At 41.5% G+C, this 144179-nt stretch overlaps 3 protein-coding genes and 1 pseudogene across 3 annotated transcripts; all 4 read right to left on the bottom strand.

The window, feature by feature from the left end:
- Positions 1–2301: 2301 nt before the first annotated feature.
- On the bottom strand, positions 2302–16277 carry LOC140478638 (extracellular calcium-sensing receptor-like). Its single transcript, XM_072571854.1, has 6 exons — positions 16060–16277; positions 13760–14051; positions 11344–12180; positions 10290–10517; positions 7052–7175; positions 2302–3197 (listed from the first exon to the last, which is right to left on the bottom strand). The coding sequence occupies exons 1-6, from the start codon at positions 16275–16277 to the stop codon at positions 2302–2304; spliced, it is 2595 nt and encodes an 864-aa protein (XP_072427955.1).
- Positions 16278–24471: 8194 nt separating this feature from the next.
- Positions 24472–53405, bottom strand: LOC140478639 (extracellular calcium-sensing receptor-like; annotated as a pseudogene).
- A 6166-nt stretch (positions 53406–59571) lies between these two features.
- On the bottom strand, positions 59572–67665 carry LOC140478640 (extracellular calcium-sensing receptor-like). The gene is given in 7 exon segments (XM_072571855.1): positions 59572–60351; positions 60531–60682; positions 60819–60838; positions 60840–60907; positions 63184–63573; positions 64518–64809; positions 67553–67665. Coding segments are annotated over 7 exon segments (1815 nt in total).
- Positions 67666–82610: 14945 nt separating this feature from the next.
- LOC140478641 (extracellular calcium-sensing receptor-like) lies at positions 82611–98966 on the bottom strand. Its single transcript, XM_072571857.1, has 6 exons — positions 98755–98966; positions 91886–92171; positions 89625–90455; positions 88067–88294; positions 84796–84919; positions 82611–83509 (listed from the first exon to the last, which is right to left on the bottom strand). Exons 1-6 carry the CDS (start codon positions 98964–98966, stop codon positions 82611–82613), a joined length of 2580 nt encoding a protein of 859 aa, XP_072427958.1.
- Between the last annotated feature and the right edge of the window lie 45213 nt (positions 98967–144179).

The following is a 144179-nucleotide window of genomic DNA, read 5'->3' on the forward strand; positions in this document are numbered from 1 at the left end:
TCACAATTTTGATTGTCCGTGGTTAGAATCAGTTTACGTGTAATACATTTTTTGTTTGTTTTATAAGTGCAGAAACCTTGTTAATGTTATCTGTTAACGTAAAGCAAGTAGACAGGTAACTTAACGTCTTTGAGCAATTCGATTAAAACTTAAACTTTTGCGACAACCCTAGAATTTCACAATGAACATCCCTATAAGATAACAGAAGCAGCAGTGCAGAAAACGATACATATCATGACACACCTGGGCTGCAACTAAGCATAAACTATACGGTTGACACACGAAAGCATTAGACTACTTCCACCAGCGAGGCTTTCAGTAACTCTGCTGGCTTCGGTGAAAGGACTGGTCACCAAACGACTATCTCCTTCTTGAATCACTACTACAAGATGGCAAGTAAAATGCCTGTGAACTCAACATCAATGTGCTGTATATTATTCTCAAATGGCCAAAATTAGCTCACCAGCAGGTTCTGTTCTCTCAACTCTTAAAAGGGCCAATGTTCCAATGGCTGGCAAGTAAACTTTAAGAAAGATCACTGTAAATCCATGCAACACCTGGGAGATGTTTTCTATAAATTGGTCGGATTGATGATAGCTTGTCCATCCAGCTGCTGCCTAGTGAGCAAGCACACTGCTGGAAGGGAAGGAACGCAAAAAGAAACAAAACATGCCTACTGCATCAAACTACCTGACAGAACGTCAGTCCCATGTACCTAAATATCTTATTGTGGAGAATTGACCTGTTGTTACATCAAGAGCCAGCTGCATGAATCGTGTCATTAACAGTCAAATTTATAAAAGTGAAAATCAGACTGTTACCACATTATGAGGCTGACACATCATGCCTGAGCTGCAGGCAAAAAATGTGGGTCAAGAATGCAACAACGAATTTTGAGTTCAGAATTCTTCTTTAGTCACAAACAGTTATGTGATACGTAATTTCCAGAGTTACTTAATTTTGGGGATTTATTTAAGCAGATTTTATGTACGTATGTTTGTGTTTATATATAGTTGTTCACACGTCTTCAAAACTTCATTCAATACTTTCCTTCTGTCACATTTCAACAACTGCGGCTAAGAGATTTCTGGAAGACTTTATTTTACTAATCAGATATGCATCATAACAATTAAAGCATGTAAATATTTCTACCTTTCCACTCGGAATACGTAATATTTTGCAGATATTAAGATGCAACACAACACTACACTAAAAGGGGTTGAAAGAAACAGGCAACTTTGTTAACGAAAATAGTCAAATTAAGACCAGCGCTTGTGGATTCCATGCAGGAAGAATTACAGAGATGTACCTTCATCTGCACTGAGAAAAAGTGCAAATAGGAGGATGGAAGATGGGTTCTAACGAGGAGATATTGAGGAGACGTGTGGAAGGTTGGCTATGGCACTGAAGGCGGTAAAACTGACGTCGTGCTGTTCTTTTCACTGAACAATAACCCATTTTAAATTGTTACACTAGGCACAAGTGCAACATAGAATCACAATTCCACGAAGCACAGGTGAATTGAACTGAAGATAGAAAATAATGGAGAATGGAGGAAAGTCCTTGATGGCCCACTCATTCTAAATGTTTCAGCTGTTCAGCTATTTCAGGATGCAAGCAAATTAAGCAGGATGCCCAGTGATTTTGCACACCACGTCTCATTTGCCTTATGTAAATGGCGCCAGATATTTCCGGCTAAAAATATTAAAGCAAGAGCATGACCTGAAAATTGAAGTTTAACAAGTTCAACACAGTACTAAATGAACGGCTTGCTTAGAATTGGAAAAGTTAGGAAGATTTGCAAATAACCTCTGGGAAGGAGGGATCTATTTCAAGGAAGCACGACCGAAATTTAGGTCACTGGCCAAGAACAAATTTACAGCGCCCCTGGCTCCCTGGTGGATTGAATATCCATTACACTGATTTCCATTTCTATTAATTTGACTTGGATGACAATTTAGCAGATTCATCAAGAGTTGGAGTTTGCTTAGAAATTATTTTCGAGGTCGCAACCTCGATATTTAGTTTACTTTTCCGGGCAGTTCAAGTTTGGTTTGCCTGTCATAAATACAACGTATTTAAGTGAACATTAGGTGAGCCTGACAATGACGTAATAGACTTGCGACTTGCAAAGATCTCCGAAACCAGTCATTCTCGAGGTAGGCAATCTCACTGTCTGTAGCTCCGAAATGTTTAACATCAGTATGATTGTGATTTATCTCAACAACAACACACGCCCTCAATTTCTGAGGATGTTTTAGTTGGCCTAAACGTTTGGACTTATTTGATTCTAAGTCTATTTTATTTGGCGGTCAAGTGTTTTCTCGTGTTTTCTTCTGGTTTTAATAAGATAATGTAACATTTTGGAGTAAATATACAGATTAGCAGCCCAAAGCTCGATGTTAAAATTGCAAACACTTCCACCGCTACCGTATATTTTCCATGGGTGCTTACATAAGCAGGGATAAAAGTTAACCACACTGCAAAGAAAGTGAGCATGCTAAAAGTTATAAACTTAGCTTCATTAAATTTGTCTGGTAACGCTCGGGCCAAGAAAGCTAACATTAAACAAAAACAAGCCAAGAGCCCGATGTAACCAAAAACACAGCAGAAAGCAATTGAGGATCCCAAACTACATTCAAGAATAACCTTTGCACTTTGATACCTGGTGTTTTTAGCTGGCACTGGGGGAGAGATCACCAACCAGAGCACACATATTATCAGTTGAATTAATGTAGAAAGAAAGACTATTGTCCTTTGTTGTTTGGGTCCGAACCATTTCATCACATCATTGCCCGGAAGGGTTGATTTAAATGCCATAAGGACTACCAGGGTTTTACTCAGAATACACGAAATACATAGAGCAAAGCTGATTCCAAACACAGTATGCCGCACCATACATGACCATGGTGATGGCTGTCCAATGAATGCAATGGAGCACAGAAAGCACAGTATCAATGACATTAGTAGAAGGAAACTTAGTTCCAAATTGTTGGCCTTTACAATGGGAGTATTTATGAAATGCAAGAATACAGCTGCAACAGCCACTGTGATACAAGCTCCAAGCAGTGAAGTCACAGTCAGTGCTATTCCAATTCCATCCTGAAATGAAACATATTCATTTTCCTTTGGAATGCATTCATTTCTATTGTCGTTTGACCAGTCATCTAATGAACACTTCATGCATTCAATAGAATCTGTAGAGAGTGATAAATAAAAAAAAATTAGAACGTTTGTTTCTTTTTCAATTATTCACATAACTGTGTTGCAAGACAGCAACAGTCTAAAAATAGAAAGATAGCGCATTCACCGCAAATTCGAGACACATGTCAACTTTTCCTTGAAGTGCCTTTGAAAACAGAGATCGGGCAGGTTTAATGATCTCACGATTTGTTACCTCCAATTTTGTGCCTGATAATCCCTAATAGTTCAACGATTTACGTGTATAGCAAGGACTATATCAGACTCTGGTCGGGAATATTACGAGCAATTTTGGACCCCGTATCTAAGAAGGGATATACTGGCCTGTGAAAGGGTCCAAAGGAGGTTCACAAGAATGATCCCGGGAATGATGGGTTTGCTATATGAGGAGCGTTTAGGATTCGAGGTCTGCACTCAGTGGGGTTTAGAAGGACGAGCTGTAGGGATCTCGCCGGAACATACCGAATACCAAACGACCTAGATAGAATGGACGTGAAGAAGATATTTCCACTAGTAGGAGAGCTTCAGTAAAGGACAACCGTTTAGGAAAAAAGTTGAGGAAATCTTCCCACTAGTATATTAGTCCTCTTCCAATTCATGTGCAATCCATTCTTCTTATACAGGTCTTTTCATCCCAGAAGAGCTTCCAATGATCCCAAAGTGTGAATCCTTCTTCCCTGCACCAACTTCTCAGCCACACATTGATCTGTTCTATCTTCCTTTTCCTACCCTCACTAGTTCATGGCACGAGGAGTAATCTAGATATTACTACCCTCGAGGATCTACTTTTTAAATTCCTGTCTAACTTGCTATATTCTCTCCCCAGAAACTCTCCCTTTGCTTTTCCTATGCCGTTAGTTCTAATGCATACAATGTTCTCTTGCTGATCCCTCCCATTTTGAGAATATTCTGCACCCTCTCCAAGTTATCCTTGACACCGGCACCAGGGAGGCAACACACCATTCTGGTGTCGCATTGCCAACTGCAGAAACGTCTGTTTGCGTCCCTAACGAGAGAATTCCCTATGACAATCGACGGCTTGGAACTTGATGTACATTACAGCCAGTCTTTATACAAGAAAGCTGGCTGTCCCCTGAGTCTGCGTTGTTTCTACATTTTCCAAAACAACTGAGATGGGGTTAGCCACAGGACAGTCCCGTACTACCTACCTCCCTTCCTTTCCTGGAGGTAACCCAACTGCTTGAGTGCATCTTTGGTTTTTCTACCACCATGCAATTGCCATCCATCTCACACACTCGCTCCTGTAAATTCTTCATTGCCTCTAACTACTGCTCTAACCAATCCATATGATCCAGTAGGATTTGCAACCAAACACATTTTCTGCATACATAATCATCAGAACATGGAAACTCTTCTTAACTGCGGACATCCAACAGGAAAAGCACATCATTCGACGAAAGACCATCTTTTCATCTTAACAATCTACAGACCCGAAAACAGCACAGTCCTGTTGTTCCAAAACCACTGCTCCAGGCTTACTTAGTACCTATGTTTTATATTGTTAAAATTTAATCAAGAGACAGATCTCAATAAAAACATATAATCAAAAATGAACCCATTCTACTCACTATGCAATGACACCATAAAACTAGCCAATTAGGTTCTCCACTGCTGTGAGCACCCCCTTGTCGGTTTCTCAGACAGCTGCGCAAGTATACTTCTCTATTTGGTTCACTTCCCATGTCATCTGCTTCGCTAGATTAGTTTTGACTCAACAAAACGTTGCAGCATATTCCTCCTGATATCCCAGAGATAATATAATCGAAACTACAGACACACCTCATACTACTAGTTTGAATAAACTACAGATGCTTCTGCTTATTGCTGGCCAGACTGTAATCAGCATAATGCTGCGAATAGTGAGAACAGTTACCAGAGTGACAGCAGATACAGTTTCGGTTTTGAAACATCTTCATTGCCACCACATATCTGTTTCTGGTTTATATTAGTTTAGTTGATCTTCGGTTGCATGACGACAGGCAGTTTATAGTGTAATCACCAAGTTTCTAACTAAATAACAGTGATGTCTGATATCTCCAGGCCTGATAACGATATTACACGTATTTAGGGAGAAGTGAGAGAGATTTTGGGCAACATAGTTAAGCGTTGATGTCTTGGTACATGTTCAACTTGCGCCAAAAATACGTGACTATAGCCCCGTGGAATTCAGATCATTGCCAGAAGAGTTAGAACCCACTAGTAACATGGATTTGTGCAACGCCTCTCAGCTCTTGTGAATTTGTGAAGCATATCCCAGTGAATAAACTATTTTTCAAGTGTAGTTCTTGCAGTTGTGACCTCAACCACTGCTCAATTTCTCTCTCCCTCCCACCTTGTGTTTTTTGTCAGGCCAGTTGCTTTTATAGGCAGACAAGGCCTTATTTCAATACCACTTCTTCAAGGTACATTTTTATGCCTTTGTACAACCCTGAAGACTCAACTTATATTCTCTTCTCATAGGCTGAAGTCGGTTTACATCCACAGATTTTGCAACCTGGTGGAGGAGTGAGCCATTGTTCAGATCAAAAGTTTGAATTTTCATTAGTTCCATATATTTATGCCTACGTAAAGATTTAGGAATCGACTCTACTGGAGATTGTCATAACAATTCTGTGTAATTAAAATCTGTTAAAACAGTTTAAAAGGAAATCCCTGAAATTAGACGTGAGATTCGATGAGGCTGTCAGAAATAGAAATGTCAAGGAATCGAGATGGAATGCTCAACCAACTGCTCATTATTCCTAAACCGTTGAAATGCCCTCAATCGATTGTTCCTTGAGTGAACAAAGCCAAATCTCACTGTTTCAAACTCATGGCTAGTACAATTCTCGACTGGAAGAAACTTTAATGAGAGTCTTGGCTCACGTCCGTGAACATAACTGGTGAACATTAGAAGGCAACAATAACGTTCTGGAAATTCGAAGCAGCAAAAAGACCTTACAATCATTGATATTTTCCTAAAGCACCTTTGGAATTATTACTATTGTTTTTCTTTTCAAATTGATTCAGAGACAGAAAAAAACTGCAGACGCTGGAATCCAAGATAAACGAGCAGGAGGCTGGAAGAACACATTTCAAATAACCTCTCTTCCCAACCCGCGACTCCTTTCCCAGCCCATTCCCCTCCCTTCGATTTCTCTGATGGAACTTTCCTTCCAACTACCAACCGGATTAATTCCTCCCATCGACCGACGAGGTTGTACCCTCTAACTGCGTTCACCTATTCCTACTTCATCACCCGCCTCTCCCATCCCGCCCATTATCTGCAGCTCCTCTTACACCCACCCCCAGCTCTGAAGAAGGATTACACCCGAAACCTTGACTTCACCGCCTGATGCTTCTTGGCTTGCTGTGTTCTTCCAGCCTCCTGTTTGTCTATCTTTCAAATTTATGATCGTAGACATTGGGCTGCACAGTTGCCATAGTTAATCAGATGCCCTGTCCCAATCTTCTATTACGGAAAGTTAAACTCAAAACATCTAAGTCCTCGTTCACAAATCCTAGTTAAGTCGTAATCTTAATGCTAAAGAGACGTTTTTATTTCTGCTTTATCTTCAAGGGGTTGAAATTGAATATTCAGTCAAAATTGCAAGTGGTTTGCATTTGATTCAAATTTATGTCATTTCAGATCTATAGTACAACACAATTTACATCAGCCTGAAATCTTGAAGTAAACACCAACAAATTCAAACATTTAATCTATTGCAGGGTGCATTGATGGCGCAAAGCTGCTTCGCTGATGCTGAACAATTTTAAAGGACACTATCCTTATCGCTCATGCAAAATGTTTAATACTGTAGAATAATGAGATCTGGTAAACAATGCATACCTGTTTTATTACTAATTTCCCCATCAGCACATGGTAAACAATCAAAGCAGCAAATAGGCTCACCCCTTCGAGTTGCTTTTCTTGTACCTGTTGGGCAGTTGTCATTACAGACTGACACTGGTACCTGCAGAGGAATGAAACTGCAGTTATTGTTGTTTTGTTGCTGGTCAAAGTACCAATGGTTGTTTCAAAATTATTTCATTATGATTTTCGTTGGTTATATTCCCCGGAGCATCGGAGGCTGAGGTGCATCGAAGTTATAAAATCATGAGAGGGTGAATAGTCAGTGTTTTCTCAGGCTAGGTGAGTCTAAAACTAGTGAGCATAGGTATAAGGTGAGAAGGGAAAGATTCTAAAGGGACGTAAGAGATAACTTTTTCATACAGAGTGTGGAATGAGCTGCTAGAGGAAGTTGTGGAGGCGGGTACAATTACAACATTTAAAAGACATTTAGATGTGTATGTGAATAGAAATGGTTTAGATAGATATGGGCCAAATGCTGGCAAAGGGACCCAATGGACGTGTTGACTGACAGATCTGTTTCAATTCTATGCATCTCTGTTACTCTATAACTGTATGGCATAAACTCTCTGTAGAAGATGGATCCCAATGAATAGTTCTGGCACAAATTAAATAACTCTTGTGGTCGGATTCTATATTGTATTCTGAAAAATATAGATCAAGTATATAATTGACCATTAATTACCGGAGACCGCATTCAAATTTGTATAGTGAAAGGTGGAGTAGTGGAAGTAGAGAAACGTAATGCAACACTCCAACTTCTGTTGTAATAATGCATTGATCAACACCTTGTAATTGCTGTGCTAGAGATTTTGTTCACTCCAACACCCGAAACTTTGAAGGACGTTGCAAAGCAGAAGTGACTTGGTTGCAATTCATGGTCATCCTGGGAGGATGACTTGAAAACCAGTTTGAATAACACACGATAAATGATCCTTTGTTTTAGATAGAGTTTGATGGCTTCAGTAGTATGTCATGGAGTATTAATATCAGTATCAGATGTGTTAGTTATATTTGTGTGACTGAACATTCTATATATTTGCAGGTTCTCACCAAAGTTTTAAACATGCTAATACAAAAGTAGACTATTACACCTAATGCCAAGATAGGTCACAGAAAGAGACGGTTTTAAAATCGCAGTTCTGCATTTTCTTCCATCCAAAAACTTGGACTGACCAGAAATCCGGTACTGACGTCACGAATACGTTAATATTACTAATTGCCTTCTCGGGGATCATTGAGTGCTATTCTTTTTCTATTGAAAACAAATGTCAGTTATTATAACCAACTACAGTGAAATGGCTGCAAATTCCCTGGCAAAATGGTGCAAAAAGAACTGCTACCATTTTTGTAGAGTCCAACTCCAATATTAATGTAGGAGATCCGAAAACTTGAAAAACGTTTGGCCTCTTTTCTGAGAAACCAAGTTAATAGAGCACGAGTAGTTAGTAGCTATTATGAAAGAACTGAATCAAAACGAATATTCAGTTTTTTTCAAAGAGCCTAAAATTATTAGAGATCAGAGTAATGAAGGAATTCAATGTAAGAAAAAAAATAAGAGTGAATTATCATGTAATACATTTTGCTTCCAGCTTAGTATGTGCGTGAAGTTCAGAGGACGCGAAGAAGCCATAGAGTAGAACCTTACACGATTAGAGGAATTTCCTTTCTTAATGCTAAGGTAAGGATTAGTGAATTTAACGGGATCTCAAGTAAAATATGTTGAAGAAATTGCGCATAATATATTCCTGAGGGGTTGGGGATGGACGTTTAGAAGTTAGACTGTTGTCTAGATAATTGATTGTAAGATGATAACCAAAAATAAAAAAAAACTTTTAAGAGAAGAAAAAGCAAAGAACTGCGGATACTGGAAATCAGAAATTGCTGGGAAATCTCAGCATCCTGGCATCATGTGACCATTCTTCAGAACTTAAAGAACATAAGTTTTGGGTAGTATTTGATTTTGAAATTAACGTAGAATAATTAAAGTCCTTTTAAAATTCATTCTTAGGATGAGGGTATCGCTGGCCAGGCTGCCTTGAGTGCCCATTCTTAATTGCCCAGAGGGCAGATAGCGGTCAACCACATTGCTTTGGGTCTGGAGTCTCATATAGACTAGACAAGGCGGTGGCTTTCTTGTCAAAAGGCCTTCAGCAAACCAGATGGGCTTTTCTCCGACAAAGGATTCATGGTCATCAATACACTCTTCCATCTCAGGTATCCATTGAACCGAGTTACTCGACTGGGATTCGAACGCAGGTACCCAGAACGTCAGCTGGATGCCTGTATTAATAGGCAAACGTTAACACCACTAGGCCATTGCCTCCCCAGTGGCTTTGCGAATTATCATATTACTTTCTATACAATTCATATGTTGGTTGGTGCAAAAAGAAAGGCTCATTGCTGCAAAATAATTTGTTTTCTAAGTTTGATGCCAGAACACCATTCTGGGACAGATTGCAAGTTGCATTTCCCATTGGAGAGGCAACATATCGCTCACGATTATTCATGTTTTGGAATATTGCGTGCAATTCTGGTCTTCTTCCTATCAGAAGGATGTTGTGAAATTTGAATGCGTTCAGGAAAGATTTACAAGGATGTTGCCAAGATTAGAAGGTTTGAGCTATAAGGGGAGGCTGAATAGACTGGGGCTATTTTCCCTGAAGCGTCGGACGCTGAAGTGACCTTATCGAGGCTTATAAGATCATGAGAGGCATGGATAGGATAAATAGACTAGTTTTTTTCCCTGGGGTGAGGGAGTCCAGAACTAGAGGGCATGGGTTTGATTTGAGAGGGGAAAGAAATGAAAGGGGAAACTTTTTCATACAGAGGGTGGTGTGTGTAAGAATTGAGCTACCAAAGGAAGTGGTGGAGGCTGGTACAATTACAGCATTTAAAAGGCATCTGGATTGGTATATGAATACGAAGGGTTCAGAGTGATACGCGCTGAATGCTGGCAAATGGGACTAGATTAGTTTAGACTATCTGGTCAGCATAGACAAAGGGTCCGTTTCCATGTTGTACATTTATACGGCTCTGTGTCGATGTTGGTGACTGCGATGATAATTGTCTAATTCAGCATTACTAAATCCATTGCTGTTAATGGAATGAAGCAAAATTCACGTTATCTCATTCGTTTCACTAAAGTGATCAGAGTATTCTGAAGATTTAAGAAAGTAGCAAAAACTTTACGCTTGTATCTTCAGAAGAGACTTACCAAATTTTGATGTTCATGCCAGACGATGATGCGTTCATCCAACACAAGCTTTTCTCCTTCTGGTAGCGCTGTATCATAAAAACCAACCTTTACAAACTTAACGGACCCATCAGCACTCCTCTGCCAGTTTATCAGGTCATATGAAGCTATTGGATCTCCATTACTGTCAAAGCTTACTTCTTCACCAAATTTATTCATAAACTTCACTTCTTTCAGATAATGCAAAAGCTTAACAAAGACAAAACATTAAATATTTTGAATTATGTAATAATTGTTGAAGTATGCATCAGTCGGACAAGGCTGTGTCCTAATGGTGATATCATTGGACTGCTTTACAGAATACTGGGCAAATGTTCGTGGACATAGATTGGCACCATGCTATTGCATGTTATGACATTAGAAATAAGTTTATTTTTAAAAAGAAAATTCCCGACTCCAGAGCTTTTTGAACACTAACCAGGTGTTAATTTTCCAAAAACTTTATTTGTTCCATTAACCTTCACCTGGTCTGATCTACGCTTGACTCCAAATCCACAAATTTGTGGTAGTTTCTGAATTGTTCTCTGTGTTGTCATAAATAGGATGTAAAAGGCGTGTGCTGCAGCGTATACCGCTTTGCAAACATTGTATGAAACCCTTAACCAGCGGTACCACATAACCCATCGACAAATAATGAATACTGTATACATACAAATGGAAGAATTATTCCAGCTACTGATACGACTTGTTGGTGAAAATTTCATACTTGGCATCTTATCTTGGAAAAAATTCTAAAAGAAATGTATTAATTAATAAGATTTACACTGCGGCAGATGACATCTTCAGTTATCGTTTCTAATGACGCAGATATAATGCTCGAATGATTAAACACATGCCAAAAAGGGAAAGAACACTTACAGAAAAAAAGCTAGAAAGTAATTTTGAGGATTATCAGATAAACCATGATTTCATTGAATGGCAGAGCAGACTCGATGGGAGTTTGTACTTCAGAACTAGAACCTTTGGCAGATTTGGTTTTGCTTATTCTTAGAATGAAGTACGAAATGCCTCTTACCTGCCATGGTATGATGTTTGATCTTTGTCCACAGGAGTTGTTTATAAAAGGGCCTTTTCCATTTATGCAGGATTGTAAATTATGAAGGGCGTATGCTACAGCATAAACCGCTTTGTAAACATTGTATGAAACCCTTAACTGTGACACATCAGTGTAGACGTTCTGAGTTAAGTTCAAGTCCTCTGTTCCGGTGCACAGTTTGGTGGAAAATTGCGACTCATTTTGTTCTGAGGTTCTGTCACTTGGCCTTATTTTGCAACCGAAAACCTCTTCCCAAAGTTCCTCTACAAACGGATTGTCTGGTGATGTAGAAGGATGAAAGTTAACTAAAAATTCTCTAAGTCCTGGAATCTCCGCTTTCCTGATTCCAAAACCAATTGTACCAGTCAAAATGTCCTGACTTTCCTTTGTCCAAATCAGGGACGAGGTAACCCAGGCTTCACTTGCTACCAACTGCAAGTTTGTGATGTTTCGTTTTCTGAGTTCTTTAATTAAAGCGAAAGTGTCGCTTTCTCCACAAACCAATATGATCACTTTTGCAGAGGATTGTTTGATCGTATCTACAATCTTTGACATTCTGTCACTGGCACCACCCGAAGAGATGAATTCTGTATAGGCAATGCAGACATTAGAGTTCCAGATTTCCTCAGCGAGTGATTGAATAGCAAACCGGCCGTAATCGCTGTCAACCGCAACAACACCAATCCAGTTCCATTTGAAATAATTTACGAGTCTCAACAAAGCTTTGATTTGAACGGCGTCACTGGGTACTGTTCTGAAAAATGTTGGATAGTTTGTTCTGTCGCTCAGACAGGCACAGGAAGCAAAGTAACTGATCTGCAACGGAAATAGACATGATATTACTTCAGCAAGGAAGGTATTGTCGACGTTTTATTCAAAATCGCCACTAGAACCAAATTTAAACAAACAAAACAGCGACATTGGACACCAATTCTTCCTCCATCGTGCTATCAGGCAGTGAATTCCTCATCATCGGGTGCTTATAGAAGACATTGATTTCCTCACGTGGTCTCCGTTATTTTTCTATCTGCCTCAAATCTATTTCAGTTTATTTTTGAGATTTCCGCCAATGGGACCAACCTCTTGCTTTCTATTCTATCCAGAGTCCTTGTCATTCCAAAAGCATCCCAAGTGTCTTCTCTCAGCCTTTGCTCCTCTAAATAAGGCAAGCATAGTTTCCTGAGTCTATTCACGCAACTGAAGCCTTCAACCCATTCTGTTAAATGGCCTCGTAACTTCAACAATGCCGCTCTTGCCCACTCCCACCCCTAAAGTCTGGTATCCAAGATCGGACACAATTCTTCAGTTGAGGCTGAATCATTGCTTATAAACATGGTTTTTGGACTCTATGTTTCTACTTACAAAGCCCGGGATCCCATATGCCACATTAACCGGTTTTCAAAAACTCTCGTGGTAAACCGGGGATTTGTGTAGGTATGCCGCATTCATATTCAGTTGTTGGAGTAGAATTTCAGATATTATATGAGAGAGAGAAACTTGAGCTCATTAATAAAGTCAGGACGATCTCCCAGAATACAATTTCAAGAACAATTGAATTTGCTGAAAAAATTCAGCAGGTATGGCAGCACAAAACAGAGTTAATGCTTAGAATCCGGCGGGTTTTCGTCAGAACGCCATTTCGAGCAATGTTCTATTCCCTTTCTGCTGCGCAATAACGAGATACACTACACTATTTCAGATTCAATTGATTAGGCCACACTTTTATTATTATGCGGAGCTGTGTTGTTTCACTGTAGCGATGACATGCGAGGTATGTCAGAACTACGGCAAGGGTTTCTCAAAATGAACTAGAATTAATAGACAGGTAGTCTTTCTATTAACAAATTGTCTCACCAAAGTTTTCGCATTGTAAATGTCTTGGAGGTCAAAGGATAAATAACGAAACATTGACGAGATTAGTTGGCAGAATCGTGGCAATGTAACTCAGATCCAAACCGAACTTGAGGGGCGTGGGGAGGGGGGAACGAAAAGAACTGCAGATGCTGTAAATCAAATACAAAAATAGAAATTGCTCGAAAAGCTCAGCAGGTCTGGCAGCATCTGTGGAGAGAAATTGGAATTAACGCTTCGGATCGAGTAACCTTTTCTCAGAACTAATGGCTGCAATTTTATTTTATTTCTAAAGCGGAAAAAAAAGGATGTGCGGATGTTAAACGGCCCCTTTATTTGCTTGAGGTTTGTTACTGTAAGATATGCTCCATAAATTCAGTATTGATGAAAATATAGCAATTAAATGACAACACGGAATTTTAACAATACGATAATTGGGTAGTGAAACAATTCAGTAAGTTGGATTTGAATATTTAAAACAAAGATGAGTTAAAGAATCAACATCAGCAACGGTCCAGTGTACGGAAATTTCTCTGAATCTTACCAAAGGAATGTCAAAGAGCTCCAAAATTCTTGAAACTGCGGCAGATCGTGAAGATCCCGCATCTCCGATTATAATAGGCACGGAAGGAAAACCAGAACAGATTGCGTGTGAAGATGCTCGTTCACCTCCATTCAAAATCTCGAAAGCTCCTTTAAGTGCCTCGGAGGAGACGTCACAACTGTCCACAATCTTGTAACCTAACGTAGTGTTCGGAAGAAGATCTGGGTCCCTATTGATTTCATCAATTGTGAAGATCATAGTTTGGACCCAGCGCAATCCACGGAGATTGAACCTAGAACGCAGAATTACATAGTCTAAGACTGTAGTATAAATCAATTGCTTTCGTTGACATTGTTTTAAAACGGAGCCAAATATATGAGTCGAAATCTACTGCAAAAGACAGCAGGTACGAGAACTTTTTGAATGTTAATGAAACTTTTTTTTATTATTTTGAGTTCTCCAGCAAGATCATGAGCGAAGTCCTATTATAATTCAAAGTGGATATTCAAAATTAATTTATTTAGCTTCAAATCCATATTCCAAACAGGTATGGTGTGTAAATATAAGTTAATCATGGACGTTTGCACTCAGAATTAAGATGCTATCAAAACATAAATAGAATTAGCAGATGCTAGGACAAATGGAACGATGATACAAAATGATTCAGTTTTCCTTTTTGCATTTTGGAAAATAAACGCATCCAATTAAGAAAAGCAGACTTAATACCTGATCAATACTTCTTGTTTCTTCTCAGCTATTCTGTGAGTCGACGCTGGAAATGCCCTGAAGCTTCTCCCAACCATCTTGAATTAACTTCCCAGGAAACTGGTTGAGGGTGCTCAGTAGGGTTACGTGCTTCTCGGGGAATTTTGCCGTTATTGCGCAGATCACTGGGATAAACCCCGCAAGTAATTTCTATTTATTAGATTCCATTTGATGTGGACATTGTCGTCATTTAAGGTTCTGCATTAAATAACGGGGTATGTGAAATCAAACACCCGAAATTCTAAATCCTCTCAGACCCAGCGTTAACAAAATATATTGCTGTGGCAAAAATCATTGGATCATTTTAGCGAAGGGAAGCATTACCCTTTTTTTGTTTAAGTAGTTGATAACGGAGTAGGCTGAAGCACCTGTTTGAGGTGCATCAGTGAAACCTTGCGATAGAATGTTTGACTCCTGGAAAACTATAGCTGGAATTGCAATTTGACTTTTTTGTTTTATAACTAATTTATCTGTAGTTCTAGAGAATTTGTGATTCCATTCATAATGCTGCACAAATAAAAATCATCCAATTGAAAATACAGGTCAACTTCGGCGTCGCTGAAAAGCAAGCTATAGAAGGATTCTATGAACTATGGACAATAGGTCCAGTGGAAAACAAATGGGTCTCAGGTCCGATTTATCAATTCCACACTACTACCTAAAATAACCCTTGTTACTTTGCCTTATCCTTAAGAAATAGACCCATTATTACCTGTGGATGCCCAAGAAAAATGATATATACTGCTTTTAATAGCTCGCACCCCACCCTCCACATCTCGAAAAAAAATGTTAAATAAAAGTGAACACCTGCTGTAGTTCAATTTCGTAATCAATATCGGTGAACGGTTGTTTTGTTCATGTTTCAGTTTCATAACGTTGTTATTCTCCACAGGGAGCAACACGTTACACGCAAAAAGCACAGGATTGTTGTTCTTTTTCAGTCACGCTATTGCTCAATCCGTAAACTACACACACCACTACCATTTGCTACCGATACTATCGCTGCACGCGCTCCGCCTCAAAAACAGCTTTGTTATTCTGAGCACCGTTTTGGTTTTGCATTAGCACAAACCCCTCTAAGCTCCACACCAAAAGTCTTGAGCACAAAATGTTGCTTGATACTTGTGATCTCGGAGTGAGTGGTGTCTGTACCCTCGGAATAGATGCTAGTCGGATGAGATCAAATTCTGGAGGAAAAAGATTCCCCAGCACAATTTCTAAGCAAAGCTGCGAAGTCATGTCAAATGATGTGGCCGATATTTAGCCCTGAAGCAACAGTACTAAAACAAATCAGCTAGTCATTTTCGCCGAGCTTTTTGTGCGAAATGTGTGCGCCAAAACTTTTCTCACGTTTTCTGCATCAAAGCTGGGAATACACTTCCGTAGCATTTCAATGGATTTATGATCATTTGGAGTTAGCTCTCACCTCCTCTTCCTCCACCTGCCATATGAAAGGTGCCACATAAATGTTATTTCATTCTCTTCAAACACAATTATTACTCAAAGCGGCAAGCAGAGGCTGGTTTACTACTCACTCTCGGCAGCGCACCTCTTCCGGTTTTGTCTGTAATGAATTATTCAGCAATGTTGTTCTAAAATGGACAATGAATAACCCACCAAGGACGACGTCCCCATCTTTCATCAATCCCCGGGTGATGAATTTATCTTGTAGTCTACAGGATGATTCACCTTCAGAACTTACTTCTTCAAAAAATATTAGCAACCAAATTCCCAATATGGTATTAAAGTGCATCGTAAAATCTCCTTAAATACTGTCTAACAGTCATTTGAAATAATTTCTTATGTCCTTACTCAGCGAAAAAAAAGATATATATACATGTGCATGATGGGGCTAGAATATATAGACATCAGTTGTCACCCAGAGAGTCGTGGTAGATTAGCTTCTCTACGCTTGAAAAATAATTACATTGGGGACTTTTTTTCCAATGCCCGTAGGTAGTGCAATTATACTGTGAGTTTAGCGAATTGTTATTATTTAAGCATTAGAGGCAGGCATTTATTATGGTTTGCACGGAATGAATTTATACGACCATGCGGTAAATGCTGAGCAATCTTTGATTGATAATTGAAATGATAAGCAATTTGAGAATTCGTTTTCCTAACTTTCCACAGGCGATTTTGTTTAACTTTATCATTAAAAAAAACTCTTTCAATCACGTTGATTTCATTTCATAATATATACAGCACAGAAGAAGGCCAGTCTATCCATTGTAAATCATTCGGCTCTCTGAACGTACAGTCAGAACTCACTCCGCTGTCCTCTCCCTTTGGCAATACAGCTCCGTATTTAACTCCGTAATCACTTCATTTTTTAAAAGGAACTATTGACTCGCTTTGCAGAAAATCATTTAGAACCTGTATTCCAACCCATAATAACAAGTTGAGTAAAAACGAAAGGTAAGTGTCACTCTACCAGGGGCCTTCTTGTCAAACACATTGTAACTGTGTTCTTGGGTTATTGAAACGCCTACCTATACACACATATTATTCCTGTTCATTTGCCCAAACCTCCCTCATAACTTTCACTTTTCTTCTGAATGGCCTGAAGAGTGTCTACTTTCAAAGTAAACATTCAGCCTGTCCAGTCTCCGCAAAGGGAACTTGCCATGCGCTTGTAAACTTCCCATTTATCTGCTGAACTTTTCCTTCTGATCGTGGATTTGGAAGGTGCTATCTGAGGATCTTTGGTGAATTTCTACAGTGCATCTTGTAGGCAGTACACACTGCTGCTACGGAGCATCAGTAGTGAAGCGAGTGGGTGTTTGTGAACGTCGTGCCCATTAAGTGGGCTTTGTCCTGGACTTTAATGCGTGTTGTTCAAGCTTCGCCCATTCTGACAAATGGGGAATATTCATCACAATCCTGCCTTTGCCTTGTGAGCAGTGTTTAGAGAGTCAGCAACTCCGATACGAACTCCTAACTTATTCTTGCAGCCGTTTGTATTTGTACAATGAGTCCTGTTGAGTCTTTGGTCAATGATAATACTCCAGATGTTGATCGCGGAAACTTCATTGATGATAAAACCATTGAATGTCAAGAGGCATTGGTGAGATTGTCTCTTATTGGAGATGGTCATTACCTAACTTTTGAGGGGTGTGAATGTTGTTTACCACTTTTCAGCCCAAGCCTTGGTATTGTCAGAGCTTGGTACAATGGAACATGGACTGCTTCAGTAACTAATGAACTGTGAACGGTGCTAAACACAGCGCAGTTATCGGCCCGGGCATCCCCACTTTCAACATTATGATGGAGGGAAGGTCATTGGTGAAGCAGCTGCATGTGGTTGTGCCGAGGATACTACCCTGAGTAATTCCTGCAGAGGTGGTCTGAGGCTGGCATTACTGTCCTTCAACAGTAACAGTAACACAAGCGTCTTTCTATATATCTGGTATGACTCCAAAAAGTGGTGAGTTTGCTTCTGATTGCCATTGATTCCAGTTTTGCTACGGTTCCTTGATACAGCATTCGATCAAATGCAACCTTGATGTAAAGGGCTGTCACACTCCAACTCTGGAATTCTGTTGCTTTGTCCGTGGTTGTAATGAAGTCAGAAACTGAGTGGCTCTGGCAGATCCCTAACTGGCTGTCAGTGAGCAGATTACTGCTGAGCAGATTCTGCGTGATAACATTGTTGATGACACCTTCCAACATTTTACTGATGATTGATGGTTGAATCATGGAGTGGTAACTGATTGGGTTGGATTTGTGTACAGGACATCCTTGGACAATTTCGAAATTGCTGAGTGGATGGGAGAAAGTGAGGGCTGCAGATGCTGGAGATCAGACATGAAAAGTGTGGTGCTGGAAAAAACACAGCAGTCCAGGCAGCATCGGAGGAGCAGGAGAATTGAAGTTTTATGAATAAGCCCTTCATCAGGAATGTGGGGTTTGGGGGCGGCAGAAGGTAATGGGAAGCCAATAGGTAAATGCAGGTGGAGGTGATAGTTATAAGACGGATTAGAGGATGGAGCAGATTGGTAGGAATGAAGAGGGACAGGTAGGACTGTTCAAGATGGCGGTTTAGAGTTGGAGAGTTGGATCTGGGATGAGGTGGGGAGTGAGGAAACTGGTGAAATTGACATTGCTGTGTTGTTGAAGGGCCCCAAGGTGGAAGATGAGGTGCTCTTCCTTCAGGAGTCTGGTGGCTAGGGTTTGGTGTTGGAGGAGGCCCAAGACTTGAATGTCCTTAGTGGAGTGGGAGGGGAAGTTGAAGCAGTCAGCCACAGGGCGGTGGGGTTGTTTGGTGCATGTGTCCCAGAGATGTTCTCTGAAACATTCCATTAGTTGGCATCCTGTCTCACCAATGTAACAGAGACCACATAGAGAGCAATGGATATAGTAGATAAGGTGTTTTGATGTTCAGGAAAATTTCTGCTGGGTGTAGAAGCATCCTTTGGGGTCTTAGATGGAAGTGAGCGTGGAGATGTGGATGCAGGTTTTACAGCTCTTGTGGAGGCAAGGGAAGGTGCCATGAGTGGAGGGTGAATTGTTGGGGATCGTGGATCTAGTGAGAGAGTTGCAGAGGGAATGCCCTCTGCGGAATGCTGATAGTGGTGGGGAAGGAAAGATATCTCTGGTGGTGGGGTCTGACTATAGGTGGCACAAATGTTGGAGGATGATGCATTTTATCTGGAGATTAGTGGGGTGGAAGGTGAGGACCAGGGTTTCTATCCTTGGTGCAGCTGTCAGGGTGGGTTTCAAGGGTGGAGGTATGAAAAGTGGAGGAGATGCACATGAGGGCATTGTTGACCACCTGGGCGGTAGGAGCACGTATCTATGAATTGGTGCCTGCCTTCAGCGGTATAGAGGTCGGTGTACCAAACTACCACTGCGCCCCCCTTGTCTGCTGGCTTGATGAGGTTGGGGTTGTAGCAGAAGCAGTGGAGGGCTGCATGTTGTGGGCATTGTTGGAAGAATGTCAGTGTTGTAATTGAATTTACAAAGGCTTACCTAGCTTATGTCCAAATCTGCTTGCATTTACAAAATATTCTATTTCTCGGTATGATAAATATGTCCTATCACTGTCATAGATTTGGATCCCTCCACTTTCAATATAATGTGTAGATCACCACAAAAGAGAGGTTCAAGCCTATAAATGAAAGTTAAGATAACAAGTAGGGAACCATTTTAAAGCACACAGAAGTTTAGACAACTTAAAGCAGACTTAGGTGTGTTCAGGTGGAATAGCATGATACAGAAATAAAGGGGTATTTTTGTAAAGTAAGTAAAGGGGCCAACGTCCTAGAGGACCATAGGGATGCTCTCTCAGTAGAGAGAGGCGAGAAATGGTGGTTAAACCCAAGGATAGCCACGCCCCAGCTAAAGGGAGAAGTGGAGAAGGTGGGACATTCATGGTCAACTCAGTGGACTGGAAATCTGGCATGTGGAGTTGGCTACACTCTGTTTCACAAACCAGCCATCTAGTCAACTGAGCTAACTGACCCCCAATAAGGTGCAGAGGAAGAGCATTCTATCAAAATGCCATGAACATGATATATTTTATAATTGCAATGAAAGAGAAACCATATTTTAATAAGGATGCATGATTTCCGTAAAAACTATACTTGATCCAGATAAGACAATATCAATAATCAGTCATCAGAGCACCGCCAATCCCAATTTCTAATAGTTAAGACGACAATATTAATGAATTTTCCATGATGATCAGAAAATGACAATATTATGTCATAAAGACTTTCTATCAACATTTACCAAGGAGAAGACATTCAAAAATTGAGATAATGGATAAGTGGATAACTGTAATTATGCCTTAGTGTGTCTGTATAGCGGCATTTTGGACTATCATATTTTTATAGATTCCCTACAGCATGGAAGCAGCCCATTCGTTCCATCGAGTCCACACCAATCGTCCAAAGAGAATCCCGCTCAGACGCTCCCTCTGTCCTATCTCTTTAACAATGCATTTCCCATGGCTAAACCAACCCGCCTGCATATCCCTAAATACTATGAGCAATTTAGCATGGCCAATCCACCTAACCTGCACATCTTCAGGCTTTTGTCAGCAGCTGGTTTAGATATGTCAAGATGCTAGTGCAAGGAAATATAAACTTTTGAAGGAATAATGTGCCAATAACTGAGTTCTCTAATCCATAAATAATCATAAAATTGAATGTACCCAAATTAAACTATCGAGGTTATCAATTTGTCTGATTTATTGTTATTAAAGATCAAAATAGTTTATACCTGGTATTGAAATTAACAGAAAAATAAAAACTTTATTGTAAACAATCCTATACTTTAGGCATGGCAAAAAGAAATTAATTAATAACTTAAAAACTGGAAAAAATGCGAATTATGTAAATCAGAAACAAAAACAGAAGTTGTGGAAAAGCTCTGCAGATTTAGCAGCACCTGTGAAGAGAAATCAGAGTTAATCCTTCTTGGACCCAGTGACCCTTCTACAGAACTAATGGTAGCTAGGAAAATGTTGGGTATATGTAGAAGGTAGGGTGGGAGTGAGGGGATAAGAAATAAATGGTAGGTAGGGATGGAGCCCAAAGAGGGCGAAGAACAGTTGAACAGAAAAAGTATATAACAATCCTGCTTGGCTGGTGAATGCCTGTTAATGGAGACTGTTGGCTAACCAGGCCTTGTTGTCACATACTCTGCCATTATGCATTATCTAATGTTAGCCACTATTAACAGCATTAACAGCAAATCGCCCTCCCAGCCAGGTCGTTATCCATTCCTTTGTCCAACTGTTCTCTCTCATTGTGCTCTATCTCCACCTATCAGTCATTCCTTACCATTAAACCACCCCCTCATCTTCTGAATATAAACCGACATTGTACATTGACGACATTTTCTTCCTCTGGACCCATGACGAGGAGTCACTGATAAAACTACACAGTGACATCAGCAAGTTTCATCCCACCATCAAACTCACCATGGACTACTCTCGACTATCTGTCTCATTCTTGGACACATGCGTCTCCATCAAGGATGGACACGTCAGCACCACACTCTATCGCAAACCCACATACAACCTCACAATGCTACACTTCTCCAGCTTGCATCCAAAACATATTAAAACAGCCATCCCCTATGGACAAGCCCTACGCATACACCAGATCTGTTCAGATAAGGAGGAACGTGACAGACACCTGGAAGTACTCAGGGATGCCCTCACAAGGAGGGGGTACGATGCCCAACTCATCGACCACCAGTTCCGACGTTCCACAGCAAGGAACCGTAATGACCTCCTCAGGAGACAGACACGTGCTGCAACCGACAGGGTACCCTTCGTTGTTCAGTATTTCCCAGGAGCTGAAAAATTACACCATGTGCTTAGTGACCTGCAACACATTATCAATGAGGATGAGCACCTCACCAAGACCTTCCCCACATCTCCATTACTTGCCTTTAAACAACCACCAAACCTCAAACAGATCGTTGTTTCCAGCAAGCTGCCCGGCCCTCAGTACAACTCCATATAACCCTGTCACGGTAGGTGCTGCAAGACGTGTCAGAGTGTGGACATAGATACCACCATTACGCGTGGGGACACCTCTCACTTTGTACATGCCAGGTACTCATGTGATTCAGCCAACATTGTCTATCTTATACGTTGCAGGCAAGGATGCCCAGACGCATGGTACATTGGGGAAACCGAGCAAAGGCAACGACAACAGATGAATGGGCACTGCACAACAATCAACAGACAGGAGTGCTCCCTCCCAGTTGGGGAACACTTCAGTGGTCCAGGACATTCGGGTGACCATCCTCCAAAGTGGACTTCGGGACAGGCAGCAGGGAAAAGTGGCCGAGCAGAGGCTGATAGCTAAGTTCGGTACCCATTGGGAGGGCCTCAACTCGGACCTTGGGTTCATGTCACATTACAGGTGACCACCATTGCACTATACACACACACAGATACTCCTACACACACGCACACACTCTCACGCACACACAGGTACTCCTATACACACTGACACACATACACATAGACGCGCAGACACCCACACACACCCATACAAACACACACACTCCCATACTCACACATGCACCCCCTCACAGACCTAAGACACTCTGCACTCACTACACACACAGGCACCTTCTCATACTCACAACGCCCAACCCAGACAGACACACGCACACATATATTTTGTGGGGTGAATTTGTTCTTGCAGGGTTACATTGTACTTTGCTCAAAAACTGCATGAATTAATGTAAAACTCCGTTATCTCATTTGTTAGATTACAGTCAATCTAAACATCATGGCATAGACAGAGAACACAGTGGGCCAACATCTTCAACGTATTGTCTAGCTATCACCATCGTTAACAGCTAACCCGAGAATGCAACTTTTTTTTAAAAAAGGTTTTGTGATTTACACATGAAAGAACTGAAACTATCACGGTATTCTAACAGATGAAAGGCTTAACAGACAATCAATTTTTCAATGTATAATTCCAGTTACAACTCACTGTAAATTTTTGCTATAAATTCTGTGTTAGGATTGAGCCCTCCACTACCACCTGATGAAGGAGTGTCGCTCGGAAAGGTAGTGTGCTTCCAATTAAATCTGTTGGACTATAACCTGGTGTTGTGTGATTTTTAACTTTGTACACCCCAGTCCAACACCGGCATCTCCAAATCATGACATTTTCCTAGCTACCGTCAGTTCTGAGGAAGGGTCACCGGACCCGAAACGTTAACTCTGTTTCTCTTCACAGAAGCTGTCAGACCTGCTGAAAGTTTCCAGCTACTTCTGCCTTTGTCTCTAATTGCCAATTTGCTATATTTCAACCTAATCTATATCACTTAATCTCTCCAAGCAGACACATGTTAATTTACAAAAAAAAGGTTTGGAATAAATGTTATGAATGCAAAAATTATGGGAAGAAAATTGATTTCTCTCGATCAAAACTCAGATCACAAGATGCAGATGCACAGTCATTTTGTTTTTAACAATGATGCCATGATGGCGTTTGCAGAACAATGTTGATCTTTGATTCAATAATTTATAGGGTCTTTTTTTTCTTTCCTTTTAGAGTCTTTAGGTTTTCTGTATTTTTCAGCCACAGAAATAGATGGTTAGAGATGTTTCTTGTTTGCAGGTTTCTGAATGCTCCTCGCTCCACTGCGCAATCCATCTGTAACAATCTACATTTGGATTAGGATTAGGATAAGGTTGTCATCACCATGTTCCCTTTACTCAAACACTCCTGTTTCCACTCTGTCCCATAATGTAATAACCTTCCCCAACAGTAACACATTATTGCATATCTAGAATGTACACCACACAATCCCACTCGATTTTCAAATTCCAAAGCTCTACATGTATCTTAGCAGCATCTAATTTCCAGTTCATAATCCAAAAAGAAACTATTCCTTCGCTTGTAACATTATTAGCAAAAATAAATATTAGATGATGTGTAAAATGGTTGCCAATTCACCAGTATTTGTTACAGTACGTTACAGTATAAAATTTTGTCCCTATGCACAGCATCGCACACAGGCAGTAAGCCATCTACCAAACAATGAAGAGATCGCTTGTCAATTACGCAATCTGCCAGATTTACAATACCAAATTAACCGTGTGGCAAGAAAAATCAAACCAGTTCAAATACGCATCACCACAGTGCCACTAGACTGTTAAGTGATTCCTGATGAAGGGTTTTTGCCCGAAACGTTGATTCTCCCTCTTGTCGGATGCTGCCTGACCTGCTGTGCTTTTCCAGCACCACATTGTCGACTGTAAAGTGGAGCATTAACACGCGAAGCTATGACGCATTCAGGGTACTGAAGAAGAAGGCTGCCTTTTTATGACGATCTGGAGCAGAATAGTTTTCTTAAAGAACCATTACAACATTAACTGCAATAAATGAATATAATCTGGAGCAATAACTGAAAGAACTACAACCTGCTTAGAGTACTGACTATGACATAACAATTACTTAATCTCATTTACACATCAAATGTTTTTTAGTATTCTCTTCCGGTTTTAACAAGATAATGTAACATTTCGGAGCAAAGATGCAACTCAGCAACCCAAAACTTGATGCTAAAATTGCAAATACTTCTACAGCCACCGTGTGTTTTCCGGGTGTGCTTACGTAAGCGGGGAATAAATGTTACCCAAACTGCAAAAAATATGAGCATGCTGAAAGTTATGAATTTAGCTTCATTGAACTTGTCTGGTAAAGCTCGAGCCATAAAAGCTAAAAATAGACATGCGCCCGCCAAAAATCCAATGTAACCAAACACAAAGCAGAAGGCAACTGTAGAACATACGTCACACTCAAAGATAATCTTTGCACTTTGATACTTGACGTTTTTAGATGGGAGTGGAGGAGATGCCACCAACCAGATCACACATATTATGGCTTGAATCAATGTACACAGAAAGACAATTGACCTTTGTTGTTTGAGTCCGAACCATTTCATCACATCACTGCCCGGAAGGGTTGCTTTAAATGCCATTAAGACGACCAGCGTTTCACTAAGAATTCAAGAAATACATAGAACAAAACTGATTCCAAACACAGTATGCCGCACCATACATGACCACGGAGATGGCTGTCCAATGAACGCAACAGAGCACAGAAAGCATAGTATTAACGAGATCAGTAGAAGGAAACTTAGTTCCGAATTGTTGGCCCTTACAATTGGGAGTGTTTTTGAAATATAAGAAACCAGCTGCAACAGACCCGGACATAAAAGCACCAAACAGAGATACCGCCATCAATGTTATTCCCATGCTATCATTAAAAGACAGGAATTCAATATCTTTTGGAATGCACTGATCTCATTGACCATTGGACCATTGTTCGAACGGACAGGTGAAGCACTCTATCGAATCTGCACAGGACAAAATATTTGGTAATAATATTTTCAGATTACATCAGAAATGCTCATTTTACATTGCAAGTTTATTAACAAATTTTGCAATGGACTTGTTTTAACTCGTACGAGCATAAGCTGTTTAATTTAAATGCTTCTAAAATAATTTCGAGGAATTTGCTTCATTATTGTCTCTAAGTATCAGACGCCATATACTATGCATTTGTGTTTGAAGAACCGTCGGCTGTGATCAGTGGAAAATTAGTCTTTTTATTATTTGATCCGATCTATCCTTCTGTTACGCTGCCAAGTTACTGCAACATTTTTAATTATATAAACATCCTGCCATTTTCCTCAACCGGTGGTTTGAATTAAGCACTGTCAAAATGTATAGGTATTCTCAAATATGTCAACTGAACGCGAGGCAACTAACGGGGAAGCATGTTCTGAACCTTTCTCTGATTCTTCTGCAAAACAAACAGCAATTGGCCAGGTGAATGGTATACCTGTAAATGGTTTGTGCTACCTTTGAAAAGTCAGTGCCACATGGAACACAGAATAAATGTGAGCGTAGGCTGTAATGCTCGCTTTGCAGGTTGATGTCTTACGTTTTTTTCCAATAAGCTATTTATTCAAAGCAAACTAAGTGTAAACTTCTGAAACTAAATCCGTAAGATTACTTACTTAGGTTTAAGGAATCCTTACCATGTTCCTTCCTTGGTGCCAAACAATTCAACTTTTATCCAATTGGAGTTCCTTTCCGACTGGCAATGCTGTATCATAAAAACCAACCTGAACAAACCGTAAAGTCCCATTTTCTCCCTTCTGCCAGTTTATCAGATCATAGGAAGCCACAGGATCTCCGTTCTCATCAAAGCTTATCTCTTCTCCAAAATTATTGAGGAATTTCACCTGCTTTATGTAGTGCAAAAGCTTTAAGAGTCGATAGAATATCGTTAATAAAAGTGGCAAATGCATCAGAAATAAGCAAGAATAGACCCTTCAGTGCAAAGTCTGTCTCGCTATTCAATTAGATCACGGTTAAGCAAAAAGAATCTCAAGGTTAGCAGGACGATTTAAAACATTCTGAACTGACAAGTTTTCTTTAATGTGATATTTCATTCACTTCAGATACAAAAGTTATTTAAAATCCTACCTGCCAAGGCAGAATATTTGACTTGCTACCACAGGTTTTGTTGGCAAACGGTCCTTTCCCATCTTCACACAATTGCAGATTATGAAAGGCATGGGCCACAGCATACACAGCTTTGTAAACATTGTAGGAACCCCTTAACTCAGACACATCACTGTATGCAGTATTAATTGCCCCGAAACTCTCTGAGCCTATACACGGTTTCAAAGAAGATGATGATTTATTGCTAGCCAACGTTTCTTTTGAGATTTTTACACTGCAGCCAAAAACGTCTTGCCAGAGTTCTTCGACAAACGGGTTGTGCGGTGTTTTGGTAGGATGCACATTTAATAGAAACTCTTTAAGTCCTGGAATTTCCACTCTCCTTATTCCAAATCCAATTGCTCCAGACAACAACTTCACAGTTTCTGCTGTCCAACTTCACAGTTTCTGCTGTCCATAGTTGGACTGATGTGACCCAGGCTTCACTTGCTATTAGCTGGGTATCAGTAATGTTATTCAGGGTGAGTTCTTTCAGCAAACCAGCCGTAAACCTCTCTGCACAAAATACTATGACCACCTGAGCAGATGATTTTTTAAATTGTCACCATTACTTCTGGCAATCGTTCTGCAGTACCAACAGGTGAGATGAATTCAATAAAAGCAACACAAGTTTTAAATTTTGCAATCTCTTCAATAAACGCCATCATTCCAAATCGACCGTAATCATTGTCTTGTGCCACAACGCCAACCCAATTCCATTTAAAATGTCGTACAAGCTTGACTAATGCTTTGATTTGTACAGAATCACTAGGAATAGTTCCGAAAAAATTTGGAAATTCACGCTTATCACTCAAACAATTGCAGGAAGAAAAATAACTAATCTGGAAAGGAAATCAATCGCAAAAATATCAGTTAGAAAAAGTATCAAATGCACTAGTCATATACATGTTCAATATATTAAATATCATTATGTTATTTTGTTTAATTCGTTGGTATATATGCTTCTATAGGGTCGAATACAATAGACTGTATGAGTTCTACCAATTTTTTTTCATCCATTCAAGGGTATAGCCCATCCCAATTTTTAATGGAATTAAATTACTTTTCCAGTCATTTGAGATAGCACAACTATATTTTATGAGTGTGGAGTCAAACGTAGGCCAGAAAAGATACGGACAACAGTTGCCTTTCCTCGAAGGACGGATCCAAACTTTATTTTTATAACAATCAGCAATTGATCAGTGGTCATCATTAGGCTTGTTACCAATTCTAGATTTTTTTTTAGTTCCAGTATCAACAACTGCCATGATCAGGTTGACACCCATGTCTCTAGAATTTAGAGCCATAAGTTTCGGATTACTTGTCCTGTGACATTACCACTACACTACTGCTTTCCAAATTTCTATTTGTATTAAATGCGTAATGATACAAGTCTCACGAATAACACACCAGGCCCCCTTCTACAGGTACTGCTATTATTGAGCTCGCAGTTCAACCTAAAGTTTCAGTAAGTGTAGTTTAGAAAGTTGCAACAATGTTTGCGTTAGTTTTAAAAATGTCTTGTACAAAAGGACAATTCGATAAATAGGGATCCCAATTTTTCCAGGTACATAAGTTTTCATGTTAGAACTCTAGATATTAATTGTTTCATAAACCGATTATCTTTTACAGAGGACAATCTGAATTCTCAAACAAAATGTAAGACTGCATAAATATTTGGACACTTTGAAACATTAACATTCTTTTCTATCTTTCTTCACAAAACATCTATTGCTTTCAGGTAATTTCAAAATGTATATGTCATGGAATTTTAAAATTAATAAAGGAAAATAGATAAATCTTTAAAGTAAAACAACATTCAAGTTACTATGTCATTTTTTGAAGTATCATACTTCACATAGAACTTTGAGTTCATCTCGTGCAAAAGTGACAATGGCATAACCAGGAGCAGGGATAGGCCATTCGGTTCACCAAGGCTGTTCCATCTTTCAACATGATCATGGTTTATCTTCTGTATCAACTAGAAAAGCTGTACGGGTACAGTTGCCATGTGGCTTTGCTTATCCATCAAACAAAATATGTGTTATTCTCTGGTACAACAGAAACGCGGAACAGAAGCGAACTGCACAAAAGCTGATATTTTAATTTCTATCCCTAACAGAAGACTCTTAACCCTTTGTTATTGAGGACCTTACCATGCTGAAGCTGAACGGAGCGACCATTCTTGCAACGACCACAGATTGCGATGATCTTCCATTTCCAACAATGACCGGAACGGATGGAAATTCAGCACATGCGTAATTAGCAACGGTTTCATCCTGTGCGTTTAGTAATGTCAGGGCTCCTTTAAGTCCCTGAGACGGTGTGCCACAGCTGTCTAAGATCTTGTAACCCAGAGTTGTGTTTGGAAGCAAGTCGTTATTCCTGTTTATTTTTGCTATGGTAAAGTCTGGGCCAAACGCAGACCCATTTGGCTGAAACTATAACATAAACGAAGGGTTAGTTTCCAGACTCCAGCGTAACTCGTTTCGAACAGTTAAATTAGCCTTGAAAAGAAATTATTGCGATTTCCAGAGATATCCGTGATTTTTTTTCCCTCCCAATCCTACTGGCCTACAGTCTCAAAATAGTATTTACATAGTGGTTGACAGTGTATCTAAAGTTGCACACTCAAGAAGACCAACATGGAGAATCCCTACTGCGTGCCTATCAAGACCACATCGACCCTCCAAAGAACATTACACTCAGACCCACCCCATCCCTGAAACACAGCATTTTCCATGGCTAACCCATCCGGCCAGCACATCCGTGGAGAATACGGGTAATTTAGCGCAGCCAAACCACCCAGCCCTACTATCAGTTTCACGATTTCGCATTAAAAGCAACTTAGGTCGAGCACTGAAGATGAGATTTTCCACTCTTTTAAACATAAAAATAGATTGCCGATCTGATAGCTCCGGCTTTCTGCGAAGGTTAAGACGAATTTCACGCTCTAAAGAATTAAAAAAAATATATAATTCCAGCATTGGGGTGAGTACTTCTTTACTCGCCATCGAACAGATTGTAACGTAAAAATGAGCATGTAAATACATACACCATCCATTGCAGCCACTGAAACATTTGTTCATGCTCTTGAGTAATCTGATTCCAGTTTTACGCACATCGGCAAGTTGACTGATATTTAAAAACAATCCACCAATGTTGCTGCAGAGCAGACTGACAAATACTACCTGTTAAAAACAATGAATGCAGATGCTGAAAATCAAATACTGGATTAGTGGTGCTGGAAGAGCACAGCAGTTCAGGCAGCATCCAACGAGCAGCGAAATCGACGTTTCGGGCAAAAGCCCTTCATCAGGAATAAAGGCAGTGAGCCTGAAGCGTGGAGAGATAAACTAGAGGAGGGTGGGGGTGGGGAGAAAGTAGCATAGAGTACAATGGGTGAGTGGGGGAGGAGATGAAGGTGATAGGTCAAGGAGGAGAGGGTGGAGTGGATAGGTGGAAAAGAAGATAGGCAGGTAGGACAAGTCCGGACAAGTCAAGGAGACAGTGCTGAGCTGGAAGTTTGAAATGAGGATGAGGTGGGGGAAGGGGAAATGAGGAAGCTGTTGAAGTCCACATTGATGCCCTGGGGTTGAAGTGTTCCAAGGTGGAAGATGAGGCATTCTTCCTCCAGGCGTCTGGTGGTGAGGGAGCAGCGGTGAAGAAGGCCCAGGACCTCCATGTCCTCGGCAGAGCGGGAGGGGGAGTTGAAATGTTGGGCCACGGGGCAGTGTGGTTGATTGGTGCGGGTGTCTCGGAGATGTTCCCTAAAGCGCTCTGCTAGGAGGCGCCCAGTCTCCCCAATTTAGAGGAGACCACATCGGGAGCAACGGGTACAATAAATGATATTAGTGGATGTGCAAGTAAAACTTTGATGGATGTGGAAGGCTCCTTTAGGGCCTTGGATAGAGGTGAGGGAGGAGGTGTGGGCACAGGTTTTACAGTTCCTGCGGTGGCAGGGGTAAGTGCCAGAATGGGAGGGTGGGTCGTAGGGGGGTGTGGACCTGACCAGGTAGTCATGGAGGGAATGGTCTTTGCGGAAGGTGAAAAGGGGTGGGGAGGGAAATATATCCCTGGTGGTGGGGTCTTTTTGGAGGTGGCGGAAATGTCGGCAGATGATTTGGTTTATGCGAAGGTTTGTAGGGTGGAAGGTGAGCACCAGGGGCATTCTGTCCTTGTTACGGTTGGAGGGGTGGGGTCTGAGGGCGGAGGTGCGGGATGTGGATGAGATGTGTTGGAGGGCATCTTTAACCACATGGGGAGGGAAATTGCAGTCTCTAAAGAAGGAGGCCATCTGGTGTGTTCTATGGTGGAACTGGTCCTCCTGGGAGCTGATACGGCGGAGGCGGAGAAATTGGGAATACAGGATGGCATTTTTGCAAGAGATAGGGTGGGAAGAGGTGTAATCCAGGTAGCTATGGGAGTCGGTTATTTTGTAAAAAATGTCAGTGTCAAGTCAGTCGTCACTATGGAGATGGAGAGGTCCAGGAAGGGGAGCGAGATGTCAGAGATTGTCCAGGTAAATTTAAGGTCAGGGTGGAATGTGTTGGTGAAGTTGATGAATTGCTCAACCTCCTCACGGGAGCACGAGGTGGCGCCAATGCAGTCATCAATGTAGTGGAGGAAGAGGTGGGGAGTGGTGCCGGTGTAATTACGGAAGATCAACTGTTCTACATAGCCAACAAAGAGACAGGCATAGCTGGGGCCCATACGTGTGCCCATGGCTACGCCTTTGGTCTGGAGGAAGTGGGAGGATTCGAAGGAGAAATTGTTAAGGGTGAGGACCAGTTCGGCCAAACGATTGAGAGTGTCAGTGGAAGGGTACTGTTGGGGATGTCTGGAGAGGAAAAAATGGAGGGCTTGGAGGCCCTGGTCATGGCGGATGGAGGTGTAGAGGGATTGGATATCCATGATGAAGATGAGGCATTGGGGGCCGGGGAAACGGAAGTCTTGGAGGAGGTGGAGGGGTTGAGTGGTGTCTCGAACGTATGTGAGGAGTTCCTGGACTAGGGGGGATAGGACAGTGTCAAGGTAGGTAGAGATGAGTTCAGTGGGGCAGGAGCATGCTGAGACAATGGGTCAGCCAGGGTGGTCAGGCTTGTGGATCTTGGGAAGGAGGTAGAACTGGGCAGTGCGGGGTTCCCGGACTATGAGGGTGGAAGCTGTGGGTGGGAGATCTCCTGAGGTGATGAGGTTCTGTATGGTCTGGGAGATGATGGTTTGGTGATGGGGGGTGGGGTCATGGTCGAGGGAGCAGTAGAAATACTACCTGTTACTTACTGCTGAGTTAAAAATCACACAACGCCAGGTACCTGACGAAGGAGCAGTTCTCCGAAAGCCAACTAAACCTATTGGACTATAACCTGATGTTGTGTGATGTCCAACACCGGCATCTCCACGTCATTACTTACTGCAGGCAATGTACTGGCGAAGGTTTGTCTTGAAATGACTTGTAATTCGTCGTTGTTCTTAGATGTAAGGAGAACAAACCGCCCAGGACAATATCTCCACCTTTGAATGCTCCAGGGCTGAACTTTTCCCTAAGTTTGCAGAAATGTTCAACTCTGGAAATCAAAGTTTCGATTGAGTTAAATAAGAGAAGAATCCAAAACGGATGAAGACGCATTTTGAGCATGGGGAAACTATTGTTTACGGTTCAGGAATGACTCATGCCTTTAGCTATATATTCACAGAGAAGGCGGGGCAACATATTATTATTAGTGCAACCTGTTTTTCTTTTATCACGATAGGAGGCTGAATTTTCGAACACAAAGCTATCCACTTGTCACTAGGTTTGGCAACTTGACATCCGAGCAATATGCTTTCAGTCGCTCGAGGCGATATCGCAAAACACAGACAGTGTTAAATTTAATTTGATTCAGCGTATTGTAGTGAACAATTCGTTCCACCCGATGTTTTAAATGTAGAACAGCAGTGTACAGTTTGCGAATTAAATCCAATTTTTATTAGTGGAAATTACAAACAGTTGCAAGCTGTATGGCATATAATATGGCTTTAAAATCTATTTGAGTAACTCAAAAAAGTAACTGTTGATTTCAATATCGCAGTGAGATGTTGAATAGTCTTGTATTAGGCACGAAAGAACAGTTTTTTTAAAAACAACAATCCTTCCTCGGTGTTGAACAAAGAGAACGTACAGCCCAGGAACAGGCCCTTCGGCCCTCCAAGCCTGAACCAATCCAAATCTACTGTCTAAACCTGTCACCCAATTCCTAAGCATCTATATCACTCTGCTCCCACCTACTTATGGATCTGTGTGCCTGTCTTTACCGCCTCTGCTGGCAACGCGTTCCGGACACCCACCATCCTCTGTGTAAAGTACTTGCTGCGGGTATCCCCCTTAAACTTTTCACCTCTCACCTTGAAAGCATGACCTCTCATTACTGAATCCTTCACCCTGGGAAAAAGCTTATCTCTATCCACCCTGTCTATGCTCTTCATGATTTTGGAAACGTCAATCAGGACCCCCTCAATCTCTTTTTTTTCTAATGTAAACAAACCTAACCTCCTCAACCTCTCTTCATAGCTAGCACCTTCAATATCAAGCAACATCCTCGTAAATCTTCTCTGCACCCTCTCCAAAGCATCCACATCCTTTTGGTAATGTGGCAACCAGAATTATACACAATGTTCTAAATGCGGCCGAACCAATGTCTTGTACAATTGTAAATGACTTGCCAGCTCTTATACTCAATACCCCGTCCAATGAAGGCAAGCATACTATATGCCTTCTTGACCACTCCATCCATCTGTGCAGCAACCTTCAGGGTACAATGGACCTACAATCCCAGACCTCTTTGCTCAGCAACGTTTCCAAGGCTCTTCCGTTTATTGTATAATTCACTCTAGAATTAGACTGGACAATATTAAACTTTTAATTTCTGTAATTGTTTTGCAGTTTGAAATTCATTGTGTACATGCCCCCTAACCACCGCCTCCCCCCCCCCCCCACCCCCCCGCACACACACACACACACACACACACACACACAGACATTTCTAAGAATAATTTATGACTTCTTAACCAAGATTGAGATCATCCATCGGCTGCTTCCACTCCATTCCCTTTTTGGAGCAACTTTAAAAATCTGCCCGCTGCAGTAAGTGATTTTCTCTCCAATCTAATACTGTGTTTCTCTCTGTTATTAGACACAGCTCAATGCTGTCCGATTAAATTGGTGACAACAGACTAAGAACGATGGTCAAACAGAGAGGGAAAGCAAGACAAGAGTGAAGACATAAAATCAAACAGGGTAGATTGTTATGGACTAGGCTAGACCACTCAAAACATTCGTGAGCAGGCAACCCAGACCATAACTTTGGAATTTGGTAAGTTATCCTTATGATCTTCACTGAGATCTGCCTTTCCTTTTCCATACGAGGATTTCTCTTTGCCCAATTTCTATCCCTCATGGACTGAAATTGATTCTGGAAGTCAAACCGTGTTTTATGGACCACCTCATAATCATCAGCCACTTCAGCTGCTAACCTTGCCATCTTAACTCTCTGCTCTTCCACATGAGTTTGCATTACTTCAGGCAGTGAATTTTTGAATTCCTCCAAAATAATTAACTTTCTAAGGGCATCATAGATTTGCATGATTTTTACCACTCTTATCCATCTATTGAAATTACTCTGTTTGATCCTTTCAGACTCAATATAGGTTTGATCTGGGCCCCTCCTTAGATTCCTGACTAAGCTGTCTAAAGGCTTCTGGTACAAGTTCATATGCACTTAAAATGTTTTTTTCATCTACTCGTACTCCCCAGATATAAACCCTCTAATTATGATGCAAGTACCTCACTAGCACTACCAACAAGTTTTGTTTGGATCAGCAAAACCCATGATGCCACTGGCCACTGCATTTGTTTAGCCACCTTATCAAATGAGATGAAAAAGGCTCCAAACTTCTGACTACCAGGGGCTTGCTCATCCTCACACTCTTCCTCACTAAGCCTACCCTCAGCCTTTATCTCCAGCCTTTTAAGCTGACTTTCCTTTATCAGTGTCAGTTTTTGAAGTTCAAAAGTTCTCTCCTTTTCTGTCTCTGCTCTCTCTTTTTTCCTCTCTTCTGCTTTTAATTGTAACTCAAACTGTTTCATTTCTGTTGTGGTCTCCTTATATCTCACCTTTAACTCAGCAAGTTTAAATGCTGAGCTACTGCTGTAATTATCTCTCTTTTCCTCACAGAAGCAGGCAGTTACAATTCCAACTTCTCTGCTCATTCCAGCAGCTTGGTCTTATTCACTTTTATCAGAACTTCCAAAGTCACCACATCCACATCCAGAAACTTTTGGCGACTAAAAGGGGCATTACTATCCCAAGCTTTGACTACCCAACCATACCAACACCCGAAATAAAGACACTAGCGCCTAACACTCGCTGTTTAAAATCCTGCAAAGAGCCCCCAGTCTGTTATGCATTTGGACAGATTACTCAAAACATTCCTGAGCAGGCAACCCAGATCATAACTTTGGAATTTGTTTTCGTAAGTGTACAGTGAGAATTACCCAGAGTAAGCTAGCTAGGTTGACTACGAGGTTTTAAAACAGACAGAAATTTATTCACAAAATTTACACAATGAACAGAATAAAGAAACCCTGCAGAACATAGTCTATCCAAACTAGACTCGATTATGTTGTTCTGAATATACACAACAGTCCCAATAAGCAAACCCCTTAAAACAAAGTTTAAAAATGAAAAATATGCTTACAGGTTGAAGTTAGAAGGGCAGAAGATAGAGAGTTTCCACACAGCTCACTGCTAAAGTCCTAACTAGCTCTGGACTGGACTGCCCAGCTAGAGAGCTGACCACTCCCTTTTCACGATCCATGTCACTTCTAAAACATGACCACTTTGGCCTGAAGTCTCATTTGTTTACATATAAACAAAAAGGCCTCTCAATACCCTTTAATCTCTGTACCAAACTAGTCTAATGGACACCGGGAGCGTTTACGACCCCTCAGAAAAGAAAGGACATAGTGTCCTTGATTAGATTCCCTATAATATGGAAACAGGCCCTTTGGCCCAACAAGTCCACACTGACTTTCCAAAGAGTAACCCACCCAGACTCCTACACTTACCCCTGACTAATACACCTCACACTATGAACAACTTAGCACAGTCAATTCACCTGACCTGCACATCATTGGACTGTGGGAGGAAACCAGAACAAAACCCAAGCAGACACGGGAGAAGTGAAAACTCCACACAGACTGTCGCCCAAGGCAGGAATCAAACCTGGGTCCCAGGTGCTGTGATGCAGCAGTGCTAACCACTGAGCCACTGTGCCCTTGATAAAAGGTTTAATTGGAAGCACACTAGCTTTCAGAGCTACGCTCCTTCATCAGGTGGTAGTAGATGAAGGAGCATCGCTCTGAAAGCTAGTGTGCTTCCAATTAAACCAGTTGGACTATAACCTGGTGTTGTGTGATTTTTAACTTTGTATACCCCACTCCAACACCGGCAGCTCCAAATTTTGATAAAAGGAGCTGCTTTCAGAAAAAAATAACCAATTTTGTTACAAAATATATTTGCCCACTTTAGGTGAATCTGATTCCACCTGTTTCAATGTCAAGCGTTTTCTGATGCACTCCTCTGGTTTAGAGTAAGGATAGAACTCATCCGATACACCAAAATTGCAAATATTACTCTAAACAACATTTTCTGACAATGTTCATATAAGTAGAGCTGGTACTTACCCAGACTTCATGTTAGGGGAAAATAGTGATCATTCTGAATATTTTCTATTGAAATCTCTGAAGTGCTGGGTCCAACCAAACCAAAAAGTAGATGCATGAAAGTTAACAACCTGATTAACTGAACATTTGAGAAGGAAACCGCTGACCTGATTTGGCTTAACCCACATGTGGTTCCGGATGCATAGGAATATTGTTGAGTCTTAACCGTTCTCTGAGATTACGTAGCAGGACGTTCTGTTGTATTGACCTCTTTTATTAAAGGTCACGAATAAGGAAAAGAACCAAACGGCCCATCTTGCATGCATTAGAGCTCTAGAAATATCAACACAAACTAACCAAAGTAAATACTTACCAAGTCCTCCCTACAACATCATTGAGAGTGTTGTTCCTCAAACGTGTCAAACAACAGCCTGACATAGTCATATGCACAGAATAATACATTGCAGACAATGCCTCAGAAATCACTATTGCCATTGTCGAATATTGTCCTGTCCTAACATTAGGACAGACTCAACAATGATGGCAGCACAGTGTGTTACACTCAGGAGAGAGTTGCCGTGGGAATCCTCAACATTGAATCTTGACCCATGATGTCACGTAACATCAGGACAAAAATGGATAAGAAAACATTCTATTGATTACATATGCCATCATTCAACCTATATATGAATGCTCCAGTATATTGAACATTATTTAAAGGAAGCATTGAGGATTGCAGGAATCTACTCAATCAGGAACCATTTTAATGCACATCAGCAAGAGTGGTTTGGCAATGCAAATACTGACTGAGCTGCTTGAGCCCCAAAGGACATAGATGCTAGGCTTTCTGTGTAGCAGGTGATGAGTAAATCAACAAGAAGGAATAAAAGCACACTTGACCCCCTCCTCACAAACCTGCCTGCTGCAGATGCCTCTGTTCACAAATCTTGATAACATTCACCAACATACATCTGGGAAAAAAGCATCCTTATGCAAAAGATAACTTTCCATGTTTTCTCACCTCACAAAATGGGACAGAACTCAAACAGATCTAGCAACTCAAGACTGTGGAGCACTGCAGGTGGGGTCATTGGCAGCTATAGAATTGAGCTCCAATACAACCTGCAACCAGTACCCCAACATTTTCATGACTCTACCACTACCATCAAGACAAGGAGAAGCCCTGGTTCAATGAAGAGTGTGGGAAGCAGCAGCATCAAGTATGTCTAAAACATGAGGGGAAAGCCTGGTTAAGCCACAAAGCAGGGCAACTTGCATGGCAAACAGTATAAGTAAGAAGCTATAGTGTGGATTCTGAGCTGTTAAAACAAAATGATAAGTTCTAAGATCCACCGCCCGTCACATCAATCATCAATTGATGTGGACAATTGAAGAATTATTGCATGACATGTCTCTACAAATACCCACATCGTCAATGTTCATGGAAGTGAATGCATCAGTGCCAAAGTTAAGATTGCATCATTTGCAACAATCTTCAGCCAGATTGTCAAGCCAATGATCTATCTCAATATGTCAGCACGACATATGTCAGCTTTCAGATTTATTTGATTCGCTTCAGGTGATGTGACAAAATATCTTCAGGCAGTGGATATTGCAAATACCTCAGGTCATGATTACTTTTTTGCTCTATAACTGCTGCATGCCTTGCCAAGATGTTTCAGTAGAGCTAGCACAACAGCATCTGCATAAAAATATGAAAAAATTACTATGTATGCTCTGTACGTAACGCAAAGAGCTAAATCAAACCCAGCAATTTCTATCTTATCAGGCTACACTCAATGATCAGTAAATTGATTGAAGGTGTAATCAGCAGTGCTGTTAAAGGACACTTACTTCACAATAACTTGCTTGCTGATGTTCAGTTTGGATTTTGCCATTTCCACACTGCTTCCAATTACATTTTATCCTTAATGCCAACATGAATAATACAAATGAATTCAAGAAGAAACGTGAGGGTGACTGCCCTTGACATCAAGGCCTCGTGTGTCTGAGTATGCATCAAGGAACCCTAATAAATATGGAGTCATCTAAATCAGGGAGAACGATCAGCTGGCAAGAGTCAATTCTGATTCAAAGTAGGATGATTATGATTGTTTTTTGGCAATCATATAAGCTCCAACATCTCTCTATAATAGTTTATTAGTGCAGAAATCTATTTCATCATTGACCTTACCTCCAAAATTATGTCAGAAGTTCAGATGTTTGATGACAATTGCATAATGTTCAACACTATTTGGAACTTAACAAATACTGATGCAGTCCACATCAAAATGAAGAAAGGAATATATCTGGCTTTGGGCTGAAAGCTGGCAAATATCTTTTGTGCCAGACAAGTGACAGCAATGACCATCTTCAAAAAGAGAGAATCCAATCATCACCACATGAAATTTAATTACACTGTCATCAATGAATACTGTATAGTCAATATCTTGAAGGTCACGCTTGATATGAATTTGACCAGGCTTACAAATACTGTGGTGGCAAGACGAAATCAGAGGCTAGGTATTCTCCAATAAATAACTCAACTTCTGACTTCCTAAAACCTGCCCAACATCTATCAGGCACAAGCCAGAAGCTTAATGAAGCATTCCCTACTTGCCTGAAAGAGGGCAACTCTAAGTATACTTGAGAAGCTCGACACTATCCAGGACAGTGCAGCCCGTTTGAGTAGCATGATAGCCACAAATATTCACTCACTCCACCACCAATGCTCAGTAGCAGTGGTGAGTGCCATCTACACAATTAACTGCAGAAATTTGTCAAGGCCGCTTAGACAGCACCTTGCAAACCCATTGTCACTCCAATCTACAATAATAGGGGAAGAAGACAAATAGGAACACCTTTATTTAGATGTTCCTCTGAAGCGAGTGTCCTTCCCTGACCGGAATCTATATAGCTGCTCCTTCAGTGTCTTGAGTGAAAATCCTGAAAATCCCACCCTAACATAATTCAAAAGTGTTATTTTAATATAGAAGCATAGAATCCCACATCATGGAAAAAATCTATTGAACTATATTGTTGATGAAAATGTGTTGTTTTCTTGTTTTGGAATGTCAACACTCTCTCCTCATCCTGCATCTTATTTGGTTCGTCATTGAATCTCAAATGCCTTACTCCATTATATCAAGAGTATATCCTTATCCAGTTACATGCTCAACAGTTTCTTTTTTAACTCCAGAAACAGTATTACAAATCATTGCTGTTCATAGAATTGCAATACAAAGAATAAATGTGTGTCAATGACTACATGTCACTGAAATACAGAGTCAGTTATGTGGTTGAAGATTTTGAGACATTTCAACATAATAAGGTACCATGTAAATTGAAGTTTATTTACACCTGTCCTTTTCGTTTGACATATATTGTTAAACTGAATAATTATTGCTAACAAAAACCAAAGGAATTGCTGGTGTTCTAAATCAGAAACAAAGCTCAGCAGGTCTGGCACTATCCAGGGACAGAAGTCAGGGTTAACGCTTTGGGTTGAGTTCGGAGGAATGTTCACTGGACCAGAAATGCTCACTCTGATTTCTCTCCACAGATGCTGCCAGACCTGCTGACAAGTTCTAGCAACTTCTGTTTTTGTTCATGAATAGTTTCATGTCTTCACAATCAGTGCTAGCCTACAATTAATAACTTGCAGAGCAGATCTCCTTCCAGTAAACTCGTTGGCGCTCCCTCAAACATAGTAGCAGTAAACTCAAGCAAATTTGAAACATATGTGTTTTACTGTTCGATGTCAGATTGGTCTTTAATATGTTAAGCAAAAGTATGCTTCACTTTTGTCAATCAAAAACTTTTTTTATTCACTCGGTAAAGATGGATAGATTAATCAATCTCTGATCTGCATTTCAAATCATCATTTCTGAAATCTGAAGTACCCTTCTGCTTCAAGAAGACCACTATTATCCCAATGCTAAAGTAAAATCATGCAGTGTGCCTCAATGACGACAACCCAGTGGCTCTGACCTTCATAATTCTGACTTGATTGGAGAGGTTAGTAATGGCTCACATCATTTCCAGCCAAACAAACTACTTTGATAGAAAACATCCTGTCTGGATGCATGACAGCATGGAATGGCAGCTGACCTTCTCAAACCTACATGTTGGATAAGGATGAAGATAACAGGAACTGACAGAAACTGATAAGAAACTTAACAATGGACTGTTATGTGGATAGAATTGTGCTGAGTCAGTCAGGTCTGATAAGCATTAAAACTGCAGGAAATCAGGAACTGCTGTCTCTACCAGAAAAGACATACATTTGAACAAAACATTTGGGATTGTTCATGTGCATGAATAAGTCTAACTAAGATGTGCATTTAGAATGTAGAACATAGAACATTACAGCGCAGTACAACCCTTTGGTCTTTGATGTTGTGCTGAACTGTGGAACCAGTCTGAAGCCCATCTAACATACACTATTCCATTCTTGTCCATATGTCTATCCAATGTCCATTCAAATGCCCTTAAAGTTGGTGAGTCTACTAATGTTGCAGGCAGTGCATTCCATGTCCCTACTACTCTCTGAGTAAAGAAACTACCTCTGACTTCTGTCCTATACCTTTCACCCTCAATTTAAAGCTATGTCCCATCATGCTAGCCATCACCGTCCAAAGAAAATGGCTCTCACTGTCCAACCTATCTAACCATTCAATTATCTTATATGTCTCAAATAATTTGCCTCTCAACCTTCTTCTCTCTAACAAAAACAGCCTCAAGTCCCTCAGTTTTTCCTCGTAAGACCTTACCTCCCTACCAGGCAACATCCCAGTAAATCTCCTCTGAACCCTTTCCAAAGCTTCCACATCCTTCCTATAATGCTGTGACTAGAACTCCAAGCAATACTCCAAATGGGCCGCACCAGATTTTTGTACAGCTGCATCACGATCTTAGGTTCCAGAACTCAATCCTTCTGCCAATAAAAGCTAACACACTGTATGCCTTCTTAACAACCCAATCAAACTGGGTGGCAACTTTCAAGGTTCAATGTACATGAACACTGAGATCTCTGTGCTCATCTACATTACCAAGATCTTACCATTAGCCTAGTACTCTGCATTCCTATTACTGCTTCCAAAGTGAATCACCTCACACTTGTCCACATTAAATTCCATTTGCCACCTCACAGCCCTGCTCTGCAGCTCATCTATGTCTCTCTGTAACTGAGAACATCCTTCATCACTAACCACAATTCTAATGACCTTAGTTTCATCCACAAATGTACTAACCCATCCTTCTATGCCCTCATCCAGGTCATTTATGTAAATGACAAACAGCAGTGGATCCAAAACAGATCCTTGCAGTAACCCATTAGTAACTGAACTCCAGGTTGAATATTTCCCATCAATCACCACCCTCTGTCTTCTTTCAGTTAACCAGTTTCTGGCTCTAACTGCTAAATCACCCTCAATCCCATGCCTCCATATTTTGTGCAATTGTCTACCATGGGGAACTTTATCAAATGTCTTACTTAAACCCATATACGCTACATCAATCGCTTTACCCTCATCTACCTGTTTGGTCACCTTCTCAAAGAACTCAGTAAGGTTTGTGAGGCACGACCTACCCTTCACAAAACTTTTTCATCCCTAGATGATTATAAATCCTATCTCTTAAAACCCTTTCCAACACATTACCCACAACCAAAGTAAGGCTCACAGGTTAATAGTTTCCAGGGTTGTCTCTACTCTCCTTCTTGAACAAGGGAACTACATTTGCTATCCTCAGTCTTCTGGCACAATTCCTGTAGACAATGATGGTATAAAGATCAAAAGTCTCAGCAATCTCCTCCCTGGCTTCCCAGAGAATCCTGGGATAAATCCCATCCAGCCCAAGAGACTTACATATTTTTACAATTTCCAGAATTGCTAACACCTCCTTCTTATGTACCTCAATCCCATCGCATCTTGTTGCTTGTATCTCAGTATTCTCCTCGACCACGTTGTCTTTTTCTCATGTGAACACTGATGAAAAGTATTCATTTAGCACTTTCCTTATCTGCTCTGACTCCACGCACAGGTTCCCACTACAACGCTTGATTGGCGCTAATCTTACTCCAGTTATTCTTTTATTCCTGATATAGCTACAGAAAACCTTTGGGTTTTCTTTGATCCTATCCATCAATTGACTTCTCATGTCCCCTCCTGGCTCTTCACCTACTTCTAATTCTAGCACCTGGCCGAGTTCAGAACCCAAGAACAAATCTAATGTGGCCTCGCCCCATGTTGGTTTTTCTACATACTGTGTCAGGAAACCCTCCTGCACACATAGGACAAAAACTGACCCATCTAAATTAGATTACTTACACTGTGGAAACAGGCCCTTCGGCCCAACAAGTCCACACCGCCCCGCCGAAGCGTAACCCACCCATACCCCTACATCTACATCTACCCCTTACCTCACACTACGGGCAATTTAGCATGGCCAATTCACCTGGCCTGCACATCTTTGGAGTGTGGGAGGAAACCGGAGCACCCGGAGGAAACCCACGCAGACACGGGGAGAACGTGCAAACTCCACACAGTCAGTCGCCTGAGGCGGGAATTGAACCCTGGTCTCGGGCGCTGTGAGGCAGCAGTGCTAACCACTGTGCCACCGTGCCGCCCACTAAGTACTTGATCTATGGTATTCCCTATCAATATTTTGAATGTTAAAGACCCCATAACAACTATCCTGTCATTTTTGCTCCACTTAGACAAAATGTCCAGTTTTGATCACATACACACATAATTCTAAATAAGGCACACATTTGGCACAGAGACGTATGTGTAAAGAACTTGAAAAAAATCCCTTTGTTCAACAACACTTCGAAGATTAACGCTGTGCAATAAATACCCTATGTCAGGAGACATGGTGAAGACGTCAAACAGAGTTTAAGCCTGGCCAACTACAAACTTTGCTGGATAATCAGGGTAGTGAAAGACAGTGATTGAGATATCTCAAGTAGCTAAAAGTATGTAGTATTCGTTTAAATACTTAATAAATGAATTGTGGTTTTATAGAGTTCCAAGTGTCTCCAATGTATCTTTGCCAATGTATGTATCATTGTCTCTCAGAGAAGGGCTTCAGCAAGAAACTACAAAGAGTCATGACCATAGCCCAGTCCACCACACATACCAGTCTTCAATCCATTCATTCCATCTTTACTTCCTGCTGCCTTGGGAAAGCACTCAAAACAATCAAAGACCCCTCCATGCTGGTTATGTCCTCTGCCACCCTCTTTCTTTAGGCAAAACTGAAAGAAGTTTGAATGTACAAACAGATTGAAGAACAGCTCCTTCCCTACTACTTTCAGAAGTTTGAACAGACCTCACAAGTATTGGTTCCGATTTTGCTCTGCAAATTCTCTGCGACTGAAACACTCTGTTCTGCTCCAATGATTCACGTTGTATGGTACCATCATAGCACACAAAACAACACTTTCACTGTACGTCTCTACAATAAACATTCAAACATCATTCCATGTTTAACTCTTTTATCAGTCATGTTCGATTCACCTCTTTTCATGCTTATGTCTTCGAGGAATGTCTATCTATTCTAAAACATGCACCTTTATTTTGATACTAGCATTGACTAGCTAGCATCAAACCTTTGTGGTCATAAGGTACGTGTCAGACAATTTTCTTCAATAACAGTTTCAGGAGAAAACTGAGGAGCTGGTTATTTTTAGAGATAGGATAAATGCATTATTTCATATTAAGCATGAGTGATCATTGCATGATGGACTGGAATTTCACATTTTGTTCAAGGTTGAGAAACATTGGTCTGAAATTAATGGACTTAAAATTAACTGCAGCCATTTGCAAAAATGTGAATAAAAAACATTACAATAGTGATCAATAGGAAAAATCAGATATGAGCTCAGATGGAAGTGCCAGATATTAAAGGAGGCACATTATGCATCTTAATAAACTTATTTTTCATCCTAAAATAATATCTTGTTATATTACTGTGGGTTTAAGACATTTATTCTATTTTTTTTTAAGAGTTGATGAGCAACCTGTTCCAAGCCAATAAAGTGAACAACTTGTGAAGCTTTGGGAGTTTTTTTTGATGAGGTTCAAACAATAGAAGGAGCCTCAATGGGTGGGATCAGGCTCCTACAGAACCTGGATTTTAGTTTAACTTTTAGTAGGGTCTTGAAGCTGTTGCTCCTCTCTCTGTTACAGCTAACAACTTCAGTTCTCTTCCCACGGATGTAGTTGCATGTGAAACAATCTATTTTGCTGAATTTACCTTTTCCAAGGGTGTGTTTATGCGATGTTACTATCTTGGAACAGCTAGTCAGTGGTAGTTAACATACACAATATCTTGTTAAGTACTTTGGTAGAGTTACAGTTAATTTTTTAAATTCTTATTCTGTCTGTATTGTAACTGTAGTGTAAGAAAGGAAGTGCACTTTGCTTCAAGTTTGGTAGTTTGCCCAATTGAATTGCATCTGGAATCCCTTATGCTTGCCTACAAAAGTTAGAAAGTGTTGTTGTTGGTGTTCTCTTTTTGGGTGTTGCATTTGGTTGATTTAAATAGGGTGCACCTTGTGCAGTAAAGACTCTTTCAGTCATTGAAAGCTAAAAACACACAGAAAAATAGAATAGTTCTTGCAGAAGAAAAAAGAAAAGGGAAGGAAGGCCCTAGCAGAAGAAAGACAGAGTTGTGGACCTCCAGACATTTGAACTGAAAACGCAAAGACAACTTCAAAAGTTGGAGGTAGAGGTGAAAGGGTAGGGATAGTGATATGAAGAGTGGTGGGGAGAAAACCCATCGTAGTCAAATGTCAGGTGGGAATGATCTGTTTAAATATGTCCAAGCCTTGCCTAAGTGAGACAAGCAGGCTATAGAAGCCTTTCATTTGAGAAAGTGACTGAACTAATGCAAAGGCTGATGACTATGTGGGTATTGTTGATCCAGACAAAACTGGCAGATAGATCTGGTGAGGTACTGTATTTGAATCAACATCAGGGCAGGTATCTGTGGTATTTGATGAGGTGAAAACATGATTTGGAGTACAAATGAACTAGTGCCAGAAGCTTACAGACAACATTTTAGGAATCAAAAAAGGGAACCTAATCACATGTATGTGGAGTCTAAAAGGATTAATGATCAAACACATTAACTTTGACAATTAGATACTGAAAATAGATAAAGCATGTGACACGCATAGAGAGAGACAATTATTTTGGAGGTGTTCAAATTCACTTCCTGAAGCAATGAGAACTCAAATAGAGAATTAAGAATGCAAGACAAGCAACAGAAATGGCAGACCGTTATAACTTGGTTCATAAAACAAAGTTTGGCTCCAACATCAATTACAATCTGTAAGGAATAGAAACTGGGGAAAAGATAAAATGTGGTCCGAGAAAGACAGATGTCATTAAAGATAGTAAAGATAGCTTACTACAGGGTAAAAAGGAAACTGATGACAGAGAAAGAGAAGTCAAAACAGCTCAGGTATTTTCAATGTAAAAATGTAGACCACATGAAGTCACAGTGTTGGTAGTTTTGAAAAAGCACTGGGAAGACAAATGTAGGAAAGCAAGATGTGCCAGTGAGTTTTGTTAAAGTGTTAAAGTTCAGTGGAAGATAAAGAACTGCAAAAGGTTGCACAGCCTGTTCAGGGTTTGGTTGATAAGAGAATATCAGAAATCTTTAAAGAATTTATTTGCGAACAAGATTTACTCATATATGCCAGGAGGACCAAGTGAAGAAAGTGAAATTTTAAGAGATAGGGGAGCAATTCAATCTTTGATGACTAGAGATGAGGAGATATGTAATTTGGAAGGAGAAATGCCAAAGGAGTTTGTAATATGTGGAATTCATGGTAAGAAAAATAGTGTTCCATTGTATAAAGTGAGATTGGAGAATCCGGTGAATGAAGTAATGGTAGGAGTAACAGCGAAATTCTTTATTATATGCTTGGTTCCAGAATTAAAGTATATCCTTCATAACAGTAAAGCTGTATCACTGCTGGAGGAAAAACCAGTGGAAAATCAGACAACTGGTGCGTTACAGGAATCATATCCTGGGATTTTTCCTGATTGTGTAGTAATAAGATCACAAAACCATAGGTTAAAACAGGAGGAGAAATCAAAGAAGAATGATAAGGAAGCAGACAAGAAATCAAAAATTCACAATGCATTATTATTATTCCCAGTGGTAAACTAATTGTAAAAGACAAGGTGTAGTAGGCCTTATCAAATTGAATGGAAATTTTGTGAGATGAGTTATTTGATAAGAACACCAGATAGAAAGAAATCTCACGTCGTGTGTCATGTGAATATGCTCAAAACATATTTTGACAGTGAAGGAAAGCAAACTGGGAACATATTCCTCATTGCAACACAGAGTGAAGAACAAAGTTCAGATTATTCTAAATTGGATATTCCTCAAATTAAATTTGGACTTTCAGGAAGTTCTCAAAAATTGGGATAAATTATTGAGTTACCTTCCACATGGCAATCACAATGATCTAAAATAGTTATTATCATCACATGAGGAGATATTTGTGAAAATGCTGGAAAGTAATACTTTGTTTATGCATGATGTAGTTATAAGAAATGCTGTTCCAATTAAGCAACATCATTAGGGACTTAACCATCTAAAAGTTGGCACATTTCAAAAAGACATTGAAGTCTGCTCAAAAACAGTATAATCAAAGTAAGTTGCAGCGAATGGAGCTCACTCATAGAAATGGTGCCAAAGTAGATAGTACATAATGATAATGCGTGAACTATCACAGAGTCAATGCAGTTATGAAATCTCATTTACAGCCTATTCCATGTTTGGAAGACTGGGTTGAGAAGACGGGAAAAGAAATTTATATTCCTTAGAGGACTTAATCAAAGGATACTAACAGAACATAAAACATTACAGCGCAGTGCAGGCCATTCGGCCCTCAATGTTCCACTGACCTGTGAAACCAATTTGAAGCCCATCTAACCTACAATATTCCATTATCATCCATATGTTTATCCAATGACCATTTAAATGCCCTTAAAGTTAGTGAGTCTGGTACTGTTGCAGGCAGGCCATTCCATGTCCTTACTATTCTTTGAGTAAAGAAACCACCTCAGACATCTGTCCTTTATCTATCACTCCTCAATTTAAAGCTATGTCCTCTCATGCTAGCCATCACCATCTGAAAAAAAAGGCTCTCACTGTCCACCCTGTCTAATCCTCTACTAGTATCTACACCACTAGTAACTGAACTCCAAGATGAACATTTCCCATCAACCACCACTCTCTGTCTTCTTTCAGCTAACCAATTTCTGATCCAAACCTCTAAATCACCCTCAATCCCATGCCTCTGTATTTTCTGAAATAGCCTACCATGGGGAAACTTGCCAAATGCTTTACTAAAATCCTCATGCCCCACATCACCCACTTTACTCTCATCCACTTGTTTGGTCACCTTTCTGAAGAACTCAATAAGGTTTGTGAGGCATGAATTACCTTTCACAAAACTGTGTTGACTATCCCTAATCAAAATTTTCTTTTCTAAATGAATATAAATCCTATCTCTTCAAATCCTTTCCAGCACTTCACCCACAATCAAAGTAAGGTTCATTGGTCTATAATTACTAGGTTTGGCTTTACTCCAATTCTTGAACAAGGGGACAATATTTGCTGTCCTCTAGTCTTCTGGCACTATTCCTGTAGACAATGATGACATAAAGATCAAAACCATAGGCTTGCAATCTCCTCTCTAGCTTGCCAGAGAATCCTAGGATATATCCCATCTGGCCCATGTAACTTATCTGTTTTCACATTTACTAGAATTGCTAACACCTCCTCCTTATGAATCTCAATCCCATCAAATCTAATAGCCTGTATCTCAGTATTCGCCTCGATATCATTGCGATTACTGGTGAAAATATTAATTTAGCACCTCTCCTATCTCCTCAGACTCCATGCACAACTTCCCACTGTTGTCCTTGACTGGTGTAAATCATACTCTTGCCATTCTTTTAGTCTTGACATATCTTTGGACAGCTTTAGGGTTTTCCATGATCCTACCTGCCAACAATTTCATATGTGTTCCTGCCTATTCTTTGCTCTATCTTTAGGCCCTTCTTGGCTAATTTATAACTCTTAAGCGCCCTAACTGAGTCTTTATGTCTCATCTTTACATAAGTCTCCTTCTACTACTTGACAAGAGATTCAACTTCTTTAGTAAACCATGGCTCCCTTGCTCGACCATTTCCTCCCTGCCTGACAGGTACACACTTGTCAAGGACCCACAGTAGCTGTTCTTTGAACACGCTCCACATTTCAATTGTGCCCATGCCCTGCAGTTTCCTTCCCCATCCTATACACCTTATAGTTTGCCTCATTGCATCATAATTGTCTTTCCCCCAGATATAACTCTTGCCCTGTTGTATATACCTAACCCTTTCCATTGCTAAAGTAAATGGAACTGAATTGTGGTCACTATCACCAAAGTGCTCATCTACCTCCAAACCTAACACTTGGCCTGTTTCATTACCCAGTACCAAATTCAAAGTGGCCTTGCCTCCTGTTGGCCTATCTACAAGACTAACCCTTCTATAAGAGTTGATGCAAAGATGGAGGAATTGAGGCCAGATTACATATGAACTTTCCACAATATTTCACCAGCCTCCTGCACATATTGGACAAAACTTTACCCATCTAAAGTACTCGAACTATAACATTTCTAGTCAATATTTGGAAAGTTAAAGTCCTCCATAACAACTACCCTGTTACTTTCACTCCTATCCAGAATCACCTTTGCAATCCTTTCCTTTAAATCTTTGGATCTTTTCAGAGGCTGATAGAAAACTCCCAACAGGGTGACCTTGTCTTTTCTGTTTCTAACCTCAGCCCATACTACTTCAGTAGATCAGTACTCATCAAATGTCCTTCTGCCACTGTAATACTGTGCTTGATTAATAATGTCACACCTCCCCCTCTTTTACTACCTTCCCTGTTCTTACTAAAACATCTAAACACCAGAATCTGCAACAACCATTCCTGTCCCTTCTCTATCCATGTCTTTGAATTGGCCACGGCATCGAAGTCCCAGGTACCAACCCATGCTGCAAGTTCATGCACCTTATTCTGGATGCTCCTGGCATTGAAGTAGACACACTTCAAACCAACTTCCTACCTGCCTCTTGCTACCTTGATAGCTTATTTATGAGCTCACTACTCTCAACCTCCTGTACACTGGAGTTACAATTTAGGTTCCCATCCCCCTGTTTTATCAAAGGCGCTTCCCTACAGATATTCAAAAGAGTGAAGGAAGTTTTGATCTTCATTATGCTAAATGGCCTGTACCAACTTAAAGTCATGCCGCTTGGTATGAAGAGTGCACCAGCCACATTTCAAAGACTAACCAATGAAGTCATTTTGAGATTACCCAATTGTGTGGTGTACATAGATGATCTCATAATTTTTGATCACAAATGGAAGAAACATTTGGAACATCTATTGGAATTGTTCAATTGACTTCAGGGTACAGACTTGTAGCAAACCTGACAAGGAGTGAACTTGCAAAAGCCCAAGTCACATTCCTGGGCCCTGTTATTGGATATGGACAAATAGCCTTATAAGAGGTGAAAATAAAAATTAATTTGGAGTTTCCCGTATCAGCAGTGAAGGGAGAAGTGCTGCGATTCCTGGGACAGAGAGGTTTTATCAAAAATCTGCACCAAAGTTTAGCAGTGATTTTGCTCGACTGCCTGACCTATTGAAGAAGTGCAGAAACTTTCAGCAGGTGGACAACTATCACAAGGCATTTGTCAACTTGAAGGCTGTGTGAACTACTGCCCCAATATTAGGCACACCTAACTATGCAAAGTCATTCAAGGTGAAAAGTGTTGCAAGTGATATGGGTGTTAGTGCTGTATTCTTGCAAGACGATGATGAGAAGATAGGAAGACCTATTGGGTATTTTTCCAAAAAGCTTAAGATTCATCAGCAGGAATATTCCATAATTGATAAGGGGCTTTGAATTTGGTGTTGGCGTTGCAACATTTCAACACTTACATTTTCAGTATGTGTCTGAGACATTTCAATGCACTAATCATAACCCCAGACAGTTTTTGGAAAATTTTCAGCATAGAAATTCCAAACTATTTAAATGGATCCTATTATTGCAGTCATTCAATTTAAAAGGTCTATACATGGCAGGATAAAAGAACATAATTGCTGATGTGTTGCCATGACTTTGACAAGTGAAGACTGAGGGATTCAGTGGTGGGAAGGAAGAGACAGAAAGGGACCATATTTTGAATTTTTTCATGCTTAGAGTCATTGTAATGTGTATGTATTGCTGTATACTGATAATTTATAATTAAAGGTATTTAATGATGAAGCCATCCTTGTATACTGATCATTCATTTTTAAAGGGGGTGAATCGTGTCAATATTATGGCTTTAGGAGTTGTATGCTGTCCTTTTTTTAAGAAGAGTTGAAAAAGATGTGATGAACAGTCTCTTCCAAACCAATAAAACAAACAGCTTGTGAGGTCTGAGGCTTGGTTTTTTAAAAAGGTTGGAACAATAGAAGCAGCATGAAGGTGTGAGGTCAGGTTTCCATAGAACCAGGATTTTAGTTTAGCTTTCAATAGTTTCTAGGTTCTTAAAGTTTGATATGGAAGTTGTTATTTTGTTATTATTAATAATATTATTAATATTGTTGTTGTTGTGTTATTTCTCTTTTCTTCCTGCTGCTAGAATTGCATGTGAGACAATGTATTTTACTTAATTTGCAAAAGGTGTGTTTATTGGATGTTACAAGCGTGGAACAGCTAACCAGTGGTTGTTAACATATACATTGTTTTCTTACATATTTTGATAGAGTTACAGATAAGCTACTCCTTAAAAATTCTTACTTTATCTGTTTTTCAACTGTCGCATTAGAAATAAAGTGTGCTTTGCTTCAAGCCGCGTAGTTTGAACAATCGAATTGCATGTGGAATGTCTGACACTTGCTTGTAAAATAAGAAAATGTTGGGGTCTAGGCTATCTTCTTGATGTATTTTGAGGGTGTTTGGTCTGGTACATAACAATCTCCACACTAGAAATGCACAGTTGATGGGTGACTATGCATGGTCACAATAGTATTACATAGAAGGAAAATGCATACGCTGCTGGGAAGTTCAGTGGTAGGTAAAAAGATTGAAAATGCATTAGGAACTATAAAAATTGAAAATGGATATAAGCACAAGCTTGACTTGACTATACACCAAATACAGCACATATATATATGGGTATTTGTATTTAAATGATTAGGAGAGTGGAGGATATTTAAATAACTGAACACCTTTGGATTTTAAACTTTTTTTATCAAGGGATTGAGGGAAATTTCAAAACTTCTTGAAAATTTAATGGGTGCTTTAATGTGCCTGTGATCCACTTGCTGCAGAAAGTCATGTCTGTAATAACTCCACAGAAGCAATTATCCCATCAACTTTACTTACTCTTGGAAAGTCCTGAACACTGATCCAACTTCCATAGAGCTCACGGATCAATCAGACCCTCTGGCTCTCTGTCTATATCTATCAGCCTGGGCTCCCTGATTGGAACATATATAAAGCACTAATCAGGGAACTATGAGGTCGACCGAATTGAACTTGTTACCATCACTGCACCCCTGCCCCACTGGATCCAAGGTCACGGGCAGGTTCGTTTCTTTTGTAGCTCCTTTTAGCACTGGGTCAGGTTCCTCCAACTTTGCCTCTGATACGGGTGGCATGTAACATTCAGCAGTTTGCCTATTGCACCGCAGCATCTCAAAAGAAATCATTCATACCTTCAGGCAGCAAAGGTGTCAAGGCAGTGACATGCATCGTTTCTATCACAGATTCAAAGGCATCTTCAATGTTTGATGGACAGCGAGAACCCACATATTCCTGAACGCTCAGAAAAGCAGTTGAGTAGTCGGGTACATTTTGCTCTCATACTATGTGTGAGTTTGCGGGTTTCATATGATCAATGTCCTTGTTTAGGACTGTGGCACCTACCCAAAAGTTAAACAACACTGGACCTCACCTTGCGTCAACCATGCCTGTTGTCTATGCAGGGCCATTCCTGTGGCCCCTGCACCAAACCTTGTCCCCTGAAATAAACTGTCTCACCAGTTTAGTGGAGACTTGCATCCAGCATTGCCATTCCTGATGCCATTTCACCTACTGTTCCCCCAACTCCCAACTCCAGCGATTTCAGTTTAAACAGGATCAGATCTTTCTGTGCCCAGCTTCTGTGCTTCAGCTGTGACTGAAATCATATCAAGAAAATTTGAAACCATTACAGACTCTTCCAGTGACTGTACCACACCAGCAATTTATCTACTGGGAGAGGTAGCTCAATGAATCCACATTTGCTATTTGGCCTCACTTGAATGGTGTTCCAATTTGTAAAGATATGGACTTGGTATTAGAGCATAAAGCAGAACTTAGTTTGAAGCTAGAGGCAGCATTGCCTGGCCATCTTTATGTAGACCTAGCAGTGGTTTGTTATCCGTTATTATTAGAAATTTATGTCCGTCAACGTATTTGTGGAACGCCCTGACTCCAAATATGGCCACCAAATCCTCTTTCTCTACCTGGGCACATTTATACTCTCCATTGGCAACAATGTCCTGGATGCATTTTTTAAAAGGGCATTCCACCATTGGAACACCTATGGCTTAATACTACCCAGATGCTGTATGAGGAGGCATCACATGTCAACACAAGATCTAACTTGGGATCATTTGAGAGGCTGATAGTTGTTTCTTCACTGCCCTGAAATCCATGGCCTAGCTCAGCGACCATTGCCAAGGCTAACCCTTTTATAAGAGTTGATGCAACAATGCTTGGATCGAGGCCAGATTATGTATGAACTTTCCACAATAGCTCATCAGCCAATGAACGATGTAAGCTCTGACACAGACATGGGAGGCAGATCACTTTTGATCCCCCTTACTTTATCCTCCAATGGGTGTGAGCTGGTCTTGTTGAATTTATAGCTCAAGCAGGTCACTTGCGATGCCTGGAATCTGCATTTTTCCTTTCTAAGACATCTGCTCACCTGGGAAATACGTGTAAGGAGAATGTCCAAGTTCTCTAATTGCTCCTTATTGGGCTTCTCTATTATTAGCACATCATCTAGATAAAGAGGGTCCTCGGGTATACCTTGTAAAATGTTCTCCATCATACGCTGAAAAATTGCACAGGCTGAGGAGACCCCCAAATGGCAGTCTGGTATGTTGGTACAGTCCCTAATTCTTATTAATTGCAGCTGATTGGATGAACTAGTTGGATGATTCATTCACTTTCCAGTCTTCTGATTTCTGCCTCAACTTTTGCTCATAAGACAAATGGTACTTGGTAGCCTTGGTGAATCACAGAATTGTTTCCTGGTCAACATGCAAGGTAGCCTTGGCTCCTTTGATCGTCATTGAAAATAGAACATAGAACAGTACAGTACAGGCCTTTCAGCCCTCAATGTTGTGCCAACCTTTTTAACCAACTCTAATATCAAACTAACCAGCATACCCTTCATTGTACTATCTTCTTTGTGCCTATCCAAGAGTCTCTTAAATGTCTCCAATTAAAACATGTTGAGCCAATCTAGGTGAATCTTTCACAACATTCTTTTCCACCATCAAGCTTGGGCCTGAGCCTTTTATACAATTGGTGGTAACTCAATCTGAAACTTCTCACAACAGAGCAATAATGGCATGCTGGCATTGATGTCTGTTAATGCCGGTTGACATTTTAGCCAGACGTTTATGTTGATTAGTTCTGATTTGGATGTTGCTAAGCAATTTACCTTTTCCAGATCAGATATAGGTGAGTTTTTCAGGGTATGCACTCTTCTGGGTACTGGTCTATAATTTTTCTTACTCCATTTAGTTCAAATGGGACTCCTTAACTGTCTTGAGTCCACACACCAGCAGATGCTGAAGAAAATTTTCACTGTATGGAAAAGGTTTGGCTTTGTTTTAGAATTTTGCCTTGAGCTGACCTGTAATCTCACTGTTTGGGATATGTCCTGAGTGAGGCTATGCAATTGCCTTCACTCATATGGTGTTTCTCTGGCTCAGTCGGACTGGCTAAGGTGTCCACTTCCATATCTCTGCAATTTATATGCTTCATTTGCTGCATTTTCCAATGATAAAGCCTTTTGTAGTGTCTATTTGAAGTCGCATTATACTTCCGCTAATAGGCACATTTGTGCAGTTGCATCATTAATCTCACACACCAAGCGGTCACTCAGCATCTCATTAAGGGTTAAATCAAAGCCACATGCTTCTGCCAGTCATCTTAACCTAGTCAAAAATCCAGATACAGATTCCTCTTGAATTGTGAAGTAAAATTGGTAGCATCTCAGAATTAGAGGAGGCTTGGGGTCGTAGTATACCTTAGCTAAATCCATCAACTCTTGATACGTTTTAGGATCTGTGCCTCAGGGTAAGTCAAGCTTCTAATATCCAAAAGTGCTGTGGGTCCACAAGCTGTCAAGTGATTTACTATTTGATTTTCATCTGCCCTAATGTCATTTCCACAAAAAAACGTATTCTTTCCACATATTGGACCAATCATTCGTAGCAGGATTGAATGAGTCAAACTTCCCAGATATTGGCATGTTACCAACAATGCTTAACCTGACTCAAAGATAGCCTTCGCAAGTGAATTTCTTCAGGAGTGTGCTTTTCTTTCCTCACAACCAAAGTAACCTCACCACCAAGTCATCCTTTCCTTATGCATGGAAATTCCCTGACACTGATCCAACTTCCTCAGAGCCAGCTCTCAGCCTGAACAGAACTTCTGACACTTCTGTTTTTTTCTCTTTGCCAGGGATCCCTGACTGGATGAGTTTAACAACCCCAGTCAGGGAACTCATCTTCTATGCGGTCTATCTGATTGATCTCTTTACAACTACTATCATGTCATTTTGGAAGAATAGTTTGGCAAACTTTTGCAAGGGTAGCAGGTAGGACTTATTAAATTTACTTGTTGCAAACACTGCTTCAGGGAGTGAGTGTAGGGGGCCCTATGCCACCTGTTGCTTAAATACTATTTATGGACTTTGTCTTTGTTGTCACAGACTTAGGCAGTCTAATAAAAAGGAAAATAACTCCAAAGCAGCAGTTTGACTGCATGGCAGGTAACCCCTTTGGAACACGCAAACTTTTTCACCCATTTCTGGAGGGAAGGGAAAGGGAAAATGGCAGGGAGTAAGATGGTAAATAAAAAGGTAAGCAGCAAGTTAGTATGTGTGCAGGAGGGTTTAAGTTCAAGGCAGACTATGAAAGAAGCAAAAAGGAAAGATAACTCAGGCGATATTATCAGAGATGCTAGAAATCATGTGGAGAAGTAAGCTAACATAAAGGTGCTTTACCTGAATGCTGCGAGCATTCATAACAAGGTTGATGAGTTAATGCCACAAATCATCACAAATAAGTATGATTTGGTGGCCATTACAGAGAAGTGGTTACAGGATGATCACGACTGGTAGTTAAATATCCAGGGGTATCAGACTATTCGGAAGGACAGACAGGAAGACAAGGGACATTGTGTAGCTGTGATATTCAAGGACGGCATCAGGGTGGTACTAAGAGATGACATAGGTTCTATGGAGAATGAGGTTGAATCCATTTGGGTGGAAATCAGAAATTCTAAGAGGAAAACATCACTGATAGGCATAGTGTATAGGCCACCAAATAATAACATTACATTGGAGTGGGCAATAAACAAAGAACTAACTAATGCCTGTAAAAATGGTGCGGCAATTATCATGGAGGATTTTAATCTACATGTAAATTGGTCGAACAAGCTCAGTCAGGGTGGCCTTGACAAGGAGTTCATTGAGTGTGTCCATGACAGTTTTCTTGAACAGTATGTAATGGAACCGATGAGGGAGCAAGCTATCCTAGATCTGGTCCTGTGTAATAAGACAGGAATAATTAATAACTTCATAGTAGGGATCACCTTTGAAGGAATGATCACAGTTTGGTTGAATTTAGAATACAGTTGGAGAGTTTAAAGATAAAATCCAATACCAAGGTCCTGTGCTGGAACAAGGGAGACCACAATAGAATGAGGGACGAATAAAGTAGACAGGAAACAAGAATTTTATGGTGGGACAGTTGATGAGCAATGGAGGACTTTCAAAACTATTTTTCAAAGTACTCAGCAAAAGCATATGCCCGTGAAAAGAAAGAGCTGTAAGAAAAGGGGTAATCTGCCAGGGGTATTTAAGGAAATAAGGGAGTCTATCAAATTGAAAGAGAAGGCATACAAAGTGGCCAAAAGCAGCACAAAACTAGAAGTTTTGGAAAACTTTAAAGGTCAACAGAAAGCCACAAAAAAAGCTATAAAGAAATGTAAGGTAGAACATTGGAAAAAACTAGCACAGAATATAAAACAGATAGCAAAGCATGTATAAATATACAAAATGAAGAAGAGCGGCGAAAGTAAACATTGGTCCTTTAGAGAATGGAAAGGGGAATTTCATTATCTGATATGGTGAAATGGCTGAAGCAACTGAACAGGTATTTTATATTGGTCTTCACAGTGCAGGACACTAATAACATGCCAGTAATTGACAAAGAGACAAAGGTAGGTGAGGACCTGGAAACAATCGTTATTACAGAAGAGGTAGTGTTGGGCAAACTAAGGATTGATAAGTCTCCTGGCCTTGATGGAATGCATCCAAGGGTATTAAGAGAGATGGTGGAAGAAATACCAGGTGCACTGGCAATAATTTTCCAAAATTCGCTGGACTCTGGGACAGTCACATCAGATTGGAAACAGCAAATGTGATGCCACTCTTTAAAAAGGGAGGTAGACAAAAGGTGGGGAATTAAAAACCAGTTAATTTAACCTCTGTAGTGGGAAAGATGCATGAGTCTATTATCAAGGAAGAAATAGCAAGGCATCTCTACAGAAATTGTCCCATCGGACAGACACAGGATGGGTTCATGAAGGGCAGGTCATGCTTGACACATCTTTTGGTATTCTATGAAGACATTATGAGCAAGGTGGACAATAGGGACCCAGTGGATGTGGTGTACCTAGATTTCCAAAAGGCCTTTGACAAGGTGCCACACAAGAGGCTGCTGCGTAAGATATTGATGCATGGCATTGGGGGTCAAGTATTAGCATGGATAGAGGATTGGTTGACAAGCAGGCCGCAAAGAGTGGGGATAAATGAGTGCTATTCTGGCTGGGAAACAGTGACTAATGGTGTGTCTCAGGGATCGGTGTTGGGACCACAGTTATTTACAATTTGTACAGATGATTTGGAATTGGGACCATGTGTAGGGTGACACTAAGATGCAGATGACACTAAGATGAGTGGTAGGGCAAAGTATGCAGAAGACTGTGAAATGTTGCAGCGGAACATAGATACATTGAGTGAGTGGGCAAAGGTTTGGCAGATGTAATACAATGCAAATAAATGTGAAGTTATACATTTTGGTAGGAATAATATTAAAAGGGATGATTACTTGAATGGTAAAAAGTTGGAGCATGTTGCTATGCAGAGGAATCTGGGTGTCCTTGTGTCACAGAAGGTTGCTCTGCAGGTACAAGAAGTGACTAGGAAGGCAAATGGAATTTTGTCCTCCATTGCTAAAGGGATTGAGTTTAAAAGCATAGAGATTATGTCGCACCTGTGCAAGGTGCTGGTGAGGCCGCCCCTGGAGTATTGCGTACAATTTTGGTCTCCTAACTTGAGAAAGGATGTACTGGCACTGGAGGGGGTGCAGAGGAGGTTCACTAGGTTGACCCTGGAGTTGAGGGGATTTTCTTATGAGGACAGACTGAGTAGACTGGGATTATATGCATTAGAATTCAGAAGATTTAGGAGGAATCTTATAAAAACATATAAAATTATGAAGGGAATAGATAAGTTAGAAGTAGAGAGGATGTTTCCACTGGCAGGTAAAGCTAGGTCAAGAGGGCATAGCCTCAAGATTACAGGGAGCAGATTTAGGACTGAATTGAGAAGTAACTTCTTCACCAAGGGGGTTGTTAATCTATGGTATTCCTTGCCCAGAAAAGTCGTTTATGCTACTTCAGTAAATATTTTTAAAGCTGAGGTAGGTTTTTTTTGAAGAATAAAGGAATTAAGAGATAAGTGGGATCTGAGTCCACGTAACGATCTGCTATGAACTTATTAAATAGCAGAGCAGGCTCCAAGAGCCGGACGGCCTACTCCTGCTCCTAATTCTTATGTTCTTGAGTTCTTATGTTCTTTACAGGGGTTGTGACCGTCGGTGCAACGAGGATTTCGTTTCAGGCTAGTGCTGTAGAACTGGGATTGTGACATGATGGGGGAGTGGGTGGGGTGAGAGTGAGGATAATTACAGTTTTCATTTAGACTGTGGCGAAACTTTAAAATTATCTGTCAGAGAGGGCTATAGATCATTAACCATCAAGACATAGACTAATATATTTCCAGAAAATGAAGCATTCAGGTATATTTAGAAGTGCTCCATTGAAGTAGAAGATCTGACAGAACCTAATTACAGAAAATGGCGAAGCAGAGGCGACAAGTTAAATGGCCCACATTGTAACTATTTTCTCTGTTTTCAGGTTACAGTGCTATAGACAAGGAGAAGCTGAAATTGTTTATTAAAGGACCATAGTGAAGGTGATATAACGAAAATATTTCCTTTCTGGTCATTAAGACACTCCGCACCGCAAATGAAAAAAATACGACGTCAATTTTATATGGTTGTTTTAATGCCTTATATGTCGTTGCATGGATGCTGTTCCATTTTTAGGTATTTCTGACAAACCATTTATTATTACAAAGGCAAATATTGAAAATGCATCACAGGGTATCCAGCAGTATATTTCTCGGAGGTGAAGGGCGCTCGTTCATCGGTAATTCTTCTGACAGCAAAACGCCTTTGACGATAATACTCAGGTCAAAGCAATTTCCGAAAAAAAAAACAGAAGGAATGAACAACATTTAGGCAAGTAGAAAATTGCAAATCTGGAATGGCATATGGTGAATCTTGGATCACTTCTTCTAACACTTCAGGAATATTTAGAGTCCTAAGTTTTGGAAGATTCAAACCAATTATTCTTTTTTAACTTGCATCTCGTCACAATAATTAAAAGTGTACGTCTAAACTTTGTCAACAACGAACACTTACAAACATATCATTAATTGTACAACTTGATATTGAACGTAGGATTTTCCAGACGTTTTGTATTTTTTATACAGCGTACTTTAAACGGACCAATCTTATCAAAACAGAGTTCTAGAAAGAAAGAACTATTTGCGTGAACTGAAGTACCAAAATACTTCAATATGGTGTCACTTGACGTTCCCGAATTTACAAAACTCGTTCATGATGCTACGGTTGTTCATTTTTAGCTATCGTGTGTTTTTTGGTGTTCTTTTCTGGTTTTAACAAAATTATGTAACAATTTGAAGAAAACATACAGAACAACAATCCAAAGCTCGATGCTAAAATTGCAAATATCTCAACAGCCACCGTGTACTTTCCAGGGTTGCTCACATAAACTGGATTAAATGTCACCCAAACTGCAAAGAAGATGAGCATGCTCAAGGTTATGAGCTTCGCTTCATTGAACCTGTCCGGTAGCGTACGGGCCAATAGGGCTTGAATTAAACAAATGCAACCTAACAAGCCAATGTAACCAAACACACAGCCAAACGCAGTTGTGGAACCTACGTCACACTCGAGGATAATCCGAGCATTTTGATTTTGGATGTTTTTAGCTGGGAATGGGGGAGAGGTCACCAACCAGATCACACATATTATTACTTGAATCAATGCACAGATAAAAACAATTGACCTTTGTTGTTTGGGTCCGAACCATTTCATGACGTTACTGCCAGACAGAGTTGATTTAAATGCCATTAGGACTACCAGCGTTTTACTAAGAATACACGAAATACATAGAGCAAAACTAACTCCAAATACAGTGTGTCGCATCATATATGACCATGGTGATGGCTGTCCAATGAATGCAATGGAGCACAGAAAGCACAGTATCAATGAGATTAGCAGAAGGAAACTCAGTTCGGAATTGTTGGCCCTTACAATAGGAGTGTTTATGAAATGTAAGAATACAGCTGCAACAGCCCCACTCACCCATTGTACTCTATGCTACTTTCTCCCCACTCCCACCCTCCTCTAGCTTCAGACTCACTGCCTTTACTCCTGATGAAGGGCTTTTGCCCGAAACGTCGATTTCGAAGCTCCTTGGATGCTGCCTGATCTGCTGTGCTCTTCCAGCACCACTAATCCAGAATCTGGTTTCCAGCATCTGCAGTCATTGTTTTTACCTCTGTGATACAAGCTCCAAGCAGTGAAATCACCGTCAGCGTTAATCCCATGCTTTCGTGAAAGGAGAGGAATTCAACTTCTTTCGGAATGCACTGATTTCTTGGTTCATTGGACCAGTAATCTGTTGGGCATTTGATGCATTCTGTTGACCCTGTCGCGACACAAAATTTCAATAACAGCTCAAATGTATGTTTTTAGATTCAAGTCGAATATCATGGTCAATACAAGATATGTCTTGGCACATGTTCACTGCTGAAATTCTACCGCTTGTTCTCATTCTTGCCTACCTGTTTCGTTACTGATCTCCAGACTGGCCCTTACGAACAGCTTTTCTGGTACCTGCAAGACACCTACTGCTACACGTTGAGAGAGCGACCTGGGGAGACAGGAGCGATATTTTTAGCAACTCGGTCAGTTACCAGTTCGTGTGAAGAAAAGTCATTGGAGTACAAATATCTAGCATTTACTAACTGTGGAGTATTGTTTAGTTTTCAAAGATCGCTATAACATGACTTCTCCTCTGTTCGTACTAATTTAAATGTATGTTCCTCATTGTAGGTCTTGTTCCTAAGTAAGTCTGTGTACATTTAATGCTCCCATCCATTACACTTTGATATGAACATTGGGGGTTTATTTCCTTGCTCTTCTTTATTGTGATATTCCAGCCAGGCCTTTATCCTGTTGAAAAATGTAACAAATTATAGATGGATATGAATTAAATAAATCTATGCAAGGATTCCAACTTTAAATTTGACCCCGCTTAGATATTGGTTCTTATCATCTGGATGAACAGACAAAACATTTTTAGGAGTCCTGAAAACAATTTAAATTAACCTAGCTGCGAGGGACCAGAGTTGTGGATCGCACTCAATAAGGAAGTGAAGAGATTCACTCCCTGAGAGAACTAGATTACTTAATTTGGAAATTTACGATATCAGGCAAATTTATCCTGGAACCAGGTTGAATTTAATCTCTGAATTTCCCACAGAGAACAATCCAAAAATGCTCCACCAAAGGGTTAGTCATTAGAAGCTAGAGACATTGCATTGCCATTCTCTTTTTAATGAAATTACATGACTTCATATAATTGAAATAATACTTATTTGGATAAGCAATAAAAGAATAGCATGTTAATGAAACTAAAATGTGCAATTGTAAAATTGGAGTCGCATAAACATTAATGGAGAGGTGTCTTCGTTTGAAAAGAAAATTGGAATATTTAAATAATTAACTTAAGAAAGAAAAGACACTGCTCCACATGGTTTTGTTTCACAAAGGGGATGTGAGGATTGCTGGTTTAGCCAATAATTTATTGCCCGCCCTTCGTTGCCCTTGAGAAGGTGGTGGTGAACTCCATTTTTCAACTGCTGCAGTCCATTTTCTGTCCGTTGACTCACAATGCCCTGAGGAAGAAAATTGCAGGATATTGACCAGCGACACTTAAGGAGAGGTGATGTATTTCCAAGTCAGGATGGTGAGTGGCTTGGAGAGCGATCTTGCAAGGGATGGAATTCCCATATATCTACTGTCTTTGTCCTTTAAGATGGTGGTGGTCGTGGTTGCGAATGTGTTGGTATCGGAGTAACCAATTAATTATTTCAATAGAGTTCTATCAAAGATAGCCGTAAACAGAACGAGACATCGCCTATTGAGATACCAACTGCTGGGGAGATTTCGTGAATCAAGTGTTCAAAGACACCTATTCTTAGAGAAAGTGAGGACGGCAGATGCTGAAGATCAGAGTCGAATGCGGTGCTGGAAAAGCACAGCCAGTCAGGCAGCATCCGAGAAGGAGAGTCGACGTTCCGGGCATAAGCCCTTCATCAGGAATGCGTCTTGTGGGTCGGGGTGAGAGGGAAAGGTAGCTGGGAATGAGAAGAGTCTGCTTCAGGGCGTGGCTGAAGAGCTTCAGGGCAGAGAAGAAGACATGGGGGTGGGGGGCGGGGGGTGTGGTTTACAGTGAGAGAGAGATTCACTGAGATCCTTGTAGGCTGAACGGAGGCTCAAAGGCTGCACGGTGGCTCAGTGGTTAGCACTGCTGCCTAACAGCGCCAGGGATCCCGGTTGGATTCCAGCTTTGGCTGACTGCGCGGAGATTGCACATTCTCCCTACGTGGGCGTGGGTTTCCTCCCAGAATCCAAAGATGTGCAAGTCAGGTGAATTGGCCATGCTAAATTGCCCATTCTGCAGGTTATTAGTCAGAGGTACATATGGTAATGGGTCTGGGTGGGTTACTTTTCGGAAAGTCAATGTGGACTGGTTGGGCCAAATGGTCTGTTTCCACACTGTACGGATTCCAATTTTAAAAAGAGAATTTCTTCAAGGTAGGCATCCTTGGAAGAGGCTTTGTAATAAGATTAAAATCATCGAGGAGAACGTGAGGACTGCAGATGCTGGAGATCAGAGTCGAGAATGCGGTGCTGGAAAAGCACAGCAGGTCAGGCAGCATTCCAGGAGCAGGAGATTCGACATGACCACTTCATCATGAATGAGGCATGTGGGCCAGTAGGGCTGAGAGATAAATGGGAGTGGGGCTTCCCCCATTTATCTCTCAGCCCCATAGTCAACAAGCCTCATTCCTGATGAAGGGCTTATGCCCAAAATGTCGATCTTCCTTCTCCTCGGATGTTGCTTGACCTGCTGTGCTGTGCGATCAGCTGGATGTCGGTGATGTTCTGCATTCTGAGTTCATTTACCAACGACATGGTGCCACTCTCCCCACAGAATATGACCATGACCTTAGCAGAGGACGTTCTAATGGTCTTTGCAACTTGACGCATTCTTTTTCTTGTGCGCCCAGGTGAAAGGAATTCGATGTAGGTGATGCAGATTTCAAACTTCGCAGCCTCTTCAATGAACGATTTCATACCGAAGCGACCATAATCGTTGTCTTCAGCCACGGCTCCGATCCAGGTCCATTCAAAGTGGTGCATGAGTCGAACTAGAGCTTTCATTTGAACCGTATCACTAGGAATTGTTCTGAAGAATGTTGGGAATTCACCCTTATTACTGAGGCATGCGCACGATGCAAAGTAGCTGACCTGCGGGGAAACAGAACACTGACACATCTGAAATTGTGGCATCATCGCTGAGTCCACAACAGGGCTCACAGGAGATCTGAAGCAAAAACAGAAATTGCCGAAGAAACTCAGCTGGTCTGGCAGAGAGAGAGAAAAAAGGCAGAGTTAACATTTCGAGTCCAGCAACCACTTCTTCAGAACTCGGTTTTAGTCTGTTTTTGTTTCAGACTTCCAGCAACCGCGGTTCTGATGAAAGGTCACCGAGCCCGAAACATTAACCCTGATTTCTCTCCACAGATGCTGCCAAGCCTGCTGAGCTTTTCCAGCAATTTGTTTTTGTTCCGCAGTTCTTTGTTTTATTTTAATCACTTAAGATCCATTGGCTCTTGAAAACAACTATCTACATAAACTTCCAAATTTTCTGCATAGATCTGTAAACGTGCCTTTCTAATTGTGTATTTAATGCCGCTTTTGGAAGTCGCTCCTCAATTTGTTTCCAATCACCTTCTGGGAAGGTGTTTCCGGATAACAACAATCTCGATATTTCTCTTCATTTTCCATCCACTGCAACTACAACACTATTTGCACATATATACAGACAAGGCCGGCAATATTCTGCAGGCCAGGCAGCCACCGCAGGATGAGAGAGGCAGACAGAGTTGCCTTTTCAGCCCTATCTTTTCTGCCATTTTTGTTTTTATTTCAGACCTTCAACATCTGCAGCATTTTAATTTTGTAGAAGTAATTGTAAATTCATAGAATCCCTACAGTGCAGATGGGAACCAATCAGTCCATAGAGCATACACGGACCTTCCGAAAAGCCAGCCACCTTATCCTGGTGGCCCGGCATTGACCATGGCTAATCCACCCAGCCAGCGTATCCCTGGACACTCAGAGGTAATACCATGTGCGTGTTTTTGCTTGCTATTGTCAATTTTTATGGCAAATTAATTGATAGGTCTTACCAGGCCAATTGCAAAAGGAGCCACCAGTCGAGACAGTGCGATAGATTGTGAAGATGCACCATCTCCCACAATCACCGGCACTGATGGGACTCCAGCACACGTGGAGTTGGGTCTGCTTTCTCCTTTCTCCTTGAGTAAATTGAAAGCACCTTTCAAGGCTTCAGAAGGTGAGTCACAGCTGTCGAAAATCTCGTAGCCTAGAGTCATGTGTGGTAGCAACTCCGCGTTCCTGTTTATTTCTTCCACGGCGAACACCACGGTGAGGGCCCAACGAAGATCACTTTGGCTAAACCTGTCACACAGCTGAATTTACTTTGATTCCAGTTGGCAAAATTTCTTCTATCTTATTATTCATTGCAGAATTCGGTAAATCTTTTTGTAAAAGAAGACGTTCATAAAGATTACTGAGCAATGTGACAATGGATTTTCCTGAGAGCGAATGGAATCCAGTACATGGCAACATTTTGTTTCCCGAAATTCCGGGTTCGCGAATGTCAGCGCATGGATGCAAGATTAAGAATCAGAAATTTCGAACAAAAGAAAGGATCAAGCTCGCCACACTGAGAGTTGTGACTTTCGCTACCAGAATTGAAAGAACGGAAGAAAGTGGGTGCAGGAGGGCTAGACTACAAGGGCTGCTGAGGCTGTAAAAGGCTCTAGTCAGACCGCATGGGGAAAATTATGCACAGTTGTGGATTCTGTATCTAAGGAAGGATGTGCTGGAGTTAAGAGGGGATCCAGATTAGGTTTACGAGAACGGTTCCACGGATGACGGCCTTGGCTTAGGAAGAGTGGTTCAGATCTTTAGGTCTGTATTCGATGGAGTTTAGGAGGATGAGGGGATCTGATTGAAATTGACAGAATACCGAGAGGCGTGGGAGAGTGTGGGGTGGAGATGTTTCCACTAGTAGGAGAGACTAGGAACCGAGACCGCAACCTCAGAGTGAAGGGAGAACAACTTAGAACTGAGGTCAGGAGGAATTTCTTCAGTTCGAGGGGTGATAATGCTGTGGAACTCATTGCTGCACGGGCCGTGGAAGTCTAGTCATTAAGTGCATTCAAGACAGAGATAGATGGATTCCTGATTGGTAAGGGGATAATTGCTTACGGGGAAAAAAATCAAAGGAGAATTGGGTTGAGAAACATGACAGACATGTGGACTAGGCGCGATGGGTCAAATGGCTTAACTTTGCTCCTATGTATTTGGGTTTTACAGTCTCACCACATGACTCAACCATATAAGGGCTTAATAACGAAATGAGAGAAGAGAAGCAAAGAACAACAAAACAACATAGGACGTTGGAAACAGCGAACAGGCGGAGGCCATTCAGCCTTAATAGTGCTCCATCGTTTCGGGAAAATCATGGACAATCGGATTATGATCTCAACTCCAATTTTCTGAATGACATACCCAAACACTCCATCCCACGCAACTCCACCACAACCCCATACCGCATTCCCTCTCTGGATAGACCCTATATCTACTTGGCTTTTTAAAAAATGTCTTGAATAATATTAAAGAAATAGCCTCCCATACCGTCAATGAAAGAATTCCACAGACTTACAAAAGTCAGAGAGTTGAAAGTCTGCTCATCTCCATTGAAAAGAGACATTTTACTCTCAAATTATAGTTCCAAGTTTTAATGCCGCCCCACCCCAACCACCCCCCACCCCACAAGAGAATATAATGTGTCTTCTCACTACCTACCTATCAAGGCTCCGCAGAATCTCATATTATTCAATAGGATCAGCTCTCATTCTTCTAATCTCCAATGGATTTGAGTTCGAACTAAATGAGTTGTGAGCAGCTCCTTCAAATTGCTTCTAAACCATATTTTTTTCGGTTAAAGAGATCAAACAATACACACTGCTCTCGATGCAGTTTCAACAAATTCTGTGTCACCGCAATAAAAACACCCTCCAGTTATATTGCAATAAATACTAGCATTCGGCTTCTCTACGAAATTGCTTGCTGTTCCTGCATGTTAACGTTTAGTGATCCACAAAACGTTTTGTGAAAGTGCAGATTCAAAACACACGAATGGACAACAAGCAATCAAAAATATTAAACGATCTGTCATAGAAACATTAAATTATGTTTAACATCAATTCTATCCTAAACTGAAGCATTTTCAAAGATTATTAACACTGGTTACTGGTTGAGGGTTAGATTGGAATGAGCTATAATCCGGCGCGACTCTTAAATGTATTGGGAATAAACCGCCCAGGGTGACGTCCCCGTGCTGAAACATTCCAAGGTTGAACTTTTCTTGCCGCTGGCACGTATCGACGGCGGAGCCTACCATTAGCTTTGAAACCAGCATGAAAACGCTCCAAATGCAAGACAAGTATTAGAGAATCCTGAAGGTTTTCTCAGAAGTCACCAGAAATAAAGGGTTGATTCTAATCGTGGTTGCTCTGGTGCAAGCGGTCTGTTACACTGCGATATTTAACCGTTACAACCTACTCCTAGGAGATTCTAAACTCAAATCTCGTTCATGCTCATTCGTGTCTCTTGTTTTATCCAATGCCCGGGGCTGCTGTACTTTTTGCGTTTTAATTAGATTAGTTGTAGATACAGCAGAACTGTGACCATATTTGGGAGATATTTTGTGCAATGAGAAGTAAACGCTTAGATCAGTAGGAGCAGACTGTTCTTGTCAGTTGGGAAAGTGAGGTAAAAACAATGACTGCAGATGCTGGAAACCTAGATGCTGGAGTCTAGATTAGAGGGGTGCTGGAAAAGCACAGCTGGTCAGGCAGATCCAGGTCGAACCGCGAACAACTGAGTTCCATATTTAAAGCTACATTGAAGCTAGATGATTCGTAAACATGCAAAACTAGATCAGTAGCGCCCTTCAAAATGACTTCTTCCATGTTATTTGCACTGTCTGCAAAATGCCTCACGTGCTAGCTTTGCTGACAATGTTGTTATCATTGAACCGCACCGAGGAAGAGTTTATGGAAGTCCCGTGACATTACCTGCAGATTATAAAACACAGATGAAAGATCATCGATCTGAAAGGTCACCCCACCTTTGCCTCAGCAGAAGTTGCCAAACGTGATGAGTAGTCGCAGCCTTACCTACTCTTATTAGAATTTCTTGAAGTCGTTTGCTTTTTTCTACAGCGACATGGGGATCGACCATCGACTAATGGCGACAACAACAAATCACCCAGCAACTCCGAAATTCTATCATATTATGCACTTTTGTTTTCCAATCAAAGCACACTGTCTGGGAAGGGCATTGTTGATTCCTTAGTCATCAAGTGAAACGATTACTAGCGTCTCAAGTAAAGGAAAACTGAGAGCATGACAGATTTCTTCAACCCTGCGTCCCCAACACTATTCATTGTGTAACAGTTACTATTTTACACAGAGACAAGGCGAGTAAATCTTGATAGCAAGTAACATTTCATTCGATTCTTATTCTTTCACAGGGTGTAGGCATCGCTAGCCAGGCCAGAATTTGTTTTCATGCCTAATTGCCTTTGAGAATGTAATTGGCCTACCACGTGGAACCGCTCGTAAAGGCACATTAACAGAACTATTAGAAAGGGAGTTTCAGGACTTTGACTCTACGTGAGGGAATATATTTCCAAAAGTCAGGCTGGTGTGTGGCGTTTAGGCGAATTTGCAGACGATTGTGTTCCCATGCATTTATTGCTCTTGACGTTCTGGGTGGTAGATATCAAGGGTTTGAAATGTGTTGTGGAGGACACTTCGTGAAATACCACAATGTATCTTGCACATACTGCTATTGTGCATTGGAGGTGGAGGGAATGAATATTTCAGGGTGTAGACAGACTGTGATTCAAATGGGCTAATTTATCCAGAACTGGGAGCAACTGATCCATGTTGTTGATTTCTCAAAAATCCAAGCAAGAAGGCAGTAGTCGATCACAGTCCTGATTTCTGCCTTTTAGATGGTTGACAGACATTTGGACGTCAGAAGATGAATTGCGTGTTGAATTATTCCCAGCTCTGGCCTGTTATTCGCACCACAGTTTTTATAATGCTGGTTCAGTTCAATTTTTTTCAATAATAATCCGCACGAATGTGCTTAGTAGGGGATTCGCCTCTGAATGCCAAAGGGCTCTTTTTTGTTGTAAATTGTCATTGCCTGGTTTCTGTGTTGCAATAATGATAATTGTTACATATCAGCCCAAGCCTCAATGTTATTCAGGTCTTGCTTTTATGTTCACGTATTTGTTCGGATTCTGAACAGTACTAAATATTTCAGCAATCAACAACCTCACCACTTCTGCCCTCATTATAAAAGGATTATTTCTGAAGAACCAACTGACAATAGTTGTGTCCGGGTGAGTACCTTGAGGAAATCAACCAGTGATGTTTTGAGACTACTCCCCTATTTCATGAATGAATATAGTGATTAGTTTTGGACAGCACGTGCAATATCCTGACAAATAGAATATCGACAATATTTCTACCCTGTCATTCCACTCATTTGTAAACCAAGTCAACATGCTCCCTCAAAATCCATGAGGTCCAGCGTTAGCAAATGCTTTCTTGGGTGAAGATGATACAATTTTATTTTCTGTATTTTTGATCATTAAGTGAAATGGGAAAAGAACTGTTTTAAAAACTAAGGGCTGTTCAAGGATCGCTGCACTTGTCAAAAGCAAGTAACTGACACTCTTTATAAATAGTGTTTACACAGCTGCTTGTTCATGCAGTAGTGGAACTGTATGGTAGATGTACTGGAATAAAGTTTGAATTAACTAATTGAGATGCAACCAGCAGCTAGTAGCTGAGTGATAGCTGGACTAGTGAACAGTTGTCGATGACAAATGACTTTTGTCCATCAGCAACTGGATGACAGGAGAGGAAGGGTCACCAGACCCGAAACATTAACTCAGATTTGCTTCACAGATAATGCCAGACCTGCTGAGCCTTTCCAGCAATTTCTCTTTTTGTTTCTGAGTTACAGCAGTCACGGTTCTTTCTGTTTTTATTTAGCTGAACAGCTTACTTGTCTGACTATATGAAAGAAGTCATCAGACGTCTGCAAGGCCAAGAGTTCTATTTTCTCTCTGTAGTGAAAGAAAATACATTAAGCCTGAGGAAAGCCAGTTTATTTTTCCTTCAACTGTTGCTGTAAACTGTGGTTCTTAAAAAGTAAACTAGAGCCATTATAAGTTTGAACCTGTTACCCCTATATCCTACAAATAAATGAAAGTATCTAGAGGAGAAAAATCCTGGAGCACCACTTCTAAAGGACCATCTCAGTAAACTGTGAACAGGAACCATTGAACTGTTATCCCAGTCTTTCCATCTGATCATAATTTTTTTTCTCTGTTTTGGTCTGTCTGTTCCTATGTGTACAGTGATAGTGTATGAGGAGATTGGATTTTTAACAAGCATAATAATATGTCAACAGTTTATGATTATTTCTCTGTACTTATCATTTGTTTAGTTGTAAACAATATTTATTCTTGTTAAGTACAAAAATGTGGTGTGTGTTTTCTGTTAATTTGAGTCTGAAAGATAGGTAAATTGAGGAATTCTGCATATTTAGTAAAACCTTTAACTTTTGTGATGGCTCCGGGTGTAGTGGGGTTTCATTTTGGTGTTCTCCCCTATTGAGGCATAACACATAAAGAAATCTATTACGGACTTTCTGAAAATCCACATAAGTAACAGCCATCGATGATCCACTATCTATTGCTTTATTTAAAAGTACTTGAATATTAATAAAATATTATAAAAGTTATAAATCTTATTAAATTTATAATTTTGATCAATATAGGATTGTAAAAATAGTGAAAACAGCATAAGAGCTGTTAATGTTGAAGTGGGTAGAAACACAGCAAATAAAATGTAATGCATTGAGTGTGAAATCATATATTTAATGTCTTAGAGTCATAGAGAAACAGCATGGAAACAGACTCTTCGGTCCAACTCAACTATGCTGACCAAATATCCCAACCCAACCATGTAGGATAAAATTATTAGAGGAAACAGTAAATACATGATACAATTTGGAAGTGATATCAGGAAAGAAGACCTGAGAGTTTTTGAAGACATATTGATAAAGGTGACAAAACAAACTGAGAATGTTGTCAAAACCACCATTAACAAAGGAATGGTCCACTAAATCGATGATACTATGATGACTTTTATTGCATGCTGCACAGACTTCAAGTGGTTACCATGTCCAATTTCTGAGTATCACAGTTTTGAATTGAGTCAAAATTTCAAAAGTTCGCATCAAAATTTACGAGACGAAGTACATGGTGAGGGGCTTCAGAAATGTAAAATGGATGTCACAAAGACTTAAAACCTTGTATTGTAATTCAAAAATGAGAAGTGTGAAGAAACACTTCTTGTGAGGACTAAAATGGAAAGACTTATGCTATAAATAGCATGATTTTCACGATTTTCAAAAGTTATGATGAGCATAGAGACCTTGGTTTACAAATCTACAAATCAATAAAGGATCCAGGTGAGGCAACGATATATAATCAATACGAAAGATAAAAAGTGAGTTCTTCACATTCTTGGCAGAAGTAGGAGACTGAGAAACAGTTAATGCATTGTGCAGGAACTGAAGTTGCACCGATGGTGCAACATTTGATTGCAAGGCAACAATTCAGCCATTAGATAACTCACCTCTATAAGGCGGTCATGAGGTAAATGACCAATGACTCACGCAGGGTTAAGTTTTAAGGAGTAAGTCAAAGTATGAAAGTTGAGCAGAAAGACAGAGAATTTGGGGAGGGAATTACTGACAATGGAACAAAAGCAGGAAGGTGTCTTGACAAGGGGACATGTAGTTGAATTGATAAATCTCCGTGGCGACAATTTCACATGCTGTCTCAAACCATAAACTCCAATCCCTTGCAATCAACTCCAATCCTCCCTGTAGCCACTCCCTCAGACTATACCAGTCCATTTTGCAAACTCTACACCACATTGACTACAAAATGAAATTTCAATGACAGTAAGGACAATTCACTTTAAAACAAAAAAAGTAGGGCAGGAATAGGAGATTCCATTCCATCAAACCTGCTCTACATTTTGAAAATAAAGCAGGAAAAGTGATTGAGGTGTTAATGGGGGAGTAGTGATCATAATTCTATATGTGTTAAAATATATGTGGAAAAGGATAGGTTTGGTCCACAAGTCAAAGTTCTAAACTGGGGCAAGGCCAATTTTGATTAGACAGGAACTTTCAAAAGTTGATTGGTTCACAGGTAAAGAGGCATCTGGCAAGTGGAAGGCTTTCAAAAGCAAGATAAAAAGAGTAAGGGGACAGTATAATTCTATTAGTGTGAAGGGCAGGAGTAGGAATATTGAGATTCTGGTCATGAAAAACAAGGAGGACTATGTCATGTATAGACAGCTGGGATCCAGTGCATCCCTTGAGAAGTACAGGGGCATAGGAGTACACTTAAAAGGGAAATCATGAGGGCAAAAGGAGGACAGGAGATTGGTTGGCCCATAGGTTAAGGAAAATCCAAAGGAATTCCTGAAGTATATTAAGGGCAAAGAGTAACTGAGAAAGAATAGTGCCCTTTAAACACCAACGAGGTCATCTATGTGTGGAGCCACAGCAGAAGGGTGAGATATTAAATGAATACTTTGCGTCAGGACAAACTGTGGAGAAAAACTTGAATGGAGGGAACTCAGGGCAATAAATAGTGATATCTGGAAACAAGTCCACATTACAGAAGAGGAATTATTGAGGGTCTTAAAATGCATAAAGATACAGAAATCCCTGGGACCTGATCGAGTGTATCCCAGGTCATTTTAGGAAGCTGGCAAAGAAATTGCATGGCCTCTAGCTGAGATATTTATATCATCAACACCACTGGGCAAGCTGCCAAAAACCTGTGCCATTATTTAAGAACATCTGCAAAGAAAAGCCAGAGAATGACAAACCATTAAGCCTGAGGTCAATGGTGGGCAAGTTGTTGGAGGGGATTCTGAGAGTCAGGATCTACGTGCACTTGGAACGACAAGAATAAGTAGGGATAAGCAGCATGGCTTTGTATGTGGGAAATTGTGTCTCATAAGCTTAATTGAGGTTTTTGAAGAGGTGGCCAAGAGGATAGATGAAGGCAGAGTAGTAGATGTTGTCCACATGGCCTTTGGCAAGAGCTTCAACAAGATTCTGAATGGTGGACTGGTTAGTAAGGTTAGATCACATGGGATCAAGGAAGAGCTAGCCAATTGGATGCAAAATTGGCTTGACAGTAAGAGGTAAAGGGTGATAGTAGAGTTCTGTTGTTCACACTGGCGGTCTGAACATAATGCAGGCCCTTTGGCCCTCGATGTTGTGCCAACCTGTGAATTTAATCAGATGCCTATCTAACCTACACTGTTCCATTATTATCCATATTATGTCCATTTAAATGCTCTCAACATTGGCAAATCTACTCCTGTTGCAGGCAGGCCATTCCATTCCCCTTCTATTCTCTGAGTAAAGAAAGTACACCTGATATCTGTCTTAAATCTATCATCCCTCAATTTAAGGCTATATCCCCTCATGTTAGCCTTCACCATCTGAGGAAAACGGGTCTCACTGTCCACCCTATCTAATGCTCTGATTATCTTATACGTCTCAATTAAGTCACCTCTCAACTTTATTCTCTCCAACAAAAACAGCCTCAGTTCCCTCAGCCTTTCCTCATAAAACCTTCCTTCCATACGTGGCAACATCCTCATAAATCTCCTCTGAACCCTTTCCAAAGCTTCCACATCCTTCCTATAATGCGGTGACCAGGACAACACGCAATACTCCAGGTACGGCCTTACCAATGTCTTGAACAGCTGAAGTATGACATTGTGACTCTGAAATGCAAACCCTCTGCCAAAGGCACGTGAACACACCATACGCCTTATTAACAACCCTGTCAGCCTGGGTGGCAACTTTCACAAATTTATGCGCATGGGCACTGAGATCTCTCCGTTCATCTACACTGCCAAAAATTTTACGATTAGACTAGAACTCTGTATTCCTGTTATTTCTTCCAAAGTGAACTACCTCACACTGTTACACATTAAACTCCATTTGCCACTTCTCAGCCTAGCTCTGCATCTTATCTGTCCCTCTGTAACCCACTACATCTTTTGGCACTATCCACAACTCTGCCTACATTAGTGTCATCTGCAAATTTACTAACCCATCCTTCTACGCCCACCTTGTGATCATGCATCAAAATTACAAACAGCAGTGGCTCCAAAGCAGATCCTTGTGGCACACCACTAGTAACTGAGCTCCAGGATGAACATTTCACATCAACCACCACCCTCTGTCTTCTTTCAGCTAGCCAATTTCTGATCCAAACCACTAAATCACCTTCAATCCCGAAACTTCATACTTTGTCTAATAGCCTGCTGTGTGGAACTTTAGCAAACATCTTACTGAACTCCATATACACCACATCAGCCGTTCTATCTTCATCCACTGGTTTGTCACCTTCTCAAAGAACTCAATAGGGTTACTGAGGCATAACCTATCCTTCACAAAACCATGTTGACTATTCCTAATCAAATTATTCCTTTCCAGGTGATCAGAAGTTGGGAACCTATCCCAACAGTCACTGCATCAGAGATCAGATCAGTTTTTCTTCGTGTGAATCCAAGGAAAGTGATGGGACCAGATGGAGTAGCAGGCCATGCATTCAGAGCATGCGCAGATCAACTGGCAGCTGTCTTCTCGGACATCTTCAATCTCTCCCTGCAGCAGGCCACTGCTCCTGCCTGTTTCAAGAGGGCCAACATCATCCCTGTGCCTAAGAAGGCCCATGCAGCATGTCTCAATGACTACCGCCTAGTGGCCCTAACTTCAGTAGTCATGAAGTGATTTGAAAGGCTGGTCATGGCATTAACCAACTCCAGGAGATATATAATTTTGTTTCCTAGTTGTGGGGTCGGGTCTAGCACCACCTGTTGGTATGTATTGGTGTCTGCGAGTAGTGCATTGGCTTTCTCTATGTAGTCCCTTCTGTTCAGGATGACTGTGAGCCGACCTTTGTCTCCAAGTAATATAACGATGTTTTGGTCTTTTTTGAGGTTTTCTAGGGCTTTCTTTTCTTGTATGTTCAGTTTGTTTCCTTCCCTCTTTTGGCTCAGAGAAGGTGCAACTGTCTGTCTGGTCGTTTGTTGTGTTTCTTCCGTGAGTTTGTTGTCCTCCTTAGGACAACATTACATATCTCCTAAGAAAATTACACACTTCCAGACAATTAAACAAGATGGAAATCCAGAAAATGAAACCAGATGGGACCAACACCCCACAATTCTATGGACTACCAAAAATCCATAAACCAGGAGCCCCCCTCAGACCCATAGTCTCACTACCCAGAGCACCAACTTACAGACTGACGAAAGAACTACACGCAAGACTGAAATACCTAGTAGAAGAGTCACAGCACTCCATCCACTCCACCCAGGAATTCCTAAAAATCATCAAAAACATCAAAATAGAGGAAGATGAAACAATGATCTCATTTGACGTAACAGCACTGTTCACCTCCATCAACATTGACCTGGCAAAGGAAACACTTACCACACTTTTAGAAGAGACCATCACACACACCCCAACCACCAGTGAAAACATCATGAAGCTAGTGGACCTGTGCCTCACCACCCATTTCACCTTCAACAACATAATCTACAAACAAACCAACGGCACACCCATGGGCTCTCCGCTATCAGGATTCATAGCAGAAGCGGTAATGCAAAGACTAGAACAAACAGCCCTACCAACCATCAAACCAAAAATCTGGGTTCACTACGTAGATGACACCTTTGTCCTCACAAAACGAAACAAGATAGAAGAGATATTTAACATCATCAACAACACCCTCACAGGCATAACATTCACCAAGGAGGAAGAAACTGACAACAAACTCGCATTCCTGGACATCACAGTGAAAAAAAGGACAACGGAGAACTACAAACCTGTGTATACAGAAAACCGTCAAACACTCACCAAATGCTTAACTACACCAGCAACCATTCCAACACACACAAACGAAGCTGTATCAGAACACTATTCCAATGAGCCACCACACACTGCAGCACAGATGAACTTTGGAAAACAGAGAAGAACCACCTATACAATGTATTCAAGAAGAATGGATACTCAAAAAATACAGTCCACAGATTCCTCAAGAACAAACCACGACAAGCAGACCTAACACAGCCAGAAACCCTAACCACCTTACCATACATCAAAGAAGTTTCAGAAATGACAGCCAGGCTACTAAGACCCCTCAGAATCCTAGTAACACACAAACCCACCAACACTCTCAAACAAAAATTAACAAACTTAAAAGACCCAGTACAACCCATGGATAAAACCAATGTCATCTACAAAATTCCATGCAAGGACTGCCACAAACACTACGTAAGACAAACAGGAAGAAAGTTAGCCACTAGGATACATGAACACCAGCTAGCCACAAAAAGACACAACCCTCTCTCCCTCGTAGCCCTACACACGGATGAAAAAAAACCCACCATTTTGACTGGGACAACACATCTATCCTGGGACAGGCTAAACAAAGACATGCCAGAGAATTCCAAGAGGTCTGGCACTCCAACCACAATGCCATAAACAAACACATAGATCTAGATACCATCTATCAACCCCTCAGAAAACGAACAGAAAATGACATCACCACAAACCCCAGGAACCGCATCCAGGACAAACATATAAATAGAAAGCAGGAGACAACAGCTTCACTTCACTTGGATTTTGCCAGTGATGATGTTACCTAGCCAGGTAATGAAATGCCTAGATATCAAACAATATTTCATCCTTACTAACACTCAACACTGGAGCCCCTCAGGGTAGCATACTCAGTCCCCTACTGCACTCGCTGTATACCCAGGACTGCGTCACCAAATACTAGACTAACGCTGTTTACAAGTTTGCTGGTGACACAACCACCGTCGGTCAAATCTCAGATGGTGACAAAACAGACTACAGATGGGAGATGGAAGACCTGGAAAAATTATGCACTAAGAACAACCTAGCTCGCAATGCTGGCAAAACCAAGGAACTCATTATTGACTTTCAGCAGGATGCTACTCATGCCCCCCTACACATTAACAGCACAGGGATGGAGTAAGTGGAGAGTGTCAAGCTCCTGGGAGTGGTCATTAACAACAAACTTTCTTGGACTCTTCATGTGGACGTACTGGTTATGAAGGCCGTGTTCTTCCTCAGGCAGCTGAGAAAATTTGGCATAATGGTGAATACCCTTGCCAACTTTTATAGGTGTGCCATTGAGAGCATTCTGTCTGGATGTATCACTACCTGGTATGGCATCTGTACCATTCAAGATCAGAGACAGTTACAGAGAGCGGTGAACTCGGCCCAGACAATCACAAAGGAAGGACAACCCCCCCAATCCATAGAATCCATTGACCAGGCCCGCTGTCAAGGAAAAGCCACCAGCATTCTCAATGATCCATCCCACCCTGGCAATGCTTTCTGTAACCTCTACCATCGGGGAGAAGGTATGCACCAGCCGCTTTCAAAACAGTTTCCACCCTACTGTTGTTAGAATGCTGAATGGACTCCCAAACTCTTAGCATTCGTCTGTACCTGTGTTTTTGTTTTGCCACTGTTTACTTATTATTTACCTCTCTATGCCAGTTAACTATGTGATCTGCCTGTATTGCTGTATTGACAAAGCTTTTCACTGTGCCTCAGTACATGTGACAATAAATTCAATTCAATTCAATTCAATAAATCCTATCTCTTATAACATTTTCCAAAACCTTACCCACAACCAAAGGAAGGCTCACTGGCCTATAACTATCAGGATTGTCCCGACTCCCCTTCTTAGACAAGGGAACAACATTTGCTATCATCCAGTCTTTTGGCACTACTCTTGTCGACAATGGTGACATAAAGATTGAAGCCAAAGGCTCTGCAATCTCCTCCCTGGCTTCCCAGAGAATCTGAGCATAAATCCCATTCGGCCCAGAGGTCTTATCTATTTTTAGATCTTCCAAAATTGCTAAAACCTCCTCTTTGTCAACCTCAATCGCATCAAACCTTATAGCCTGTATCTCCGTATTCTTACTAACACTGCCCTTTTCCAATGTGAATACTAACAAAAGGTATTCATTAAGCTCATCCCCTGTTTCCTCAGATTCCACACGCAACTTACAACTACTATCTTTGCTTGGCCCTAATCTTACTCTCGTCATTCTTTTATTCCTGGTACACCTACAGAAGGCCTTATAGTTTTCCTTGATCCTATCCACCAACAACTTCTCATGTCCACTCCTGGCTCTTCTTAGCCCTCTCTTTGGATATTTTCTTGTTAACTTATAACTGTCAAGCCCCCTAACATGCTTTCATGCCTCATTCCCACATAAGCTTTCTTCTTCCTCTTGACAAGCGCTTCAACTTCTTTAGTAAACCATGGCTCCCTCTCTTGCCAACTACCCCCCTGCCTGATAGGTAAATACTTATCAAGGACCCACGTAGCTGGTCCTTGAATAAGTTCCACATTTCAAGTGTGTCCATCCCCTGCAGTTTCCTTCCCCATCCTATGCATCCTAAATTTTACCTAACTGCATCACAATTGGCATGTCTGTTCTGAGGATTGGTGTTGGGTCCATTTCTGTTAATCATTAAAATAAAGTATTTGGATGAGAATATAGGATGCATGGTTAGTAAGTAGGTGGATGACATCAAACTTGATGATATAGTGGTCAGTGAAAAAGGTTATCTAAGAAAACCGGAATCTTGATCAACTGGGCCAGTGGGCCAAGGAACGGAAGACAGAGTTTATTCAGATATCTGTGAGGTCATGCATTTTGGTAAGACAAACCATAACAGGACTTATACAGTTCATGGTCCAGCTCTGGGAGAGTTGTTGCATTGAGAGACCCAGGGGCACAGATACATAGTTCCTTGAAAGTGGTACCACAAATAGACAGGGTGATGAAGAAGGTGTTTGGCACACTTGCCTTCATCAATCAGAACATTGAGTACATGAATTAATACATCATGTTACGGTTGCACAAGACATTGCTAATGCCACAATTAGAGTAATGCATATAATTCTGATTGCCCTGCTATAGGAAAGATGTTATTAAACTGGAAATTGTGCAGAGAAGATTTACAGGGACATTATTGAGACTGGATAATTTGAGTTATAAGTAATATTGGAAAGGCTGGAACATTTCTCCACTGGAGCGTAAGAGGATGAGGGGTGACCTTACAGAGGATTGCAAAATCATGAAGGGCAGAGATAAGGTGAACAACCAAGGTCTTTTTCCAAGGGTAGGGGGGTCTAAAATTAGAGGGCATAGATATAAGGTAAATGGGATAAGATTTAAATGGATCTGAGGGAGAACTTTTTCACACAGAATGTGATGTATACATTCAACATGCTGCCAGAAGAAGTGGTAGAGGCGAATACAATTGCAACTTATAAAATACGTTTAGACAGGTATATGGATAAGAAAGAGGTGTGGGAGAAAGACAGGCAAATGGGATTAGCTCAGTTTCGGATATTTGGTTAGCATTGTCGAGTGAAGTGAAGCTTCTATTTCTATGCTTATGACTCAATGTCTTTAAGTGGACAATACGTGGTCTTCTACTTCAACATCATTTTTGTGCATTGTCTCCATATCACTTGCCATATGTAATATTGAGAAATTATGTGATCCCTGTTCTAAACAAATTCAATGACTGGAAATCCACAGCTGTCTGGATTAAATATACAAAATTTGGAGTTGGTAAGTTTGTCAAAGTTCGCAGATGACACTAAGATGAGTGGCAGAGCAAAGTATACAAAAGACACAACGTTTGCAGAGGGATATAAATAGGTTAAGTGAGTGGGCAAGGGTCTGGCAGATGGGGTACAATGTTTTAAATGTGAAGTCATTCATTTAAATTGGAATAAGGGCAGAATGCATTATTATTTAAATGGTGATAAATTGCATCATACATCTGTTCAGAGGGACTTAGGTGTTCTTATGCATGATTCACAAAATATTGGCTTGCAGGTGCAGCTGGTAATTAAGTCCTTCAATGCTCATAGGATGGATTTTAAAAACAGGGAGGTTACACTGTAGTTGTATAGGTTGCTGGTAAGGCCACATCTGGAGTACTTTGCACAGTTTTGGTATCCCTATTTGAGAAAGGATGTACAGTAGTCCCCCCAGATCTACTGAGGATATGTTCCAAGACCAACCACAGATGCCCAAAACTGTCTATAGCAATGAACCCATTCATTTCAATAGGCAATCTACCTCCCCAGCAGCCCCTGGTTCCTGGTTCTGGAATGTTCCTTGTAATATTTTCAGGCCATGGCAAACTGCAGATAACTGAAACTGTGGAACCCAATTCTGTGGATACAGCATTCACCTTGTACTGGCACTGAGGTGGTGCAGAGGAGGTTCAATAGGTTGATTCTGGAGTTGAGAGCATTGGCTTATGAGAAGACATTGTGTAGACAAGGACTATATTCATTGGAATTTAGAAGAATTAGGGGGGTTCTTACAGAAACATATAAAATTGCAAGGGGAACAAATAAGATAGAAGCAATGAGGTTGTTTCCACTGGCAGGTGAAACTAGAACTAGGGGCATAGCCTCAAAATAAGAGGGGAGCAGGTTTAAGACTGAGTTGAGACGGAACTTCTTCACCCAAAAGATTCTGAATCTGAGGAATTCCCTGCCCAGAGAAAAGTTGACGCGACTTCATTGAATTTTTTTTAAGATAAAGATAGATTTTTGAACAGTATATGAATTAAGGGTTATGGTGAGTGGTCAGTTAAGCGAAGATGAATCTACTAAAAGATCAAAAATGATACTATTGAATGCAGGAGCAGATTTGAGTACCTGATGACCTGCTCCTACTGCATTTAATCCTTATGATCTTATGTTAAAGAATTCCAAAGACCTAGCTACACTCTGAATCAAGAAATTCGTCCTCATCTCTGTCTAAAATGAACTGCCTTTTTTTTTCTGAAACTGTGGTCTCTAGCTCAATACTCACAAATGAAGGGAAGTATCTTTCTTATATCTACCCATTAGAACCCTGTTAAAGTGTTATATGTTTCAGAGAGATCATGTTTGGACGTGAATAAAGTCATTCGTCTTGAGTGTTGAAATTACAATAAACCTGAATATCTTACATGTACATGCAGCAACAGCAACGTTACAAAATGCCTCAAGGAAGTCACAACTATCCCCTCAAACACATATGACAGTCAAATCAAAATATATTGAGATGGGTGATTAATCACCTGGTTATACATGTAGATTTTGAGGAGGAAATTTGAGATTTGGAGGCAGTATTTTGCAGAGTGATTTCCAAAAGGTATGGTCTCACAGCAGAAGAAAAACCAGCCAACGACGTCATATGAGAATCTGGTTCTCCAAAGTCCTCAAAAGAAGTAAATCTGCCGACAACAACTGACCTGGCCTACGTATGATTTTCTCCGAATGGCCTGGCAAATGACTTTAGCTGTGTCAAAGCATTAAAGTTTGCATTCTCTACCATGCAGCGTTGATTCTGAAGACGCCATCTCCCACACATACCCCCCACCCCCCCATCCCGTCCCCCACTTCACTCTCTAACTGGATTGCAGCACTTCAAGCCCTTCCAGTTAAACAGCAATTAAAGACAGGCGATAATTGACAGCGTCACTCACATTCCATCAATGATTTTTTTTAAGTCCACGGGAATCCTAATGAACGATTTCACTGTAAGTATCGAACAGGAGACAGTGAAGTTGTCTCGGCTTGGTGTTATTAGTGGAGTTGAAAATGTGTTGCTGGAAAAGCGCAGCAGGTCAGGTAGCATCCAAGGAACAGGAGAATCGACGTTTCGGGCATCAGCCCTTCTTCAGCCCTTATTAGTGGAGTCTCACATACACGCCAAGATTCTGTGAAATTGAGTGATAAGGTTGATAGCGTGTCGGAAGTTTATTTTGCATTCCTTCCAGATTACAAAATCAAGAGAATTTGAAAAATGTCTGTTGACTCACCATCGCACATTTTATTATTCTGGCATCAATTGTTCTAGATTGTTTCTAGGAATAACACAGCGTGCAGTTTTACATCTATAGATCTCAAAGGTTGATGGGGTCGCAAGTCACTCATCGATCAGAAATAAGGTCTCTAGTGAGGTAAGATCCCACTGCTGATTTAATTTTTAAAACAAGTTTATTTTTAATTCGTTTATGAGATTTGAGCATCCCTGGCTAAGTTAGTACTTATTAGCCAGCCTTCACTGTTCTTGAGCAGGCGTCAGTGAGCTGTATCCTTGAATTGCAGCAATCCACGTTTTATAGGCACACCCACAATGTTGTAAGGATGGGAGTTCCAGATTGTTGACACAGCGACAAGGTAGGGACCATGAACTATCTCCCAATCGGGAGTGACTTGGAGGCTGACTTTCAGGTGGTATCGTTCTCACTTATCTGTTCCTTATTCGTAGCACGGGATTTGTTGCAATGGGAAGATTGTTGTACATGGTGCGTCCTGCTGCCATGCTGGACTAATGATGTTCTTGTTAATGTTCTTTTAATGGGAGACAGGCTGGCGCAAATAGTCTACATTATCCTGGGAAATAACAAACTTCCTGAGTATTGTTCGAGCTGCCCTTACAGGGAACCGGAGAGTATAGCATTACACTCTTAATCTGTACCTTGTAGGTGTTGGACAGAAATTGGGCAGACAGGAGATGAATTTTAGCATTCTCAGCCTTAGATCAGATCGGACAACCACATTGTTTCGTACAGTGGGTCCGCTTAGGTTTGCGGTCAATGATAACCTTTTTGTTAACTTTTGGTGTTTCAAGCAAGGTCTGTATTTGCCTCAGCCTCTGAGAAAGTGGTGAGCTACTTGAACCGTTGTAGTTCATCATTAGGACTTTGCTAGTTGCTAATGCAGCGCTGATATGGTCGTGTAATACAACAAATTTCTTTTAATTTGTTGTGACAAACTAACCAATCAGATTGCCCATTGCTACTGCTCTCCGCCTGAACACGACTAAAGTCAAATGCCTGGAAAAGGAGCAGCCGACCCGATTGCGTGTTCGTTTCCTGCCAGTCGAGTTGGATTTCATTATTTAATTTTGCCAAGGTTAATATTTATTCATGAGCGTTTTTTTAGTGTTCTTCTCTGGCCTCAGCAGAATTATGAAACATTTCGGGGTGAAAATACACAGAAGCAGGCCAAAGCTTGACGACAAAATTGCAAAGATCTCCACTGCGACTGTGTATTTGCCTGGTGAGCTGACATAAGCGGGAATAAAGGCTGTCCATACTGCGAAAAAAATCAACATGCTGAAGGTTACAAACTTCGCCTCGTTGAACTTGTCAGGCAATTTCCTTGCTAGAAAGGCCAGCACAAAACAGATACAAGACAAGATGCTAATATAAGCTAATACACTGTAGAAAGCCGCCACTGAGCCAACATTACATTCTAAGATGATTTTATCATTTTGATAAGCGGTATTTTTCACAGGGAATGGCGGAAACCTGACTAGCCACGTGACACAGATCCCAACCTGCACACAAGTACAGAGAAAGATGACAGTCCGCTGTTGAGTGGCACCAAACCACTTCATCACGTTGCTGTTGGGGAGCGTTGCTCTGAATGCCATCAGCACCACCACAGTTTTAGCGAGTATACAAGAGATACAGAGCACGAAGATGACTCCAAACGCTGTGTGACTCAGTACACAGGACCAGGAGGTTGGCCGGCCAATAAATGTCAGCGAGCACAGGAAGCACATGACTAGGGAGCTCAAGAGAAGAAAACTCAACTCGGAATTGTTTGCTTTCACGATAGCAGTGTTCCTGTGTCGGAAGAAAATAGCCATAACTGCGACGGTTAAACAAGCTCCTAGCAATGCAATTACGGTCAATATAATGCCTGCTGAATCTTCGAAGGAAAGATATTCGATTTCTCTCGGGATGCACATGATTCTCTCCGCATTTGACCAGTCATCTGAAGAGCATTTTGTGCACTCTATTGAATCTACGGATGGAAGAGCAAATAGGTCAGACATACAAACAGAAAATGCTGGAAATGTTCAGTAGGTGGGGCAGAAAGAAATTGCGTGAACGTTTCAGATCGGAGGTGTGCGACTTCAGCAATGTAGGACGCCTTATTTCCCTTAATCCCGTGAACAAGCTTTCTGCAGTCATTTAAAAATTGCTAAATAAGAGAATGTTGAAGTTATTCTCTTGGGGGAATAGTCTGGGGGATGTTCTCAGTTCCAACTGAGCCAGTTATCACAATGCGGAATGCGCTGTCTAAAAAAAGCAGTCAGGTCAGTAGTTACCTGACGAAGGACCAGCGCTCCGAAAGCTTGTGCATTCAAATAAACCTGTTGGACTCTAACATGGTTTTGCGTGATTTTTAACTTTGTCCACCCCCGCCCAACATCGGCTCCCCCACATCATAAAAAGGCAATGGAGTAAGCTCAACAGTAACTTTCAAATTGCTCTGGATAAATGCTTGCAAAAGAAAAAGTGCAGAGCCGTGGTGAAAGAGCGGAGGGATCGGATTAACGATAGGTCTTGCTCAATGAACCAGTACAGGTTAGATTGATTGAATGGCCCGGATGTAGGCGGCTGGTATTCTGATACTTAATACCAGTCTGTCAATATTGGGGGGAAAAGAATTTGGCACTTTTTTTTCTGTAATGAGGCAGTTAGTAAAAGTAATGTCCAATATGGAATAAGCTTCATTGGGTACGGGAACATTAATCTCAATTTAGGTTGTACTGAATGAAAATGGCTCCAGCTAAGGAAGGGAACATCAGCCAAGGCTTGTGGTTTCAATCTCGAGACTGCAGCAGCAAAAGCGAATGTGTCTGCACAGTTAAACGGGAAAACCAAGCTTATTCATAATTTTCTCCATTCTCAAAATATCCAACGATTAATGACTTTCAAGATTGTCAACATAAGAGTGAAGTTTTTTGTATTCACTTCTGGGACGTGGGCGTCACTGTTCAGGCTAGCATTTATTGTCCACCCTAGTTACCTGTAAGAAAGTGCTGGTGAACCGCCTTCTTGGAACGCTGCGCCCCATATGCTTACGTTGACCCATTTGGGTTGGGCGTGGAGAAACTTAAGTTTCACAGCAGTCACTTGAGCAAGTTGCGAGGAGGCAGTGTCCTTCGGTGGAAAATCGGAACAGACTAATTTGTCTTTGCAAGCGTCTAACCAGTGCAGGTAAAATCCCCCAGTGTTAGTTTCCATTAATACAGCGCCTTCAAAGATGCCCCTTTACGATAAGTGCGTCTAAGTGTGCATTACCTGTTTCATTACTAATCTCCCCGTCAGTACAAGCCACACAGTCAAAGCAACAAAGCGGCTCGCCGCTTCGAGGCACTTTTCTCGTTCCAGGGGGGCAGCTTTCACTGCACGCAGATTGAGGGGGCTGCATATAAGAGTAAAAGACATAACCCAATGAAACAATCGGCGTTTTTGTTTCACATGGAAAAGATAATAAATTGGTCAGACGGCATTAGTGGGTAATTACATTTAACCTTGATTCTTTCTGATTAATAGTTAATGGCATTTTTTAATTTCAAATATATACTTTGTTCATAAAATATTTTGATGGTCTGTACAGTTGGTCATGCCATACATACGTAAACATTCCATTTCTTTGCATAAGAGATCAGAATTTATCATTTGTATATACAGGTCTGTACGTTTATCAATCATATATCCATATATTTAGCTGAGGCGTCAGCAGAGCCCAAATGACTGCGTGGGTCCCCTGTTCTTCTTAGACAGGCAGATGTTACACAGTGGTCTTTCCCCACCGCGCCTTGGTGGCAGCACCCCAAGCTTCAGCGCATCCCTCAACACGTAGTCCTGGGACCTTGGAATGTGCCAGTCTGCAACACTCAGTCAGGGTCAACTCCTTCAGCTGGAAGATCAACAGGTTTTGGACTGCCCAGAGAGCATCCTTCATTGAGTTGATGATCCTCCAGGCACAGTTGATGTTCGTCTCGGTGTGCATCCCGGGGAACAGACCATAGAGCACAGAGGTCCACGTCACGGCACTGCTTGGGATGAACCTCAACAAACACCACTGCATTCCTCTCCAGACTTCTTCTGCATAGGCACATTCCAGAACGAGGTGTGTGACAGTCTCGTCCCTCCCACAGCTGCTTCGAGGGCAGCAGGTGGTGTGGCTGAGAGTCCAGGCATGCATAAAGGATCTCACAGGCAGAGCCCTTCTCACCACCAGCCAAGCCATGTCTTGGTGCTTGTTGGAAAGTTCTGGTGATGAGGCATTCTACCAAATGACTTTGACAGTCTGCTCAGGGAACCGCTCGATAGGATCCGCCCTCTCCTTTTCCTGAAGGGTCTCAAGGACACTACGTGCTGACCAATTCCTGATGGACTTCTGGTCAAAGGTGTTTTTCTTCATAAACTTCTCCATGAAGGACAGGTGATATGGAACAGTCCAACTATTTGGAGCGTTCTGTGGCAGCAGGGCCAGGCCCATCCTTCACAACACCGGGGACAGGTAGAACCTCAGTACGTAGTGACACTTGGTGTTTGCATACCGGGGATCCACGCTGCTTGATGCAGCCACACACAAAGGTGGCCATCAGGGTGAGGGTGGCATTGGGTGTACTTTTTCCCCAATTGCCCAGATCTTTATACATCAAGTCCCTTCAGACTCGGTCCATCTTTGATCTCCATATAAATTGGAAGATGGCCTGGGTGACTGCAGCGGTACAGGTTCTGGGCATAGGCCAGACCTGTGCCACGTATAACAGCAATGGCAGTCCTCACATCTGATGACCAGGTTTTTTCCCGCGATGGAGAGCGACTGTTGCTTCCATCTGCCCAGTTTCTGCCTCACTTTGCTGATACGCTCCTCCCAAGAATTGGCACATGCCCCAGCCACCCCGAACCAAATACCCAGCATCTTCAGGTGGTTGATCCTGACAGTGAAGGGGATTGTGGATTGGGCGGCCCAGCTCCCGAAGAGCATGGCCTCACTCTTGCCTCGGTTTACCCCAAGGCCCGTTCGAACTGATCACATATGCATGTGAGTCTGTGCACAGACAGCAGATCCGAGCAGAAAACGGCGATGTCATCCATGTACAGGGAGGCCTTAACCTGCAGGCCCCAGCTGCCAGGAATAGTCACCCCTCTCAGGCTCGCATCCTTCCTGATGGACTTGGCAAATAGCTCTATGCAGCACACAAACAAGGTAGGAGAGAGAAGCCAGCCCTGCCTGACTCCAGATCTGACTGGGAAGCTATCTGATTCCCACCCATTGATTGAGACTGCACTGAAAATGTTGGTGTAGAGCAGTCTGATCCAATTGCAGATTCCCTCCCCAAAGCCCATTTTGGAGAGAACATCACTCATATATGTGTGTGATCTCCTGTCAAAGGCTTTCTCCTGGTCCAGGCTGATGAGGCAGGTGTCCAACCCTCTGTCCTGCATGTAGGCGATCGTATCCCTGAGGAGTACGAGACTCTCAGCGATCTTGCTGCCCGGTACAGCACAGGTTTGGTCAGGGTGAATCACCAACCCCAGAGCAGACCTAACCCGGTTGGCAATAACCTTTGACAGAATTTTGTAATCCGCATTCAATAGTGAGATTGGTCTCCAATTTCTGAGTTCCTCCCTCTCCCTCTTTTGCTTGTATATGAGGGTGATGATGCCTGTTCTCATGGATTCACTCATGGTACCAGCCCGAAGCATACTGACATACACCTCCAGCAGGTCCTGGCCAATCAAGCCCCACAGAGCAGAATAGAGCTCAACAGGTAAGCCGTTGCTTCCGGGAGTTTTATTCTTTTCGAAGGACCTTGGTCAGCTCGTCCAGAGATAGCGGCTGGTCCAGCCTCTCCCGTGTTCTGTCGTCTAAGACCTCCGTGATAGAAGATGACATATTCACTTCCTGATCCCTGTTCGCATTAATTCCTACCTAATGTTAGGGACTATGGCTTTCTCTTCGCCTGTCAGCAACACCACATTTATCATGCATAATCCGAGGACTGCTGAACAGTTATGTGACTGCAGATTACATCACAATTGACGACTACTACGGTCTCACAAAATCTCCAAACGCGCACTGGATGGATGTGAGGGGGAGTGGGGGGGGGGGGGGGGGGGTTCGCAGGGGGCGGAGTGGAGCATACTGTATAAACCTGGTCTGCAATTAAAAAGAACATCCTAAAAACATTCAAAAATTTGGAGCAGTTTCTGTGGAAGGAGAAAATTGGTTTTTAAGGACTTGATAGACATTTTATCGTGGTTTTCACTCACAGAACGTGATGCTCAGAACAGTATACAAGTGACTGTTACTTTCGATTAACTAGTGCAGACACACTGTGAGGAAGGTGAGTATTGGGCCCAAAATTCCAACTCAGAGGTAGGGACACTACCTCTGTTGTAATTAAGTGTCAATTAATTAATTCGTTAATTTTGGCTTCCCTAACCATTTACCGCATTGTCAGCCGTTAATCTCTAAGCACACATTTGTGGCCATTGAGTACGTTGGAATTGGTTTAGATCTTGACGCAAGAGTCGGCTATCCTTATCATACCTGAGTTTTGCCACCAGTCCAAACGATGGAATGTTCATTCAGAGAAAGTTCCTGCCCTGCGATTGCGAAGGAATCAAAACGACCCACCTGGGCGTACTCCACCTTTCCACTGGTACCTCTCTGACAATTAATCATGTCATACGATGCAATTGCATCTCCGTTTTCATCAAATCCTACTTCCCCTCCAAACTGATCGGTGAATCTGACTTCCTTTAAGTAATGAAGGAGCTGTTTTAAAATATGAGAAAATGAAAAATGGAAGCAGGAAGCAGTCTGGACACTGTTAAATAAGACTCTAGCCCTTATCGCACCTCAACCCTAACCACAGTATCAGATAATAATTAAGACTCAAAAATCTATTGATCCATTTTTACAATATATTCAACTTTAGGGTAGATAATTGCAAATATTCATAACTCCATAAGTGAAAAAAAAATTCCTTACCTCAGTCCAAAATGTTCACTCATTTTTCCAAATGATTAGAACAGAATATTTTGTCAGTAATCAAGGGCGGTGGAGGGGTGGGGGGGGGGGGGGGGGGGATGACAATGTAGCTAATTAGCACATTATATTTCCAACCTTCCTCTTCCATTGTATTTCTTCTACCTCTTTTCCCTAACTGAAGAGGTCAATTAGTAAATTCTACTCTCAAGGTGCGACCATCACTGGTTTGGCTAGCACTTACTGCCATCTCTGGTCGTCCTTGTTAAATATTGGTGAGCCAACTTCTTCTATGATTGGACGGCAATCTGATTCTCCAGGCTATGTCAGAGTGTGGTTAATAGGCGACCATGTTGATATGAGACTAGACGCACCAACGTGGCCTAGGGCTGGTGTGGTCAGTGGTAGTATCCCTACCCCTGAGCTAGCAGGCCCAGGCTCAAGTCCCACCTGCTCCAGATGTGTGTAGTAACATCTCCGAATAGATTTGTTAGAAAATATTTATAAGAAGCCCTGAGCAGATAAAGATGGTACATTTCCTTCTCAAAAGGACATTCGTGAAGTTGTCAGTGTTGACAACAATCCAATAGTTCCATGGTTAACTCATAGCTTTTTATTTCCCTTCCAAAGTTTTTAAACTGGATTTATAGTATCCTAGTGCCATGGTGGAATATTGTCACCAGTTTTTTGAATTATTTCTCCAGAATTTTTGGATGACTAATACAGCGTCATAATATCTACCTACTACATATATATCAATACGTGTAGTTGGTTCAAATCTCCTGGACTGTTGATCTTGTTGGCACTTCCGCTATAGTCCTCTCCCCTCAGTCTTTCCTTGATCCTATTATCTAATAGATTTTTAAATCCCATCTAAATGTCCACTATCTCACTTTGCTTGATAATTAGGTAATGATGGATTAAGGAGAACATTCAGCCCATCGTCATTCATACATGAAGGATGTTCCTACTGCGCTGACACCAAAGGAATAACCACTATATGTATTCGTTTGTCTCGTTATTTACCTACCTGCAAACACGTTTTCACATGTTGGTCTTAAAGAAGGAACAAAAATCAACACGTCAGACCTCGGATTATTTTTCCATGACTGCTCACCTGCCATGGTTGAAAGTTATGTATGCTCGCACAGCTACTGTTTATAAACGGCCCATTACCGCTCTCACACAAGCTTAAGCGATTCAGTGCGTGGGCAATGGCATAAACGCCTTTGTACACGTTGTATGAAACTCTGAGCTGTGATGTGTCAGAATATATGGTGTCGGTATCTTCCAGACTCTCAGATCCTGTGCATAAACGGGCTCTGGTAATTGAACCTTTGGTCGTATTTTCAGGTAGTTTTAATTTACATGCAAACAGCTCCTCCCAGAACACATTGGTGTAGCCACCCCCCTCGTGTGGAGAAGGTTTCACTCGGAGGAGGAATTCTCGAAGCCCAGGGATTTCTGTTCTGCGAAATGAAAACCCAATCGCTCCTTCCAGATAGGGCAAGAATTGCTCGGTATAAAGCACAGCACCAGTGATCCAGGCTTCACTAGCAAGCCATTGGATCCCAGTCACATTTTGGCTGGCGATCTCCTGAACTAACTGAAGCATTTCCCTCTCGGGGCTGAACACGACAATAACCTTGGCTGATGATCTTTTCATCACAGCCACGATTTGAGATATTTTCTCTGCGTTGTAGATCTTCGGCAGAATGTATGAGAAAGCGATACAAGCGCCAAACTCGGTGACCTGTTCGATGAATTGCTGGATCGCAAATCTCCCGTAATCGTCGTCATTCGCAAGAGCTCCAATCCAAGACCAACCAAAGTGTTTCACAAGTTGTGCCAAAGCCTTGGTCTGAAAATAATCGCTGGGCGCTGTGCGGAAAAATGTGGGATATTTACGCCTGTCGCTCAGGCAGGTACACGTGGAGAAGTAACTGACCTGAAAGAAGCAAAGGAATTTATTTCAAGACAAGGTCCGGCCCATGGTAAAAGAGACATCACCCAAGACCTGACTATAATCCATTGCACAGACTTCGAGGCCGAAACCGTCTGACATGCCGCTAATCCAGAATTTCTGACCCACACTGCAGACCCACATCCACAATCCTGGACACATAGTCCAACACTGCAGCCAATCCACCTGAACCCCCTCAGGAACTGAGGGTTAGTGCAGGGCAGAACAATGAGAAAGTCGAGAGTATTGTTCTATAAATTGCCAATTCGTTCGCAAAGCATGGTAGAAATGTAAAGTATATCCAAAATTATTTCACTCTGTTCTGCCCTGTTCTGAATTTTTTTTCTCTCTCTAATACTTCCACCAATTCTGCTCTATCCAATGACAGTTCAGTTCTTGGTTCGATGCTGGCCAAATGCTTTCCACAATCAGTTGGTCTCGCATCCGCAACCCCAGCAATAAAGAAATTAAACATTCCACGGGAACATTTCATTAATTGTTAGTGATGCCACCGAAACACCCCAGCACCCCGCCCCACCCGCCCCGGAAGTTCCGAGTGTCTGTGTGTGTTGATATCAGACGAGGTCGAAATAGCTTGACGGTTATACTCAGAATAGCTCTAACTAGTCTACAAATTATTACCAAAGCTATATGATAAGCAGCAATCACTTGGGTGGCATATAACCAGCTCATCGGATGTCAAATGTCTAATTCTTACCTTTAAACATCTGCGCTTTCATTCGCCCCTCTTGTCAACAGCTGACAAGACCCTGTGCTCTGGAATGCACACCATAAACCTCTCTATCTTTCCGTTTGTTTTTCTTGCTTTAAGATACTCCGACGCTTTATGTGACACGATGTCAATTACTTACAGTGTGGAAACAGACCCTTTGGCCCAACAAGTCCACACCGACCCGCCGAAGCGCAACCCACCCATACCCCTTTTACCTAATACTACGGGCAATTTAGCATGGCCAATTCACCTGACCTGCACATCTTTGGACTGTGGGAGGAAACCGGAGCACCCGGAGGAAACCTACGCAGACACGGGGAGAATGTGCAAACTCCACACAGTCAGTCGCCTGAGTCGGGAAATGAACCCGTGTCTCTGGCGCTAGAGCTCACCACTGTGCCACTGTGCCACCGTGCCGCCCACTGATCACACACCCTTGAAGCGCTGTGGGTTCATTTACTATATAAGGGGCAGTGTTAGTGTAAGTTGTTGTCCTCATTGTGAGTCAAAACATATGGCAGAATGGGAGAGAAACTGCTACCAAGAACGTGATACAGGAGAAGATTACAAATCATAAGGGGTAGATGTAGGGGTATGGGTGGGTTGCGCTTCGGCGGGTGCGGTGTGGACTTGTTGGGCCGAAGGGCCTGTTTCCACAATGTAAGTAATCTAAATAACTTACAATGGGAACTTGGAACGGTCCTGCTGAGCTTGCAATAATACTGGACTGAAGAGATCCGGCTTCCCCGATTATTCCTGCAACAGACGCTGCTCCATGGCACGTGCTGTTTGACATTTCATCTCCAGCATCACTCAGAAATGACATAGCTGCTCTCAGAGCATAGCTATCACAAGTGTCATATATCCTATAGCCCAGCGTAGTATTGGGCAAAATGGTCGGGTCCTTGTTGATTTCTTCAATAGTAAAGATCATCGTCTGTAACCAGCGAAAGGCTCTGAAATCAAACCTGTACAACACATAATGATTCAGTATCACCCGCCTCAGATAGTCCTTAACCGGTTTTAATACCTCGTTGTTTGACTAATACTTTGAAAGCAATTTTGTTTTATTACGGTGGTTCATTCCAGGGATGTGAAGTTCGATGGCAAGGCCAGAAAATACAGCGCACCCTCAACTGTCTTTGAGAAATGAAAAAAATATATTCATGGTTAAAAAAGTTTTCAATTGTCCCCGTGTGTTTATTTTTATAGATGCGTCTAGCTTTCTATTTTATATAAAATATTCAAACTAACATGAGTGATAGATACACGTTGTGGGCAGTCTTTGCTTGATAGGATGGCCGGGCCAGTAGCACTAGTTTGAAAGATATCGATACAGCCCAACAGCCATTAATACTCCAATACAATTGGACGAGCGCAAAAGGTAGGTTTAAGAGAGAGTCTGAGTATTTCTGTATACAAGAATAAGGAATCACTGGAGCAGACTGAATTTGGTGAGTAAAGGATTTTCTTCACGCAAAAGCGATCTGACCAACAAAGTAGATCTGATGAAGGATCAATGTTAGACTGCAAGGATTACATCAGGAATTCTCTCTTCAAAAAACAGAGCATATTTCTCCATATGAACTTCACATCAGATGAAACTTGTACATCCTAGACGTTAGTGACAGTAGGAATATATAGGCAAACCTTGCAGAAACGAAGTTAATGTTAACAAAGCATCCCAGAGAGGCCTTGGATTGTGAGACAGGGAGGTATTCGATATTGATAAGTACTAGGTTAAAAATGCACCAGGCCAGGTTAAGATTGACTGGATGAAGACGACTAAGGACACTAGTCATAAACAAGAATTAGCTTTTTTTTACGATTGTTTGAAGAAACATCAGACTTTGGATAATGAAGCCGTGATGTGCCCAGAATCGTTTATGAATACTGAATTTCTCAGCATTTACTCCAGCTAGACTGGAGAGATATTCTCCCTGAGTTTGGTTGAATAAATTGCTGTCAATTTGTACTCAGTCTACAAAATTTAGAAGTTACCACAGCGTCACAATGCTGTAATGTTAACTTGGTATCTCTTCACTAATGCTGTCAGACCGACTGAGTATTTCTAGCATTTCTTGTTCTTATTCAAACAGAAATTTGTGTCAGACAATGACATAATGGTGATTCAAACTTGAATCAGCATCTCAGCTCCTTGAAACAGTCCATTGCTAAGCAGCTTTCTCCTGATTGAGTCATAGAGATGTACAGTATGGAAACAGACCCTTTGGTCTAACCTGTCCATGCCGACCAGATATCCCAACCCAATCTAGTCTCACCTGCCAGCACCCGGCCCATATCCCTCCAAACTCTTCCAATTCATATACCCATCCAGATGTCTTTTAAATGTTGCAATTGTACTAGCCTCCACCACTTCCTCTGGCCGCTCATGCCATATATGTACCACCCTCTGCGTGAAAAAGTTGCCCCTTAGATATCTTTTAGATCTTTCCCCTCTCACCCTAAACCTATACCCTCTGGTTCTGGACTCCCCCACCCCAGGGAAAAGACTTTGTCTATTTATCCTATCCATGCCCCTCATAATTTTGTAAACCTCAGCCTCCGACCCTCCAGGGAAAACAGCCCCAGCCAATTTAGCCTCTCCCTAAACCTCAAATCCTCCAAACCTGGCAACATCCTTGTTAACTTTTCTGAACCTTTTTCAAGTTTCAGAACATCTTTCCAATAGGAAGGAGACCAGAATTGCACACAATATTCCAACAGTGGCCTAACCAAGGTCCTGTACAGCCGCAGCATCTGCTCTCAACTCCTGTATTCAATACTCTGATGAATAAAGGAAAACGTACCAAATGCTTTCTTCACTATCCTATCTACCTGCGACTCCACTTTCAAGGAGCTATAACCTGCACTCCAGGGGTTCTTTGTTCAGCAATACTCCATAGGACCTTACCATTAAGTGTATAAGTCCTGCTAAGATTTGCTTTCCCAAAATGCAGCATCTTGCATTTATCTGAATTAAACTCCATCTGCCACTTCTTCACCCATTGGCCCATCTGGTCCAGATCCTGTTGTAATAGACAATAGTGCAGATGTAGGCCATTCTGCCCTTTGAGCCTGCATCACCATTCAATACGATCATGGCTGATCATCCTTAATCAGTATCCTGTTCCTGCCTTATCTCCATAACCCTTGATTCCATTATCCTTGAGAGCTCTATCCAACTCTTTCTTAAATGAATCCAGAGACTGGGCCTCCACTGCCCTCTGGGGCAGAGCATTCCACACAGCCACCACTCTCTGGGTGAAGAAGTTTCTCCTCATCTCTGAGGTAACCTTTTTCGCTGTCCACTACACCTCCAATTTTGGTGTCATCTGCAAACTTACTAACTATGCCTCTTATGATCACATCCACTTTTGAGTATCACAATATTGTTACTTCCAAATGAAGCCTTTCACTGCTTGGTGTAAGGGTTTTCTAATTTGTACGCTGATCAGTCGAAAGCACAAAACATAGGGAGCATAGTGCATGCCATGTGGAACTTTTTGTGGGATCACAGGATTATGCAACACAGAATGTGACCATTCAAGCCATCATGATTGTGCTGGATTGTTGAAAGAATGCTCCAAAAATTCCACTCACCGGCTATTCCTCCAAAGCCCAGCATATGTTTCTTATTCAGTTAATTTCAGAAGGTATTATTGAATTGACTTCCACTATGCATTCATGCAGTACATTCCAGAACATAACAGCAAAATAAATTCTTGTCATTTCTTATTTTTGACAGTTACTTTAAATGTGTGTTTTCTGTTGATTGCTACTTCAACCAGAGAAAGTAGTTTCTCCTTATTTACTCTAAAAGAAACTTCATACTTTTGAACTCTTCCATCAAAGCTCAGTTGACCTTTACTCAGATCAAAAGTTTACAGATTCTGTCATCTGTCCACTTGGCTTCTTTCATGTCTGCTACCTTTCTAATTGAATGTCAGCTGCACTATTACAAATACTTTGACATATTTGTAATTGTCCTGGTGCCTAGAACTACACAGTCTAGGCCTCACCTGTAACTTACTAACTTTAGTATAATGTGTATGTATTTGTTCCCATTACAAAGATAGGATCCCATGTGTATTTTGAATAACTTCCTCAACTTGACTTACCATTTCCAAAGACTATCAGACCATAAGGCATAAGAGCAAAATTAGGTCATTTGGCTCATCAGGTCTCCTCCACCCTTTGATCATGGCTGATATGTTCATCAACCTCATTCTCCTGTCTTCTCTCCATAACCTTTTGATCATCTTACCAATGAAGAATCTATCTACCTGACTTAAATACACTCAATAACTTGGCCTCCACAGCCTTCTGGGGCAATGATCAACCATCCTTCAGCTAAAGAGATTTCTCCTCATTTCAGTTGTGAAGGGTCATCCATTCACTTCCAGTCTCTCCTACTAATGAAAACATCTTCTCCATGTCCACTTATCTAAGCCTCTCAGTATTCTGTAACTTTTAATGAGAGCTCCCTCATCTTTCTGAACTCCACTGAGTACAGACTCAGAGTCCTGAACTACTCCGCATATGGCAAACCCATCATCCCTGGATCATTCTTGTAAACATCCTCTGGATTCCCCTCCAATGCCAGCAAATCTGTGATTGTTACTTCAGCCAGGGAAAGCAGTTTCTCCTTATTTACTCCGGAAAATGTTCAAAAAATGTTTGAACTCTTCCATAAAGCCCAACTGACCTTCCCATTACAGGTATTGGTCTGGTAAACCTTCTCTTAACTATTTAAATGCATCTTGAAATAAAAGACAAAAACTGTTCACATATTTCAGATGCATCTCAACAGTGACCTTTATCAGTGGTGCATATATAACAAACTTTTGGATTTAGTTCCCCCTGCAATAAATTAGTAATTGTCTATTTGTTTTCCTAATTATTTGTTGTATCAGCGCATAAACCTTTTCTAATTCATGTCGGTGTCTCTGCGCTTTAGAGCTCTGCATTCTTTCATCATTTAGGTAATATACTTTCTTTTTTTATTATTCATGATAAAATAGACAATTTCACATTTTTCTACACTATACTCCATTTAGAACATAGCACATAGAACAGTACAGCACAGTACAGGCCTTTCAGCCTCCGATGTTGTGCTGATCTTTTATCCTACACTGAGATCAGACTAACCGATGTACTCTTCATTGTACTATCTTCCATGTGCCTTTCCAAAAGTCACTTAAATGTCTGTAATGCATGTGAGTCACCACTACTGCTGGCAGTGTATTCCACACACCCAATACTACCTGTGTAAAGAAACTACCTCTGACATCTCCCATAAACCTTCCTCTAATCAGTTTAAAACTATGCCCCCTCATGATAGACATTTCCACCATGAGAAAAAGTCTCTGGCTATCCATTGTATCTATGCCTCTCATCATCTGATACTCCTCTATCAACTCACCTCTCATCCTTCTTCGTTCCAATTAGAAAAACCCTAGTTCCCTCATCCTTTCTTCATAAGACATGCCCTCCAGTCCAGGCAGCATCCTTGTAAATCTACTCTGCAACCTCTCTAAAGCTTCCACATCCTTCCTATAATGAGGAAACCAGAGCTGAACATAATATTCCTAGTATGGTCTCAGCAGGGCTCTATAGAGCTGAAGCGTAACCTCCTGGCTCATAAACTTGGTCCCTCTGCATCATACGCCTTCTTAACAACCCTATCAACTTGGCTGGCAACTTTGAGGATCTATGAACATGTACCTCAAGATGCATCTGTTCTTTCACACTGCCAAGAATCCTGTCTTTAATCCTGTGTTCTGCATTCAAATTTGACCTTCCAGATCTTTGCCAGCTCTTTGCTCATTCAATTAGTTTTGTACCCTCTGCTTCTTGTTAACCAGTCAATATTCTATCCATTACAACTGCATAATAAACGTTTATTTTCTGCAATAACTTTTAATGTGGCACTTTATCAAATGCTTTCTTATTAATGTTCTTTAGGGAAGGAAATTTGCTACCTTCATGTAGTCTAGCATTTATGCAACTGCAGACCCACAGAAATATGCTTGACTGTGAAAATGCTAAAGGGACACCAGTTGGATTCAGCAGCACTGCTCACCACTAATTTCACATGGAATTTAGGAATAGGACATTAATATTATGCATTTTTGCAATATCAAATCCTAGGAATGAAATTCTTCCAAACATCCAGACGTTATTTCTGTATTTTCTGGCTGAAAAACAGAGTTAAAATAACATATTACAGCAGTCAATAATTGTCAGAAAAGATGATTAACACTGAAAACCTAATTTATCAGAGAATTAGAGCTAACGCATTGCAGTCGTTTTAATCCAAATGGAAAGAGACATTATGATGCAACGTGGCCAGCCTCTGGAGCCGATGGGGTTTGAGGCCAGGCCTTCCGGGCCAAAGGTAGAGGCGCTGCCACTGCATCGGCACGGTGGCTCAGTGGCTAGCATTGCTGCCTCACAGCACCAGGGTTCGATTCCAACCTCGGGTGACCGTCTGTGTGGAGTTTGCACATTCTCCCCGTGTCTGCGTGGGTTTCCTCCCACAGTCACAAAGATGTGCAGGTCAGGTGAATTGGCCATGCTAAATTGCCCATAGTACTAGGTGCATTAGTTAGAGGGTTACTCTTCGGAGGGTCGGTGTGAACTGGTTGGGCCGAAGGGCCTGTTCCCACACTGCAGGGAATCTAATCTAATCACTAGACCCCTATGCTTGCTAGTTGTAGATATTTAAATCAAGGTGTGATAACACGCTTCTTGAGCCGACGGTAATTGAATTAGTCTCCTGACCCAGAGGTAGGGACATTACCACTACGTCATAAAAACACTATAGCTTATTCCTTGTGTGCTGATTTGCCCCCACCCGTAACTGGTTTACGGGTAGTTTAGCAATCATTACTCTTTTGAATTTCCTTTCTATTTCAAATATAAGTACCCTTTTTTCACTTCTGTTCCTCCCTTAATTCTCATTTGTTCAAAATCAGATCATTGCGTTCTGCTCTCGAGTCAGACTCGTTTTAACGATACTAAAGTTCGAGAACTTATTGCCTGCCTTAATTTTGTCTTAGTTTCAAATACTACAGGAACAAAATTCAACTTCAGGTGAGCGTATTAAGTGGACGACCGCGGACTGGCAGAATGTTAATTCGTCTGTAAATTCATGGAAAGAGAAAATAGTGGGGCTGTGCAAAACGTGGTGGTTAGTTTCATATCAAATCATCCGAAATTGATAGTAACCCAAGCTAGAAATCAAATTGATGGAGAAACTCTGCAGATCTTTCACCACCTGTGGAGAAAAAAAGAGTTAATGTTTCGAGTCGAGTGACTCTTTTTTAGAATTCAAGATAGCACCGCAATGGGATTTTGTGCACAATGCCTAGTGTTTTGATTGATTTGCTCTAAACTGTTCCACACGCAGGTTTTGCCTTTCATTATAGTTCTCGAGTATTCATCATTTTATTTTCGAATTCTGATGTTCCGCAAGCAAATACCCAGAACCATAGTGAATAAACGATAACATGTATGGCCAATATTATCATCAAACTTATGACTCACCCTGTGCAGCGTAACTGGTTAGGTTTTGTTCTGTAGTGAAGCTCTGGTACATTAACGTATAAGCTGAGGGGGAACATTCCCCCGATTATTATGTCGCTATCCTGCGTCAGCCCAGGCGAAATAAAGTGTTCTTGCAGTTTGCATACAGAAGTTGCTCTGACTTGGGTCTCGAGTATAAAATGCAGAATGATCAAAGCGAATTGCCAATACATCGAATTTCTCTTAAAAGCAAGCAACATACTAAAATGCTTAGCCTCATTTATCTCCCAATTATGTCGACCTGTTATATACGTGAGAAGGTGGGGATTTCAGAAGGCATCTTGGGTTAACCTCAAAGTATAGTCCAGAAAATGCATAAATACATTCTCTCCTGTTGCTGTTTGTATTTTTTGTGCAATGTACAGGGGAGTTTGTTAAATGATTGTCATAAAGTATCAGTCATAATTGAATAATTCCATTTTAGTCCAATGGGTATAGAAGGTTCTTTGGGATTTTGTACATTAATCACAGTGAAAGGGATTCCATCTGACTTCATTCAGTCATAATTAAACAGCTTCTGTAAACTAAGAGATAGAACAGATTAAAGTGTTCTCACTAACTGGTACTGACACGAGTTAATATCCTACTACTTTCAGGACCAGTTTCCCCTCCTCGGTAGTTAAGGATGTTCTCAACCAGATTTCATCCATCTCCCACACTTCTGCCCTCAAAACCCTCCCCCCAACAACAATAAGGATTGTTGGCCTTAGTCCTCACATACCACCCCACCAACCTCCGAATCCAATGCATCATCCTCTAACATTTCTGCCACATACAATCAGACCCCAAAATCAGAGATATTTCTTTCCCCACGCATCTGCTTTCCACAGGGATCACTCACTCTGCAACTCCCTTGTCAACTCTACACTCCCCAGCAACTTCACCATCACACCCAGTACCTTTCCCTGCAAACACAGAGGTGCAACACCTGCCCCTATACCTCCCTTCTCACCTTCCTTCTCACCTTCATCCAAGGCTCCAAGCAATCCTTCAAGATCCAGCAGAGATTCACATGCACTTCACCCGACCAGACCTATTGCATCTATTGCTCCCGATGTGGTCTCCTGTATACCGGGGAGACCAAATACAGACTCAGGGACTCACTGAGCATCTGTCCTCTGTACGCATTGACCAACCCAATCTTCCAGTTGCCATGTATTTTATATATTTCTTCCTCCTACTCCCCTGTCAGAGTGAGGCCAGATGTAAACTGGAGGAATAACACCTGAAGTTTCACCTGGATAGCTTTCAGCTCAATGGCCCCAATATTGGCTTCACCAGCTTCAAATTCCCTCCAGAACCACCCCCCCCCCCCCCCACCACATAATCTCTTATCCAGCCCTGCCCTTCCTTCTTGCCTTCCTGAGCTGACCTAACCTGTCCATCTTCCCACTCACCTATCTGCTCCAACCTTCCCAATGGCCAATCACCAAAACTCCCTACCTGCATCCACATCACCGTCCCACCTACTCTACCCCCAGCCCCAGCCCCCTCAATCCATCTACTTTTGGGCTTCACTGTCCCTCCCTAGTCCCGATAAAGGGTTTGGCCTGTAACATTTATTGACTGTTGCTTCCAGCATCTGCAGTCTTTACTGTCTCCTAGTTCAGATATGAAATTAGTCAAAGCCATCCTTGGGAGTTGGAGGGTCATGGCAAATCTCAGTGTGCACAGCCCTCTCTCCACAGGAAAAAAATTCACATGGTTCAAGCTCAACTCCACCATGGTTCTGGTTACTCACAGGTGCCTTTGGTATCAGCTCCCGTCCTCCTCCTGCCATTACTCCTCCAAACCCTCATATGAGGAGCCTGAAGGAGTTGCCCCGATTTGCCCTCCCCTTAAGATAGTTCTGAGTACAGTTGTACAGTTGTGCATTTCTGATATGGTGTACAGACTGTAAACAAAAAATAATGCTACAAATCTTTCACATATGTTTGTGCTGTTTGGAATGAAATTCAATTTACATAGCAAAGCAAGGTAGATGGTGCCCATTTTACACACTGTCAAGTTTTTTATTTCTCTTTTGTCAGTGTGTAAAACTGGCATTCAAACAGATCTAGCAATGCAGAACTGGGTATGTACAAGGCACAATGGGCCATCAATCACCAACTGTAACCTCAGGCTAGACTTATCTCCCATTTTACCATTACCATCAAGTCAGAGGATCAATGAAGAGTCTATAGGGAGTTCCTGGAGCAACAGGCATTGCTAAAAATGAGATTTCAAACTGGTGAAGCTACAACATAGGACAGCTTGCATGCCAAGCAGATCAGATCTAAGTTTTATAATTTTGTCACACCTAGCTATGAATGGTGGTGACCTATTGAACAATTCATGAGGAGGAGACACCCCAAATATCCCATTTCAATGATGGGGAAGCCAGCACATCACAACAAGATACAAAGTGCTGATTGGTGATTCATCTTAAGCTCTTCCAGTATTAAGTGTAGCAGTCTCAGACAATTTAATTCTGTCCACATGATATCAAGAAATAGCTGAACGCATTGAATACTGAAAGGGTAATAGGCCCCGACAAAACTCTAGCAGTAATGGTCCTGAAGATATGTGGTCCAAAGCTAGCCCCACTCCAAGAGGTAGAACTCACTAATAGCATTCCAAAACCACTAAGTGATCAAGGAACAAAGGAAAGAGGGAGAAATAAATACAATAACTATCACTGGAGAAAATATACGAGGGGTACTAATGGGGCTAAAAGCTATTACATCCTCTAGATTGCATCCTAGAATATTAAAGGACATATCTACAGAAGTAGTAGATGCACTGGTAGTAACCTTCCAAGAATTCTTAGATTCTGGAAATATCCTCGAGGTTTGGAAAATTTGTAATGTAACATTCTTATTTGAAAAAGGAGGGAGACAATAAACAGGCAAGTATAGGACATTTAGCTTAACATCTGTCATTGGGAAAATGTTACTATCATTTACAATGATGCGCATTGAGAACTGCATAATATAATCAAGCAGAGTCAGCGTGTCTTCCTAAAGGGAAATCAGCCCTGACAAATTTAGTAGAATTCTTTGTGGAGATTGCAAGCAGTAGAGATAAAGAGGAACAAATAATCTAATCTAATCTAAAAAAAGTACATGTATTACATTTGGACATCTGAAACGTGTTTGGCAAGGTACCATACATGAGGCTACTTATAAGATAAGATCCCATGTTGTTGGGGATGGTATATTAACACAGATAGAAGAATGGGTAGCTGATACACGACAGAGGACAAGGGGAGCATTTTTAGGATAGCAAATTGTAACTACTGAAAGTGTCATCAGTGGTGGGCCACAGTTATTTACAATGTAAATAAAGATTTGTGTGAGGGAAATGAGTTTGCAAATAACACCAAAATAGATGAGAGGTCAAGTACTGAGGGGGACACAAAGACGCTAGCAATGGCATACACACAGGTTAACTGAATGGGTGATAACTTGACAATGGAATAAAATGTGGGAAAATGTGAAGTTATGCACTTTTGAGGGAAGAATGTAGTAGAGAATATTACTTAAGGTGCAGCACAGAGGGGTTTGGGGGTTTTTCTGTGCATAATCACAAAAAACTAGCATGCAAGATCAGTGTGTAATAATGAAGGCCAGTGGAATTTTGGCCTTTATTTCAAAAGAATGGAGTATAAAATAGGAAGTCTTTCTAACGCCATACTGTGAACATTTGTGGTCCCTTTATCTAATGAAATATCTACTGGTATGGGGGGGGGGGGGAGTCTATAGGAGGTTCACCAGCTTGATACGGGGTATGAAGGGATTTCCTTTTGAGGAGAGATGGATTGGTTTGGGCTTGTACTCATTGAAGTTTAGAAGAATGAGAGACGAACTCATTGAAACATATAAGATTCTCATGGGGCTTAACAGAGTAAATGCTGAGAGATTGTTTTCCCTTATAGGGAAGTTTTGGAATAGAGGGCAAATCTCAGGGTAAGTTGTTACCCAATTATGACAAAGATGAACAGGAATTTCTTGCCTCAGAGAGTAGTAAACCTTTGGAATACTTTCCCTCAGAGAACTGTTGAGTTTGGGTGATGAAATAAGTTGGGGACTGAGATGATTTTTTTCAAGGGCTATGCTGTTAAGGGAAGGAAGTGGAATTGAAGGTTATCAGATCAGCTATGATCCACTTAAAGGGCAAAGCACACACCATAGGCCAAATACCCCATTTCCACTCTTACACATTATGGGCTTATAGTCCTACCCAAGCTGCTCTAGTACAACATTAGCATCCATCCAACAATGCAGAAAGATATATTCCAGGAGTCATCACAAAAGTTAAAGACTTTAAAGTAAGTACATAAAATTCCCAAATTTACCTAACTCCCAGACCTAGATTGACCAAAAACATGGACCAGGTTTTTGTACTGAACAAGAATTATTATTTATTCCAAGTAATTTGGCTCTGTTTACAGAACATTGATGTAATTCACAACAAAATAAAACTCTAAAGCCCTTCTAATCTCCCACTGACACACATATATAAACACACACACACGCAAATATGATTGGAAGAAAACTGGGAAGGCAGTTCAGCAGTTACTGTTCATTGGTTGTTGAGATAATTGTTGTGAATCTTATGCTGCATTTGCTTTTCAGTCAACTTTCTCCAGATGCTTCCATTGGTTTGAAGTGATGCAAAGCAGTTGGTTCACTTTCAAAAAAAGCTCTGAATTGTCAGTTCAGAGTCACAACTGACAACAATAGCTGAAGAAAAGATTAACTGATTTTCTTTATGTTCAAAGTTTGTTTTGACTGCAGAGAACAGAGACACAGCTCCTGAGATCATAGAGATCAAATCACTTTTCTCCCAACTTTGTTCCCAGCCTCAAGTTGTTCAGTTACTGAGAGCCAATCACAAAGGTGTTGGCAGGCAAAGACTTTTGTCTTCAATAACTAACCACTACTGGTTTGGAAGAGGTGATGGTCTGGTGATATTATTGCTAAACTGTTCATCCAGAGACCCATATATTGTTTTGTGGACCCAGTTGCAATCCTGGCACAGCAAATAATGGAAGGTGAATTCAATAAAAATCTGGAATTAAGAATCTAATGATGATTGTGAATCTATTGTTGATTGTTGGAAAAATCCATTTTGTTCACTCATGCACTTTTGGGAAGGAAACTGCCATACCTACCTCATGTATCCTACATGTGACTCCAGAACCATAGCAATGTAGTTGCCTTTTAACTGCCCTCTGGGCAATTAAGAATGGACAATAAATGCTGGCCTATTCAGCAAAGCCCTCGACCCATGAATGAATAAAAAATACTGTAAACAAGCCTTTGGTTCAGATTTATCGACAAACTAAACCGTAAATACTGTTTGTTCAAGCAGCCGTATGCAAATGCGTGCATGAGTGCCAAGTTACTTGCTTTTCAAAATATGCAGAAATCTGCTAAAACAGTGCTTCTTTAAATTACTTCTTCACCTTTTTTCCCCAATTTTAAAAGTAAAACAGTACAGTAATGAGCATTCTCTGGACTGCATCCTTTATACGAAAAGGGAAACAAAACTGTTCACAGTATTCCAAGTCTGGTCTGACTAATAAACAAAAAATTACCCAAAGACTTGGGTGCTGGGAAGCAGAAACAAAAATGGAAATTGCTGGAAAAGCTCAGCTGGTCTGGGAGCATCTGTGGTGAGAAAGCACTTTTTGTGTTCAGTGACCCTTCTTCAGAACCATACTGAAGAAGTGTCCCTGACCGTAAATGTTAACTCTGCTTTCTCTCAACAAAGGCTTCTAGACCTGCTGGATTTTTCCAGCAATTTCTGTTTTTTGTTTGTGGTAACTAGTGCTTTGTTTAGTTGTTGCAAGATTTTCCTATTTTTCTATTTCACTCCCTTTGAAACAAAATCCAACAGTCCAGTTGCCTTCCCTATTACTCACTGACCCTGTATGCCAGTTTTCTTGCCATTTTGTATGTAATAAATTCAATATGCTTTCATTAACAGTACATTAGCAGCTTCTTTTGAATATGTTCAGTGACTGACTGCCATGGTAAACAAATAAAATTAATAAAACTTATGATTCATCAATCCGTGCTGCGGTGGAAATGAGTTTGAATTCTTGGTGACATCTGCATTCAACGCAAGTTCATGGAGGTGAGTTTGGACCTAATTCAAGACCCAGCAGTGGCTGTATCAACCAGGTAGGCCTGAAATGGACTCATGGATAGAGTCAAAAAGTGGCAACTTTCATTCCAGTGGCAGCAGCATGGCAAAGGGGACCTGTGTCTGGCACTTGGCTGATGGACAACAGCAGAGCATTTAACGAGAAGGACTGCAAAGTCGAACACATTTTCTATATTTCTTTATTTTTCTGCCTTTATATTCTATGTTTTGGTAATCTGTACTTTAAGATGAAAACAGAGTGTGGCAACACTACAATACTTTTCACCGTAACAAAATGCGCATGCCAATAAAGAAATCAAATAAATCAAATTGTTCTGATTTGTTCATATAGTCATGAGTTGGAATTATGACAGTGGTCTGCCAATTAAGACAGAAGGGGCAAAACATTACTTCTCTTGGAAGATAATTAACCTTTGAAATTCTCTTCCATGGAGAAAAATGAAATCTGGATAATTGAATATATTCAATGATGAGTTAGACAGAGTTTTGACATATAATGGAGTCAAGTGTTTAAAGCAGCAGGCAGAAAAGTGGGGTTAAAAGGACAATCAGATCTTTTTGAATGGTTCTGCAGGCTCAGTGTGTCTAATGCCAATACGAGCTTTCATTTCTAATAATTTAGTGATCTTATTCAAAGGGCTGGAGTACAACTGGAGTACAAGTTCCTTCCACTTCCTGAGGTCCTCCCATCAGCCTCAAAACTGAGGCCATTAAAGGAAGTGGCCTTTAAGTGTTCATATAATGATCACAATCAAGATGAAAGCAAGCTAGCTAGACCTTACTCACCATGATCACTTTGGGGACAGATTGAGCATGGCTGGTAGTTGTTGGGAAGGCCGCTTGAGCTATTATTTGCCTTTCCCTATTCTTGCAAACATGCCAACAAGGACACATGAAATTCTGTTCTGTCTATCACCAGGCGACATATCAACCAGAAATATGCTGCTTGTCTTCTTCTCCTACTGTTCTGCTTCTGTAGATCTTGAGGGTTAACTAAGTAAGTTTAAAACTGGAAATCAACACATTGTTTTTTCAGGTTACATGAATTAAGGGTTTGGAACAATGATCATGGTAAATGGAATTGAGTGCAGATATGTCATGATATAACTGAATTAAACAGCAATTGCGATGGTCCCCAGTCTTCAGTCTTCTTCTGTCTTTTTCTTCCTCACCCTTCAGATAGGGGAAATTTCCATTGCAAAGCCAATTATTATTATTTGTAAGAAGTAACTGAAATACATGCAGCTTAAGATAATGTTTATTTTTCTGTGTATTTACCATCATCCGACAACCCTTACATTTATCAATTAAAATAGAAAAGCTATACACTAAATATTAGAGAAACTTTAGAAGGGCATCATCATTTCATATTAGTATTCAATCAGAACTCTGACCTGTTTGAGTAGGCTCTTCCAAAACCAGGGTCCATCACCCACAGAATATTATACAAGGTACAAAGAAGGTATGGATCCAGTGTTATGAATTTCTGTCAATGTTTTTACAAGAGCATTACCAAATGTTTTCCTTTAAGTCTGAGTGATATTTAGGCTTGGGCTGATAATGACCAAGTAACATTGCACAATACAAATGTCAGGCATTGTGTGGCTCTCAGACAACCCCTTCCCACCACCAATCCTCCCCACCAATCTACATTCAGTCCTTGAATCATGTGCTGGTAAGTACAGTTTGAGTCACAGTCCCACTCCCCAAAATTACAGCCTGCTCTCACTAGCTATCTGGTCAAGTAAGGCAACTCTTTCACATCCCAAAGCCCAGATGGGATGAGGCTCTGAACTGGACTTCCCCTCTGTCAGTACAGAATGGTTTGAGTCTTTCTATCCAGAATTTAAATTTGTAAACGTGGGGAGATGGTCATGTGCTGGTCTGTCAACATCCTGCCTGAATAAGTTGTCTTCCCTTCTCCATGCACAGAAGACTCTTCCACAATTCCCATTCAATGCTCAACTTTTTGCTCACTGGCCTTCATTGGCTCCTAAACCAGCAATGCTTCAATTTTAGAATGCTTGTCCTTATCTTCAAATCCATTCATTGTCTAATTTCTGCTGATCACTGTGTTCTTACACAGGCCTTCATCCATTGAGGTCTCTGCATTCTTACATCCCTGGGTTCTTATACATGCCTAATTGTAATTCCTTCACCATTGGTACCTGTTTCTTTAGCTGCCTGGTCCCTAAAAATCTGTTATCCCCTCCTTATACACGTCCATCTCTCAATCCTCCTTCTTTAAGTCACTCTTAAAACATGTTTAGGTTACATTATAAAAAGTCCTTATATAAAAGGTGATTATTAAAATTCTAGAAGAATGCAAATTCTTTTTCTTTCTTTCTTTCTTTCTTTCTTTCTTTCCCAACCATCATTTGAATAAAGCACACAAATCATGTTCAGAGTACAATGCTGTCATGCTGTTTGACTAAGGTGACACTAGTCACTCAAGGTTGAGTGTAAAACCTCAGGGATAGGGAGAAATGAAGTCAGTGGTCAGCTGCACAATCTTTGCAATGGAGAACATAACGTCAGCTTACACTCATTGTGCTGCACCTTTTAATAAGCACCATCTGTCTAGTGGGGTTTGGTTAGTCAGTTGGCTGAACAGTTAGATTGCACTGCAAAAGCAGGTTCAATCCATAAGCAGGCAAGGTGTACTGTGAAGACATGAAGACATCATATTTGCAACCTTTCCCCTCATCTGAGGCATGATGACCCTCAGGTTAAATTCATCACCAGGTTGTCCCTTTCGCTAATGAGGGAGTAGTCTATGGCAACTTTCACAATCTGTCTTATTGGCTGTTAAAGACCTTTAGTAGTATTTGGAACAACTTCAGGGAAGCTTTCTCCTGTGTTTTCACCAAAGAGCAACCTTCATAGAATAGTCCAAAGTTTTTATTTTATCATGGGATGACAGGAATTGCTGGCTAGGCCAGCATTCATTCTCCATTCTGAATTGCCCAGAGGACATTTAAACATCAATCACATTGTGAGGTTTGGAGTCAAATGTAGGCCATATCAGGTAAAGACAGCAGATATCCTTCTGCAAATGGCATCAATGAAACAAATCAGATTTTACAATAGAAGCTAGATTTAAACCAGCTCTTCTAAATTCAAAGTGTACCATCTACCAAGGTGGGATTCAAACCCAGGTCCCCAGATCATTGGACTGACCTTCTAGTTCCTAGTCCAATTACATTAACTCTGTATCACTGCCTCCACCTTTTACTCTGTTGGCATGCTTCCAATATAACATGACTATGCTTCAGAAATTTACAAGTCATTTTGGAATGGTCACAAAAAGAGAAGCAAGATTTACATTTATATAGTAGTTAGAATGTTTCTGAAGCATTCAAAGGCACTCCTACCACCGTGATTCATTTTGAGCGGCCGAGGGTCCTGAAGTTGCATTTTGCTGTTGGCAAGTAGTTGAGTGACTGACACCAAGTTTAGTGCTTAGGAAAGCTGGTGGCCTGATCTCATGAAGTACACAATCACTGAAGCAGATCAACAGCACCATTACCAAGCTGGAGCTGCTCAAGGATAAGGGCATATCACTGGAAGGTAGATAAAGAAGGTTAAGCCCCAAAAAAGATGGAAAAAGATGCACAAGCAGCTACACTGATAACCACAAAGATAGCCTCTCAATCGAACAGGAAGCATATAAAATAGAGCGCCTTCCCCTCCAGAGCCCACTGTAAAGTCTCCAAGTTTCAGCATGTGGTCTCTCCATACAGCTGTATATCCTTCCACATGACCAAATACAGGTAGAGGAAGGAAGTGGCACTTTATTAGCCACTAAAGTATCTCAGTTAGGCTCCAGGCAGATGGTATCTCTGCATCTATCGCACTGTGGCCAGAATGACAGAAATGTGACGGACATGCTACCTTAGACTATTTCATGCCATTTTTCCACACTTCAAATCTCACCAATCATCCCCGAAGACAGCTAAAATGCTGTCCAGTGTCTTTCCCCACCACTAGTCATTACATTTTACAGTCAATGTATCATTTTTGAATGTATAGTCACTGATGTGATGAAGGAAATGCCAATTTACTCACAGCACAATCACATATTTTTTCTTCATGTTAATTGAGGATTAATTATCAGTCAGGATATTAAAGATAATGCCCACCCCACCTATCTTTGATTAAAAACAAGGGATTTTTGGACCTAAAAGAAATGGCAGGCAAGCCCTCGGTTGAACTTTTTTTTAATTCACTCATGGGATTAGGGCCTCACTGACTGCACCAGGACTTATTGTCCATCCTTAGTTGCACTTGAGAAGGTGGTGTTGAGCAGGCTGCTTGAATCACTGTAGTCCATTCCCTCTAGGTAGACACACAATACCATTAGGGAAGGTATTTCAGGATATTGACCCAGTGATACTTGAGGAACAGCAATTTATTTTCAAGTCAGGATGGTAGATAGTTTGGAGGGAAGCTTGTAGTTGGTGGTGCTCCTTTGTATCTGCTGTGCTTGTTCCTCTGGATGGTTCTAGATTTGGAAGGTGCTGTCGAAGGAGCTTTTGGAATTTCTGCATTCTGTCTTGCAGAATGTGTACACTACTACTACTAGTAGTACTACTTAGTGGTGGTGGTGAAGAGCATGGATGTTGGTGGTTGCAGTGATAGTTATGTGGGCTGCTTTGTCCTGAATAGTGTCAAGCTTTGTGAGTGTTGTTGGAGCTGCACCCATCCAGGCAAGTGCAGAGTATTGTATCATACTCCTGACTTGTACCTTTTAGATAATAGATAGTCTTTGGGAGTCAGGAAGTGAGATACTCACCATAAGATTCCAGCATCAGATCTGCTCTTGTAGCCACAATACTTCTATGGCCAGTCTAGCTCACTTTCTGGTTATTGATAAGCCTCAGGATTTTGATAATGGGTTGTGATTCAATAACGGTAATACCAGTGAAAGTCAAGGAACAGTGGTTAGATTCTCTTTTGTTGGAGCTGATCATTGCCTGTACTTCTGTGATGCAAATGTTAATTACCACTTGTGGGCCCAAACTTGGATATTGGCTTCGGGTTACTGGATATAGACATGGGCTTCTTCAGTTTCAGTTGTGGCAAATGGTGCTGAAAATGGTGCAATCAGTGAACATTCCCACTTCTGACCTTACGATGGAGGGAAAGTCATTGATGACGCAGCTGAAGATGTTTGGGTCTCGAATATTACCGAGGAACCTCTGTGGGATCACCTGAAGCTGAGATGTTTGATCTCCAACAACTACAACTATCCTCCTTTGTGCCTTTGTGTGATTCTAACCACAAAGAGCTTTCCCCAATCACTATTCTTTCCAGTTTTGCTAGTGCTCCTTAGAGTTATAGAGTCATATAAATTTAGCAGTGGATAAGGAGACCCTGGCTAGTTACCACCACATTTGTGTCATCTGTGATCTTACTGATCATTCCTCATATATTCATGTCCAGATCATTTATCTACATTACAAATAGCAAGGAACCCAGCACCAAGCCTTGTGTTCTGTCACTGGTCACAGGTTGCCAGTCTGAAAAGTACCCTCCAACCATCACCCTCTGCTTCCTTCTGTTAAGCCAATTTTGGATCTAATTTGCCAAATTACCTTGGATTCCATGGGTTTTAACCAGTCTGCAATGCAAGACCTTGTCAAAAGCCACACTAAGGCTAATCAATTGTACTGCACTCATTTACATACCTAGAATTAGAATTACATTTTCTTGTCACGTGCTCTCATTTACAGAAGTACAGGAGTACAGTAAAAAGTATACAGACTCACCATTCCTGGTACCACCTCAGTACAAGGTAGAAAGGCCAAGAAATAAAGTTACAAAATCAACATTATAGTCCTTCTTAGCCATGGTGGGCTCACTATCCATAAGACCATAAGACCATAAGACATAGGAGTAAGACATAGGAAGTAAGGCCATTCGGCCTATTGAGTCCACTCCGCCATTCAGTCATGGCTGATGGGCATTTCGACTCCACTTACCCGCATTCTCCCCGTAGCCCTTAATTCCTTGTGACATCAAGAATTTATCAATCTCTGCCTTGAAGACATTTAGCGTCCCGGCCTCCACTGCACTCTGCAGCAATGAATTCCACAGGCCCACCACTCTCTGGCTGAAGAAATGTCTCCGCATTTCTGTTCTGAATTTACCCCCTCTAATTCTTAGGCTGTGTCCACGGGTCCTAGTCTCCTCGCCTAATAGAAACAATTTCCTAGTGTCCAACCCTTTCCAAGCTATGTATTATCTTGTAAGTTTCTATTAGATCTCCCCTTAATCTTCTAAACTCCAATGAATGCAATCCTAGGATCCTCAGCCGTTCCTCGTATGTTAGGCCTACCATCCCAGGGATCATCCGTGTGAATCTCCGCTGGACACGCTCCAGTGCCAGTATGTCCTTCCTGAGGTGTGGGGACCAAAACTGGATGCAGTACTCCAAATGGGGCCTAACCAGAGCTTTATAAAGTCTCATGCGGGAGACCTCGGGCTGAGTGCTTTCGCTGCTGTTGCCTGTTGGGCTCATCAGCCACCTGACTGCTGGTCTCCAAAACCCCGATCTGGGTCCCAAGCCCCTGCCATACTCCAGACCGCAACAAACCATAATGCCATCAACTGCCAAAGTCTCTCGTAGCCCCAGTTGCTACTACCCTCTGGACTCCAAGAAGCAATGTCACCACTGCCTCCATGACCAAGTTCTCTGCAGAAGGTAACCAAATAGAAAAAAAAGACTAAAAAATCTTAAAACACAAGAAAATGAGAAAGGATGAAAAATTCGAAAAGTGCATAGAGTGGACAAGCCTCAAGATCAGAAGCCCAGATGTTGCCTCCTCTGCTGCCACTATCTGATGTTGCTGACAAAGAATGTAACATCTAGTCACCTCTTTGAAAAATTGAAATTTGTTAGACCTGATTCCCCCTTCCAAAGTCATGCTGACCATCCTTGATTAATCCTTCCATCTCCTAGTGGAGATTAATTCTATCACTTCTTTTCTTCAATTGTCTCCTGCTATTTGTTCAACTCACTGGCCTATAATTTCCTAGTTTATCCTGTTTGAAGTTTAGAGTGTGGTGCTGGAAGAGCACAGCAGGTCAGGCAGCATCCTAGGAGCCGGAGAATTGATGTTTCTGGCATAAGCCCTTCATAAGGAATCCCGAAACATCGATTCTCCTATTCCTCAGATGCCTCCTGACCTGCTGTGTTTTTCCAGCACTGCACTCTCAACTCTGAGTTCCAGCATCTGCAGTCTTCACTATCTCCTCCTTACCCTGTTTAACTCTTCCCAAATAATGCTACCATATCAGCTATTTTGCAGCCCTCTGATACTCCTCCTGTGGCTGGAGTAAATTTGAAAATGAATGTCAGAGCCCATGAAATTTCTCCCTTGCCTCCCACAGCAGTCTGAGATACATGCATTTGGGTCTGAAGATTTATCCACTTTCAAATGACTAAAACCAATGATGCCATCTCTGTCAACCCTAATCTGTCCAAGTATATCACAGTTCCCCATTCTTGATTTCTATACTTACATCAACCTTCTCTACAGTGAAAACAAATGCAAATTACTCATTTAAACTTTAGCACCATTTTCTGTTTCCATTTTGGTCACTGATCAGCACTATTCTATTCCTGCTTATTCTCTTGCTCCTATTAAGATTATAAAATGCTTTGCATTTTTTTTTTCAGTTTTATCCACCAGTGTTTTTCCTGTTCCCTCTTTGCTCTCCCAATTTCTTTTCTAAGCAACTTTCTATGTTTATCTAGTGCACCCACTGTTTTGAGCCTTTGGTATCTGACACAAATTTTCTTCCTAAATATCCATTCCTGTAAATTTCTTCACATCCAGGGTTTTCTGGATTGTCATTCTTATTCTTCATATTTACAGGAACATGTTGGCTCTACACTCTCACTGTTAAATTTTTTGTGCCTCCCACTGCTGTAATGTGGATTTTCTAACAAGTGGTTGCTCCCAGTCCACTTGGACATGCACATCCTGCCTTATCTTAATAAATGGTAGCCATGATATGGAGATGCCAGTGTTGGATCGGATGGATCAGACACCGGGTTCTAGTCCAGCAAGTTTATTTGAAATCACGAGCTTTTGGAGTGCTTCTTCTTCTTCAGGCAACATGTCAGACTTCCCTCATATTATAAGCCTATTATTTTCTCACTTCTGTGAGATTTGTTTATATATCTGTCTTTTTATATCCCCTGACTCTTTGCTCCCAGCAAAGTAACTGTCCCCATTTTGTTTTTAAGTTCTATCCATATGGCCTCATTTGAGGAACATTCTAAGATTTGGTGGGGGCCTGGAGGTGGTAGAGGCAGGAACGATAGCGTCATTTAAGATGTATCTAGACAGACACATGAATGGGCAGGGAGCAAAGGGATACAGATCTTTAGAAAATAGGCAGCAGCTTTAAATAGAGGATCTGGATCGGCAAAGGCTTGGAGGGCTGAAAGGCCTGTTCCTGTGCTGTAATTTTCTTTGCTCTTTGTTCTTTGATACCATTCCTCCTTACTGCAGTAACTGATTCCTTGATGAATATTGCAACATCACCTTCTCTTTTTCACATCACACATGAAGACTCTAAACCCCAGAATTTTGAGCAAGCAGCTTTGTCGCCTTCATCCATGTCTTTTTGAAAGTAATGATATGACATTCCCATGTGATAATCAAAACCTTCAACCCATCTAACTTATTCACAAAACTCCCTGCATTAAAATAAACATTATTGGCCTTGCCATGCTCTCTTATACCTTAACTCAACTATATTCACATTATCAGCTGGACTGACTTGGATCTTCTTTATTTGTCTGTGCACCCCCTCTACCTCCATCCTATATCCCATCCCCTTGCCAAATTATTTCAAATCCCTACCAATTGCACCACCCTACCTCCCCACAAAGATGTTAATCTGTTCCAGTTCAGGTGCTACCCATGGGACTTGCCTATGTCCCATCTTCCCAGAAGTGAACCAAGTCATCCAGGAATTTAAAGCCCTCCCTTCTGCACCAACTGTTAAGCCACACAATTCATCTGTTCTATCTCTCTATTCCTCTATTCATTAGCCTGTGCCACTGGAAGTAATCCAAGGATTCAAATTGTTATGGTCCTGCTTTTGTGAGGTCCTTCATGGCACAGAAGTTCAAATGTAGCCTTGATGTCAAGAACAGCCAGTTTCACCACATCTCTGGAATTGTTTGAACTAAGGGTGCAATGAGGTCAGGATTGGAGTGGCCCTGGCAAAACTAAAACTGAGCACAAGTGAGTAAGCTATTGTTAAGCAAATGCTGCTTGACACCATTGTGATAATACCCTCCATCACTTCATTGGTAACTGAGAGTGGGCTGATGAGGTGGTAATTAACCAGGTTGGATTTGTCCTGCTTTTTGTGCACAGGACATACCTAAACAATGTTCCACATTTTGGATAAATGTTAATGTTGCAGCAATACTGAAATAGCATCACTTAGGTGTGCAGCAAGTTTTGAGCATAAGTCTTTTATACTATTGCCAGAATGTTGTCAAAGCCATAGCATTTGAAATATTAAGTGCCTCCAATCACTTCTTTATATCTCATGGACAGAATAGAGTTACTTGAAGAATGGCATTTGTAAATATGGGGACCTCTGGAGGAAGCTAAATGGATTATCCGCTTGGCACTTGTGGCTGAAGATTGCTGCACATACTTCAGCCTTATCTTTTACACTGTTGTGCTAGGCTCAATCATCATTGAGGATGGGGGTGTTTGTGGAGACTCACCTTCCAGTGAGTTATTTAATTGTCCACCAACCTTCACAACTTGATGTTGTCAGACTGCAGAGCTTAGATCTGATCTATTGCTTGGAGAATGATTTAGCTCCCCCTTCCACTTGCTGCTCATGTTGTTTGTCATGCAAGTCATTTTGTTTTGTAGCTACATCAAGCTGACACCTCATTTTTATGTCTGCATGATACTACTCCTGGCCTGCCCTCTTCTGCATTCTTTGTTGAACCAGGATTGACCTGGCAAGCAACAACTTGATTTCAGATAGTCAACATGGTTTCATCAAGGGCAGGTCGTGTCTCACAAACCTCATTGAGTTTTTTTGAAAAGGTGACCAAGCATGTAGATGAGGGTAGGGCAGTTGACGTGGTATTCATGGACTTCAATAAAGCCTTTGATAAAGTTCCACATGGTAGGCTGTTGGAGAAAATGCAGAGGCATGGAATTGAGGGTGATTTAGCAGTTTGGGATTAGAAACTGGTTTTCTGAAAGAAGGCAGCGAGTGGTGGTTGATGGAGTCTGGTTACTAGTGGTGTGCCACAAGGATCTGTTTTGGGACCACTGCTGTTTGTCATTTTTATAAATGACTTAGACACAGGCAAAGGTGGATGGATTAGTAAATTTGCAGATGACACTAGAGTTAGTGGAGTAGTGGACAGTTTGGAAGAATGTTACAGGTTGCAGGGGGACTTGAATAAACTACAGAATTGGGCTGAGAGGTGGCAAATGGAGTTCAATGCAGCTAAATGTGAGATGATGCACTTTGGAAAGAATAACAGGAAGGCAGAATACTGGGTCAATGGAAAGATTCTTGGTAGTGTGGATAATCAGAAGGATCTTGGAGGCCATGTACATAGATCCCTGAAAGTTGCCACCCAGGTAGATGGTGCTGTTAAGAAGGCATACGGTGTGTTGGGTTTCATTCACAGAGGGATTGAGTTCCAGAGCTGCAATATTATGCTGCAACTATACAAAACGCTGGTGCAGCCACACTTGGAATATTGTTAACAGTTCTGGTCCCCGTATTTCAGGAAGGATGCGGAAGCATTGGAAAAGGTGCAGAGAAGATTTACCAGTATGTTGCCTGGTCTGGAGGGAACGTCTTATGAGGAAAGGCTGAGATACTTGGGTCTGTTCTCATTGGAAAGAAGAAGGCTAAGAGGGGATTTGATAGATACATACAAGATGATCAGAGATTGATAGGGTTGAAGTGTAAGACCTTTACCTAGGATGATGACGTCAGCTTGTACGAGGGGGCATAACTACAAATTGAGGGGTGATAGATTTAAGACAAATTTCAGAGACATGTTCTTTACTCAGAGATGGTAAGGGCGTGGAATGCCCTACCTGCTAATGTAGTCAGCTCAGCCACATTAGGGAGATTTAAACAATCCTTAGATAAGCACATGGATGATGATGGGACAGAGTAGGGGGACGAGCTTAGAATAGTTCACAGGTTGGCGCAACATCGAGGGCCGAAGGGCCTGTTCTGCACTGTATTGTTCTATGTTCTATATTCTATCTCCTGTCTTGAGAGTAATGGCAGAGTGATTAAACACTGCTCTGTAAGGTTACAGAATACGTTGAAGTACAATTTGCTGTTGCTGATGGCACACTCCCCTCATGGATTTCCAGTTTAGAGTTGCTAGGTCTGTTCAAAATATTGAGCACAATGATATTACCACACAGAATGATAGAAGGTATTCTCAGTGTGAAGGCAGGACTTTGTCTCCACAAAGACTGCATGGTGTTCATTCTTACTGATACTTCATAGAGGCACACATCTGTGGCTGGCAAGTTAGCGAAGACAATATATGGTTTCTCTCTTGTTGGTCTCTTCACCACATTCAGCACACACAGTTTAAAAGTGATATCCTTTCAGACTCAACCAGCTCAGTCAATAGTGATGTTGCCAAGCCACTCTTGGTGGTGGATGTTGAAGTTCATCTCGAGTACAATCTGCACCCTTGATGCCCTCAGTGCTTACTTCAATGGAGTTTAACATACAAGTGCACCAATTCATGAGCTGGGTCGAGTGTGGTATATGATAATCAGCAGGACATTTCTTTGCACATGCATGAGCCAGTGTCATGATATTCAGTGGAGTCTGGAATCACTGTAGAGAACTTCTAGGGCGACTCGTTCCCAACTGCATACAACTGCCCCACCAGCTCTACTGGGTCTGTCTCGTCAGTGGGACAAGATAAACCCAGAATAATGATAGTGTTCTCTGAAACATTGCCTGTTCTGAAAGGTGCACCTTTGACTGTGCGGTAAGTCCTTGGTAACACAATGACATATCAGCCTTGATCTGTATGCTCCAGTCCTCAAGTGAACTTTCACCCAGGAACTTTCTAATTGCGAGGTAAGGGTGTTGCCATCCAAGCCATGACTAATTCAACGAAGGCACCTTAAAAATGCAATGTTTACTTTCCAAACTGTGTAAGTAAACAAAATCTGCAAAATGTTAAAATGTGGCTTCACAATTATCTAGATAAACATGTTTCTGTTGTTTGAACAGGCAGTCAGGTGCTCTGAGAGTTGTATTAATTTAAACCTGGGCAATTTTATCATACTCAGCAATGAAGCAATGAAACATTGAACAAACAATCTCCTAAACATTTTCCTCTTCATATTCCACAGAGAAGCTCCTGAGTCCATTTGTTGTTTAATATGTCAAGAAAAAGTACTTGTTCCTTTATCCCCTCCCAATTCGTTTCCTCCCAGCTACATCTGAGCTTGACTTGATGCACAATTCAATCTACTGGAGCGATAAACATCAAGGGAATTCTGTTTTGATCTTCTTCTGCAAATAACTCAGCTGCTAGAATATAAAGATCATTAGTTTTATTCCATGAGGAAATTAAGTTTCCACTCAGAGGACCCAGCCCTATTTTGGAATCTTGATTGATTCTCCAAGGTAATTTGAAATTTATTTTCAAATGTTGGTGTATTTTCATCTCTTTCCCAATGCTGCTGCCACAGTTCTATTTCAATTTTTCTTTCAACTGCACTCAGTATTTTGTCTTCTCATCCAGCAGTAACATTGGTCTGCTTTGAGTATCTTTTCACCACTTTACAAGAACATTAGTTACATTGACCTGTTAATTGAGGTTGACTGGATAACTGAATATGTTACCGGAAAAGTAGCTGAGAGTAAGTAAATTGAGAAGGTGGTAAAGTAATGATACTGTCACCAGGCTACAATTCCAGTTGCCCAGGCTAATGATCTGGGGACGTGTTCGAATTTTATAATGGTAGATAGTAAAATTTGCATTCAATAAAAATCTTTAATTAAAAGCCAGCATACTTGGAGGAAGGATTGAGAATGGCAAGAAGACAGACTGTACTCGAGAGGGCGACTTCAATGTCCATCAACAAGATTAGCTTAGCAGCACCACTACTGACTGAGGAGGTTGAGTCAAAGCTAGACTGTGTCTGCTGTGTGGTTATGTATTGGAAATCTGAAAAAAAAGGAAGTTTATCACCATCTTCATCAGGGCAAATAGGGGTGGGCAATAAACATTGGCCTAACCAGCAATGCCCACACACCTTGAAGGAATTACGAAAAGGTTTTGGTAGCATATCAGTAATATCATTGGACTGGGAATTCAGAGGCTCAGTCAAATGCTTTAGGATCCAGCCAAGATTTTTTAAAAATTATTCATTCATGGCATGACAGCATTGCTGGCTGGGCCAGCATTTATTGTCCAGCCCTAAATGCTCAGAGGATAGTTAAACACTAACCACATTGCTTTGAGTCTGGAGTCACCTGTAGACTAGATCAGGTAAGGGTGGCAGATTTCCTTTTCTAAACGACATTTGTGAGCCAATTTTTTTAATGAACATAAACAATCATTACATAACTCTATCAAGTACAGTCACTCAGTTGTTTCTCACAGACTATTTTTGTGGAAAATGGACATGCCTCCCCTTATCACAACTTGGGATAGGAGAGTGTGGTGCTGGAAAAGCTCAGCAGGTCAGGCAGCATCCGAGGAGCAGAATTGTTGTTTTGGGCAAGAGCCCTTCATCACGAATGAGGCTTGTGAGCAGAAGGGGTGGAAAGATAAATGGGAGGGGGATTGGCCTGGGGAAAGGTAAATGAGTGCAATTGGTAGATGGAGGTGGGGGTAGGGGTAATGGTGATAGGTCAGAGAGGAGGGTAGAGTAGATAGATGGGAAGGAAGATGGACAGGTAGGATAGGTCATGAGGGCAGTGCCAAGTTGAAAGGTTCGAACTTGGATAGGTTTGGGTTAGGGGAAGTAAGAAAACTGATGAAGTCCACATTGATGGCGGGAGGTTGGAGTGTCCTGAGGTGGAAGATGAGGCTTTCTTCCTCCAGTTGTTGGGTGGTTAGGGTGTGGCGATGGAGGAGGCCCAGGACCTGCATGGCTTTGGTGGAGTGGGAGGGAACGTTGAAATGTTTAGCCATGGGGCGTGGGTTTGTTGGTGCAGGTGTCCCAGAGATGTTCTCTAAAGCACTTTGTGAGTGGGCATCCTGTCTCCCCAGTGCAAAGGAGATTGCATTGGGAGCAACGGATATAGTAAATGACATGTGTGGAAGTACAGGTAAAACTCTCATGGATGTGGAAGGTTCCTTTGGGGCCTTGGATGGAGGTGAGGGGGGAGGTGTGGGTGCAAGTTTTGCAATTCTTGTGGTGACAGGGGATGGTGCCGGAAGGGGAGTGTGGGTTGGTGGGGGCGTGGACCTAACTAGAGAGTAATGGAGGAATGGTCTTTCTGAAAAGCAGATAGATGTGTGGAGAAGGAAATATATCTCTGACATCCATTTGTAGGTGACGGAAATGGCAGAGAATGATGTGATGTATGTGGAGGTTAGTGGGGTGGAAGGTGAGGACCAGGGGGTTCTGTTCTTGTTGCGATTGGAGGGGTAGGATTCGAGGGTGGAGGTGCAGGAAGCGGATGAGATGCGCTGGAGGGCATTGTCAACTACCTGGGAGGGGAAGTTGTGGTCTGTGAAGAAGAGGCCATCTGGTGTGTTCTGTGGTGGAACTGATCTTCCTGGGAGCAGATATGGTAGAGGCGGAGGAATTGGGAATAAGGGATAGTGTTTTTACAGGAGGCAGTTTGGGAGGAGGTGTATTCCAGGCAGCTGTGGGAGTTGGTGGATTTGTATAAGATGCCCATGTTGAGTTGGTCACTGTTGATGGAGATGGAATGGTTCAGGAAGGGAAGGGAGGTGTCTGAGATTATTCCGCCTCCACCGCATCTGCTTCTAGGAGGAGTAGTTCCACCACAGAACATACCAGGCTTCCAAGCCTCATTCTTGATGAAGGGCCCGAAGTGTTGATTCTCCTGCTCCTCAGAGGCTGCCTGACCTGCTGTGCTTTTCCAGCACCACGCTCTTGGCTCTGATCTCCAGCATTTGCAGTCCTCACTTTCTCCCAATGTGATAATAGTGCTTCATCATGAAAGTATTTAAGAATTGCAATACATCAAGAGGCCACCAGGTGTCAGACAAAAGCTTAAAACTATCCGAAATAGTTTTATCTGAAACATCATGACATAGACAGAGAACACGGGGGCTAACACCTTCAACATATTGTCTAGCTATATTATTACAGCTAACCTGAGAATGCAACTTTTAAAAAAAAGGTTTTGTGATTTACACATGAAAGAAGTGAAACTGTCATGGTATTCAAACAGATGAAAGACTCAACAGACAATCAAGGTATTTTTCAATATATAATTTCAGTTACATCACACTCTAAATGTTTGCTATAAATTCTGTGTTTTAGGATTGAGTCCTCCACTATCACCTGATGAAGGAGCGACGCTCAGAAAGCTAGTGTTCTTCCAATTAAACCTGTTGGACTATAACCTGGTGTTGTGTGATTTTTAACTTTGTACACCCCAGTCCAACACTGGCATCTCCAAACCAGGAGTTTGAAAACAGAGAGAGTAGGACTCAGGAAAAGTGGACCACTCCAGTGAACTCCTGGCTCACCTTAAACTAAGCACCCGCTCCACAAGTGATACCTGACTATTTCAACAAATCAACAAGGAAAACTGCCTTCTCTTGTCAAGGGATTCATTCTCAACTTCAGCCCATTCTATTGAGCCACTCTCCTCTTTCATACGAAGATCACAGGATCATAAGATATAGGAATAAAATTAAGCCATTAAGCCAATCAAATCTGCTCCACCATTCAATCATGGCTGGCATGTTTCTCAACCCCATTCTACTGCCTTCTTCCTTTATAATTGATTGCTTACAAATCAAGAATCTATCTTTGTCCAAAATACACTCCATTACTTGACCTCCACATCCTTCTATAGCAATGAGTTCCACAGATTATCAACCTTTTGGCTGAAGAAATTCATTCTCATCTGAATTCAAAAGGGTTGTCTCTTCATACTGACGCTATGCCCTCAGGTCCTAGACTCTCCTAATAATGGAAGCATCTTCTCCGAATCTACTGTATCCCGGCCTTTCAGTATGGTCTACAAGATTCAATGAGATCCCCTCTCATCCTCTTAAACTCCACTGAATATCGATCTAGATTCCTTAATTGTTCATTATATGACAAGCTCTTCATTCCCTGGATAAATCTTGTGAACCTTCTCTGGATCTCCTTCATGGCCAGCACCTCCTTCCTAGGATATGAGGCCTAACATTTCTCCCAAAGTTCCTAAATGCAGTTTGACCAGAATCTTACACAATCTACATCTCTATTCTTATATTCTAGCCCTCTCAAAATGAATGCTAACATTAGCTTTGCCTTCCTAACTGCCAACTGAACCAACATGTTAACCTTAAGAAAATCCTGAATGAGGACTCTGAAGGCCATCTGTGTTTCTATTTACAAATGATCAAAGTTAGACTAACTGGCCTATAGTTTCCTGTCTTCCGCCTCCATCACTTCCTAAATTGGAGTATTACAATCACCATTTTCCAGTCCTCTGGGATACTACCTAACTCAGGTGATCCCTGAAACATCATCAGCAATGCCTCTAATATCCTCAGCTATCTCTTCAGAACTCTGGGGAGTAGTCCATCTGGTCTGGGTGATTTATCCACCTTCAGATCTCTCAGCTTCCCCAGCACCTTCTCTTTAGTGATAGCCACAACAGTACATCTGCCCCCTGACTCTCTTGAAGTTCAGGTATGCTACTGGTGTCTTCAGCCATGAAGATTGATGCAGAGCACCTATTCAGTTCCTCTGCCACTTCTTTGTTCCTCATTATTGTTTCTCCAGCCTCATTTTCCTCGACCAATATCCACACTTGTCTCTCTCTTACCTTTTATACATCTAAAAAAATTCATGCAATCTTCTTTTATATTACTAGCCAGCTTCTACTATCGTATTTCATCATCTCACCCATTATTGCTATTTTAGTTGTCGTTCTGTTGGTTTTTAAAGGCTTTCCAATCCTCTGGCTTGCCATTAATCTTCACCACGTTGTATAATTTTTCTTTTGTGTTTGTGCCATCCCTGACTTTTCCTGTCAGTCATGGTTCCCATATCCTCCCCTTGGGATGAACTTCTGCTGTGCCTCCCAAGTTACCCCAACAAACTCCAGCCAATGCTGCTCCACCATCTTCCCTGCAAGACTTCTCTTTCAAATCAACTCGGGCCAGTTACTCCCTCATGTTTTTATCATTATTTTTACTCAATTGTAATAGCATTTCACCTGATTCCAGCTTCTCCCTTTCAAACTGCAGGGTTATTCCTATCATATTATGGTCACTGTCCCCTGAGGTTTCCTTCACTATAAACTTCCTAATCAAGTCTGCCTCAATAACAATCACCAAATCCAGAAATACCCGTTCCCTAGGGGGTTCGACCACAAGCTGATTAAAAAACATTCCCATAGACATTCCACAAATTCCTTTTCTTGGCATCTGCCACCAACCCAATTACCACGCTGCGTATTAAAGTCCCCATGATTATTATAATAGTGCCTTTTTTTACATGCCTTATCTACCTCTTGATTTTATTCCTCACACCCTGACAATTGTTAGGTGGTCAAGGTCCTTACATAATTCCCACCAGGGTCTTCTTTCTTTTGTGTTTCCTCAAATGGACCCACATACATTTAAGGTCTTCCGACCCAAATCGCTTCTTACTCTCAATTTAATTTCATTTCTAACTAAAAAGGCAACTCCACACATCTACCCATATTCCTTCCTCCAATAGGATGCATATGTATTTTGTTCCCAATCCTGGTCCCCTTGCAAGCTATGTCTCTGTGATACCCACAACATTGTACAAGCTCATTTACCTTGTTTCATGTCCTGCATGCATTTAAATACAATACCCTCATTCCTGTATTGACCACTCTCTCCTCTCCCCTCTCTCCCTTCTGTTGGTTGTCCATTATCTTCTGTAGGTAAAAACAATGACTGCAGATGCTGGAAATCAGATTCTGGATTAGTAGTGCTGGAAGAGCACAGCAGTTCAGGCAGCATCCAAGTAGCTTCGAAATCGACATTTCGGGCAAAAGCCCTTCATCATGAAGGGCTTTTGCCCGAAATGTCGATTTCGAAGTTACTTGGATGCTGCCTGAACTGCTGTGCTTTTCCAGCACTACTAATCCATTATCTTCTGTGTCTAACATTAGATTCCTGACCTTTCTATATTCTGTCATAGTACTTGTTCTGGAAACTTTAATAACTTCTCCTGAGCTCTCCCTCCTCCCTTTGACTGGTTCAATGTCCTTGTGACCACCCCTACTAAGCCTTTCCGCTAGGGTCCTGGTCCTAACAGTACAGGACTCTGTATTGATGCCTCAGTACTGATGCCAATGCCCCACAACATTCAGCTCACTGAATCAATTTCATCCATGCTCTCAAATCCAACACCAAGTCTGTCTCTTTGCAGCTCCATAAAATTGCTCATAATTTAACACATCTGCTGCTGGAGCTCTCATCCATGCTGAGACTCAAATCCCAGTACATTCCTGCCCATGTGGCAAACTGTGCCCTATTTCAAGGGATTGTGCCCATTTTCATGTTTGGTCCCAAGTCCACCAGAGTAAGTCAAGTTCAGTAAACACTCACCCCAATGCCCCAATCACTCTTCTCGTCACCAGAAAAAAAAATCTTCACAGTACCATGATCAAAGTGTTCCTAATTGTATTTTGTAGGACTGGTTAACCCTGTGCCCAGTACTGAACTCATATATCCTATCCTTTGTCAACTCCAGTTCATCCAGAGTTCTGCTGCTGTGTCATAGAAACATAGAAACATAGAAAATAGGTGTAAGATAAGCCATTCAATATGACCATGGCTGATCATGCAATCTCAGCATCCCATTCCTGCCCCCTCCCCATACCCCTAGATCCTTTCAGCCACACGGGTCATTTTCAACTTCTTTGTGAATATATCTAATGAACTCACCCCAGCAGCTTCCTGTGGGAAAGAACTCCTTGGGTTCACAACTCTCTGAGTGAACAAATTCTTCCTCGTCTCAGTACTGAATGACTTACCCTTTATTCTTATACCGTGTCCCCTAATTCTGGATTTTTCCACATTGGGAACATACTTCCTGCATCTAGCCATTCCAGTCCCATCAGGATTTTATATGTTTCTGTGGGATCCCCTCTTATTCTTCTCAACCTCATTCACAACATACTCCACTCACACATCTTCCCTTGACTGCATTGACTTCTAGTCTGTCAGTACTTCAAGACTGAAATTCTCATCCTCATGCTCAACCAATGCCCCTGCAGGCCTCACACCTCTCTATCTCCTCCAACTCAATAGCAGGTCACAGTCTCAGCCTTCCTCCAAATTTCAGCTCATGTGAACCCTCTCCCTTTAACTCATCATTGATGGCTGTGTTTGAGCCACTTTAACTCCCACATGCCTCTCTCGACCCCTCTGTCCTCTCTGTCTCTCACTCTTTAAACTTTACATCTCACCGAACTTTGGTTACCCCCCTTGTCGCTAACATAGTCTTATGGTGCAGATATAGTGACTCTGCTCCTGACTCAGAAGATCCAGTTTCAACTTCCAATCCAGGATTTTTTGGTAAAGGAACTTGCATTTGTAACATAGCCAAACAGGTTAATTATCAGCAAGCAAATTACTTTAAACTAAAGCAATAACAGTTTACATGAGTGGGAGAGATTCCTGTTCAGCCATGTGATAGAAGTAACATTGGAGCCTCTAAGATCACTTAAACTGACTATAATATGCTTTCCATGGCAACCTCTCAAACACTTTTAGGGAATGACCATTAAGTACTGGCCTAGCCAGTTTCACCCACGTTCTGAAACGCAATTTAGAAAAGACAATGATTCCTTGAGTGACTGGAATGCATTATTGCCAGCTAACCAACCCTTGCTTGGTTCAGCATTTTTTATTTCCAACTCCTTGTGCTTTATATCTACAGTAGAGATGTTGTATAAATACAAATCATAAATTTTTACCAAAAATTTTCTCCAACCTGCAATTAGTGATAGTACATTTTCTTATACTTGTCATTGCCTCACTCCCAACCCTCAACTTTACCCTCAGCAGGGTTGGAATATTATTTAATTTGAACTATAATAAAGTATAAAAATTCAATTAAACTCCTTACTGTCTGAACTGAGTGAAGGTTAAAGTGAAGGCACCTCACTGGTTATTGACTGGTGATGCTCTCCGCATAAAACCATAAGATATAGGAGCAGATGTAGGCTATTCAGTCTATTCAATCTGTTCTATTGTTCGATGAGATTATGGCTGATTTGATGCTCCTCAGCTTCACTTTTCTAGCTTTTCCACATAATCATCATTCCATTAACAATTAGAAGTCTGCCTACCTCAGCCTTGCATATACTTGAAGACCTAGCCTTCTGTGGTGAAGAATTCCATAGACTCATGAACCTCTGAATGAAACAAATCCTTCTCATCACTGTATTACATAGATGGCCCCTTATTCTGAGATTATGCCATCTCCTCCTAACCTGTCACAAAAAGGGGAATTAACCTTTCAATGTTAATGGGCCGTACCCATCATGAATCTTACATATGTTAATGAGATCACCTCTCATTCTTCTAAATTCTATTCAGTACGGATCTGCAGCCTACTCACCTGCTTATTTTGCATCAGTGGAGAAGAACATGGAGGATATGGAATATGGCAAAATAGATGGTGACAGAGGAAGAAATGCTGGATGTCTTGAAACACATAAAAGTGAACAATTCCCCAGGACCGGATCAGGTGTACCCTAGAACTCTGTGTGAAGCTAGGGAAGTGATTGCTGGGCCCTTTGTTGTATTATCAATAGTCACTGGTGAAGTGCCAGAAGACTGGAGGTTGGCTAATACAGTGCCAATATTTAAGAAAGGTGGTAAGGAAAAGCCAGGGAACTATAGACTGGTGAGCCTGACATTGATGGTAGGCAAGTTTTTGGAGGGAATCCTGAGGGACAGGACTTACAAGTATTTGAAAAAACAAGGACTGATTAGTGATAGTCAGCATGGTTTTGTGCGTGAGAAATCATGTCTCATGAACTTGATTGAGTTTATTGAAGAAGTAACAAAGCGGATTATTGAGGGCAGAGCAATAGATTAGATTAGATTACTTACAGTGTGGAAACAGGCCCTTCGGCCCAACAAGTCCACACCGCCCCGCCAAAGCGTAACCCACCCATACCCCTACATCTACACCTACCCCTTACCTAACACTACGGGCAATTTAGCATGGCCAATTCACCTGACCTACACATCTTTGGACTGTGGGAGGAAACCGGAGCACCCGGAGGAAACCCACGCAGACACGGGGAGAACGTGCAAACTCCACACAGTCAGTCGCCTTGAGGCGGGTATTGAACCCGGGTCTCTGGCGCTGTGAGGCAGCAGTGCTAACCACTGTGCCACCGTGCCGCCCATGTGATCTACATGGACTTCAATAAGGTGTTTGACAAGGTTTCTCATCAAAAACTGGTTAGTAAGGTTAGATCTGAACTGGGTCGAAGGTAGAAGACAGAGGGTGGTGGTGGAGGGCTGCTTTTCAGACTGGAGGCCTCTGACCAGTGGAATGCCACAAGGATCAGTGCTGGGTCCACTGCTCTTCATCATTTATATGAATGATTTGGATGTGAAATAGGTGATATAGTTTTTAAGTTTGCAGTTGACACCAAAATTGGAGGTGTAATGGACAGTAAAGAAGGTCACCTCAGATGATCATGATCATAATCAGGATCAGATGAGCCAATGAGCTGAGGAGTGGCGGATGGAATTTAATTTAGATAAATGTGAGGTGCTGCATTTTGGAAAGGCAAATCAGAGCAGGACTTATACACTTAAAAAGACCATAAGACCATAGGAAATAGGAGTGGAAGTAAGGCCATTTGACCCATCGAGTCCACTCCACTCATGGCTGATGGACATTTGAACGCCACTTACCCGCACTCTCCCCGTATCCCTTAATTCCTTGCGAGATTAAGAAGTTATCAATCTCTGCCTTGAAGACAATTAACGTCCCGGACTCCACTGTGCTCCGTGGCAGTGAATTCCACAGGCCCACCACTCTCTGGCTGAAGAAATGTCTCCTCATTTCCGTTTTAAAGTGAGTCCCCCTAATTCTAAGGCTGTGCCCACGAGTTCTAGTATCCCCACCTGACAGAAACAATTTCCCAGCATCCACCCTTTCTAAGCCATGCATTATCTTGGAAGTTTCTATTAGATCTCCCCTCAACCTTCTGAACTCTAATGAATACAATCCCAGGATCCTCAGCCGTTCATCGTATGTTAGGCTTACCATTCCAAGGATCATCTGTGTGAATCTCGGCTAGACACACTCCAGTGCCAGTATGTTCTTCTTGAGGTGAGGGGCCATGGGAATGTTCTGGGGAATGTTGCTGAACAAAGAGACCTTGGAGTGCAGGTTCATATTTCCTTGAAAGTGGACTCAAGGTAAATAGGATAGTGAAGAATGGATTTGATTTGCCTTCCTTTATTGGTCAGAGCATTGAGTATGGGAGTTGGGAGATCATGTTGCAGCTGTACACGACATTGGTTAGGCCACTTTTGGAATATTGCATGCAATTCTGGTCTCCTTCATATTGGAAGAATGTTCTGAAGCAGTTGAAAGGGTTCAGAAAAGATTTACAAGTATGTTGCCAGGGTTGGAGGATTTGAGCAATAGTGAAAGGTTAAATAGGCTGGGGCATCGGAAGCAGGCGGGGGGGGGGTGATCTTATAGAGGTTTATAAAATCATGAAGAGCATGGATAGGTAACATATACAAGGTCTTTTCCCTTGGGTGGGGCAGTCCACAACTAGAGGCCATAGATTTAGGGTGAGAGGGGAAAAATTTAAAAGGGACCGAAGGGGCAACATTTTCACATAGAGAATAGTGCATGTATGGAATAAATTGCCAGAGGAAGTGGTAGAGGCTGGTACAATTACAACACTTAAAAGGCATCTGGATGGATATATGAGTAGGAAATGTTTTGAAGGATATGGGCTAAGTGCTGGCAAATGGGACTAGGTTAGGTTAGGATATCTGGTCGGCATGGACAAGTTGGACTGAAGGGTCTGTTTCTGTGTTGCACATCTCTATGACGCCATGTCAAAAATACCTCTGATGTGTGTTCCCATCCATTGAAATCGGGATCAAATTCTTCATCAAAGTCTAAGCACCATGGTGTCACCCCAACCTCTGAGTTAGAGAGCTGCCCAGAACAAAGCCTGTAGCTCAAGGGTAGTATTGGGTGCTGTGCAACCAGAGATACTCTCTTCCAAATGAAACAACATTAGTTTGTAAAATCCCTTACCTGCTTATTTCATCCATGTGTAGCTAAATTAAAGGAAAACCATGGAGATCTTCACATTTGACAGGGTAGAACAGAGGAATGTAGGGATTCAGGTACATAATTCTTTGAAATCTGCATTACAGGTATACAGGACTGTTATAAAGTTGTTGCTTGCCTTGATTGCTCAGTCCTTTGAGTATCAGATAAACGAAGTCATGTTGAGGTTGAACAGGACATTGGTAAGGCCTCTTCTGGGGTATTGTGTCCAGTACTGGTTTCCCAGTTATAGGAAGGATATTATTAAGCTCGGGAAGGTTCAGAAGAGATTTACCAGGATGTTATAGAGTCATAAGTCATACAGCAAGGAAACAGACCCTTCGGTCAACCAGTCCATGCCAAACATAATCCCGAACTAAACTATTCCCATCTATAATTTTTTTTACACAGAGAGTGGTTTGCATGTGGAATGAACTTCCTGAGGAAGTGGTGGATGTGAGGATAGTTACAATGTTTAAAAGACACTTAGATAAGAGCATGAATAGGAATGTTTTGGAGGAATATAGGCCAGAAGCAGGCAGGCGGGACTAGTTTAATTTGGGATTATGTTAGGCATGGACTTGTTGGAACGTAGGGCCTGTTTCTCTGCTGTATGACTCCACGACTATGATATAGAAGTGGGAAATAGTCCATGATCACCACCCTGTGGGAAAAATGGAGAACTGCAAGTGGCAGATAAACTATTGTAGAATTATTTCAGAAGAACAGAGGGATTTTAAAATACTTGTCCACAGATCCTGAAGGTGGCAGAACAGGTTAATAGTGTAGTTAAGAAGACATATCTTTATCAGCCATGGCATAGATTTTAAGACCAGAGAAGTCATGCTGGAGATATACAGAACTTTGGTTAACTACAGTAGGAATACTGCGCGCTTGCTGGTCAGCACACTATAGAATGGATGTGATTGCATTGGATGGGATGCAAAGAAGATTCCCTAGGATATTATCAGTGGTCGGCACAACATCATGGGCTGAAGGGCATGTTCTGTGCTGTACTGTTCTATATTGCCGAGGATGAAGAATTTCAGCTATGAAGAGAGGCTGAATAAGCTTGAATTGTTTTCTTTGTAGCAGAGAAGTTTGAGGAGGGACCTGGCAGAGGTGTATATGTTTATGACGGGCAAAGACATGATAAATAGAAAGCAGTAACAAGGGGGCATAATTTTAAAGTGAAAGCCTGGAGCCTTATAGAGGAAGAACATTTCACTCAGAGGATGGTGGGGGTGGTGAGTGGAACACACTGCCTGGGAGGGAAGTTGAGAGGAGATATCTCACAACCTTTAAAAAGTACTTGAATGAGCACTTGGAGTGTCATAACATTCAAGGCCAAGGGCCTAGTGCAGGTAAATGTCGATTTAGAGTTGTTATGTAGTGGAATATTTATGGTGGTACAAACTTGATGGACCGAAGAGCCTTTTCTGTACTGTATGATTCTATGATTCTATGAAACTGAAAAATTTCAAATGGCATCAAGAGTAGTTCAGACTTAGACAGAATTGCATTGAATTTACGGCACAGAGAGAGACATGGAATGAGTATTTGTGTTGCCATCCTCATCAAGATTAGCTTGCAATTATTTCCATGATGTTACACCCAAATTGCTGCCACCCTAAAGTCCAATTGCAATATGTGGAGGTGCAGTGATATGACAGGAGGACTGCACAGAATCTGCCCATTAGAACTGTCCAATCTAAGCCGATGTTCTCTGTTCCCCTAATTTGCTTTCCCAGTTATGTGGGCCTGTGACGCCCCTGCATGGTAGTGACATCTGGAATCGGATGTCAATGCTATGATCATAACGCTACTGGATCGCAGTGGTGGAACCTTAAATTAGCTGCACGTGCACACAGCTATGCAGCTTAGAGAAAATGCTGCTGCTGTTAATTCTCCCCCTGAGTCTCACCTCTGATGTCAAAGGCACGTGTTGTCAACTCAATAATTATACAGACAGGCAAAATTGCATTTACAAGATAAACATTTCGAATTTCAGTGGAATGCTTTGAAGGGTTGACTACTTATCCTTGTATGCTCTGCCATTTAAAGCATTCCTCTACATAGTTCTTAAGTGTCTTGAGGATTCCTGTCTCTACCATCCTCATAGGCACCCTCTAGGTGAAATTATTCTTCCTCAAATCCCCTTGAAGCCTCCTGTTCCTCATCTGAAAACTGTGTCCCCTGGTTATATTTTCTTCTATGAAGGGTAACAATTCTCCCTATCTTTTTTAAAGTTAAAAGTCACAAAACACCAAATTATAGTCCAACAGGTTTATTTGGAAGCACTAGCTTTTGGAGCACTGTTCTTTCATCAGGTGGTTGTGGAGTATAAGATCGTAGAACACAGAATTTATAGCAAATGTTTACAGTGATGTAACTGAAATTAGATACTGAAAAAAACCTGGATTGTTTGTTAAGTCTCTCATCTTTTAGAATGGGCATGTTGGTTTCAGTTCTCTTGTATGTAAATTTCAGAACTTTCTTAAAGTTACATTCTCAAGTGAACTTTAACAATAGGTATCATGTTGGTTCAGATAATGCACTGAAGGGGTGAGGTGCCTTGTGTGAGGCTGTCTGTGCCCCAATGTTCAGACTGATTCTAATCTAAAAAAGGGGCTTATAGAAGCTCAGACTTTTCTCTCTGGAGAGAAGGAGGAAGAGAGGAGACCTGATCGAGGTATACAAGATAATGAGTGAAATAGCCAGAGACTTTTCCCCAGAGCAGGATTGACTGGTACAAGGAGTCATAGTTTGAAGATATTAGGAGGAAGGAATAAAGGAGACGTCAGAGGTAGGTTCTTTACACAGAGAGTTGTGAATGCATGGAATGCGTTGCCAGCTGTGGTGGTGGAAGCAGAGTCACTGGGGACATTTAAACGACTGCTGGACATGCACATGGATAGCAGTGAGTCGAGGGGAGCGTAGGTTGTTATTATATTTTACATTAGGGTTAAACCTTGGCACAACATCGTGGACCAAAGGACCTGTTCTGTGCTGTACATTTCTATGTTCTATGTAGAATCTTACATAGATTCATATAGTTTTTGAGCAAAATAAAATGTAATTCTGCACCTACAAATACACTCCACAAACTTATGCATGTGTGTGTGTGTGTATGTGTATACATGTGGGTATGTGCATGTGAGGTGGTATGAGTGTCTGTGAGAAAGTGTGTGTATGTATCTGTATGTGAGTGCAAAGGTCTGTGAGAGGGTGCGTGTGTGAGTGTAGGAGTGTATGTGTGAGCGTATGAGAGAGAACTTATGTATGAGAGAGAGAGTGTGTGTGTGTGTGTGTGTGTATAGGGTAGTGGGATACCTTACACTCACACACATGTACATACACACAATCTTTCACAGACACTCATACACCCTCGCACACACACACACACACAAGTTTGTGGGGTGAATTTGTATTTGCAGAATTACATTTTATTTTGCTCAAAACTGCATGAATCCAATTAAGATTCTTTAAATCTCTTTTTTAGATTAGAATCAGTCTGAATATTGGGGCACAGACAGCCTCACACAGGGCACCTCCCATCTTCAATGCATTATCTAGGCCAACATGATACCTATTGTTAAAGTTCACTTGAGAATGTAACTTTAAGAAAGTTCTGAAATTTACATACAAGAGAACTGAAACCAACATTCCCATTCTAAAAGACAAGAGACTAAACAAACAATCCAGGTTTTTTCCAATATATAATTTCAGTTACATCACTGTAAACATTTGCTATAAATTCTGTGTCCTACGATCTTCTACTCCACAACCACCTGCAGAAGGAGCAGCACTCCAAAACCAAGTGCTTCTAAATAAACCCATTGGATTATAACCTGGTGTTGTGTGATTTTTAACTTTGTACACGCCAGTTCAATACCGACACCTGCAAATCATATTTTTTTAAAATTCATTCACAACCACAGGTGTTGCTGGCTAGGCCAGTGTTTATTGTCCATTACTAATTGAGCAGAGGGCAATTGAGAGCCAACCACAATGCTGTGAGTCAAGAGTCACCAGTAGATAAGGACAGCAGTTTTCTTCCCTGAAGGCATTAGTAATCAGATGGGTTTCCTGACAATTGACAATGGTTCCATGGTCATCATTAGATTCTTAATTCCGTACTTTTTTTATTGAAGTCAAATACCACTGTCTGTCATTGTAGGATTCAAACACAAGTCCCTGGGATGAGGTCTCTCGAATAATAATCTAGCAGTAGTACAACTAGGCCATTGGCTCCCTTCAACAATCACAATATGGCAGAATTTCAAGTTGCTGTGTGATAGAGCAACTCCAATCTCAAACCAATGTCCTCAACTTAAATAAGGGCAATTACAGAAGACTGAAGAAAGTTGTGTAAAACAGGCTGTGAAAATAGAATAAGGGAAAGGTCAGGAGACGAGCAATAGCAGGCATTAAGCAGACATTTCATAACTCTCAGCAAAAATTTATTCTGGTCAAAAAGGACAACTCATGATTATTAGATGTGGTCAAGGAAAATATTTATTTAAAAACAAAGGTATACAAAATGAAGAAAACTCTTGGTAAGTCAGAGGTCTGGGAATCCCAGCAGCAGATCATTAAAAATGAAGAAAATTGATTATAAAAGTAAAGTTGGCAATAAATATAAAAACAAACTGCAAAAGTTTCTAGGGACATATAAAAAGAAAGCAAATAGCTCAAGTAAATGTGGGACCCTTGGAGGATGCAATTGGGAAACTATTAACAAAAGGCATGTAACTGACAGATAACTTAATCTGATATTTTGCATTGGGTTGCACAGTGGAGGACACTATTGCTGTAGATAAAATAATTCTACAAATTTGAATCTAGATATTAATTAGATGCCATTTATTAAACAAAAGTGCTGTTGGGACACAGACAGCAATGTAATGTTGTTTAGTTTGCTGCGCTGTCTGTCTCACTGATTACAGAATGGATGGATTTTTTAATTTGTTAAAACTGCAAGCTCTGCTCAGTTTCCTGTTGCGGCTTTGCTGTTTGCGAATGGAGCTATACCAAGAAAAACCACAGAAAGCTGTTTGATGCACTTTACAGAGGAAAGGAGAAAATCATAGAATGTTTTGCAGGCATCAGCGAAACAGGTTTGGCAATGTATCCCATAATTCACCAGATGGCCAAGTATCCCAAACTTCCCAACCTCAGTCCCCCCTTGTGGTCAGAGGCAATGGGGGTCATGGACTCTAGACAATTTAAAGCCAAAACTTAAGTGAGTCCTTATCACCCTGTGTGGGGTGCTGGACAGTAACATCAGAATGGAGACTAGCCATTGGCATAACATGAACAGTTAAGATTTTGCAACATGAATTGAAAAGTGCCGTAAAGACACAGCAAACAACGAGAACAATCATCACATGTAAAATATAAGAGCCCCAAGATCCACCTAGTAGCCAACCAAGCCAGCCTCGTGGCTCATAATCGTGGAATTGCCTCCCCTCCTCTCTAATCTTGCCTGTTTCTCGATGTATGTGGTCTGCCAAATTAGTAATATTATCTGAAGCATCCATAGTGTAAGTGCAACGTTCAGAGCTGATAACAGGTGCCATTCTGTTTCTCTAGCAAATAGTCAAGGGCCAGATGGTTGTGCAAAGCAACAGGAGTTCCATTTTTGTTTTCTCCCTATCGCTATAGCTCACTATTAGTTTTAAAGTCAGTTTCTCTGTGGATTAAATGTCAATATCTTATTGTTTAAACTATGGTCTTGTGCCCTTCCAAGCCACACTAATCCATTTGTCAAATAGGTGTACATGTCTAAGGCCTGTTCTTCAGTGCATAAATTTATTTTGACAGCATTCATGCATGTTCGTTACTTCTGAGGTACCAATCACTTTTGCACACTTACATCATTATCCCAAGACTGTCATGCATTCTTGACCCCCATATGAACTTATTGAAAGACCTATGAGATTTTATCTATCTCTCCACGTATAGTCCCGATGCCTCGGGTAGTTGCTTGATCACTAAGTTCACCAAGGAAAGACAAGGACACAAACATCAAGAGAAACCTATCAATTTAATACTCTCACCTAAACTTTCTTTTCACCAAAAGGCATAACAACTTCAATTGCCATTTCAATCCATTCCCTGTTGTTTTTTGTTCTTTCTCTAAATTTACCCATCTATCTTAAACTTACTTTATGGCTCATTCTAGGCATTTGATATGTTCCTATGTAAATTTTGATCAAATTCAAAATTCTATTTTGAGACCTCTTATAAGAATAGCTCTTTTCATAAGTTTAAACATTTTAGGTCGGCGCAATTCCACTGATACTCTCCCCCCACCAGTGGCTACTAGGCAAAGGGCCAGGGCAAAAATGAACAAAAACATTCCAAAATTTACCGAATGGAGTTATACAATGGTCCAAAGGCTACACTCTCCCATGCGCAACAACCCGTGCCCCTGGTCCACGCGCAACAACCGCAAAAGGACGTCTGCAAGCTCTGAGAGGAATCAGTCTGAAAAGAAAGCAGAGGGTGAGGATCCTCAGTTGGTGCGTGTATATCTCTTCAGCAGGGACCAGTGTTTCCAGACCCCTTCCCTCATTTGTCAATACAGGCGGAAGTATCACCGTAATGATAACCTCAAAGGGACCATTCCACTTAGGGTTAAAAACAGGTTTAGTGGGTAGAAAAATGTCCTGTTCATAAACTCCACTATACCAGAACTTTGTGGATGGTAGAGTATGTGAAATTTCTGTTAAATGCCCATCAGTTGATATCTGGTTTTGACTACTTTTCTAATGAAATTAGTCCCCTGGTCAGAGTCAATCTGGGATGGTACACCCCACCTGGGAATCACTTCCTCAGCTAGAATCCTTGCCACAGTATTAGCTGAGCAGTTCCAGGTAGGGTAGGCCTCCACACACATGGTGAATTGGTTGATAATCACAAGGCAATACATCTTCCCATAGGATTGGGGAAGAGGTCTCATAAAATCTATCTATGTTCCCAGTGCCCCCTTGGGCACACCTGGTGCCCCATTCTAATGTTAACAAACCTTCCTGGGTTGTGCTGGGCACATGTCACACAGTGGTGACAGAATCGGGCTATATCCCTGCCCATGCCCTTCTACCACCATTCCGTCACGATGCTGGTCATCATGACATCACGCCCCACATGGGAGATGCCATGGTGCAAATGCATGAGAGTATATTGGATGCACACGAGGTCCAAGACCTTGTCATTTAATCTCCAGACATCATTTTCATCCAACGTGCCCCCCTGAGTCTTCCACCTGGCACGTTCACCCTCAGGGGTATTCGCATGCAGTCGGGTAATACCTATGGTGGGGCCATCCTCAGCGAAGGTGGCAGACAAGGGATGGATGTTTTTTTGTCTCTAGGACTGACTGCGTAGCTTTGTCAGAAGTCTGGTTCCCCTTAAAAATGTGCCACTCAGGATTCTGTTTGTCTGGTTTGCTCTGGTGGGCCTTGACCTTCAACACCACAGACTCCGATAGGGACTTCGAGCAAGGTCTCAATTTTCTGCCCATGTTTGACCTGTAGTAACAATCCCCATCTCACCCAAACGGTCATGTAATCATGGACAATCCCAAATGCATATCTACTATCAGTGTAAATGTTAACCCTCTTCCCCATCGCTTGGGTGAGGGCCACTAATTCTGTAAATTGAGCTGATTGGTCTCCCTCTGTTCTACTAGCAAGGACCACACGTAGGTCCACATTCACTACTGCCCAGCCTGCACGTGGAGAGCCATAGACATATTTCCACGAGTCGACCACGAACAGGTTCTGTTGGGTGCCTTTAAGGGCCTCCCTCTGATTCATCATCAAATTTCCCACATTCATGTGTTTCATCATCTCCTAACATTCCTTCTGTTGGGTTTTCACAGGTATCTTTGACAATAGTACGATTTAGTTGGTGGCAAAAAAGCAACCTCCCATTTCGACATTCTCATGTTGGAGACAGGGCGTTACTTGCCCGTTTTGAACATCTCAACAAGGGGATGTTTAGTATGTATGATGACATTCCCTGTCACCACAATGGGTTCACTAACCCTGACAGGGCCCATGTGGCACAGACTAAGGCAGCTATACATCTGGACAATCCGTTAACTACGGGTCCCTCTGAAGTGGAATAGTATATGATACGTCACTAGTTGTGACTATGGATCTGGGTTACCACTGCCGAGGAAAAGGCCCCCTCATTGTTACTGTAAATGTGGAAGTCTTTACTCACATCTGGCAATCCCAGTCCTGGGGCTGACATTAACCCCGCTTTCAGTTTTGCGTAGGAGTCATCTTGTTCCAGTTCCCAGTCAACTGGGCTCATCGTAGGACTCCCCTTTTTACCACCCATTGTAAGGGTTTGACCAATTTGGCAAAGTCAGGGATAAAACTCCTGCAGTAATTAAACAAGCCCAAGACCTTTCTCACACTCCAGCCTGTCACATGACATTTGTCGTATAGTTGTCTTCCTGTCTACAGGCATTTCTTTCGTGCCTTGGGAGATTAAATATCCCATGTAAACAACTTTATTTTCCCAATCTGGGCTTTCTTTGGGCTGGCTTTTAACCCTCCGTCTTGCAAGTGTTTCATGACTAATTTAGAGCCTCCTGATGTCCCGGTTTGGACTCAGAAGCCAGGAGGATGTCATCGCCATATTGGAGTATCGTACTGCTGTGGGGTAGATCAATCTCCCTGAGTACTTTATTCATTACATGGTGGAAAATGGCTGGACTATTATGGAATCCTTGAAACAGTCTAGTCGACATATGTTGTTATCCCCAGTGGGAAATGCAAACTTTTCTTGGGAATCACGATGGAGGGGGATAGGCCAGAAACTATTTGCAAAATCCAGTACAGAAAAGATTTTGTGCAATGGGGAGAGTCCATTTAAGATTGTGGATGGACTGGCAACTATAGGGTGTAATTTAGGAACGACCCTATTTAGAGCTGTATAGTCAATTGTGAGATGGTAACTCCCATCAGGTTTATTGACTAGCAATGTTGTAGCACTTGTAGTTTCCCAGAGAATCTCCTTTTCCACTGGTCCTCTCAAAATCTCCATGACAGCCCTTCTAGCCTCGGGTTCTATAGGATATTGCCGGTGCGACTTGTGTTCAGGGTCCTCCATGACAGGGTTGATATTAATGAGGCCTGTACATAATTTAATTTCCATCCATACCACCAGAGTAGAGACACAAATGGCCCTGAAGCCATTGTCCTCTAGTTGACAATCGCACCCCGTAGTGGATGCAGCTTGGACAATGCCCCAAGTGGCTTGCATAAGTTCCCATTTTTCCCTTTCTCCCATCGGGACGGGGCCAGATTAATTCGCCCTTACCACAAGCTATAAGGACCTCGTACTCTTTCATTAAATCAATTCCCATAATAGTTCCTTTGTTATTTTTGCACATATAAAATCGCACAGGTATATACAGATTATTGACTTCAACTAAAGTGGTTTCACTTAAGAATGCAGGGGTGCATTGTCCATTGATCCCCTTCAAATAAATCATTTTGCTAGTGGTTGGCAGGGGTGGGTCAGTAATAGATATGGAGGCTCCTGTGTCCATTAACATCTCACACAGTATGCCCCCAACCAGTGCAGACAGAGTAAATCCTACCCTCCTTATCACCCATGGGTACTGTCAGATGTCAGTCCAACGTGTTCTGGAGGGGGTGTTGGTTTGCCGTATTTTCCCCAACTAGTGTCTTCAGAGCGGCCCCTTTTGCCACAGTGTTGACAGACAGAAGTGGGCTTTCCTTTATTCTGCTTTCCCCCTCCCCTACAATTCTGGGTAAAGTGACTCATCTGGCCACAATTGTGACGTGTGGCTCTAAACCTAGGGACAGCGCCTAGGTTTTCCTACTTTATGTGCATGGGTTTTTGTTTCTCCCATTCCTGAACATTCTTGGTTGACTGTAAAGAGTCACTCTGCAGACTCAGAGGTGCCACCTTCTTTCTATTCTTTAGTATTAGTTATTTTTGTCCAGTTGGTGGGTAGTTTGCCCAATCCGCACAGAATCTCGGCCTTAAAACTGCTGACAGGCTCCTGTTGGTCCTCTATTTATACTCTTAGGGCCAATGGCATTTTGGCCACAATTATAATTCCTCAAAATAAATTACATTAACCATACATAATCGACACGGAAACAAACATAGACTACAATTTCAAATCACCACTGATTTCCAAAATGTAGACTTAATTTAAAACATTCCTGGATCGCACGTTCCAGGGAACAGAAATGAATAATACACAAGACCACACGTAACCTCCAATGAACAACAGTATATTCAAAACAAACCACAAAGAGTTAACATTTAGTTTAGTATTTGCAGCACCAAAATCTGTTGTATGTGTGTGTGTGTCTCTCTCTCTCTATATATAGTTTCCTTTCTAATTTACTCAAAATTTCTGCCAATTGTTTTATGCAATTGCAATTAAAGGTGTCATTAGTTGCAAATGGCTTCTCAGTTCTTTATGTCCATTTCACCCATTTCTTGGCAAAGTTTTGTTTTGGAATCAGACCGAGAATAAATATACAAGTACACTAGATGTGTTCACTTCTGAGGGGGCACCTCATGAGACGGGTTCTCATTCTTTTGACAACTATCTCTCTCACACAAATATCCTTAAATTCAAATATTACAATTTATCAAGTTGAGCAATTCACACAAAGAATTTACCAACATGTCCAATTTCTCTAACTCGTGATTCTAAAATTCTTTTCTCCTTTCTCCATTTCTTTGTGGATTCTGAGGTTTTGCCTATAAGGCCAGTCAATTAATGCACCAAAAGGACCCAGTTTTCTTGGTCCTATCTTTCCTTTGTCCTAAGAGTCAATTCTGTTGTTGATTCAGGGCCTAGGATGGAACCCAACCTCCCCGTATCTTTTTTCGTCTGTTCAGTGAGTGCATGTCTGTCTGTCATATATTGGTTAAAGAGAGATCCCCAGGGGTCCCCATTGATCTTCCTGTCCCCTGCCATAATAACAATAGGTTTATACTCACAAATCCTCTGTCAGTCAATCGGGTTTACCCACTGACCACGACGGCTGTGTATTTTCCCACCAATCACGTCTCACCCAGAATTGCTCCTATTAGAGACCGGCGATACCTGTTTTGGGACTGATTAGTTTCCCATATCCCATTTATTTTACTCTAGGCCTTTTTTCCAGTCAGGAACATTCACACTGACATCTGAGTATCACGTCCCAGGTATCCTTTTTCCAGTCTCTATTCCTACTTTTGTGCACTGGCCTTTGCATGGGGGATTACCCCTCTTAACCATGGCCCAGACTAGGTAACAGAGACAGATATCTTCCTCATCTGTTTGCGCTCAACTCAGATGCCACAACGCAGACACTCACAACAAATCAACAGTGATTCACTTTAAAATTGTTCAGTATCCTTCTCCACTGTCAACTGCCTGGTCCGGTAGACAGAATCCTGCGAACTATGCCAGTTTGTTGTAGATAAAATAATTCCACTAATTCAAATCTAGAAATCAATCAGATGTCATCTATTAAACAAAAGCACTTTTGGGATACAGACAGCAATGTAATGTTGCTTAGTTCACTGTGTTGTCTGTCTCACCAATTACAGAATGGGTGGATCTTTTATTCATTAAAGCCGCAAGCTCTGCTCAGTTTCCTGTCGTTGCTTTGCACAGTTTATGAACAGAGTAATACCAAGAAAAAACACAGAAAGTCATTTGGCACTCTTTACAAAGTAAAGAAAGAAACCATAGAATGTTCTGAAGGCAAAGCAAAACAGGTTTGGCCAAGTATCCCATAATTCACCAGATGGCTAATTATCCATCAAAATTCTGGACTTCCTTATAATCATCTGAAAGATATTAGATAAGCAGGTGCTAATAGGAGAAAAGGTCTTGTCACAGCCTCTATCATCAGGGATGAAGTATTTGACAAACTAATGGGACTGAAGGCAAACAAGCTATCAGGACATGGTGACCTGCATTCAAATGTTTTAAAGGAAACAGTTGTACAAATGGTTGACACATTGGACGAAATATTCCAGAACTCACTAATTCCAGGAGAGCACCAGTGGATTTGAGCACTGCTGTGTTGATGCCCCTACTGTCTAAGTCACTCAGAACTTTGAATACTTTAATCAGATCTCCCCTCAGCCTTCTCTGCTCTAAGGATAACAACACAAGTCCAGCTAGATTCACATGCTAGCTGAATCACTCTAGTACAGGCAAGACCCTGGTGAATCTCTTCTGCACCGTCTCTAGTGCAATCACATCCTTCTTACAATGTGGAGATCAGAATTGTGCGTAGTACTCCGGCTGTGGCCAAACGATCATTAGACACAGCTCTACCATAACCTCTTTGCTTTTGTATTCAATGCCTTGATGAATAAAGGCAAATTTCCCATATTTCATCTTAACCAATTTATCTACCTGTCCTGTTGCCTTCAAGAATGCATGGATATGCATACAACGGTCCTCTGATCCTCTGTACTCCCTCTGCACCATTCAATCTGTAAAGACTCGCCTTGTTAGACCCCCAGAATACATCACCTCACAGTTTTCAGGATTAAATTCTATTCATTTTGTTCAACACATCTGACCAGCCCACCTATATCGATTTGCAATCTAAGGCTTTCTTCCTCACCATTTACCTCACCACCAATTTTCATGTCAGCTACGAACTTACAGATCCTACCCCCTACATTCATGTCTAGATAATTAATGTACAAAACAACAGCAAGGAAAGCAGGACTAAGCCCTTCAGTATGTCACTGGAAACATTTCTATTGCCACCCTCTTCTTCCTGCCACTAAACCAATTTTGAGTCCAATTTGACAAATTTCCCTGGATCCCATTGGCTCTTAGCCTCTTGACCAGTCTGCCATGTGGGACCTTGTCAAAAGCCTTATTGAATTCCACATAGAATACATCAACTGCAGATCACATAGGCATCCTCAAAAAAATAAATCAAATTAGTTACACATGATCTCCCTCTTACAAAGCCATGTTTACTATCAATGATTAATCCTACCATCCTCAAGTGGAGATTAATTCTGTCTCTCAGATTTTTTTCCAATAGTTTCCCTCGCACAGATGCTAGCCTTATTGTCTTGCAGTTTTCTAGTATTTTCCAGAATGGTTAGACAACTGGTTGCTGGGAACAGTTGTTCAAACTTGCCTTCCAAGCATTTATGGGGGATGCCATTCCCATCTACATCAGAGTTACACAAAAATGTAGCAATGTTAAGTGAACATCTTGCTTCATTATTCATAGAACATAGAACAATACAGCAGAGTACAGGCTTTTCGGCCCTCGATGTTGCACCAACCTGTGGAACCAATCTGAAGTCCATTTAACCTACACTATTCCACATTTTCATCCATTTAAATGCCCTTAAAGTTGGTGAGATTACTACTGTTGCAGGCAGGATGTTCCATGCCCCTACCATTTTCTGAGTAAAGAAACTACCTCTGACAACTGTCCTATATCTATCACCCTCAATTTAAAGCTATGACCCCTCATGCTAGCCATCACCATCCAAGGAAAAATGCTCTCACTATCCATCCTATCTGACCCTCTGATTATCTTATGTGTCTCAATCAAGTCACCTCTCTTCTCTCTAATGAAAACAGCCTCAATTTCCTTAGTATTTCCTCATACGATGTTCCCCCACACCAGGCAACATACGAGTAAATCTCATCTGAACCCTTTCCAAAGCTTCCACATCCTTCCTATAATGCAGTGAGCAGAATGCCAAGCAATACTACAAATGCAGCCACACCAGAGTTTTGTACAGCTGCAACATTTCCTCATGGATCTGAACTCAATTCCTCTACCAATAAAAGCTAATACACTGCACGCCTTCTTAACAACCCTATCAACCTGGGTGGCAGCTTTCAGGGATCTATGTACATGGACACCGAGATGTCTCTGCTCACCTACACTGCAAAGAATTTTACCATTAGCTCTGTACTCTTTATTTCTGTTGCTCCTTCCAAAGTGAATCACCTCACACTTTTCCACATCATACTCCATTTTCCACCTCTCAGCTCAGCTTTGCAGCTTATCTATGTCCCTCTGTAACATGAAACACCCTTTGGCACTGTCCACAACTCCACTGACCTTAGTGTCATCCACAAATATACTAACCCATCCTTCTATGCCCTCATCCAGGTCATTTATAAAAATGACAAACAGCAGGGGACCCAAAACAGTTCCTTGCGGTACACCACTAGAAACTGAACTCCAGGATGAACACACCCTCCCCTCTGACCTCCATCCCCACCCCCATTCACCTATTGTACTCTGTGCTATTTTCTCCCCACCCCCACCCCCCTTTCATTTATCTCTCCACTCTGCAGGCACCCTGCCTCTATTACTGATGACAGGCTTTTGCCCAAAACGTCTATTTTCCTGCTCCTCAGATGCTACCTGACCTGCTGTGCTTTTCCAGCACCACTCTAATCTAGACTCTCATTTCTCATCAACCACCATCCTCTGTCTTCTTTCAGCTAGCCAATTTCTGATCCAAACTGCTAAATTGCCCTCAATCCTATGCCTCCGTATTTTGTGCAATAGCCTACTGTGGGGAACCTTATCAAAGGCCCTACTGAAATCAATGTGCACGACATCAACAGCTTTACCCTCATCCACTTGTTTTGCCACCTTCTCGAAGGACTCAATAAGGTTTGTGAGGCACGACCTATCCTTCACAAAACCGTGTTGACTATCCCTAACCAACTTATTCCTTTTTAAATGATTATGAATCCTATCTCTTATAATCTTTTCCAACACTTTACCCACAACTGAAGTAAGGCTCACTGATCTATAATTACCAGGGTTGGCTCGCTTCCCCTTTTGAACAAGGGAACAACATTTGCTATCCTCCAGTCTTCTGACACTACTACTGTAGACAGTGATGACATAATGATGGCAAAGCCAAAGACTCTGCAATCACCTTTCTGGCTTACCAGAGAATCTCAGGATAAATCCATCCGGCCCAGAGAACTTATCTATTTTCACACTTTCCAGAATTGCTAACACCTCCTCCTTCCAAACCTCAATCCCATCTAATCTAGCAGCTTGTATCTCAGTATTCTCCTTGGCAACATTTACCGCTTCTCCTATCTCCTCGGACGCCACGCACAACTTCCCATTACTGTCTTTGATTGGCCCTAATCCTTCTCTAGTCTTTTTTTTATTCCTAACATACCTATAGAAAACCTTAGGGTTTTCCTTGATCCTATCTGCCAATGACTTCTCATGTCCATGCCTGGCTCTTCTTAGCTCTCTCTTCAGTTCCTTCCTGACTAACCTGTAACTCTCATGTGCCCTAACTGAGCCTTCACGTCTCATCTTAACATAAACTTTCTTCTTTCTCTTGACAAGAGATTGAACTTTTTTAGTAAACCATGGGTCCCTCATTTGACCACTTCCTCCCTGCCTGACCAGTATATACTAATCAAGGACCGCAGTAGCTGTTTCTTGAATAAGCTCCATATTTCAATTGCGCCCATCCCCTGCAGTTTCCTTCCCCACCCTATGCATTCTAAATCTTGCCTAACTGCATCATAACTGCCTTTCCCCCAGCTATAACTCTTGCCCTGTGGTATGTACCTATCCCTTTCCATTATTAAAGTAAGCATAATGAATTGTGGTCACTATTACCAAAGTGCTCACCTACCTCCAAATCTTACACCTGGCCAGGTTCAGAACC

Source organism: Chiloscyllium punctatum, chromosome 6, assembly GCF_047496795.1.
Source record: "Chiloscyllium punctatum isolate Juve2018m chromosome 6, sChiPun1.3, whole genome shotgun sequence".
Lineage (NCBI taxonomy): Eukaryota > Metazoa > Chordata > Chondrichthyes > Orectolobiformes > Hemiscylliidae > Chiloscyllium > Chiloscyllium punctatum.

Coding starts and splice junctions, on each gene's coding strand:
- LOC140478638 (XM_072571854.1), bottom strand. CDS start 16,277: ATGCACTTTAATACCATATTGGGAATTTGGTTGCTAATATTTTTTGAA. Junction 12,181..13,759: donor AGCTCTTTGACATTCCTTTG/GTAAGATTCAGA, acceptor TTTCCGTTGCAG/ATCAGTTACTTTGCTTCCTG. Junction 10,518..11,343: donor CAAACATCATACCATGGCAG/GTAAGAGGCATT, acceptor GTCTTTGTTAAG/CTTTTGCATTATCTGAAAGA.
- LOC140478641 (XM_072571857.1), bottom strand. CDS start 98,966: ATGTATTGGCAATTCGCTTTGATCATTCTGCATTTTATACTCGAGACC. Junction 90,456..91,885: donor GACCGTTCCAAGTTCCCATT/GTAAGTTATTTA, acceptor TGCTTCTTTCAG/GTCAGTTACTTCTCCACGTG. Junction 83,510..84,795: donor GGAGATTAGTAATGAAACAG/GTAATGCACACT, acceptor TTCCATCCGTAG/ATTCAATAGAGTGCACAAAA.